The 143857-nt window shown below is 41.0% G+C and overlaps 10 protein-coding genes across 12 annotated transcripts in view; 4 read left to right on the top strand and 6 right to left on the bottom strand.

Moving 5' to 3' along the window:
* Positions 1–24096: 24096 nt before the first annotated feature.
* Positions 24097–27742, bottom strand: emx2 (empty spiracles homeobox 2; the record flags this gene model as incomplete). The annotated part of the gene is made up of 3 exons (XM_080739722.1): positions 24097–24267; positions 25982–26166; positions 27343–27742. 3 exons carry the CDS (start codon positions 27740–27742, stop codon positions 24097–24099), a joined length of 756 nt encoding a protein of 251 aa, XP_080595848.1.
* Positions 27743–34057: 6315 nt separating this feature from the next.
* On the bottom strand, positions 34058–55069 carry eif3s10 (eukaryotic translation initiation factor 3, subunit 10 (theta)). Its single transcript, XM_080740350.1, has 22 exons — positions 54935–55069; positions 53987–54177; positions 53509–53645; positions 53080–53243; positions 52392–52591; positions 51705–51913; positions 51386–51557; positions 51101–51205; positions 50914–51012; positions 50652–50768; positions 50276–50461; positions 49102–49449; positions 48440–48544; positions 46980–47093; positions 46218–46340; positions 45968–46121; positions 45660–45841; positions 45086–45216; positions 44185–44576; positions 40624–40753; positions 37433–37653; positions 34058–34600 (listed from the first exon to the last, which is right to left on the bottom strand). Exons 1-22 carry the CDS (start codon positions 54981–54983, stop codon positions 34410–34412), a joined length of 3720 nt encoding a protein of 1239 aa, XP_080596476.1. The 5' UTR covers positions 54984–55069; the 3' UTR covers positions 34058–34409.
* Positions 55070–57438: 2369 nt separating this feature from the next.
* On the top strand, positions 57439–63116 carry dennd10 (DENN domain containing 10). Of its 2 annotated transcripts, none has more exons than XM_080740149.1 (10): positions 57439–57576; positions 57670–57724; positions 58276–58472; positions 58675–58754; positions 58922–59070; positions 59589–59700; positions 60394–60494; positions 61269–61376; positions 61478–61572; positions 62022–63116. In XM_080740149.1, the coding sequence occupies exons 2-10, from the start codon at positions 57679–57681 to the stop codon at positions 62187–62189; spliced, it is 1056 nt and encodes a 351-aa protein (XP_080596275.1). In that variant the 5' UTR covers positions 57439–57576; positions 57670–57678; the 3' UTR covers positions 62190–63116. The 2 variants fall into 2 exon arrangements, with proteins under 2 accessions (XP_080596275.1, XP_080596274.1); XM_080740148.1 differs by having other exon boundaries at positions 60394–60542.
* Positions 63117–63530: 414 nt separating this feature from the next.
* Positions 63531–68725, bottom strand: sfxn4 (sideroflexin 4). The gene is made up of 14 exons (XM_080740531.1): positions 68590–68725; positions 68400–68465; positions 68260–68316; positions 68136–68162; positions 67944–67998; positions 67286–67311; positions 67115–67168; positions 66882–66944; positions 66599–66667; positions 66342–66426; positions 64967–65082; positions 64805–64890; positions 63967–64084; positions 63531–63878 (listed from the first exon to the last, which is right to left on the bottom strand). The coding sequence occupies exons 1-14, from the start codon at positions 68626–68628 to the stop codon at positions 63801–63803; spliced, it is 939 nt and encodes a 312-aa protein (XP_080596657.1). The 5' UTR covers positions 68629–68725; the 3' UTR covers positions 63531–63800.
* Positions 68726–69239: 514 nt separating this feature from the next.
* Positions 69240–72590, top strand: prdx3 (peroxiredoxin 3). Its single transcript, XM_080740501.1, has 7 exons — positions 69240–69281; positions 69670–69751; positions 70405–70546; positions 70770–70905; positions 71173–71276; positions 71915–72080; positions 72233–72590. The coding sequence occupies exons 1-7, from the start codon at positions 69246–69248 to the stop codon at positions 72281–72283; spliced, it is 717 nt and encodes a 238-aa protein (XP_080596627.1). The 5' UTR covers positions 69240–69245; the 3' UTR covers positions 72284–72590.
* A 150-nt stretch (positions 72591–72740) lies between these two features.
* On the bottom strand, positions 72741–87833 carry tm9sf3 (transmembrane 9 superfamily member 3). The gene is made up of 15 exons (XM_080740500.1): positions 87647–87833; positions 86240–86435; positions 85932–86054; positions 84354–84514; positions 83448–83525; positions 82762–82893; positions 81835–82001; positions 80114–80208; positions 79867–79997; positions 78444–78583; positions 77120–77188; positions 76888–77034; positions 75680–75763; positions 75497–75573; positions 72741–74801 (listed from the first exon to the last, which is right to left on the bottom strand). Exons 1-15 carry the CDS (start codon positions 87743–87745, stop codon positions 74734–74736), a joined length of 1767 nt encoding a protein of 588 aa, XP_080596626.1. The 5' UTR covers positions 87746–87833; the 3' UTR covers positions 72741–74733.
* Positions 87834–90115: 2282 nt separating this feature from the next.
* On the bottom strand, positions 90116–96029 carry LOC308297520 (lysophosphatidylserine lipase ABHD12-like). The gene is made up of 13 exons (XM_080740947.1): positions 95784–96029; positions 94302–94417; positions 94112–94217; positions 93256–93375; positions 93074–93104; positions 92921–92966; positions 92638–92767; positions 92004–92041; positions 91794–91876; positions 91610–91683; positions 91442–91520; positions 91082–91203; positions 90116–90971 (listed from the first exon to the last, which is right to left on the bottom strand). The coding sequence occupies exons 1-13, from the start codon at positions 95873–95875 to the stop codon at positions 90950–90952; spliced, it is 1059 nt and encodes a 352-aa protein (XP_080597073.1). The 5' UTR covers positions 95876–96029; the 3' UTR covers positions 90116–90949.
* Positions 96030–99554: 3525 nt separating this feature from the next.
* On the bottom strand, positions 99555–109315 carry mocos (molybdenum cofactor sulfurase). Of its 2 annotated transcripts, none has more exons than XM_080740974.1 (15): positions 108932–109315; positions 108728–108826; positions 107991–108057; positions 107231–107875; positions 107005–107081; positions 106683–106882; positions 106424–106540; positions 105941–106327; positions 105585–105747; positions 105380–105467; positions 104763–104887; positions 102192–102288; positions 101913–102054; positions 101671–101775; positions 99555–100798 (listed from the first exon to the last, which is right to left on the bottom strand). In XM_080740974.1, exons 1-15 carry the CDS (start codon positions 109041–109043, stop codon positions 100703–100705), a joined length of 2520 nt encoding a protein of 839 aa, XP_080597100.1. In that variant the 5' UTR covers positions 109044–109315; the 3' UTR covers positions 99555–100702. The 2 variants fall into 2 exon arrangements, with proteins under 2 accessions (XP_080597100.1, XP_080597101.1); XM_080740975.1 differs by having other exon boundaries at positions 108737–108826.
* A 9334-nt stretch (positions 109316–118649) lies between these two features.
* LOC308296557 (poly(rC)-binding protein 3) lies at positions 118650–128757 on the top strand (the record flags this gene model as incomplete). Its single annotated transcript, XM_080739852.1, has 12 exons — positions 118650–118727; positions 120194–120217; positions 120340–120372; positions 121203–121319; positions 121980–122111; positions 122795–122923; positions 123347–123436; positions 125701–125742; positions 126176–126254; positions 127359–127411; positions 127835–128004; positions 128403–128757. The coding sequence occupies 12 exons, from the start codon at positions 118650–118652 to the stop codon at positions 128755–128757; spliced, it is 1302 nt and encodes a 433-aa protein (XP_080595978.1).
* A 13827-nt stretch (positions 128758–142584) lies between these two features.
* Positions 142585–143857, top strand: part of vwc2 (von Willebrand factor C domain containing 2) — a gene marked incomplete at both ends in the record, with an annotated part of 24281 nt that continues 23008 nt past the window's right edge. Inside the window, one exon of the mRNA XM_080739795.1 lies at positions 142585–143259. Coding sequence (XP_080595921.1) covers positions 142585–143259 — 675 coding nt within the window. The remainder of the gene's footprint in view (positions 143260–143857) is intronic.

Here is a 143857-nt window from a genome sequence, read left to right as displayed (position 1 = left end):
ATGCTTTTCTTGGAAGAGCTTAACTATGTTCTGCAGGGATGATGGAGGCGATGACATCATGTGGACAGAACTAATCAATTCGCATTTATTCTGTTCACACATCACCTGCTGAGCGGTTTCACGCCATACGTCTTAATGAACTCCTAAGCAATGCATTGATCCTTATTATCTGGATGTTTGCCTTGCGGAATTATCATAGTGGGCCTCATTACGCATCCTTAATCATCAGGTTATGGCAGAAGGAGAGCTCATCTGGAGCCTAAATGAAACATCTGCTTTGATGAGTTTACGTATATAAATCACACTCTTGGTCACTGAGTGGACCACTTGGTGTTTTTTTTTTTTTGGTGGTTCTCCCTTGCAATATCTGTCTGAAGACTGAACCAACTGAAGTCTGCTGCTAACCCATTTCTCATTAACAAAACAAAATCACAAAAAAATATCTTCAGTATGTTTTTTGGTGATAGACATGCCTTCTTCCATTGTAGACTTAGACAATACTGTATCATCGCTGTCAGGTGGAAACTTACTTTTCAGGGAATGAAAAAAGAAAAAGAAAAAAGAAAAGTGTTCCAAATCAAATGTAGCTATTATTTAGTGACAATCTCTGGTTAATGCTTTTCATACCACTTTCACTTTAAAAATGTTTATATATGCTCAGCTGTGAATCGTTTTTTTGCTACTTTTGTGGGACTCTGTATGATGAAGTAGGGCAATCATTTAGAAAATAATACGAGATATACAAGGTTTCTGTCCGTTAGCATGAGGAAGGCAGTGCACGCACATCCGTGGCCCAGGTGCAAGACGAGCAAAGGTATCATAAAAAGAGAATAGAGTCTGCACTCTCTCAAACTGGTGATGCTGACAAAGCTCTGCTGTATTTTATTGCGTCGTGAACTTCATCAGGACATATACATGAATAACATATGTATATGTTCATCAGGACATACACATGAGTAACACATGTATATGTCCTGATGAAGATCTGAATAGATCGAAACGTTCACGACGCAATAAAACACAGCAGAGCTTTTTCAGCATCACCAGTGGGCAGACCATATTATTTATTTCTGTCCGTTAGCTGCCCTATCTACAGTATATAAAAGGACACTGTATAGCATACACACACTGTATATAATATGCATAAAATCTCATGCAACTATTAAGAGATAGGGTCACACAGCTCACAGGTGAAAACACAGCACCTTCTTGTGATCTGGGGCACTTTCTACTGACCAACAGCAGATGGTCAGTAAGAAGTGTGATCTCGAGCCAACCAGAGACTATAATGAGGCGAGATAGAGGGCAACTCCTGGTGATTTTAATGAGGGAGAAGCGAGTCTCAGGGCTAGTGGCCTAACCACTGTGACTCACACTTAATCCCTGCAGAGATGACGCCGCACACACAAATTGACCACCGAAATGTACCAGCAACACTTCCTGATGGTGCCACAGTTGGCGGTCTACAAGTCTATTATAGGAGCTTCTTTCAAAACGCACCTAAAACAAAATTCAAGAAAGAGACACCACAGGCTGGTCTTTCAGATGTGTTATTCGCTCTGGAACCTAGTGGTTTTTGTCCATCGATTTGTCCTACTCTATACTTTGAAAGTATTTGAACTTTTCAAATACTTTCAAACATTAAGTGAGCTTGTAGATCGGAGCTTGTAGATCGGTACTTATTTTCACTATTTTCAAGCATAAATATATCTGAAATGATATCTTCCATTAATAACCAGCCGATAGATGTTGTCCAACTGGCAGGTGGCTGACCTATGGGAAAGTGAGCACTCTCACTTCCATGGTTGTTGCAGGGGTCACGTTGGGATGCTCGTTTGTGTGGGTTTAAAACACAATCTTAATTAGCCTCGAGCGTGAAGTGTTGGGTCCGTGAGCTCGCTGCAGTTGCTTTTTCTTCCCAGAAATGCAACGGTATAGAACACAGAGTTCATGACCTGTCGGCTCTGCCAGGGAATTCTGCCATGCATTTTCTCTCTCTCTCACATGTGTTCAACCAGCGCCTCGAGCAAGAGCGCGGAGCCCCCAATCTGCATACAAGGCCCGCTTTAGTTCACTCATCAAACACAATGATTTCCAAACCGCTTTTTGTTTATATATGGCATGTGCAATTCTCCTGTTTATATTTGAACATGGCCTCATTAGAATGGCAGGGAGGAGGAACTTTGGTCAGCTCAAATTTTTTGACACCCCCCTACAAGCACGTACGCACGCATGCACACACGCACACACGCACGCACACACAGACGCACACACAGACGCACACACAGAGTCTCATCAACATACCACCCCACTCCCCAAACTCTATAGGCCTTGCAGTGCAAAGGCGCGGGAGAACATATGGAAAAGGATTTGCAAGTATAAATTCAAAAGTATGGGAATCCAAACCACAGTCCACAAAAAACATTCCACACTTGAGTTTGGTGGTCTCTCTTGCTGCATCGCATTTGGCATACTCAAGAAACCGAAAGGTAATGCATCTAACAGGAATGTCAAAACACATGTATCTCAACTGCTCAAACACCTCGACATGTTTACACGTCTGCAAGATTAGCATAATACATTGGAAATAGTCACACGCAGAACACAAATTAAGTTGACCACTTAAGCCCTACAGTATATACTTAGTTGATGGGGTCCCCCAGGTCTCTGTACTAGGCACGCTGGTAATTTCCTCTACACCAAATGTCTTCACTGAAAATAGCTGATCTACAAGCTCACAGCATGCCGCAATGCGACGTGTTGAGAGCTTGTCCAGTGACCCGTTATTGTCACTTGTAGATCGGCTACTTTCGCCGAATCTTCGCCCTCAGAACTGGAGCGCTATAGCGTTCAAGTGGTTTTAATGGCGAACTCCGTTGAAAATCAAAGTGGTCTTCCTATCTTGTGTCTGGAAAAAATAAATAAGTGATACATATTTTCCTTGTCTGGGTAATAATTTACAGATTGGCTGTCTCACAGAATACACCCGTACTTAGAGTTAAGTAGATACTTTGGTCTCAGTGGGACTCCAGGGCAACGGAAACAAAATCTTTACGATTCTTTGTTCCTCCATATGCTCTTGTTTATAAGTAGCTACATCTACCTGGGGCATCACCCTGTCATGTAGGGACACAGAGGCCATGAGTGTTTGCCGCAAAGTTCAGGGTAGACCCACAGTGAACACGGCCCCCATACACACACACACAAACCCTTCAGATGTACAAACCATCTGCCTTCATACACCAACGTGCACACGCACACACGCAAACACTCACACACAGTCGCACACACTCACAGAGTACATATACACTCTCTCTTTTCTCACTATGCCCTCACTCGCAGCCTCATATCCAGATGTGCTCGCAGCAGTCTAAAGCGGAGTTTGGTGAGGAGAAAAGAAACACAGAGAGAGAGAGAGAGAGAGAAAGAGAGAGAGAGAGAGAGAGAGAGAGAGAGAGAGAGAGAGAGAGAGAGAGATAGAGACAGAGTAATGTCATTTTCTCCTTTTTACATATATTATAGTGTTTGTATTTGCATTATTGAGTACGTTTTTATGCTATGTTGATAAATTGAATACATACTGTAGGTTCACAATGGAAACAAGTCCCCAGGAGTTTTTTGTGTTATCCTTTTAGCCTTGATGGCTTACTGTACCATGTGCTGTTTCTGACTAATAAAGTATACAATCAATTTTTAAAAAGAGAAAGAGAGAGTGAGCAGAAGTTGGATTCACATGCACGCACGCACGCACGCACACACGTTTATATGGAGCCTGCATTACAGCAGCTACTTGTGGTGATTCTGCTGCACACTACAGTACTGGTCTAGAACTGCATACCTACTGTACATTTACCACCAACTCAGTGAGGAGAGGACCCCCAGTTTAGGAAAAGTACCACATTGATCATGACTTTAACGTGGTCCCAGGAATGTCTTGTCCTGTTATATTTAGGAGCTTGAAGCAGGTGGGATGGCATGCTTTTTTTCTTTTTTTACTGTGACCTTTGCAGGTTTAAGACAGGTCTGTGAAACTCTGGGAACCCCCCCAACTACCCCGACCCCCGCCCCCACCCCACGAGAGTCCGCAGTTGTAAATTATTCTTTATGATATCGTAATGGCCAGCGGTATTATGGCGAGGGAGTCTGAGTGCGCTGGACAGTGTGCAAGCATCTGAGTGTTTTATGCCTGATTTATGTTACAGTGCGCCGCCGGCGTGCCGTGCTGAAAATAGCCGATCTGTAAGATCACACCGCGGCGCAATTGCGACGCTTCATGAGCTTGCAGATCGGCTATTTTGGGTCCGGGACGCCGTTGTACGATGACGTGTAGATCGGGTTTTATGGTGCACGCAGCGCTGAGGTTTTAATCATTCCTTCTCTATGAGCCAAATGCAAGCCCTTGATGGCACAGATGAGTTTTATAGTGTGCGGAGTGGAGAGGCAGGCCAAGGAGGGCAAACCTCAAGGGGTGGTGCTTCATATTTCTCTCCAAGAGGATTATGGGGGATTTCATACACAGACACCTCTCCAGACTAAAACGAGGCCACAGTGGATCTAATGTAGAGCAGTGGAAGAAAAACAAAAACAAAATTTTCTTTTTTTTTTTTTCTTTTGCTTTGTTTTGTGGGTAACACTATGTATTCTCCTGTTTCACACAAACAAATCAAATAAGCTCCTTTAACCACTTAAAGGGATAGTTCACCCCCCAAATGACTTTTTTTTATCATTGATTACTCACCCTGTGGAGACTTGAATTCATGGATATATATTTTTGTCAGGTTCCTAAGCCAATAATTTGAGGAGACTCAAATTGTGTCTCCATAGGGAACAAAGCAGGCTCTTTGTGTCTCCATAGGGAACCACTGCTGCATTAAATTATTGGTTTAGGAATGCGATAAAAACCAAAACATATCCATGAATCCAAGTCAACTATTCCTATAAGCCCTATTACTTTGGCAAACAACGAACAGCAGAAATGGCTGATCTACAAGCTCACAATGTAGCACATCACAACGTGTGGTGACCTTGTAGATCTGCTATTATTGGTATATAAATCGTAAAAAGAATAACTAGTAAGACGCCCTAAGGGTGAGAAGCGACCTCGCCCCAAGGGAGAAAAGCGGCAAGGTCACGCTGAGACCACCTGAGACTGACACAATAGACAATGTCCATATATGGGCATTCCCAGATATGGGCCTAATATTGATGACATCAGGGATCTCCATATATGGCCATAAAAGGGACAAGGACGGCCATATATGGAGCGGGCATAAAGGTGTGACGGACTGACTGACTGACTGACTGACTGACTGACTGACTGACTGACATAAGTCAGAGGTTTTGATACTAGTGAAACGCCTCAGGGCGACATGCGCCAATTCTTCTTGGTCTGATATATCGGACCAGTTACCCATATATGGAGACCCCTTGTACCCATATATGGAGATCCATGTACTGTATATGGAGATATGCTGTGAGAGCCCAAACATGCTTACTCAGTTGGCCACCATATATGGGCATTCTCATATGAAGTCCTGTTAGATTAATAGTGATGACATCAGGGAACTCCATATATGGGCATACAAGGGATTCTGTTAGTGTGACATCACAGTGTAAAATAGGGAAATCTGTAAATAGGGAAGAAGAGTGATGAAAAAGAAACGTTTCAAATGTGGAAACTAAAAGCTCAGCAGCATGCCCGTCCTGAAGAAAACAATAATGCTAAAATAACACATTATTTGTGATCATGTTACTTCAAATGATTATCTTATTTTTCTTTTTTTTTTTAATTATTACTTTCCCGACAAGTAGCAATTTATTTGTGTGTGTGTGTGTGTGTGTGTGTGTGTGTGTGTGTGTGTGTGTGTGTGTGTGTGTGTGTGTGTGTGTGTGTGTGTGTGTGTCAACAGGCCGGAAGAAGACAAATCAATGCAATCTCTATCCTGTGGCGGTGCAGCGAGCGCATATGATGAGCCGCCAGTAAAAACAGAAAACGGAGCGCAGCCATTGGCCCTCCTCATCACTTTGACAAATGGAGCGCTCGCAGAAAGGCCTCTTTGAGTGAGTTGTAACTTTCGGCAGCCCCTCGCAGGTGTGGGTGATCTTTCATCCTCCCCCACCCCCTCCTCCTCCACCTTTGTGTCCTATCTCTGGCCTCCATCAAAAGTGAACGTGCCGCCCCAGGTTCAGATTAACTCCACTCTGACAGACCAAAGGGCCTCCCCCCCTACGCCTGCCCCTTTCCACCTCAACTCACACATCTCCTACAACGGGGGAAATTAGGGCCAGTTTAGCAGATCTTACAGGACCACTAAACACTGCACCAGATCGCTGACTGATTGCCGGGCTCAATCAATTGCCTCCCCCACCACCACCACGACCTCACCTCCTCCCATACACCTTCTTGTGCTTATCTTTGCCTTTGGCAGCTTCTCTCAACCCAGTGCTGCAACATCCTGAGAGTTCATTTGAACCACTTTCAACTTGGCATGCCTATCTTGGGCATGTCATTATGTAGGTGAACATTTTCATTCAAACGCTTTCAAAACATTTCCGTAATTCTTAAAAAAAAAATAGCAGATCTACAAGCTCACGAGATGTGGCATTGCAACTTGTGACCTTGAGGATAGGCTTTTTTAATTAATATTTTTACATTTGAGAAAATAGAGCTTCAGCAGTGGTTAACTCTATGTAATAATAACGTACCTGTATTTATTTATTTATTTATTTAATTCATAGTTGGACAAGCTCTCAGGCTCTTACTATGCTGCCTTCCCCTCCTCTGTGCACGCATATACACATGCGCGCGCACACACGCACGCACACACGCACACACACACACACACACACACACACACACACACACACACACACACACACACACAAATCACAAATTCGCCCTATACAGCTGGTCCAGAGAAAATATGTTACTGAGTTATGGTGAGCTTAACAGACTCTTTACAGGGTGACTAGATACTATCAGCTCAGACTGTTTCCATGTCACAATATTTGCTTTACGGTCTTCAAGGAAAACACACTCAAAGTTAATGTTTCTTTTAATTGTGGATTAAAAGAGGCCTTATACTTTGTTCATGAAAAGCCCTAACAGCTCTCCAGAACACGTCTTCATAGGTTATTATCCCAAGCCCATCCCTGGCTGGATTTGGTGGTAACAGATTTACCTGGAGCAGCTTTGCTATATATTATGCACTAAGGTGAACCCAATAGTTGCCAAGGAATGTGGATGTTCAAATAAAATGGCAGACAGTGGAAAACGAGTAATGGTTAATTACTGTGTGCTGAGCTCATGAGTATCCAGGGCCGGCATAATTGCTTGAAGAGAGAAAGTCCCGTTTTGGAATTAAATCTCGTAAGGCCTCTATCATTTAAAGACTTTTCTAATTATTACTCATGGAGCAATTATGGATGATCAACCTTTGGCAAAGTGCTTAAACGCCCGTGGTTGGGTGAGACCTATCATTTGTCTCTCTTGTCAGTTTCCTGTTTTCCTGAGCGACTCCCCTGACCTGGCTGGCAGGCTGGCCTGCCCTGAAGAGCACTTTCCCTTTCCTTCATTCTGCGTTCTGTCGGGAAAGGAGGGAGGAATTGCTGGTGCTGGTGGGGGGGTGGGGGGGTCTAACTTAATCTGACCCATTGCTCAGGTCAGTGAGCTGCTTACCGGGTCTATCCAAACACAGGGGTTTGTTTTGCTAAAGCTGTGGAAAGCAGAAGTGCCCTCTTAAATCAATGCTTTACTTAAAGCGCTGCACATGCAAGGTTGTTATGCGTGAAACCACAGGAGGCAGGGCTGGCACACAACCAGCGTGCTCCTCTCCCTCTCTTGCGCGCGCACCATGAAGGCAAAGACACACACACAAAGAAAAAAAGAACTTGTCTATGAATGCAGCCAAAAAAACTTTTCAACATGGGACACGAAAAAATGGTCCTAAATTCAAAAAGCGTAGCTGTAGCCTGGGTAACCATGTCCAAGCAATTGTTGTGGTGCACTCAGACAGAATGCAGTGCAATTTTGCATAGTCCTCCCGGTGCACGCTTTTCCAATGCGGGGAATTGGGAATTGCAACTCTAAAATGCATCCATCTGTGTCTACTTATCTATTTTCATGAGATATGTCCACTCAGGCAGCCCAACCCTGATCTAATCGTTGCGCTGCAATGCTACGAGACTGGACGGTGCACGTGTCAGTTTGTTGTCAGCAGAGAGTAGAGAGGATTTTGACGTGCTGGAGGGTGTCTCTGCTGTTTCAGGTGTCATATGATCTAAAGAGGTATGTGGAAATAACCCAGATTTACTGTTCCTGTTGAGTGTTTGTTATGTCAAGGAGAGAAATGATTCCTTTACCTTGAGGAGGCATTTAAGCATCTTTGAAGTAGCTGTAAGACTCTTTGGGACACTAAATTGTCTTGTTACAAGAATAGGCCAGATGCATTTCAAGATTGTTGGACTGAATTCATTTGTATTGAATTTTTATGAGCGGCTGACGACACTCCTCCGAAAATGGACAGGATCACTTGCAGACAGGTTCTTTACTCTGTAGCAGGGCCATGTTAAGTCGTTTTACCTGACACTGGCCGAGAAAGGAACTCGATTACTGTGTCTCGCCTCTCCCCTTGTAAGTTGTAACTCAACCACCTGTGTAAGGTATGTTCCCATTCTGATATCACAACCTGGATGAAATGAAATGCAGTCAACTTCAACCCGTGAAGTCATATTCCAGGTTATGTGCGCCTTCTGACAAACATGGCCACAGGTAAATGGCTCTCATGTCTGTAAACAATGGCTCTAATTCACTATAATGGTTCTGTGGGCCCAATACTCTGGGAGATGCAATGGCCAGTCTCAGTAGCTTAATTATCTTTCTAATTTGCATTAGCACCAGTTATTCTCTCAGGGATAATTATGCATCTAGTGTGAGAATGAGCTTAATGAGGTTAACTTAAGTCTTTACATAGAATATGGGTTGAGTCGCCTTGTGGCAAAAAAAACAACAACAACAAGAACAACACACGGCTTCTGCTGCAGAAGGTGCAACAGTAATAATATCCTGTATGTATCTTCCATATAGACAACATCCATGAAGCAGTACCCATACTGTGATGCCCAACGACTACTGGAGTGGTTGTCCGTAAACACACGTCTCAGAGGTCACACCAAGCAGCAACAAAAGACGGTGCTTTGCTCTGGCCATTATTGGTTGAGAGATTGTCAGTTCAAACAGCAGAGGGTAGGTCTCTCTATCTATCACAGCTAAACCTCGCTGAGCACACTGACCCACGTTAGATAACATCAAAGAATGTTCTTATCACATCTGTGTCATCTGCTATCTTTCACCAAACCTGCCTCTATACTCCCACCTTTCCATGCCATAGAAGTCTCACGACTTCTGCCTAACAAAAAGTCGCCGCATGCGGAAGTGAGTCATGCCGAAGCAGGGATCGATAAGGAGGTGATGAAACGTTGAAATATCTAGTTTAGATCTTGATATGGTGTGAATGCCCTGTGCTTTATCAGAAACATTCAGCCGCTCACGTTCTACCCATTGATATACTGCACACCAAGCTTATGAAAGACTATACATTCTCCCTCTTTTGACTGGATATAGTCCATGGCTAAGGATCCCTCAATGCACCCCTCTCACTTTAGATGCTCAGTACCTAGATGTTTTTACTGCAGGTTAGGAAGGGAAATCATCTTATCTGTGACTAGGGGGATTTATTAGTGCGAAAAAGATAATTGCTACCCATAGGCCACCGGGGGCTGATTTACAACCGCTAATATTTGGGATTCCTAGAGCCGTTTTTCAGCCTCTTTATCTCCAGCCCTTGCCTGCAGCGCTGAGAGGAGTGGGGTCACTGTGGACGATGAGGGATGGGCTGGGCAAAGCCTCCACTCAAAGCAATTTGGCTAAAGACTAATGTGTGAGGAAGCAGCAAACATAAAAAAGGCCTCGTCCACGTTGTAGGTCTGCCTGAAGCTGACAAACACCTGCTCTGCGTAACCCATAATGAGTCTGCAACCCGGATTCTTCACTTAAGAGGAGATCCTCTTTCCTGCTATGAGCCCATTATTTCTATGAGAGCAATCCAAAGACAACACAATGAGATTGCTTTAAAGAGCATAAATTCTGACACCGCTTTTTAGGGTCTCTGTGGATTGCAAGAATTGCTTTCATAACTCTAAGTAGCCAAATATGTGTGCCATAAAAAGGGTCAAATATAACCTAGGTAATAAAATAAGCAGTTCCAAAAAAGCCTTTTATATTAGTGCTCATTGTACATTTTCCAAAACTGGTTTTGGAGTTTGCAGTGACAACATGACATTTCATGGTCATATAGTAAATAGAAAGTGACAATAAAAGTGTTTGTGTGTACAATGCATTGTCCTCGTGAAGGTCATACCTGAGATTACATTACCTGAACACAGGTAGCATTTTATTTTTGTTTGGGGAAGGGTTGTCAGAGGCGAAGCAGGAAATGAAGTCTTGGTCCTGTCTGTCCACACTGATCCTCTAGCTGACCGGGAGGCAGGAAGGGCTTCGGAGTGAGCGCTCAGCTGTGAGGTCACGGGTTCAAAGCCCAGGTGTTGTGCCTTGCAGCAGGACACTTCCAGTCTAAACAGTGTAAATGATTTTAGAGAATGCAAAGGTTAACCCGAGATCAAAGTGCTTCTCCCAATAAAGGGCCATGTCTACTGTATCTGTCAAAGACGTCACTTGGTAAACAACCTATGTGGATATCCATCTGGTGCAGTAAGTAAATCACACACATTGTTGTCCTTTGGGCGGGAGGGGGTAATAAGGCAGGCTGCACAATACCCCTAAGTAATCACGTGTTTAATATTTGAGATTTATGCACCCTGTAACTTTATGTCCTACCAGAGATTCGAACCCAGGTCCCCTGCACAAATGGGAATAGAGCATGCCTGCTTGCCTCAGAGCAGATATTACGTTTTGACTTTCAGGCAGTACCACTTGCCAACCAGGTAAACCAGAATGCACATTTGTTGTATGTTATATTGTATTACAGTAATGCTCTAGCATAGTAATCAATAAATCTATATAACCACAGACTTTCTAGTATTCCTTACTGTATTGTGAACGAGCATGATTTTAGATTGGTATTTTTTTACAGTCCTTTACCTGAATGACATGAAAATGTCAGTGAGGAAAAGAAGCTAAATCATGAAATTAGAGCAGAGAATGTGCTGCTTTTTTCTTTTGATTCCCATTTCATTTATTTAATTTCTCTTCTTTAAAAGATGTCACTTTGTCTGACAACGTATTCTGCCTGCGTATCTGAGTCTTAATAATACTAATCTTTCTGCCATGCAGGAATCTTATGGTGGGATAATCTGAGATAAATATAGTTAATTGAGGCCAGGTGAACTTTCTTTATCAGCACCACAGTCTACCAATCTGCAGTTAATGTGATAATTAGAATGGAGACGTCTTCCCTGAGAACAGAGAGTGGGCCTGTCCCTCAGCCATATTTTATGAATTATAACTGATTTCACAGCACGTCACAAGACTACAGTAAGTGGAGTAACAAATGCACTAATATTTTGCCTGGACAGATGAATGGCTTTGTAAGCAATAATCTGACATCTCCCATGGCAAGGTAAAATACAAAAGTGTAGCCCTCCACCAACAATCATTTATACTTTGAATAGATGAATAAGACAGACACATTGCACAAGTGTTTAATCAGTAAACTGACATTGCACTTTGTAAGACAGACAGAATTCTTGTCAATAAGAAGTGAACTTAACAAGATGCTCTGTTGCTCGTGAAGAGAACAAACCTGAATTCTATTCTGAGGAGAAAGGGGGTGAAAAAAGCCCCCCCCCCCCTCCCCCTCCTCGCTTCCTCTCCGTGGCCTCATGGCGTGGTATGAAAGGTTCTTTCTGGCCGTACAGGCAGCCGGTGCTCTGTAGAGTCTGACCACCACTAACACCCCTGAGAAACCAAGTCCTAATTACTCATTCAGCCTGACAGAATCTCCTTAATTACAAACTTCATTAGCTCGCAGGACTTTGTTTTTCCTCAGAGGGGGTGGGGACGGGGGGGACAAGGTGCAATGGAGGCGAGGGGTTGGTGTTTTAGCACCTTATTCCACCATGCAGTTCTTTTTTTTCCCTTCCTTCGTCTTCTTCTTTTTTTCTTTTTTTTTTTTTTGAAGGGAGATGTTAAGACCTCAGTATGAGATCTAATTAGATTCGTGGTGAGAATCAGGCACCTTTTAACTAGCCTCTGGAGCCCCCTAAAAGGACAGCGAGAGCCAGGGTAAGAGAGGCACAGAGAATGAAATGGACCTACTGCTGCCTTTCATGTGTGAAGTGCTCTGATTTGCCATGTCCTCCTCACCTCCAAATACATAATAACCCCACGTACTCATATACCCCATTATGAACACTATAACAGCTCACGATGCAAGCTGCAATAAGAAGAACCAATGCAGTGGCTCTGGCTCTGTTAATACACTTCAAAGGCATTTATTTAATTTTGCTTTGTTTCTACATTATTGTGTCACACTTTAGTGTTCTGTGTTGAGTTGTAGCTGCACTTATCATCACATATATATATATATATATATATATATATATATATATAGAGAGAGAGAGAGAGAGAGAGAGAATATCATTTGTGGTGCATAGCCTATACTTATTAATCTACATAGTGCAACGACAATAACTCCCTATAAGTCTCAAGGCAAATCTTGATGGTTCAAAATAATGTCAAACTTGTAGCCTAAGCTCACATGATGCATGCAATATTATAGAAATAGGACAGGAGCCAGTTAATTTTTAGGTATTTGTAGGCCTACTTTACTTGAGTTTTTCCAATTTCCAATACTTTTACTACTCCACTACATCTCGGATCCAAATATTGCACTTTTAATCCACTACATTTAGTTGAAAACTTTAGTTACTAGTTTTACTAGATTGATTATTACAAAACGTACATTGACCACTTCAGTCCAACATTTCGGACGTTTGAAACAGAGCTACAAGCTCACTTTTATACATTTGAAAACTTGACATTCTGCATAATGAGTAGCCTACTTTTACTTTTCGTACTTTAAGTACATTTTGATACCAATACTTTTGTGCTTTTACTCAAGTACATTTTGAATTCCGGACATTTAGCCTACTTAAAGGACTAATTCACCCCCCAAATGATTTTTTTCATATTGATTAGTTCATTCATATTTTTCTTTTGTATGTGTTGCATTCCAAAGACAAAAAAATGATTATAGTCAATTTACCCCCATTGATTCTGAATGGGGACCCTAATGCATGGGCCTGGATGGGGACCCAAAAGGCCCTGGATGGGGACCCAAATGCATTGGGTGAGGGGGTACATTTACCGTACTTGACCCTAAACGTACCCCCAGTGATCCTGACCCAAATGCATTTGGGTCCCCATCCAGGGCCTTATTATTTGGGTCCCCATCCAGGGCCATGCATTTGGGTCCCCATCACCATCCAGAATCAATGGGGGTAAATGTACTATAATAATTTTTTTGTCTTAGGAAAGTGACATCTAAAATAATATGAATGAACTCAAGTCTCCATGGCTTGACTCGATAGAAAAAAGTCATTTTGGAGGTGAACAACTCCTTTAACTAGTAAGCCTATTTCTATATTACAGTATTGATACTTTTACATATTAAAACATATTGAGTAGGCCTACTATTTCCACTACTGACGGGAGACAGACAGTTAATAATGTTATACAGCAGTAGGTGTTACCAGTTAGTGCAGGGAGGAGAAGCTGCAGTGCACATATATGCTCGGTTGCGGCGGAATGGATGCATGATGGCGTAGGGCCTATTGGTGGCGTTGCTTTTTAGTTCTTATGATATTGGAAAGGTTCGGAAACCCACTGCTGGCTGAACTTCAAAGTCTTCCAGTGTTACAGAGACGGAGAGCTGCTTCTGTCTGTCCGCCGCTGCAGAAGTAATTATTTCACCTTAAGCTTACATAAACCCTCACAAGAAGAAGTTATGCTTGTTATTAATTAGAAGGCTGCACTCGGAAACTCCACTTGAGATCGTTAGACAATGTTAGCGTCCCTCCCCTTTAATGGCTAAGCACTGCAGTGAGGCAGGCGCACTGTGAACACTGTGAGACAGAGAGTGAAGTGAACAAGGAGTGAATGATTAGCAAGTATAATTTGGATTGCTTATACTTTTAGTGGAAGTGCTAAGATTGTCATTGGCCAATATAATAGATGTCATAACCTGAATTACCACGAGCAATCATTTACATATAGGCCTACTGTCAAGAGCATGTTCATATTTCATCGTGGGGAATTTGGGCTTTGGATTAAAAATGACAACTAATAATAATTAAAATCTAAATACCTTTAGATGTTCAACTGATTCACATATTTAACATGTTAGAATAAACTGACATGTATCCACTGTAGCCTCTAGCCATTACCTCAGAGGGCGCACGCACGCACACACACACACACACACACACACACACACACACACACACGCACACACGCACGCACGCACGCGCACGCGACCTAAAATGTCTTTTGGTCAGCAAAACTTTTATTTTGACATCATTGACCATAAAATTGACCCGGCTATGCTTTATGCCACAAATGGCACATATGTTTCATGAACGGCTTATTAAAGCTGACATGAGTTGGATCAGCTCTCATGAAACATATTGCATGTTCGTCTTGTGTGGGCAAAAAAAACATGAATGGCCATAGTACTTTTAGGAGGAATTTGTTGAAGGGAAAACGTATACATTACAAATAAACCTTTTTCTTGTCATTTTTGTCAATATAACGTGCTTATAATTATGCTAATGAGTAGGCATATAGGCCTACATCTTTGTGGACAACTTTGCCACTTTTTAATTAGGCTACTTAGCCTATTTTACAACTCTTCGCTATGAAAGTTCTCATTCTCATGTGTTGTGTCTAATTTTAATCTAGTCAAAATTGCATGTACAGTAAAACTGTTTTTCCAAACTTATTTTCTTTCTTCTTGAGTGGAAAAGTGAAATAACACACACCACAGGCACGTTTTCATTATGTTGAGACACTGACTTGGAAATCAAGCATGTAGTCTTCTGTGTGTGTGTGTGTGTGTGTGTGTGTGTGTGTGTGTGTGTGTGTGTGTGTGTGTGTGTGTAATATATATATATAATATTATATACTATATAATAATGGTTATTTTTAATGCCTATAATAGCCTAACTTCTTGTAACCTTATGTTAATAGGCTATCATATCTAGACTTCAGGTTGAAGTTGCCGATATATTGTATTGTGAATAAAATGCCTGAATCTCCACAGTCCGAACTATGCATGTCAGTCTAACCTTCAAACTAGTTCGTCACTAGAATCAAATAAGTCGTTTGTTAAAAGCACTTTCAACCCGGTGACCCTATTTTGCATGTCATTACAGGCAAAAAAAAAAAAAAAAAAAAAGTAATCAGGCCTGATAGGCTAAACGTTTGACAACTATTGATTTTCAAAGTTATGTGTTTAGCATCTAAAACAACTTACAATTATAGACTACCCAATTCACATCTCTATTTCTTTCTATTTTTTTATGTTAGTTTCACACGCACGCACAACACAAATAGCCTACAAAACCCACAATCCACCATCCAAATCTAAGTCAATTACAAGCACGCCGCAAATTCTTTAATCTTCCTCACTGTTCAGGCGCTGAAGTGAAGGCACATCAGACTCCCATCAACAGCATGCAAACTGGACGTGATTTCATGCAGGCGGGTGGATTTTTCCCCTCCCTCACCACTAGAGCTACCAAGAGAGGGAGACACATGCAGGAAAAAACTTGGACGGGTGCAACACGGGGACAGCAGTAGAACAGGTGCCCATAATTTCACCTGTCTGCTCAATAACTCACACCCTACGGCTATATTACATTTCACCCCTAATTGTTGCCACATTTATACTGTACTTTTTTCCACCTAAGATGAAAAGGCACCAGGGCTGAGGCTGAGGCAGAGTGTAGCCCAAAAATTGGTGAACGCAAACAAATCCCAGACATCAAAAGACACAGGAGGAGGATGCATGCAAGTCAACCGAATTAGAAAGCTTTCAAGTATAATGTTGGCTTAAAACATGGGTATAGGCCTACTGTCATATACTACAATGTGATGACATGATATCCCTATACTCACAGCACAGCTCCTGAACACTGGTGGTAGCCCCCCACAACAGATACAAGGTGAATCTCATCAAATCTGTGTTATTATTTCCCCAAACTACCTGCTATAATTATGTGAACATGATGGCACTCACTGGGCCAGTAAACACAGATATACACCCATATCAGGGCTGATGAGGCGGGGAGGGGACTCACAGGTCAGGAGACACAGAATAGTTCAGCAGGCACATGTGATATATTTAGTGAGGCCATTGTTTGTTTTATTTAGGGAGCGAATTGAGGATTTTCCAAACTGCGGGGCCCCTGAGGTATTTTATCAGGTGTACAGTCCGCCATATGTTACACATTAGCGTACTTGTGTGTGCATAGGCCTGTGTGTGTGTGTGTGTGTGTGTGTGTGTGTGTGTGTGTGTGTGTGTGTGTGTGTGTATGTGTGTGTGTGTGTGTGTGTGTGTGTGTGTGTGTGTGTGTGTGTGTGTGTGTGTGTGTGGGAGGCAGCAGATATAACTTATAAAATGTTTTGTTTTGGTTTTTTAGTTTGGAACTTCAGTAGGGGGGGGGGGGTATAGACAATTGCTCTCTTAAGTGTTTGTGTGCCTGTGGGAGACATGCCAGACATATGCAAATGAGACAGCATCAATATAGCCTACACAGTTTTTCCCCCTCCTCTGACTGAGTAACATAAACTAAACTGTGCTTGTGAGGTTCCAAGTAAGCGGACAGAAACTATGTCTATGTTCATCACATCTGCACAGGCCTACAATCGTGGGGGTTAATTTAACTGTGAGAGTGTATAGGAAATGGAACCACATGGACCCTTTAGGGACCATGTAAGGCAAGTGCATGCATGTTCTCAAAGTGGGTCCAGGGACCCCCGGAGGTCCTTGTGGGGGTTCCTGGGGGTCTCCAGCAAAATATGGCATCACAATATGTCAACAACTTTATCCCACGATTTTGTAACTCATTTTTCACCCAGTGCCAATTGCCTATATCCTGGGCTCTGCTCTCCCTCTGCCAACCTGGGGAGAGCCCCGAGCTGAGCTCATGCTTCCTTCAGTGCATGAGGAGTGAGCACATCGCTTCTTATCACCTGACAGGGGGGAGTTTCCCCTGTTGGACGTAGTACGTGGAAGGAACGTTATTCAGTTCTTTTCCCCTCCATCAGGTGCCCCGGCCAGGGGGATGCATTATGTCAACACTTTCACCTTTGGCTATTCAAAAATAGCCTATATCTACAAGCTCACAATGCCTATGTGCTATTTTAGAAACATTTAGAAAAAAATGACTACATGCATGCATGGAGACTTGAGTTAAAAAAAAAAGAAAGTATTATAGTAAATTTACCCCCATTGATCCCGGATGGGGACCCAATCCGAAATCAATGGGGGTACATTTATTGTAATCAATTGTTTTGTCTTAGGAATGCAATAAATACAGAAAAATATTATTGAACTCAAACGGCATGAGTAATCAATAGGAAAAAAGTCATTTTGGGGGTGAACAACTCCTTTTAAGTGGCCCCTGGCAAAAATATTTTCAAATGGGGTCTGAGGCCAAATTCATATGAATCCTTTTTTGACAACCACTCCTGTAAGGGACCACGTGCATGTTCCACCCTAACAGCTAGCTTAATTTAGGCCTAACTCATGGATTTATACTGTGATATACTGTGACAAATAACCTATTAACTCTCAGCCAAAGGCTGAAGTGACAGAGGCTATGTATGTATCGGCCTTACCAATGGCCTCGGAAGACCTGTGTGACAGCGGCCTGCTGGTCCAAGCATAACATGCTGGAAGTGTCTGTGGACTCAGTGGACTGTGTGTGTACCGGACGGACGTTAACGGGACTTGGGCCAAGAAGAAGCCGAGAGTCTGACAGAGACAGAGGGAGAAGACACGTAGATGCAGGTGGAAAAAGTTTAGTGTTTCTTCTATCTCCTCGAAATTCAAGATGAATATTTAAAATGGCCATATATCACAGCTGTTCTCTGACATGCCTTGGTCAAAGGTTGCTCTCTAAGTTAATTTATAGGCCTATTGGCCTATTCCGCAGCAGCCTAGGCTGTGCGACGGTGTCGCGTGTTAGGATATTGAAAATCAGTTCTTGGCGACAGGCGACACTGAAATGCGATGAATTAAACTTAAAATATTTGCGCGGCACATGCGTTTACGACCTAGGCCTATTAGATTAGCCCTACAGAACCAAATTGTCAATTCGTTATGACAAAAGAAAGAATACAAAACTGTATACTCCGAGAAAAAGATCTGTTGGACACCAAGTCACACCGCGCACCTCCAAACACACACACACACACACACACACACACACGCACGCACACACACACACACACACACACACACACACACACACACACACACACACACACACACACACACACACACACACACACACACACACACACACACACACACACACACACACACACACACACACACACACACACCTCTGTTTCTCACCCACTGTCTGTCTCTCTCGCTCGCTTTCACTGTCAGATGGGCAAAGTATATAATATAGGCTATAGGGAAATTCATGATTTTATAGACCTAATTGTTAATCGGAATAAAACTTGCATGAACAAAAGGATACAACACAATGCAAATATAGGCTATAATAAAGCCTACTTTCAAAACTGGAGTGGATACAGGCAGCCCTTCCTCGTGCTCAGATGTGTGCACGGCAAGGTCAACTTTTATTTTTGTCCCACATAAAAAGGCTATAAATGTTCTTGTTAACTCCTCGCCTATATTTTGACCTTTCGGTTAAAATACAGCATTTTAGTTTTAAACACATGATAGGCTCTCAAATAGGCCAATAGCTTATGGCTTTGTGTTAAATGGTGCGCGTGTGGTCTCTGCGAGTGTACGTGCTGTCGTGCGCGCACGCAGGGAAAAGCATGCAGTTAAATTCAAAATCTATAATTTAATACAGAGGCGTAATTTCAGAAAAGTCAGAAAGTCACCATAGCCCCATTTCTAAAATAATGGATCTACAAGCTCTCAACGCTTGCCAAGCAACTCCTTGAGAGCGTATCAACTATTTTCACCATTTGTTTGAGGGCAAAAAGAGAAATGTTTGAAAATGTTTTCTATAATCACATTCCCAAAATAGGGATGCCATGCCACTTTGAAAGTGGTTGATACATTAATGGTTGCAATAAAACCATAATAATGTACAGGCATGATTAGGCCGATTAACCTATCTGCTAAAACAATACAGAGTTAGAGACAATATGGATAAAATAACTGAATTTAAGGTTAAATGAGAACAATGGCCATTATTGCCATCCCTGACCCCTGATGACCCAAATGACGCCCTTTTGATTCAATAGTGCAGTTCAGTATCTATCAAAATATCAAAAATGTCGTCCACTCGCAATTCCTATGGCAATTAAAACCATATCCTACTTAACTGGACTAATTGGTTCGAATGAATTGACTAGCCTAGTTTAGTCCGAGTTCATAATGACTGTCTGTCTCTAACCATTGAGATTGTTGTCTGGAAAACATAACCATCTCGCCGCCGCATCATCATCATCAACACCCCCCTCTCTGTTATTAATAATACAGAAAGAAACTAAATCCGAGACACGAATGTTTAATTTATTATGATGTAAGCTATTTGGAGGGTGATTATATTGTAATTGCTCATTAGTCTTATTTTCGCTGTACCTTATGTCAAGGCCAAGGGAATTGTGTAGGGTTCATTCTCCCGTTTCAAGGATCAATTTCAGAAGCAATTTGTGAAACAGGAGAGATCAAGTTTGTGTCCTGACGTGACGTCATATTCTGACAGACGAACGCGACGCCATCAGGCTCTAAATAAGTGCCACCTCAAAAATATTTAATCCTGACATGATATTATAGGCTAAAATAGACTAGACCCTACAAGTTGCCTGTATACCATGCACAACATTGTAAGGCACAAGCATGGAAAATATATGAATTAGACTTCTAATTATGAAGCAACCCATTCTAAGACTCAACAACTTTTTAAATAGACTACTTAAATACAAGTCCCAACTTGTATTTCAGCCCGGGCGGCACATTGACCAATCTGCTAGGCCTATTTTCTTGGGAGAACACGGCGTGTGAATAGCATCCAGTCTCTACTCCCCCAGCTCTGCTGCGAGAAAACTACCATTCACATTAAGCGGTGTCAGCGGAGGTAATTATACCTACTAATTGCAGATTAGAGGTTTTGGGTCAGTGGGGTCATTTGATAGTAGCCTACTCTGTTCAATGGCGGATAATCATTTCACGTTGGTAAGCAGACGGTATGCTTTTAGACAGAGAGGAGCGCATGCCCACACGGATTAAATAGGAAAAACATGATCGTGGAACATGGGGCTGTATCACAACGCTATCAGTTCGGGACAAACATATCAGCCCCTACGGCCCCATGGCTGGCAGTCTAAAAGCTAGTCGATAATCAATCCAGAAGCTTTGATTGATGGTTTCCTCGCTCCTAAACACGTCTGCCCCTGGAAGGCCCATAACAGCTTAAGGTTAGATAAGCGGGTCACGAGAGGTCCCCTGCACTTCACTACAACACACAGCATGAACTGTTTGGAGAAGGAATCTGATATTTGAAGGGACTTATAGTTATAACATAACATACACCATTAGCATTTGAATTCAGTCCAGTCCAATTATAATTCTCTGAAATTACTGACGGTGCCATTCCGCATGTCACTATTTTAAAAGCCCTTTAAAATAGACAGTATGCATTAATAACCTATATTTTTTAAAGCCACTGTTAGGCTACTTTATAGGTCCTGCAATTTTTTATTTCAACTATCTTAGACTTAGAAGGCATTAGGCCTTCACAATTGACATTGTGAATATATTATTATGTCTAAAATTAGCGCCACACCATCAGATTATGATGACAGAACATATACTGCTGCATTTAAAATATAACGTTAGCCTTATAAGCCCTAAGTAGCCCATGTCTCAGTATAATCCCACAGCCGGTCAAGAGAGCGACCTCAGCTTTTCAATTTGACAAAAAAAGGAGGAGAAAAAAAAAGAAAGCCACATTACTGACATTTGAATTGGATTTTTATGATTCTATGAAAAAGACGATTTCATTTTGTATTTTATACACCCTTTTTTAAATCTATAGCCACCATATAACCACCCATGGCTGAATGATAGTAATACAATATTTCTTATAGTAGTGGGAAGAAAAAAAAAATCAAACGCGTAAAAAACCTAATAAAATTAGTCTTCGTCATAATGAGAGCGAGGGCTGTCCTCTCTGTCCATTGAGGCACACAGAGAGAAAGGAGTGCGCCAAATTTGTTTGCAGCAGATCAAGGCTCACCGCCTTCACTGCACTTTCTTTATCTTAATTCCAACTTGAAAAGATATAATTATCTAGTTTGAACAGGACTGCTATCAAATCCCTTCTTTAGGCAGGGTAGGGAAAAGCTCGAGTGGATTGCGCGCTCTGAGCCGCTCGGTGTTGCCCGAGATAGGAGTAATGAAGTTGTGGAGTCCGGAGATACAAAGGGCATTAACCTCATTAGCATGAAACCTTTTCTTCTAACTATTGTGGGACCCTTTCAGGCCTCTAATCCTCCTATTTCAAAGCTGGGTTTGTAATAAAGCTTTTAGGGTTTTTTCAAAGCTAATGGTATTCTCTAAAGATTTTTATTGCTGTTATAGTCTATGGGCCGATTAAGAATTCCCTATAGTTTGCGGGGTCTATATGCTATAGAGCTTCCATGCACCCCCACACCGCTGCCATAAGCTCGTTTTCACTCTGTGAAACAATTAAACAAACACTCGCTACTTTCGCATCTTTTGTCGATATTCGTCTTCGAACTCACAATACAAATCTATCATTTTAATGATCCGATTTTGTTTTGGCCTGCTATAGGCCTAGCCTATATGGTTGAAGTTTAGTTTAAATAGCCTATGTTTAAATATGGAATAATTTCCTAGCAATAAATATATTAGCATATGTAATTTCCTGTTTATTTTTGCCCACTGTGTATAGGCAAAAAAGGAGAGAAAGAATCCTGCAGTATTGTTTCTGATCAATTAAAAAACAACAGCTTGCGAGCAGTGCAGCCTAAAAGACAAGATTTTTAACAAAGATCCCATTTTGCGGCACATTGCAACCTTCCCTTATCGCGTCGTGAGGGGTAGTCAGATTGTACTAAATTATGTCCAGCCAAGCCCCCTTGGTTCCATGGATTAAGAGATTAAAGTGGACCACTGGGCAATGCATCCCCCCTTTCCCCCCTCATATTACTCGCATGATAATTGCCTAAACTGATTTGCACTTTCACAAAAGCTTGCAGGACTCTTTGTAGCTCGAGCAGAGCAGAAGCTATATAGCCCCACAAAAACAAACCCAATGCAGTCCATCAGATTGGAAGGACTCAATGCAATATAAAACACTAAAGGACAGTGTCGTTTTAATTAAATACATTCTAGAATAGATGTTTGCAAAAATGTATGCCCCGTCGTATGACGGTGTCGCACGCCGAAGATAGCCGATCTACAAGCTCGCAGTGCATCTGCAAGTGCGACCTTGTAGTTCGGCTATTTTCGGTAAGTATAATAATAGCCTTAAATCCGAAATGATTTTGATGTTTAGTGGCAGCCAAAATGACATGCAGACACAAGGACTGCATTTTACTAGAAAAGCATTATTGTGTCAATCATGGGCTCTTTGTAAGGAAACCGATGCCATAGTTATTATACAAATCAAAACCCTATACTTTTACTGCGCGCAACATATTGATAAAACTTTATTGACAAAATATTGACAATTACATACTTCTTGGAAGTATACTTTGTGTTAAAATTGTAGCAAACTTAACACAAACACAAAAAATATTTACATTCTGTAAAAGAGGGTTTAACAGAAACATTAAATTTTAGTATTTCTGTACATGGAATAGCGCTCAGTGCTTGAAGTGTTCTCGCCTCGGCTGTCAATTCTTGCAGTTAAAAGTCCTTCGATGGCAACTTTCACGGGAGGGTTCAAATCCTGACTGTAGAGCCAGAATAGTGTGGGTTCGTTAAAGCTTTGGGTTAAAGGAATGTCCTGATACCTTTAAGTACTTTTTATCTGTGGCATGATAAAACTTTTATAAAGTTTTTTTTTCTTTTTCGAAACTCATTGTTTGTTATTCTTTTTCTTTAATAAACACTATAGCGCAGCATCGCTACTTCATTGTTTTTTTCACAATCACTTTTACACGAGAATCATTAATTAATAAAGACTGCACAGCTGTGTAAAAAGGAAGAATCACAACATCTCTTCTCAGTTTGAAAATAGAGTTAAAAGTTATTTTTGAGAAATAATTTGTCAAATTAAAACAGCTACTATAAGAAGAAAAAAAAACATGCAATTCAAGTTTTACAAAAAAAAAACAAAAAAAACTGTTTTGTATTTTGGTATCTTGGGTGGACATGTTTTTTTCCCCTTCTCTCTCTTACTTATTTTTTAAACCGCAGAAGTGCAAATGTCCAATGTGAATTGGAGGGGGGGAGACGTTGGCTGAGGGGGGGCGGCTGGCGTGTGTGTGTTTGTGTGTGTGTTGGGGGGGGGGGGGGGGTAGTGGTGGGTCGGTGCGTGGAAGGTGCTCAGGTAGGTAGGTAGGGGTGGACTGCGACAACTGTCAATCACTTAATGCCAGGGCAATTTGAAACGGACCGACAGACCCACGGTGTGGTGACAGCAGTGCCACCAACCGGATCTCTCTCACCCTCACAGCTGCCGAGATCTCCGTAGATTTTGAAATGTGACATTGGCTTTTACCCTCTCTCTCTCTTTCTCTCACTGTCTCTCTACACACAGCATCCTTTATCCTCCATGTCCACTCCACTCCACGACGCTGCTGCTCTGCTGTCCCCAACGTTATAAAGTATTTTAATCGTCTGAGGTGACGTCAATTTCCTCGGGGCTCTGCGATTGTTTAGTCGCCAGTCTCCACCGGTTTATGTGATGTGTCCCTTTCTTCTTCCCCTGCGAGTCCGAGCCCTCCTCCTCCAACTTTTGCCGTTTGAACTTGGTTCTTCGGTTCTGAAACCACACTTTTACCTGCATGCGGAGGAAACGAAGATTGCATGGAGGGGTTAGGAGGATTAAAGTCAAAATGTAACACCGCACTGCCCATGTGCGCAAAGCCATGCGTAAATATGTGAACATTAGAAATAAATAGGCCTATGGTACAATATAGCCCACAGCCTATAGAACAAAGAGAATTCAGCAAAGTAGGGCTATTTAGGAAGCTTTATAAACAAAACAAGTGGACGGGTATGTTTTTGATGCAGTGACAAATGTAGGTCAGTTATGCTACTAAGAATAGCTAATTCTGGTGCATTGATAAATGAAATGAATACGCTTCAATTCAATTACTATTTAAAATACATATTTTTGACACGTTCCATTGAATGACTTACAGCTCATTTTAACAATACCCAGGGGAGTATAAACAGCTAAATCGATAAACTGCCTTTTGCTGCTTTGTTACCCTCAGCCCTTTAGGCCCTGTATGGCAACTAAGGTGCATTTAATATGCCTTCACTCAGCTAATTGAAGTAGGTGATGGTTCATTTATCCCTTCAGCCCCTCTAAAGGCCCCCGTTTCGAGAGAGAGAAAAAGCCGACACTGACACGCGGGGACAAAAGACACTGGCCCGTCCACAAGCGGATAGGCTCAAACGCGTTCTTAAATATGGCAGTGAGGGGGGGGAATTCATTGAATCAGCTTTTTTCTTCTTTGTATCGCATAAAATGGTTAACTGCTTAATTGCCCTCCATTTTGAATGGCAACATTCTCCCCCAAAACAAAGTAATTCAACCCCTCCTGGAACGAGGTTAGACCCTCATACAATGACGGGTGGATTCGATCCTCCTCGGTGTTGTTCGATCCTCGGCATTCGATGAATGAAAACATTCATATTATGCGCATCCATGCGCACTGAGCAGCACACGTAAATAATCCACTATAGCAGCAGTGGTTCCCAAACTTTTTAGGTCGAGACCCCAAAGAAAAATGTTATTTCCCTGCAATTAACCCAAACTAGTGAAAATAGCCGATCTACTTGTAGATCGGCTATTTTCACAACTTCTTAAACATTTGTTTTCTTATGAATGGAATTTATTTCATTTAAAATGTATTTATCAAATTATTTTGAAGATTTGATAAAAAAAAACATTTAAAAATGTATAATAATACGTAAATAAAAAGAAAATGTAGGAATCAAATAATTAAGGGATATTTAGCTGTCTCGCGACCCATAAAAAATCGTCCGTGACCCACACATGGGTCCTGACCCAGTGTTTGGGAAGCAGTGCACTATAGTTACACGTATTCCTTTTAAAATGATATTGAGCACGCCGCCCTGCGCCGCTCTCTGTCCCCCTCCACAATAGGCCTATTAGTGTCAAACGACGCCTTTCTTGCATTTCTTTTTCATTTTATTTTTAGAGCACACACTGCCACTAACGCCACGTCAAAGAAAGGTAGACAAAATGTAAAAAATAAACAATATGGGTGCGCTCAACCATGCCTTGAACAAAGTAGCAATTATTGGTTAATATATAGATTTTTAATAAATACACAGGAAAAAAATGAAACTAAGCCTATGCCAGTTGACCCGTCAAGGCACAATTAAGTAGGGCACGATGTAGTACATTTGTCGCCAAAGTTCTATTTCACAACAAAGTAGATTAAATAGGCTATATGTCTTCATTTGATGAAAAATAACAAATGTGTGAAATAATAGAGGCCCATAAGGCCGTTTCTTACCTGAGTTTCTGTGAGACTAAGGCTGTGTGCGAGCTGTTTTCGTTCGGCTCCAACCACGTAATGGTTTTTTTCGAAAGCGTGCTCGAGCCGCAGTAGTTGTGAAGGTGAAAATGCTGTCCGAATTCTTTTGGGCTTTCTGGCCAGTGCATTGTGCAAAAGGAAGCTCTCAGGACTTGTTTCATTACCTGTGAATTATCACAAAAGCGTATGCGTTAGGACCTGATTATTTATTATAATTGTTATGTTATTATCAAGGCAATAAGACAACGTTTCCATTAACTAGCCCATAACAAACAGCCTCGGAGTAACTTTTTCCAGGCCTATTTTAGATTGCTCAGATCAATATGTAGGACACCTTCGCCGAACGGCCTAAAAGACACATAAAAACAAAAACAAACAAAAAACATGTCCCCGAGAGAAGATATATTCCAAATAGCCCAATTAGGTAATTTATTTTAAGGGGCCGATATTGAATGTAGATTAAATACCTTTTGCGTAAAATACTGAGAAAGCCGGTATTAAAACCTGGATTAAAACCCATCAAGTAAATGGAGGCAGCAAACAATAGTACATTTATCACAGGTAGAATTATAATTACATCTATATAACTGCAGTCATTGGCAAAACATGTAAGCATCAAATGCAAACACAACAATAGCGAAAGGGGTTTAGAATATAATTAGACCAAATGTTTATTATCCATTGGGCTACAGATAGCATGGCCGTTCCTTAATTTATCAGGGCATGTTGGCAAAACATGTCATTATTGGTGACAGAAATACGTAAAAATGTGCAACCACATAGCAAAAATAAATAGAATGTGATTGCATTTGTTAATGAACGTGCATAGGCCTGCTGCTTTTGACATAGACCTAATAGAAATAGCAATTTGCATTAGACAATTTGTCTAAATTGCCAGAAACGTGAGAATCCTCATCAACAGTGCCCAACAATTTTATATTCCATCAAAACTGTTCCTATTAAAGACAATACAATACAGTATATGCTGTGTATTTAAACACGAAATGCTATGCATGGGGGAGAATGCAAAATGTTGTATTTTTTGATATTTTGTTACATTTCGTTCAATGATAAACCGGTATCACTTTTTTTGTGGTCTTGTTTTTAGTTTCGCCATAAAATTAATCAGGTCTAAACTAAGAATTAGACCAAATGTCACAATTTGGAATGAAATAGCCTACAAGGTTCGTTGTGAAAATGCCGGCCTAGCAGGACAACGGCAGCCAAAAATAGAAAATGGAAAACAATGACACGGGGTTGAATTTGATTCGAGTTGCAATCTAATCTATTTAAAAACAATATCAGGGAAAAACAGAATGAAATCAGTAACAAACGCTTACCTTGGAATCTGTGACCCAAGTACCTATATCTATGTATTAACCAGGGGTAGAAAGTTGAGGGGTCCCTTTGCTGATGGCTCGCGAAAAGAGGGTGCGGACTGTGTGACGACGAGAGTGGGTGCGCGGACAGGGCGTGCGGCGGCGGGTGCACCGAGTGCACCGGGACGCCGGAGTTTGCGGGGTGAGAGACCGCCTCGGCGAACACCAAGTCCGGATTAGAGTAGACGCCCCTGCCGCCGGAGTGAAAGCCGTTCAGAAAGGGATTCATCTGGCTGGAGTTTGCATAGCTGAGCGCCGCCGGTCGTATGGGCTGCTCCTCAGACCTGGACGTCGGCAGAGGATTATCCTTCGCTACCAGAGACTCTATAGTGAAACACCGCTTGGGTGTGGGTTGAAACATGGTCTGATAGTCAAAATTCCCCAGCTTAAGTTTAAGAGTGTTGCAGGCGTTCTCGCTAAAAAAAAAACAACAACAACAAAATACTCCACACACCACCAACCAAGAAGACGAAAGTTTCTCAGCAATAAATAAGTTGCGAAAAGACGACGGCTGGAAGGAGGAAAAAAAGCTCCAAAATCGCAACAAAAGTGGTCGGTCGCCTACTCCAGACAATCCATAGATGTGATCGTTTTCCCTCACCGGGTTGTGCAAGCGATTTGTTAGTTCATGAGCCTAATTAGCTGCTGGAGTCACATAAACAGCTTCCTCTGAAGCCTGTAATGGCATGGTGATTGGTCGCTGCTGCTCGCCTTAAGGTTGAGAGGGAAGAGGCTTTAAGTGCGTCAATAGGAATAGGCGCGGTGGAGAGAGGCGGACTCGAGCAAAAACGGAACGGATTCGTTCAGAACCCATGCATCTCCAGAAACGATTCACACACTCAGCTGAACCAGTAGAAAAAGCTGAAGGTACTTACGTTTGCATTTATGGCCGGCCGATGAGGCCTATGACAGTTCGACTTCAAGGGGGGGGGGGGGGGGCATGTAGGGTAAGGACTTAGTGGTTATTTCAAATATATAAGGTGAGGTCTTCTATACATGTATATGCTGCACGTTGTAACTCCGTGTGTGTGTGTGTGTGTGTGTGTGTGTGTGTGTGTGTGTGTGTGTGTGTGTGTGTGTGTGTGTGTGTGTTGATTCAACATCTAATGAGCTATGTTTAGGGTACAGGCCTAAATAGCAGATATTAATTCATTAGCCTAAACCAGATGAAGCATCAAACTATTATTTACCTTCGTTTATTTTAATGTTTTATTATATTATTATTACTATGTTGTACCCCGACCCGGCATCGATTAGCTTGCAAATTGTGCAACTGAATACTCAATTGGCTGGGATATTTAGGTGGATATCGGTGCGACTTGGCGTTTTAATGTCAAGTATAGGCTATTCTATGCTATATGCACTCAGTGAATGAATTGCCTCAAAATGTAATAATGCACATTCGATGTGCATGTTCATCGAATAGGCCTATATATGCTATATGGGACATTTCACACATTAATGCCAAATGTGCAGGTGTTCGGAGTGGCTATATAGGCTAATCTACATGGCATATACATTCGTGAAGGAGTAAATGATTCAGACAACCAACACATGGGATTTAAGCTTTAGACCGTTTAGTCGCCTCTATACGGTCTCGCATAAGCCTATCGTTTTTCACAGTACCTCAGTTAAGGCCTTTATAAATTGAATTTAGGTGGGCTAAGGGGGCTTTTCCGTTACCATTTAAGATATTGTTGAGAAATCAATAAAGATGTGTAGGCGGGCCCACACTAGTCTGGGATTACAAAATGACCATGTAGGCCTAGCAATGGATTAATGTAAAAGTTCTGTTCAGCCAGCAGTTCAACTGAGTTCTATTCGCCGTTTAGGCTATCCGTTAGTGGGGACGTATAGGCCTGTAAGATCTTTGGTGTATTTCAAGAACGCAAAATTGCGTAGATAGACAGCCTACCATTTATTTAAATATAATGTTTATAATTATTGTAGGTCTAATATTAATGGTAACATACATAAGGATATTATTGATATCTTCGGTGTTGCTGTCTAACAGTTCAATTCATAACATCTCCAATTTGTGTCAGCCTTTAAAAATAGTAAGATGAAAAGTATTCCATGAACGCGCTGAACTTGATACAATATTTAACCTAATAAATAACAGAGTGATAATATATAGGCCTATCATCAAGGTTAAAGTGTCTTCGTTAGCAAAGATATATGGAGCTAAGGAATCAAAGACGTGGGTCAGTGAGGGTATGTTCCGATATAATAATTGCCAAATATCAAATTGCAGCTTTAGGGTTTATTTAGTGACAGCCTACACCCCAGCAATGCACCATGATGGGGGGCATACGTAGAATACCTTATACTGGCATTACAAATATGTAAAAAGCCGCTAATAGCCTACTAGTTGTATTTTTAGAGGGTTCAGATGGCTCACCTGTCAAATGTGCAAAGACATAGGTTTTAACAGCGCCACATGGGCATCATTTCAAGGGGAAATGCTCTCCGGGGCTGAGCCTGAGACTTTTCACAGCTTAAAACATTATGAGTCAATAAATTGAGCGGTTAATATGCCAAACGTGTAGGTAAGTTTACTAGAGTTAATGAGGTGCGGACTGATCGTGGTAAGGATACATAACGCACTATGACGTACTGTTGCAAATGGCTAGCCAACATCATAACTTTCCTTCCTGTAAATAAGTGAAGCATGGTGATCCCGTCTTGTCGCCAGCATAGTACTTTTACGCCATCCAGTGGACAGAGGGTGAAAGTGCGATTTGAGTCGTTTGATGTGTAGCAAACACACCTGTTCGCCTGGTACAGGACAGGAGTAAAAGATAAAACCTAATTTCAATCATTCAGTGATTTAAATATGTCCTATGTGTTGTGAGAATATCTTCTCTACATAATAGTAGAAATTATACTAGTGTAACGAGTCTAGCGACCCCGCTAAAGACCTGGCCGTAACTTGCTCCTCCAAGGGAGCTAGCTCTCTTGGCGTTGCCTGTTACCTGTCGTTCTGGAGATGGGGGTTCGATTCCAGCTTGGCGCTGGTCGCTACAATATATATTGTAGCCCACCATTTCCCAAACAGTGGGTCGGGACCCATTTGTGGGTCACAAACATTTTTATGGGTCCCTTAGCTTTTTTTCATGAATTAAAAACAGATTTCTTTCAGTAATTTCATGAAGAAATTAAAGCAAAGAAATTCCATGAATTAGAAAAAAATGTTTAAAAAGTAGTGAAATAGCCGATCGAAGCATCACGTTGTGAGCTTGTAGATCTGCCGTTTTCACTATTTTGGGTCCCGGGCAAACGTCTAGTCTCTCTTTTGGGTCACAAGCTAAAAAGTTTGGGAACCACTGCTGTAGCCTATATATGACAGTAACACAAACAAACACACACACACACACACACACACACACACACACACTACTGTACAATACTGTGTAGATCTACACATGCTGTGTGTGTGTGCGCGCACTCGCACACGCACGTGCAAGTTAGGCTGATATCTCTACTGGCCGTTTCAACTTCAACTTAAATTGGAAAACTATTAAACTTGATAGATTCTAACTTCAAATAAAACATATGTCAGTGTTTTTGAGACCCAGTGAGATTGAGACAAGGAGCGATTATTTTCTATTGACCATAACCGAGGCGTGCCGTCTCAGGCGATCTTGATCCACGCGAGACACCGCTGACGCCGAGCAAGCGAGTTGCCGTGTCGAGCGTTGCAAAGGTCACATGAGCAGACTCAGCACCGTTAGAATGTGTAAACCAGGGGACAGAACAGTAAATATTGTTGTGGCGACTGTTTCTGCGACCGACTGCCGCTCAAAGGGACTAGCTGCATTGGAAAACGAGCGCTCCTGGTTTCAATCTCACTGGGTCTCACAAAACACTATCAAGTCACTCCAATGAGTAAATCAAGTTTTCAAAGTCAGTCTGCAACATGATCAAAACAAGAACTCATATAAAGTCTCATCTCTAGGCCACCAATAATCTTGTTAAATGTCAGCAGATGCTTTATTAGTTAATTGTATCAAAGCATGCCATTTGGGGCTAAAAATCGGTTGCATTATGCTGAATGGTTCCTCCAACAGTGTAACCAAATTGTTTAGTATGTTCACTGACCATGGTTCAACGCGGGTGAATGTTAATCTGCTGACGCTGGTGAATGCCAACCTGGTGAATGTTAACCACTATGCCTAAACCCAACCCAAACCTCAGTAAAACTATGCCTAAACCTAACTCTAGGGGTCGATTCACACTCTAATAAGGAGCCTAACTAATGTCGGTTCTGCACAGTCCAGGTCCAAATATGGGTCGTCGTTCCCGGTTCAGGGGGGGGGGGGGGGGGGGGGGGGGGGCGTCAACCGACTAAACTCCTCGGTGCTGCCAAAATGTTGTGACCTCCCGACTTAATTTCGGTACTCAGCAGTGTCTTCTCATTCACTCAGCCCGGCTTCAAGTTCATATTCACGGCTATGAAGCCAAAGAAACAGCGGTCGTTTGGGAGGGAGACACGCCGACTTCCAAATGCTTGTGTGGCCGTGTATTGAGTGTCGCAGAGCGGATACACTGTCAGCTGGAGACGAGAGTGATGGACTCCCCCCGAACTTAAATAATTTCGGGTCGGGGAGCCCTCCCGAGCCGAAATTAGTTAGGCTCATTATTAGAGTGTGAATCGACCCTAACCCTTAGTCGAAATAATGACACATAGAAATAGCGAGAATTGCCCATTATAAGGACCACAGGTTACTTACACAAGAATGCCACAAATGACACTTGATGTGACATGGGCACATTGGGCAGACCTCAGAAACGTGGACCTCCAAGGTGACATCCCATGGGTCACGGACTAGGTAAGGGAGAGAAGGATGAGGCTGGCTGGGCAATGTCAAGTCACCTGTAACTTGTGACAAGCAGACTGACAATGTCGGAGCGAACGTGAGGTACAGCTAGGAGGATGGCAACAGAGCTAGCAATACTGCAGAGTTGATGCTGGATAGGAGGGAGTGGAGAGCAGCAATCCAAGATTCCCAAGTTGGTGTCAGTAGTCATAGTAGAATTCTCACCGCATCAATATTCCCTCTTATGGAAGTCACATTGAGTTAGATGTCCATTCTCCGCACTCCGGTCTTCCTCTTTTTCGTCTCGTTACTCCTGTCATAACTTGTGTGTGATCATATGCAGTTACCGAATGCACCGCTAGTTATACCCATGTAATGTTTTTTCTGTCACTGACCCATTAATTTAGGTTCAAATCAGTGTTTGGAAAGGTTGTGGGGATCGGGACTTGAACCTGCGACACACTGTCAGGCTCCATCAGAGCTTACATGCGTTATTCTCTTGAACAGTTAGACTAGTGGGCGGCAGGCGCTCCCTCTAATGCATATTAATACTAAATTAACAAGCCTGTTTTTACATTTTAAGGAGTATCCATGGTGACTTCTTTTTTTTACATACTCGAGCAAAGTATATACACCTGAAACCGCCACTGAAGAAAAGTTACAAAGTATTTGTATTTTGTTACTTATAACCTCTAAAATGTTGTGTGCAAGATTATATTTGAACTAGGGCTGGGATGCGAAAAAAATAATAATCGAATGAATTATAGGCTTTGTAATTAATTAATTGCAATTAATCGCATATTAATATTTGACCCGAGAAGCATTTTTTTCAAGTAAAACACATTTTGTTGTATGAGTGAATCAACGAGTGAGTTCTAAATTTCGCATCCACTGGGCCAAGCAAAGCGCTCTGATCGGCTACTTTTCCCTTTGCGTTTGTAGTCTCTTCTTGGTTGGTGCATCGCTATGATCGGTATGCCCAAAACTTAAAGGGATATTACACTTTCAAAAAACTTTTGGTCATTGTATGGTCTAATCAGGCTTGTATGAACACCCTGAACAGTTTTTAATTTGCTTCATTCAGTATTTAGATATTTGATGTAAATGTTACCAGCTCCAACACGCCCAGGCCCTCTCCACATACACACCCATTGTAACTTCAAACTCCATTTTAACCATGATAGATTCATTAAAAACACACATTATTTTTTCTGGTGACTCATAATACCCTCCTAATACGTGAGCAGACCGTGTTTTTTCAATAACCTTTTTCTTTTATTTTTAATAATTCTTTGGGAAAATGGAAAACATTAAATACAATAATATTTTATTGAAAATAAATGAAAAAAGTTATTGAAAAAACACGGTCTGCTCACGTATTAGGAGGGTATTATGAGTCACCAGAAAAAATAATGTGTGTTTTTAATGAATCTATCATGGTTAAAATGGAGTTTGAAGTTACAATGGGTGTGTATGTGGAGAGGGCCTGGGCGTGTTGGAGCTGGTAACATTTACATCAAATATCTAAATACTGAATGAAGCAAATTAAAAACTGTTCAGGGTGTTCATACAAGCCTGATTAGACCATACAATGACCAAAAGTTTTTTGAAAGTGTAATATCCCTTTAAGTTTCTGTGGTGCAAAACTAAGCGATTAAAATGCGTTAATTTTTTTAATCACGTTAATTTTCTGTAATTAATTAATCGCAATTAATCAGTTTAAGTCCCAGCCCTAATTTGAACACATTGCATTTATAATTTAACATGGACATTGGACAATTCAAGTTATTACTAAGCTCACCTTCAGTAGAAGCGTCATGTTGTCTGAAAATAAAGATGTAAAGGACAAATGCAAGTGGTGAGCAAATTGCTTTATTAATAAAGGCTTTATCTATACACATGCAACTCTGTTTCATACAGTTGAATGCTGAAAGATAGACGTTGAATGATGATAGATAGAAGCTGAATGAAAGAACTCGAATGAAACAAGATAGAATTTGAATTAAAGATAGGTTGAATTTAACAAGATATAAGTTGAATGAAAGACAGAAGTTGAATGCTGCAAGCTATATTGCCATTAATTCACCACTGTGGATAACTGGTAAATTGAATTTTTTTGACATTAAAGAACTTTTCCTTTTTTTTGAAAACCAATTAGTCACCACACAAGCCATTCAGTGGCAGAGATGGAAGATGGAGGATTAGGACTCAGCGTCTGACAGTAGTCCAGCCATCATCGTCCGTCTCGTTCTTGATGCGACGATCTTTGTCTTTTTCCCCGTCAGCATCAGCATCAGCATCAGGCTCAGGATCCTTTTGCCTGGGAGGGGGTCTTTCTCTGTCTTCCCTGCGCTCCTCACGCTTCTCATCAGCGGGAGCACGACGCCAAGTTGATCCTCCTATTTAAGACAAAACACATTAGGTTGACAGGTTGGTATCAAGCAGAGCTTCAAGATATATATATATAAAAAAAGGAAAATCCCCTATTCTGGGGTGAACATTCAGCAAGGTAGCAGATCTAAAAGCTCAAAATGTTATGAGCTTGTAGATATTTAGTGTAGCACATGCTAAGATGGTCAACCTAGTATAGTGCTTATGGGAATATGTTCGATTAAATATAGGGTTTATACGATTTCACCAAACTAAGGGAAAGGCATGGATTATGTCCTTGTGCCTCCATGAGCTTTTGTCAAACATAGACAAGAACTAGATTAACTTGTTAACATGACCTGATTGGGACGTGTCGCGTCCATGACGCATTGTGAGCTTGTAGATCTGCTATTTTCAACATGCGACCCGCTCTACGGCCAAGCATAACTCGAGCTTAAAAGTCTGGGGAGCTGCTTTCACATTATTGCTTTTCTAGCGTATATAGCATATCTAGCAATACAAGATATACATACAACTTGTGAAGGAGCAATGATATAGACCAGAAGTCTATGATTACTTTCCTATGACATTCAAAGATGGAGAAGTGGCGAACATTAACAAATTATGATTTTGACAATGGAAAGGTCCCTTAACAGACAAATATTTCCATCAATGAACATGGACATCTCCGTTATCCCTGATATGTCCCCAAAGGTAGCCAGGTAACAACTTAAAGGAGTAGTTCACGACGAAAATGACATGTTTTCTATTGATTATCTATCTAACAGTTAGATAGATCAATAGATCAATCAATAGATTGAGTTATTAACTCAATCTATTGATTGAGTTAGATAATATTTTTAGTTTTTTGTCGCATTCCTAAGACAAAATAATTATTATAATATTTTCTTCCCTCATTAATTCCGGATGTGGACCCAAATGCATCTGGAACCAATGGGGGTAAATTTACTATAATCAAATGTTGGTCTTAGGAATGCGACAAATACCATTGAACTCAATCTCCAATAAATAGAAAAAAATGACATTTTGGGGGTGAACTACTCCTTTAAGTTTGTTTACTTTTAATGGCACGTTCCACATAATACATAAATAAAACAAAGGGTTGGTTGTAAATACCACCAAAATGTTCAATCCCTAAATAATACCATTCAGGTCAGTTCTAACTGAAGAGCAGAGGAGTTGCTGCTACTGTCCACACACGCGCCACCCCTCATCTGCTTACAGTGCTCAGACAGGTAAAAGAACGAATGCCCGTTATGGCGCGGCGGACACGTGAAATTAAGAACGAGCGCTTGTTTAACAGTAAAAGAGTTAATCTTAACTTTATCCTGTTGGATTCATCCAACGTAATCGTATGTATAAAATATCCAATGTTGCTGGCCCCTAGGGCTGGGCATGGTAACCGCAATACTGCGGTTATGTAATGCATACCGCGGTGACAAGTTCCTTACAGCGGTTAATTTAAAAAAGAAATATATTATTATTTTGATCCCCCAAAAATATATAGGCTATACAGCGCATACGAGCGGAGTAGAAGCGTCGTGGGGAACGAGGACCGCCTGGCCACTCCAAGCCGCTCTGCTCGGGGCCGCGTACCACATGCACTTGTAGAATGCACGGATTGACGAACAGCTGCTGCTGCCATATCTATGGCTGCTGCAGCATAGGTGAGCCAGCGTGAGCACACGATCAAGATTTCATTCAAATTTCTACATAATCCACACAAGTATAAATATTTATAAATACCTTGAGTCAATTTGGTTATATCACCAGCCGATAAAAGGATAAGATTTGAAACGAAAGTGACTGATTTGGGATGAACTCATCACACTCGCCGGCCATTGCAAGTCCCCCTCTAGAACTGCATGCGGTGATTATAATCATTAACCCACAGGATTGAATACTGTCCGTCTTATTAAAATAGAAAATTAAAACATTTAAAAACCCGCCTCATTTTCATGGCCAAACAGGGCCGAAGCGGTTATAGCGACTTTGGTTACCCATCATATTCTGTTACTTGGGGGTTCAGACTTTTCTTCAAATAAAACCAATAGTAAGGAGACGGCAGGCTTCACTGTGTGCAAGTCACTAACTGAATTGTTGAAAAGTCCAAGGCTCGTGACTTGCGCCGCAATGTTCATCCCATCCCAACTATAACAACCATTACTGTACTTGCATAATGTACAGTTGTACAAAACAAAAAAAATCAGTAGAACCGCCAATCCAACCAATATGCCCATAAAAGGGGACAAGGACTGAGAGATAGAGATCTTCATATATGGGCACATATCCGTTTTACATCACACTGACACACATGGACTTGGACCTACTGATGCCGTCAGTGTTCTCCATATACATTGATCTCCAAATATGGGTATAAAAGGGACAAGGACAGAATTAATTTGCAAGCTGACTATTGATGACACCAGGTATATCATATATGGGCATAAAGGGGATTGTATGATGTCAGACGTCATAAGACGTTTCACATAAATTTCCGTTCATGATCGTATCTACTATCATCTGAACATCACGAGCACATTAGCTTCAAGAGGACCTACATGTTGATTACAGAAACACGCTGAGCAACACCTCGCTGCTGAGCACTCGGTACATGTTTACAAAAAAGGTAAAGCCATAGTGCTCAACAGTGTTCCTAAAACAACACAAGAAGATACAGTAGATGTGCAAGTATATGACAGGCCCCAGAAAAGGAATAAACGAGGGTGATTGAGATCATATCGAGAAGAAACATCAAGTGTGTGTGGGGGGGGGGGGGGGGGGGGGAGGGGGGATTTCTCCACCCAAATTGTGAGTCGCAGAGAGCAGGCTTTGCTTACCATCTTCTTGATCTTTGGGAGGGGTTTTAGTCAAACCCTCCTCACGGCGCTCCTCTCGGGGACGGGGGCGGGGCGTGTCACGCTCACGGCGATCATCGCGGGGGCGGGGCGGGCGCTCGTCACGGTCGCCGTCATCGCGCTTCAGGTCTCTCCAGGTGTTGGCGTCATCCGTGCCGCCGCCGCCTCTTCTCCACACACTGGCCTTCTCTGCAGGCTCCTCTCTGAAAACATGAAACGAGTCTTAAAAACAACTCACAATTTACACTTGAAGACTGTCCAATGTTGATTTCGTCGACTAAAACTATGACGAAAAAGCATTGTTAAAACATTTTGTTGATTCATACAATGAATGCTTGTTAAAAAACCCAATAAACAAAAGTTTAAAAAAAATGAAACTATGACGAAAAATGTTTGACTGTTTTTTTTTTCACTGACGAAAACTAAATAAAAACTAAATAAAAACAAAGCTGTGATGACTAAAACTAAGACTAAATATATTGACAATTTCGTCAACAAAATAAAAACTAGACTAAAAGGTTAGGGAGGGACTAGTGGGAAGAGAGTGGTTGCTCTCAGGTGTTGCAGTGCGACGCGTTGTGAGCTTGTAGATCGTCTATTTTCAGCATGCAACCAAGTGTAAAATCAGTCATTATGATGCCATCAAGGCCTGCCAAAATACATTTTAGTTGACTATATCAACTGTAGATTTAGTCGCCTAAAATCATATGATATTTAGTCGACTAAAATTAGACTAAAACTAAGACATTTTATTCAAAAGACTATGACTAAAACTAAATCAAAATTTGCTGTCAAAAACAACAATGAGACTGTCTCAATAGATTATGAGACTGTCCATAATCTCTGAGAATGTTAAGATAGTTTCAAATCAGCTGTTTCTGTAGCCAAGTCAAATATCTTGGACATTTTATTACAGAGCAGATGATTATGATATTCGCAGATAGCGCTGCAGGATGCATGCACAGGCAAACATCCTCCAACACAGGTTCAGCATGTGCTTAGAAGCAGTTAAAGGGCCAGTTCACCTCTGGGACAACCAGATCTTATTTTATTGTTGTTTGGGACACGATCAACACAATCCTGAGTTATCTTTTGTGTTCAATCTGTGTTTTGACATAATGTAGTATTTCAGCATGAATGATGATGCATTTTGCATCATGAGTCATCATGCTGCATCATATGATGCAACATGCATCATCATTCATGCTGAAATACTAAAATATCTCAAAACACAGATTGAACACAAAAAACAACTCAGGATTGTGTTGATTGTGTCCCAAACAACAATAAAATAAGATCTGGTTGTCACAGAGGTGAACTGGCCCTTTAAGATCACTATTCAGAGCTTACTATACAACACTCTACACTGCCCACTTGTGGTCATGCTACAAAAAAGTTTTCTGAAACTTCCAAGTAGCCTATAATGATGCCATGAGAATTTTACTCAAAAGGAGTGCAGTGTGAGTGAGATGTTTGTGGCTGCAAGAGTCCATACTTTTCAAGCAGTTTTTTGGGAATTTGCATAAAATACATACATTCTTGTGTTGCTTGGATGAGTGTGAATAGCATCATTGTCAGTATAAGTAACCCTGTGTAGAGATACTCCTCTAGCCTTAGGAGACATTGGCTTAAAGCCTGCATTTATAATTGTCACAAATACTCTGTCTAACACGTTCATTTGTTCATCAATGAACTTTTGTTGCATGTAATTTTTGAGTTTGTATGAGTCTGCAATAGACAGCGTTCACCTCTGCCCCACATTTTTCACATGGCCCTGTTCTAGTGCCATCATGAGGCCAATGTTTGCAAAACACATTTCTGTACACTACTCCTAGAGATTTTGTCCACAAATTATGCAAATCGGTAGACAGTATCTCTGCAGTCATGTGATCAACATGGATCTGTACGATTTTCCATATTCCATCCTGATTGGCTACAATTGGCTCCCAAGGTTTGCAGGATTGCTCCGTTTTGAACAAATCATGAACACAGCGTGTAATCTTGGTGAAATTGGGAACGCACGTTCCCACTAGGCAGAGGAAGAAATGCCAATTCAAATTTCTCAAATGAGCCTCATGGTGGTATATAACAGGCCAACTTGTGTTTTTACCTTTAACTCCACCGACAAGTGGAAAAATTTGTATATGCGCACTCCCCTAGAGGCTAAGAATAAACCTTTGACCTGCATTTTTTGCATTTGCTTTTACAGCGCCACCAGGAGGACAACTTATGTAAAAAACCTTCTTTGCTATTACGCCATCAGATTTTCTCCAACTCATGCAAATCAGTACACACTGAGAATGAGTCATGTAATCAAGACCGATCTGTCTGATATTTATAGAATATTGGCTTCCAAAGTTTGCAGGATTGCTCCGTTTTTGAACAAAATGCCTCAAATCATCAACGCAGCTTGCGATTACCGTAACATTTCCACACATATTCCTTGACTATGTCAAGGAACAAATGCTACCCTTTTCACATTGGCCTGTTATAACGCCACCAGCAGATAGACTTTAGCAAAACACATTTTTGGAACACAATGCCTCAAATCATGCATGCAGTGTCCGATTGCCGTGAAAGGTCTAAGATTGGCGAAGAACAAATGCCACCCTTTTTACATTGGCCTGTTATAACACCACCAGGACGCCTGCCCTGGTGGAGACCTGTGCTTGGAGGATCACTGCTTCTAGTTCATTCATTAATTCATTCAGCTAACTGCAGATGGCGCAGTTTGACCAGTATTGGCTGTTGCCATAGCAGAGATATGATCATATCATACATAACAAAAACAGGATAAATACAAATGTATATGTAATCAATCATATAAGCAAAGTGACCGCAAAGCAGCCAAAAGACACGCACATCTAAAGCCACAGTTGGCTGGGTGCTAGACTAAAACAGTGTATATAGGTAGAAGAATAAAAGTCTGCACACCGAATTATGCTCCCAATGATAAAAGTTTACTTGTGGTAACGTTTCGAGCCTAACGGCTCTTCATCAGACCCAGGGCATAAAGGGGATTGATGGAGGTCTGATGAAGAGCCGTTAGGCTCGAAACGTTACCACAAGTAAACTTTTCTCATTGGGAGCATAAATCGGTGTGCAGACTTTTATTCTTCTACCTATGTAATCAATCATCTCATCAGAAGAGTGGTAAAAAATAAATAAAAAACCTTGGCGGTGGGCGACGCTCTCTGGGCCTCTCCTCTTCTTCGTCATCATCACCATCGCCGCCGCGAGGAGGGCCCCAGCTTTCCTCTCGGGCCTTCTCCCTTTCACGCCAACCACCACCTGCCGTAGGAACTACAAATTCGTAATAATTTATTACAAAGAAAAATAACAAAAAATACTTTTATGGAAATAATTTATCTGCGCCACGCTGGAGGGCAGACATTGCGTTTTGAACTTGTGTTTGTGTTTGTGCAGCTAATCTTGGAAACCACTGGACTGACCAGCAGAATTTTACTTGGTAGTGGAGCGGCGTAGCCCTTGAAACATGTCAAATCGTTCAATTTTGCGATACAAGCGCCAAACTTGGTAGATATGTTGATTGATATATTAGAAACAAATCTGGATATCGGGCCATCAAAAATTTTGATTTTTCAAAATGGCCACTAGCGGTTTGTTAAACCTTCCTAAATCACCCTCTAGGAGCGACAGTTTTAGTGATAGGAAGCTGAAATGTTGCATGCTGTGTGCATGTTCATGTCAATTGGTTAAAAGGGGGTGTGGCAATGGGAGTGGCCTATCATAAAAAGGTGCATAACTTTGATATAGATGCACAGATTTGCACGAAATGTTGTAGAAAGGTTGGTCACGACCCAAATAACATCTGAGTAACTGTTCACACCATCTTCCAAAAAAGGGGTTTGTCATTAGGACCAGTGTAATACCAGTGTAGTACCAGTACAAAACCAGAAGCTCCCTGTGGTCCAAACACCCAGAGGTCGTAGCGGCACGGGGCAGGGTGGAGGAAGCATGGCTTGGCTTTGCATGTGAGCCTACGGTGGAGAGACGTGGGATACTGAATGAGGATACTGCCTCTCACCATGCGCTGCCTGGACTCTCTGCACCCTCTCCATCAGTTCCTCCCCCTTGATGTTATCATAGGTACTGAAGAGAAGCTGTTTGGCCTCGTTCAGTATCCCACGTCTCTCCACCGTAGGCTCACATGCAAAGCCAAGCCATGCTTCCTCCACCCTGCCCCGTGCCGCTACGACCTCTGGGTGTTTGGACCACAGGGAGCTTCTGGTTTTGTACTGGTACTACACTGGTATTACACTGGTCCTAATGACAAACCCCTTTTTTGGAAGATGGTGTGAACAGTTACTCAGATGTTATTTGGGTCGTGACCAACCTTTCTACAACATTTTGTGCAAATCTGTGCATCTATATCAAAGTTATGCACCTTTTTATGATAGGCCACTCCCATTGCCACACCCCCTTTTAACCAATTGACATGAACATGCACACACAGCATGCAACATTTCAGCTTCCTATCACTAAAACTGTCGCTCCTAGAGGGTGATTTAGGAAGGTTTAACAAACCGCTAGTGGCCATTTTGAAAAATCAAAATTTTTATGGCCCGATATCCAGATTTGTTTCTAATATATCAATCAACATATCTACCAAGTTTGGCGCTTGTATCGCAAAATTGAACGATTTTATAGCCACACCGCCCTATGGCAAAACACAAAACAGCATAACATTGTTTAGCAGACTAAGCCGGCTTGTGTGGGACAACCAAGGCATGGATGTGTGTACAATGGCAACTAATAAAATAATAAAAAAAAAATAAGCTTTTGACCACAACAAATTGCTTAAAGGTTAAATGACATTCTGTTTTTACCAATCATAAAAGTCTTTGCCCTGGTCCTAAAAACATGTTTTAAAATGTTTAAACTTGAAAATCCACTCCATGGAGCCATGGTCTCTCTCTCTGTTTAGGTGTCATGAAAAACGGTCTGTTCACCTGAAATACTCTATAATCACCACCAGGGGAGCCTCTCTCTCCCACTCATTCTAACAAATATTAGTATAGCTTGAGTACAATTTTGAATATTTGTACTTTACTTGAGTATTTCCAATTTTCAATTCTTATACTTCTACTCCACTACATCTCAGAGGCAAATGCACTTTATCTCTCCACTACAATCATTTGGATTTTGATTATTAATACAAATCACTCACTTCAGCCAGCAGTTCTCAAACTGGTACCCAAAGTGGCCACTGGCCACACACGCACGCACGCTCACACACACGACACACACACACACACAGACACACACACACACACACAGAGGTCCGCCCAGCTCCAACACAATGACCGAGAGATGCATGCTCGCAGACGCGATGCATGCGTTTCGCTGCTTTGCTTTGAGACACACTGTGACACACACACACACACACACACACACTGACACACAGAGGCTGAGCTGAGCCCTGACGAGGCACACACTAAACAGCATCGAGAATCGCGAGTGTTTTTTTCTTCCCCGGGACCGACGTTACCGGATCTCTGTGGTTACATCTGTACCCCCGCGGAGTTCAATTTAGACCGTACGCGGTAACGTTATAGCTCTGCTTCGCGCTGCAGAAACACTTCACGGTCCTTCTGTAGTTATTATAGTAACATATTTTGTCTAAATGCCTCCGTTTAGAGAACCACCTATTGCTTGTGTTATCATAGCGTTTTACTGTCTGCTCTCCGAGTCGCCGTGCCCGTGTGTGTGGAGGGAGGACAGGGCAGCGTGGAGTTATAGTCGGCTGCTCCACGGTCCACGGAGCTCTGCCCCCGGGAAAAGTGCGCTGTCCTCGGGGACTCGGTGATGAGGAGGGAGGCGCTGTCCACGGCCCCAGCCAGGGCGGAAAATACATAGCGATACATAGCGATTTTCATTATTTCACAAAAGCATAAACTGACTACTTGATATGAAGGATATTGATGTAAATAAGATATCCGAATGGGTAAATATATTTTGTATGCCCATATTTACAATTAAAGGATAATATAATGTAAGAGGTCACTTCCTCAAAACTTGGGCTGTGGAGAAATACCTGAGAAATACAGACAGGGACACTGGGAGAGGGGAGAGAGGAGGGGGAGGGGGGGGGGGGGTGAATCGACTGACGACGTATGAGTCCAGTATCCAATGAACTGCGCGTTTGAGACTCATTATGCAGAAACCAGCACAAACACACAGATAGCAGGAAAACCACTGCATGTCAAAAGTTGCGTTTTTTTTGGTGTAATTGAGGCCAGGAAACATTAAAAAAAGCATAAAAAACTCAAAATTTATTTTTGGATGTCACCACCCCTTTAAGTATCAATAGGCTTATGGGCTCCACTCTATGCTATGATGGTGCTGGGGAAACTAGATGACAGGGGCATTTCTGCCTAATATTGGGATCAATATAAGTAGGAAAATTAGCCTAGATGTTATTTAGTGCGGTGAATTTAGTGAATTGTCTTTTAACTTCACATGTTTTACAAAAGAAAATCAAAAAACATGATCGCATCATCCAATCAACCCCATACTAAGCGGCCTCTATAGAGTGAACCTCTAAAAGCACTTTCACTTCTTCCCAAAGCAGGCGCCACAAATGCAAAAAAAGTTGCGATGTAGGTTGTCTAAATGCCATTTCCACAGCCCTGCCTCGGCAACCCAGCCTGGTGGAGCCAAGCGCTGCACAGAGCGCCCCCTATTGAATTTGTGGTCTAGTGTGTACATACCAGCTTTACCAAGAGGCTTCCAGGGCTTGGAGTCATCGTCACCACGACGCGGCCCGTCATCGGCACCACGACGCGGCCCGTCATCCCCGCCTCGCCGGAGAACTCTGTCATCATCTCCACCCCTCCTGGGGCCCCAGGAGTCGTCATCAGCCCCACGTCTGGGAGCCCTGGAATCGTCCATGCCTCTACGGGGCACTCTGTCATCGTCGAACCTGCGTCGGGGACGGTCATCGTCGAAGCCACTGCGCTTGGGACGGTCTTCGTCAGCTGCGCCGCGCCATGTGGGTTTGTCGTCATCGAAATCTCGACGGGGCGGGGGGCCTCTGTCATCAACTGCCCTGCGCCTGAAGGGTGGATCTCGATCTTCTTTCTCGTCATCCTGTTTCCGTTCCCTGGGAAAGTAGCCAGAAAGTGTTATAGGCCTTTCTGTCTGGCCACACTGACTGACACATTACAGATAGTCCCATTAATTTACAACAGTTTTTTAACATTTGTGAGCTTTTCAACAACCTGTTTTATACATCATATTTATTTAAAGTTAAAACAGACAAGCTCAAGCGTTTCGTCATGACCAGTTGTGAGCTTGTAGATCTGTTATTTTGCTATTATTTTAAGGATTTTAGAAATGTTTCGGGAGAGGATGTTAAGGACATGCCCAAAACAGAGATGCCAGAGATGAGACATGTGTGCTACTGTACATGAATCATGTGATCACATGGAGGCGAGATCAGCGTGTGTCGTAACTCGTAAGTCCTTCTTTCAACGGGTCTGGGTTGGGTGTATACCAACAATCCACTATTTAATATCTGCGAAAATGTTACATTTATTTTATGGTTACAGAATGTACTCAACGATTGGTGGGGGTGCATCAGAAATGTAAGGAGAATTCAGAGTTTCATACCTGTCACCTCCAGTAGGACGACGCCATTCTGAATCATCATCGGTTTTCTTCCTCCAGCCTCCTCCACCGCCACCCTCCTCCTTCTCAGACCTCTCAGACCTCTCAGACCTCTCAGACCTCTCGGACCACTCCTGAAAGGGGTAAATAAGTCTTGAGACATTGAGGACCTCGTGGCAAATTAGGTCAAAGTCAATTTGACGCCCGAAAGGGTCCTTAAAGCCTGTCTATTTTGGTGCAATTTTAATGCTTTCTTTTAATAACATGCAAAATGAATCAATGTCAAGTTGTTATGTTTCTAAATATGAATGTCTAACCTTTAGCCTTGCCCCTCCACAGTACAATCACATGCATGGAGTTAATTAACTACAGAAATTCTGTGATGGAAAACATGAACCCTAGCATTCCCATTCTGGGCATAATACAAAAAATAAATAGGCAAACATTTGATGAAAATAGTAGAAATTAAAATAGCTCATCTACAAGCTCACACCATGTCACATTGTGATGTGTTGAGCTTGTAGATATTTATTGCACAATATAGTATAAAGAATTTAAGTGATTACACGACACTCACCGGTTTGGCTTTCTCTTCCGGGGCCTTCCTCTCCTCTTCACGACGGCGTTCACGCTCCTCAATCTCCTGCTGACGGGCACGCTGCTTGCGCTCCTGCTCCTCAAGCTTAGCCAGGCGCTCCTGGTACTCTCTCTCTTCCTCCTCACGCTGCTCCTGCTCAATACGCTCCCGTTCCTCGCGCTCTGCAATGTAATTGGCATTTTAAAGTGGAAATTTCTTTTGTAAAACGCGTAAAGTTAAAAGACAACTCACTAAGTCTTTTTTAAAACTGACACCATCCAGTACAAGTTCACGTTGCCACATGTTACCTTTCTTGAGTTGTTCCTCATGGATACGCTGGGCGTCTTCCTCTTTCTGGCGGTAGTAGTTGTTACGCTTGTCCTCTTTGCGTTGCCTCTTCCTTTCCTCCAGGCGAGTCTTCCTCTCCTCAACCATGCGATCCTGGAATGCCTTCAGTTTTTCCTTTAAATGCCAAAGATCGGAGGATTTTAAAATTCAGACCAACACTACCTCCATGATAAACATCCTTGAAAGCAGTGGGTCTCTGTTGGTCTTTACCTCATAAATGAAGCTACGGGCTGCTGTTATTTTGGACACAAAGTTCTCTTTGTCCTCCATCATCCTGGACATGCGTTGTTTGTGCTCCAGAGCCTTCTCGCGCTCCACCTCCATGTTGCGGATCTGGAACAATTAAACAGCACCGGACACTGACGATCACATTCTTCACACTCATGAGGCATCCTTGATTTATGAAATGTTCAAAACATGTCAGCTGTATGTACAGCAGTGTTGATTTCGTCGACTAAAACTATGACGAAAAATATTTGTTGACTGTTTTTTTCACTGACGAAAACGAAATAACGAAATAAAAACTAAGCTGTGATGACTAAAACAAAGACTAAATATATTGACAATTTTCGTCAACAAAATAAAAACTAGACTAAAACGTTAGGGAGGGACTAGTGCATTTTATGTTTGGTTGCTCTCAGGTGTGCTGAAAATAGCAGATCTACAAGCTCACATGTAGATCGGCTATTTTCAGCACACAACCAAGTGTAAAATCAGTCATTACGATGCCATCAAGGCCTACCAAAATACATTTTAGTTGACTAAATCAACTGTAGATTTAGTCGCCTAAAATCTTATATTTAGTCGACTAAAATTAGACTAAAACTTTTCACGTGACTAAATTATGACTAAAACTAAATTACATTTTATTCAAAAGACATTGACTAAAACGAAATCAAAATTTCCTGTCAAAAACAACACTGATGTACAGTATATACATGGCTCCGTTTAGTTGTGGTGCTGCCGACTTACCCTCTCCTCCTCCTGGAGCTCCCACAGTTCCATATCCTTGATACGCTGCTCCTCATAGGCCTTTTTGATGAGGGGAATCTCCTCCAGGCGTTTGGCTCGCTCAAAGTAGTCAATCTGCAATATATCCACAACACAGAGGTTGGTCCTCAGAGTGTAACTGCGGGCCGGGGCTCCATGGAGCGCGACTGGATTGCTACTATACTATACTATTACTATACCACTATACTGTATACCAGTAACACTCCCTAATCGGGAGATAAGCGACCGTAGGTCACTCTCCACAAATAGGGCAAAAATGTGTTTTGCCAAAATCTTCCTGATCCATGTTGATGACATGAGTGTAGACAATAGACATACGGTGTAGTGATTTTCGTGATTTTAGGGCAAAATCTGTAGGAGCAGTGTCCAAAAATGTGTTTTTAAAAATCGGCCTGGAGGTGGCGCTATATGGGAGAGATTCATGTTGATGGGATGAGTGTAGACATACTGTGTACCGATTTGCGTGATTTTAGGGCAAAAATTGTAGGAGCAGTGTCCAAAAATGTGTTTTGCAAGAATCGGCCTCATGGTGGCGCTAGAAGAGGGCCATGTGAGAAATGAGGGGTGGGGTCTCCGCGCCGGCAAGGCGGACGAATAGGTACGGGCCCCGGCTGTCCCGGTCGCTCCTAGCCGGAGTTACGGCATTTTATGTGAGCTGCAGTGTAGGGGGTCCTCCACTGGGGGCGCCACCACTTTTGCATCCGTTCTGGAGCACCAGGAGTGGGTGGTCCCCGGGAATTCCCCGTGAGCAGCCCCGTGGGGGTGGTCATTTGGTCAGTTTAGCACATTTGGTCATTTTTTACATCTGAAAATTTGGCATGGATCGGGGCAACGGTTGCGGAGATATGAGCAGGGCAAGAGTGTGACGTGTGAGGTGTGACAGACAGACTGACTGACTGACTGACTGACGGACTTACACTTTGTGCAGGGTTTGATAGTAAATGCGACCTACGGTCGCAATTATCTTGACATTCTTATACTCTACCACTGTATAAAATATCTAACATTATTGTTATACCATACTATATTATATACTACTGTATCTTACACTATCTTACTGTATCTTATAATATTTCTCTACTTCTCTTTCTTTCCGAGTCAAAGGGCCCAATTGAAATACACTGATGTAATGACATAATATCATCCCCTCCCCATTTTACCATTCAACAACACTTTGAGAGTGGCCAACTTCAGCTGGGTCACCACCCAACTGACAATCAGGCATACTTAAAGATGCAGGTGGGTGTGGCCACATAAACATAATTGTAACATTTTCTGTACACTTTATTGAGAAATGTCTTCATCACAGGATCACAGCACAATGTCTTTGTTGTGATTTGACACTTTAATAAAATGTAATTGAATAGTCCTAAGGCTACATCTAAACCTAGGGTAATGGATGTGACGCTTGTGTGAAATACCTTTTTCTCCTGGTTCTTTAGACGTTCCTGAAGTTCCTTCTTTTCCTTCTCCAACTGCTCCACCTGTTTGGCCATGATGAAGTCTGGGTCCAGCTCCTCCAAGTCCTATGCAAAAATAAACATTAATTAGTATCACCTTGAAACATTTGGTTACAAAGCCCATCTTCAATAGCCTAAGAACTAACATGAACAGCTTTAGAGCCCATTGTGATTTAAGGTAATTTAACGGTAATCTACTTTAAATGTTTTCGACTTTTCGTAGATTTCAAAGATGAAATTGACTTTTGACAGAACTAACATCAGTGCAGTATACATTTTTTGTTTGATCCTTTCTTAATATGTTGGATTCATTCATCTTCAGACATTATTTGGCCACTTAAACCCTCAATACTGGCTGGCTCTGTACTTGGTCTGCAAATGTTTCCCTCTACAACGAAAATAATAGATCAAATAGCTTATAGATCTTCTATTTTCTATGACAGAGAATTTGCTTAGGTTCAAGTGGGGAACAAAGCGCATTACAATTGATGAAATTTGAAATGGGACAACACAACAGACATTTAAAAATGTCATCCAAACTCTTTTACTAAAACTTAAATTTCTTTGATAAACGATCTGTCCACAAACATTTCAATTGATCGTTTGATGCAAGGCATCAGTACCTCAATATCAATATCTTTGAAGGCCTTGGCTCCCAGTTCGGTCTTCTTGATCTGCTCGAGCCGCTCGCGCACCGTCTTCTTCTTGATCTGCTCGTGCTCCTGCATGATGCGCTCCTTCTCGCGCTCCTTGGCCTCCAGGCGCAGGCGGTCCTCCTCCGCCTTGCGGACCTTCTGCAGCTCGGCCTCGCGCTGCTCCAGCTCTTCCTTCTCTCGTGCGATGTTCAAGTTCTCAAGACGCTCCTTGCGCTCCTCGATGGTCTGCCTGCGGGCCAGGATGCGCTGGTGCTCCTTGCGGCCATTTTTCAGGTAGGCAGCGATCGCCAGCTGGTGCTGTTCCTCGCGCTCTTGCTGGAAAAAGCGGACAAACAGATGGAAGCATGATGAAAACATGGCTGGACTTGGACAGTTAAATATGAATTGAGGTTTAATACATTCACTGACACAATTGGCTCAAAATAGACAGGCTTTAACTCATACCCTGCCAAAAAAGATGTTTCTATGATAAAAACGTCTTTAAAACGTCTTTTTCACTATGGACCTCCCTGCCAGACGTCTTCTGAACGTCTTTTTTAAAAAAATAATATATATATATTTTTTTTTTTTTGAAAAAAAAATATTTGAAAAAAAAATTTTGGGACCTCCAACAGTGTACTAGGCATGATCGCGATCGCGAAATTGCATGTTTAACCCCCATACCAACCCCATCTTTCAAACATGGCAGCCATGTTTGTTTACATTTGAAGAAAACATAAGGGCTCCTTTCTCCTGAATGCCTGAACGGATTTCCAAGCGGATTTTTTTGTTTGAAAGCTGTGAAAAGCATGCACATGCATAGTGCATGATCTGTGCACGAATGTGTGCACCAGCGTGCACACTATTTTTTTAACCCTTTGTTGGCGAACTGGCAATATAAGAGGTCATCCCACTTTAAATATGGCACCGACTGAGTTAAGGACCCTTTCGGGTGTCAAAATTACTTTGACCTAATTTGCCACGAGGGCCTCGACAAACTATACAGAGTTAATCTGTGCTTGGGTCGCTGATCGGTCCAGCATTTTGTGAAATTGGCTCTGATACACAAACAGACAGACCAACAATCTTCTTACAGACGGCTATACTGCTGCAGAGCCCTGCCGTAAAAGAAAAACAGAAATTCCATGACGTCTGTGCTCACCAAGATGGATGCAGGTTTGATGACTTCGATGGCCTTGGCCAGAGAAGAGGACATGGCAGTCAGCTGGTTCCTGATCTGTTCCGACGGCATGTTCTGCAGGAACGGACCGACTGGGGAGTCTTCTTTAGCCGAGTAGTTCAGGTCCGAACCAAAACTCAAGGTACGAGAGCTATGGTCAATTCGAACCTGCAGGAAAAGTTTAATTCATTAATTTAATTAACATTTATTACGATTATACGATTCAGACATTTTTCGGATCGGCGGTTTGTGAAACCTCTAGTAGAACAAATGCCAGAAAGCTCCATTATACCTTGTCGCATCCCGAAAAAAGCAGATCTACAAGTAAAGCAAAGCATAAAATCAGGCCCGATCTTACCTGCAGATCACAGTGTCGGGCAGCGTCCACAATGGAGCGCTCCAGCTGGAAGGCATCCACAAATGGAACCAGGGAGGCCAGGCGGCTGAACTCGATGCTCGTATAGATCTGAGCAACCTAATAACGTAACAAGATCATAGGGCACATATATTGTTACCTCCTTTTAAAAATGGTAACCGTATGAAGAGGGATATAAAAAAAGGATATAGGTCAGGCTTATTAAATGTTGTAAGAAATAATGTTGAAAGTGTAGATAAGACACCTGTTGTAGGAGCCGAAGGATGGTGTTACACTGCAGGTTGGGGACATACTGCTGGAGGTCAGATTCCTTCTCTGCTTGGTCTCTCACCCAGTCCAACACCTGCGAGGAATGGTCTCTGATTAATACACTGCACAGTAAAACCCTGAGTGTTCATTTTAACTGAGTGGACAAATGCCAACTTTTTTACCCTGGTCACTCTCCCGCTCAGCAACAGTGGGTGGAATTCTACCTCCAGCCAGCTGTAAAGTTCCTTCACGTCAGGTACGATGTGCTGCAGCAAGTTAAATCTCACCTAAAATCGCAAAGGACACACCACAGAAATCTGTCAACACAGCACACCCCTGACACACGCACCTGCAGGCAGTAGCCTGTTATTGCTTTAGGAGCTTACAGTGAAACTGTTGAATATTTGTATTTTACATAGAAATGAACGTCAAAAGAAATAAGAGTCAAAACATATATATAATATTACCATGTCATTGATGAGACTCTGGCGTGTGGGTGGAGACTGAAGGCCCAGCAGGGTGGCCAGCCTGCGGTGTTTCTCCACAATGATGCCGTCCATGTCCAGGAGACGGGCGATGTCGGTGCGCTCAGGGGTGATGGGGATGGAGAGCGTGGCCAACAGGACCCTGGTGGACATTCTGTCAGTGGCAAATGGAGAGAAAACGTTGAGTTTATACGCTTTGAATAAAGGCACTACATAAATGCCCCATTTACCATTTATGTCCGACCTACATCACAGCCACACAGTGTTAAGACTATCATTAAGGTCATGATGAAGGGCTCACCTCTGCATCTCCTCCTGGGTGAGGTTCTTGCGCATCTCCCTGGAGAGATGGTAGAGTCGGTGGAGGGTGCAGGCATGGAAAAGAGCATTCCCAGACTTCCAGAACACAGTGGACACTTTGTTGTAGTAGTTGGCCATCAGCTGGGGTTTGGGAGGCTTCTTGGAGAGGGCAAATAAGCCATGGATGTCCTCAACGGCCTTGAAGGCTTCCTGGACAGACACATTCAAAATAATATCTTCTTATATACTCATTATGAACTAAAGTAAATTGTACTCTAATACACATGTCCACAAAAACGTGTTTAACTTGTGTTATCGTCAATTTAATAATGTATAGATGTAAGTATGCACATGTTTTTAAGGTGCATGTGTGACAGTTCTATTCAGTTGTTGTATTATTTATATTGTGTTATTAATTTGACACAGTTGTTTTGTTTTTAACATACTTTATAAACTTGACATTGTATGCGTCTATCCATCTATCACGTTAGGCAGGCAATGTAAACGACAGATCTACTGTACAGAGAATATTGAGAGAAAAGGGGCTAACTAACTAGTGGATAAACTAGTTAATATTCTGATCACAAATTCCCACTTGTCTTGCATGTCATAACTGCTTGATAACTCTCTGTCTGGTCTCTATTCACTAAACAAGACACTGTGTACAGTAAAGAGAAGACAGACCAACCTGCCAGAGCTCCATGCTTATGGCACTATCAAGCTGCACCAGGCGTGTCTCCAAGTGCATGGACTGGCTCTCGGGGTTATTCAAGTTAATTGCTGTGCTCTGGTTGTGGTGGCGCTGGATCTGACCAAGGTGCATGCGCAGGTTGTCACAGAGCTTACGGAACTCAGCCTTGCGGGTGTACTGAAGGCAGAACTTGAAAGCTGCAGAAAACACAACAGCTGCGTCAGAAAAGTGACTAATGTCCAATTACATTAATTTCTAAGTCAAATAAGTAGGAGGAAGATTCTTGTGGAGCACCCAGCTAGACCTGCGGCAGTACTACCAGGAAGAGAACCTGGGACTTTTCAGCTGAACTTAAAATATTAATCTTTGGTGGTAATATTCTCTGGACAAACTAATTGCTTGAAAATGTATACTAAATTCAAATTCTTTTTTAAGTTAAATGAGTGAAAGTTGTATTTAAATAATAAAGATCACCGATTTTGACAACTGTGAAAATGTGTTCTTATTTATATTATGTAACATATAAACTGATTATACTCTTACATAGTATTTTCTTTTCCTAATGTCTATACAATCATGTGCATTGTTTTTTTTTTTTACTAATTACAGTAGCTACTCAGTACTTAAACACAGTTAATACAATGAATATGGATAGTGAACGGCATGAAGCATATTATGTCCGTACCTTGTTGCGCAATGTCATGGTAAAGGCGCTCCACCTTGGAGTTGTTACGCAGCAGGTCCAGGCATTGGCGGTAGGACTCCCACAGGAACTTTACCCAGGGAGTGAGAAGCAGGCGGTCGGTACGATCCTGAGTGTCCTCTCCACTCACAGCACTCAGAAGCACACTATAAACAAGTATTCAACAGCAAGTTAATGTCAACAACAGAGACCAGATTAAACTATAAAAACCTTCTTTTCAGGACACAGTGAGGAGACTGGGCATCTTTCTAGGAGCTTCTAAGTTTAATATTGACCACACCCAGGATGTACATCAATTGGTCCATTATAAACATACATTTAGTTAATGATGGTTCACAAGAGATGTGGAAATATTGTTTGACACAAAGAATTGAACCAATGGTCAATGTTTTCAAATATGACAATAGTCACCTCTCTGGTGTCTGGATGTTGTCCAGGTCCTCTATGTCCAGTACCATCTGCTGAGACTCTCCTTTGGCGGTCTCTGTCTTCTCCTCAGCCAGCTTCAGGTAAGCCCTGACCACATCCTCAAGGGATTTGATGTTCACCTGTTAAGACAAAGCTTAAAATGTAAACACTGGGGTCTGAAAAGTAAGCAAACGCCCAATTCGTTCAAAGTCTTTTCTTTCACGCAGAGAAGAGAGATCTTGACCAAACAAGCGATATGGGAAAAGAAGTGGAGATGTATCAATGTTTCTGCAGCGAGTGTGTATACAAAGCAATAAGAACCAGACGTCCGTGGAATACTATTTCCGCTAGGAAACCGATAACTGTTACCATGGTAACCAGTTACAACGTCTTTGGACATGATAACGGGGCCGCGGCACTCCACGGGGGGTAATCGTTATCACGTTCCTGGACGTGTTAGGCATCCAAAGTGTTCACATACCTGCTGGCAAATGTTCTTGTATTGGTAGAGACCCTCTTTGGCCAGGTGGCTTTTGCGCAGATCCACACAGAGCTCCAGGTACTTGAGCATAATGGGCTCGTGGATCTTCTGCCATGTTCGATGCTTCTTGCTCTTGATGACATCGTACAGGACATCCAAAGCTGGCTGCTTCTTGCCAACCTCCAAGAATTCTGATGGAGCATTGGAAAAATAACAAATGTAATCAAAAATGTAATCAAAAATAGACAAAAAAAATATTTCTTTTTTGTTTTTGCATAGTTCTGCATATATGTGTCATTTAATGTCTTCCAATTGAGTACAAAAGGACCCCAATGTTAGGAAGCCATTGTTCCATCTTGGGTTAATGTATCTGAACTGTACTGTCCTTTTTCTATGTGAACTTCAAATATTCAAATAAGTATTCAATCTATCAATCAATACTTTATTAGCAGTTCGCAGAAAATAGCACAGGAAAATAGTTCAATACAAGGTCTGATAAGAGGATTTAAACCCATTGGGGTCCTTTGTATCCAGTGGCTGAATCTGGTGTCATTACAGTGGCCTGTCACACTTGTCAAGTGCATCCATCCATATGTTTAACGTAGCTGATGATCAAGGCCCACCACCAGGGCAGTACATACATTCACAGCAAATTAATATAACGTCATCTTGTCAAGCAGCAACGTCTAGCCAACAACACTTTGGACACTTGATAACTAAACCAATGTTCGACAGCTGAAAGCATTGTTGGCAAATGTTACTTAAATGTCATCCTAAGTTAGGACATAAGACCGGCCTAGCCAGCAGTGACTGTGTGCAATATGGCCTCCCCGCCATTCCAACGGGATTTAGCATTAGCTTGTTAGCTGCGGAGGCACGTCAACTGGGGTTTAAGGTGGGGGGCTTCTCTGTTCCTCACATATTTGTGAGATAGACACGTGTACTCACCGTTCGCTCGTTTGAGAGCATTTTCGGGTCGTTGAAAGTATGCCGGCATGGTGGTTTACGCGTGTAATGAATGCAGTGAATGCACTCAACCAGCCGGGCACTGAAGGCAACGAACACACGGTGCTGAGAAAGGGCTGGAGGAAAAACCTCGTGAGAATGAGAGAGAAGCGGCCTAGGCGGGGTTGCCAGGTACCCAGAACATTATCCACCACTAGGCTACCCCATAATGATGTAGGGCAGGGGTCTTCAACGTTTTCAGGCCAAGGACCCCTTAGCTGAGAGAGAGATAAAGCAGGGACCCCCTCTACATAGGCTATTGTATAAATGTGTGATGGAGATTCTCATCGATTTCTTAGATAGACTTGTTTGACACTAAATCTTAAATTGCCTACTAGTAAACTTGACCTTTCACTCAGTATAAAATAGCTGATCTACAAGCTCTCAACGCCTTGCAGTAGATCTGCTATTTTTGGCTAAAGTTCTCTCTCCTCAGATATGTGAGGGTTCAAGTTGTTCATAAATTATCCTATCACACAAGGATTTGGCGGCCCCCCTGTAGTAACTCTGAGGACCCCCTAGGGTGTTGAAGACCCCTGATGTAGGAATTACTGACAGCTCTAGTCTCTGTCTTTCTTTGCCCCCATCTTTTACTTTATTTAGCTTTTAAAATAATCTATCGGTCAGTGACCAGTTGTTGTACGACACATAAGGCATTGGATAATGCAATACAAAATGCACCAATAAAATTGACCAATTTAGAATGTTTGTGTTTTGGGGAAAATTCTGTTGCCACTGCCTAGGGAACAATTTAGCTCGTTTATGCTTTCAAAATATGTTAATATACAAAGTTAAATTGTCTGCTTATGTTTGTAGGTGTGGGAAAGGCCATGGTGACTATTTAAGTTTCAAAGAAAAAGGGAAAGGGAAAAACAAAACAAAACAGGTAGCTTCCAGTTCCAAATAAACTGCCAATGTATATCTAGTTGTTGAATAAAGATATTTCTAATGTTTTTATTTTTATTTTTATTTGGGAAATGTAATCATTGGTGAAATTGAGGTCTCCTCAAGGGGTTTTCTACAAACCTGGCAGTTCTAACAATCAAAGTTCCCGTATGTGCTCTTCTGAAGGTGCGTTCAATGTCCCGTTTCAACCTGGTAATTATTTAGACCGAGATCTCAAAACAAAATTGTGGATGAAATTAATTAGAATATTGGTTAAGTTTCTAAAAGCCAATCGGTTTTTCATTAGATTTAAGTAAGCACTGGTCATGCATACGTGGTGGTGGTGCTGATGATGATAGGCCTAATAGGCCTACTATATTGTTAATTTATATCCTATGGCATTGGTTCTCACAGTGGGGTCCGGGGATTGATTGATTGATTGAAGACTTTAGTTTGCATAGGAAAAGGTACAGTTTCATGACAGCACAGTTCACAAGGTCAACTAAAAGGAGATCTCCTAGTAATTAAGCTTTTCGGCTTATTTACACAGGAAACCATGTATCTCATATAACATTGAATGACAGATGGATAGGCCCCCAAGGGTCCTTGAGGGAGTTCCAGGGGGTCCCCAGATAAATGATAGTTTAATACGAACCAAATGGACCCTTGTGGCCTATACATGTAACTTTGAGTGTACAAATGGAACCAAATGGACGGTATGGACCCTAAAGCCTCTATCAGAGTCGGTACCGCAGTGATAAGCTATCCACCGCGGTGTAGTGCGGTGTAGTCTTTTTGAGTCATAAAACTACAACGTTAACGCTCAAAAAGACTACACCGCACTACACCGCGGTGGATAGCTTACCACCGCGGTACCGACTCTGATAGAGGCTTAACAGGCCACACCTTCAGAGTTATTATACTTATATGAGATACTTAAATGGTTTCCTGTGGAAATAAGCTTAGTCTTTTCATGGATCTCCTTTTAGTAGACCTTGTACCAGTGAACTGTACCGTCATGAAACTGTACCTTTTCCCATGCAAACTTCTAATAAAGTCTTCAATCAATCAATCAATCAGTTAAATGAACATTCATTTTACAATATAAATGACTAAATTAGGGTCTCAGAGATAGAAATACCATTAAATGGGGGGTCCATAGCCTAATCACCCTCATGCATGTCAAACTGGGGGTCCCTGAAATTAAAATGGTTGAGAATCACTGCTTTGAGCTGTACAAATCTTCTCTTATGGGGGTCCCTGGAATATCTTTTCAAATGGGGGTCCGCGGGCTAAAAAGTGTAAATTTGGGGGTCCACCTTGACATGAAAAAGTTTGAGGACCACTCTCCTATCTATGGATCCCATCACAGATATAAAAAGCTTCTATGTCCATGGATCCCATATCCATTTAGCTAATATTGGCGAGTTTACGAGTATAGTTAATGCACCATCATCCATTATCTGTACTGCGCATGTTCAGTTCCACATAATGTGAATGGTTGTGACAGTTCTGACTCCTCCTTCATTTTATTCCTCGTAAAGAAGAAGGAACTAAAGAGAGTGACAGTCTGTTGACAGTCTGCAGCACAAATTATCACCAGTCCCTTGACTACTTTTCTATTTACATTTAGTCATTTGTTTGATCTGGTCAGCAGGCATCGGATATAGGAGCCAGGCTGGTGTAGGCAGGAGTTCAAGGTAACGTTATATTTCTGTTCACCAGAGTATTGTTTATGATGACTTCAGAAAGCTTTTTTATAACATAGTTGTGTGATGGTCAACTCTTTTCAGGGATGGAACATGGCAGCAACTGAAACACAGTTTATGCTAAGTGTCGAATTAATTGGTAAGCATGAGGTTTTATTTCTCAAGCCACATCGGTTTGATCTTACTCTTAAATTGTGTTTTCGTGTGAACTTCGTCCCTGTAGTGTATCATGGACTGCATCACATGATAACAGTGTGATATAAACTACCCTATCAGCATGGGCTCTCTATACAGGAACACTCATGGTCAATTAAGCATGATCTGCATTCTAGGACAATTAATGTAATTGGACAATTTAATTAACTCTAATCTAATTTAATTTAATAGGCAACAAGGATCACTAAGGATTTGGCTTTTTTTAAGCACTGTCAGCAGTGCACTGTAAAATCCTGAGGGTTGATTTAACTGAGCGTGTACAAAAATGATCCATTTGTACACTCACAAATGATACATAAAACTGAGGATTGTACTGTCTGTATCATGGACATGTGTCCGTCCCATATGTATTACTGTGTATCACTAAAATAAGTGCTATACCAACCATATCCTTTTGAAGAATTAAATCCTGCTTTTGGTAGCTTTTGGTAGGTTCGAACCCATGTACAATTAATGTCATGTGACTCCCCTCAGAGAAAGATGTGAATGGAGACACCTTGTGGGTGTGGAGCTTTCCCTCCGTCAGTACAGAACTGAGAGAGGTTCTGCTGAGGAAGTGCTGTCTGACACACGACAGCCGAGGTCTGAACACCTTCGTGTTTGGTCAGTTCTGTCGTACGTGGTTCTACATCTCCACTGTTGAAGTACAGGAACCAACTGCCCTGAAGAAGGTATGAGCAGTGCCTTTTATTTGTCTTTAAAATGATCTGCAACATGAATGACTCTTGGCATGAGTCGCTGTTTTAATGTATCTGCATGTCTATGAAGGTTGACTTTGTTTGGGTAATGCGGTAATAAGTGTAGAGTAGACCTTCAATGAGTGTTTCTTCAAAACTCCTTTAACTGACTTTTGTATGTCATTTTATTCTGTAGGTCACACATTTTTCAATAGTTGTTACAGCAAAAGACTTCAATCCTGAAAAGTATGCCGCATTCAGTAGAGTGCTATGCAGGTACAGTGTACACATTAAATAATACAAATAACGTTTCCAACTCTTCACTCCCAATGTAGTTGTAAAACACAATAATAAACTATGTCAAGATCAATTATTACAGTGGGATTCAAACAGAACTCATCATTTATGTTCCCGTGGTGTTGTATGTTTTTGTCATTATTCAGAATGTACAACAAACATGGCAGTCCGGTGAAGATGATGGAAGGTTACATTGCTGTCCTCACCAAAGGCATTTGCCAGAGTGATGAAAATGGCTCATTTCTCATCAAGGATTATGATGTCAGGAAGGCATATTTAGCCGGTTCAGTAAAAGGTAAAACATTAGTTGGATAGAGGCCCTGAATTCAGGAGGCACAGTCCTACATTAAATTACTTTATGTGTAAAATGTAGGATCATAATCGGTAGTTAGTGACTGGTATTGGCAGTTATTCTCTTTAGTGGACACACCACTAGCCTACATTGGCAATTATGTGAGGCAGAAATAGCAAGATGCATGCCTGGGCTGATACTAGATTTTTCGTGTCGTGTCAGTTATTTTTAACGAGTGACACCGCTGCGAGCGACAAAGTATAAATTAGGCTTTCGCTGTTTTGCACTGCTTTCAATTTGTTATTTGTGAGATGTATAAAACTCATCTTGAAGAGCGAGAATAATTGGCAAAAGAACATCTGAAACCTGCTGTATATTAATAAATAATTGAGTCTATTCTAGACCATCTCACTAACATTTAAAATGAGTACCGTTTCAAGAAAGATCACAACCCGAACAACACTATCCAGGTTACATCAGAGATCTAAAGAGGTTATTCCTGTGTATTATCTCTCTGTCAGATGTTGTGTCCCAATTTGGAATGGAGACCATCATCCTCTATACTGCCCTCATGCTGAAGAAAAGAATTGTCGTTCATCACCCCCGTATTGAAGCACTGTTAGAGTTTACCAGGTGAATATTGAAATGAGAATGAATTCCATCTTGGTTTACAGTTTGATAATCATTGGTAATGGACATTCAGCTGAACCTCTGCAATCTATGCTATTTGATTGGTCAGAGTCAATCATGTGGTTTTATCTTGCGGCTGGTTCAGGTTAGATACTGTTAATACAGTAAAGTTTAGTTATGGGTTTGGTGTGCTTTAACTTTTAATATTAGTTAATTTCTAAATTAATTATGGTTAAAAAAATTGCATGTGTATGGTGAGTTTAAGGTGGAAGAGGATGTTCAGACCACAAGATGGCCCCCCAAAATGACTTTTTTTTTATATTGATTAGTCACGCCATGGAGAGTAGAGTTCAATAATATTTTTGGGTTGTTGTCACATTCATAAGACAAAAATGTTATTCGAGTAAATGTACCACCATTGATTTCGAAACGGGTCCCCATCCGGAACGAATGGGGGTAAATTTATTGTTATCACATTTTTGTCTTAGGAATGCGACAAAAAACAAAAAATATTATTGAACTCTAGTCTCCATGGTGTGACTAATCAATAGAAAGAAAAAAAAACATTTTGGGGGTGAACTACTCCTTTAATAGCGCTTTCCTTTATCAATGCTACATGGACAGATACATATCCACTGCCGTAATCATTTTTGCCAATCATTTTTATTGGATTCTGCATTTCGGATTTCCTGCCAGAGTTCTACCAGCTCTGACATGGCATAGGAAAGACTGGTCAATTCTCCATCCATATGTGCACCTGACTGACGTAGAACTGGAAGACCTCAAGAAATGTCCAGGTGAGGAAGACTGCTGCTTCACGGACTCAACTTTGTGGCAGAAACTGAGTTTAGTGCTTCCGATGTTTGCTATTCTATCCAAAGTAAAACATATTTTGCTCACCCTCATGTTTAGCGATTAGCCACCATCTGTATTGTCAGCCTCACACATTTTAGAGTGGTAAATTAATAATTAACCCATTTAGGCCAAACATCATTTTATGCTTTAACTATTGAAAAATTGCAGATATACAAGCTCACAGCACGGCACCGAGTGCCGCGCTGCGAGCTTGTAGATCTGCTATTTTTGAAAATGTGTGAAAATCTTTGAATATATGTATTTTCAAAGCGAACGTTTGTAACTCAAATTTTGCTTCTGGGGGGTCCCTGGAACTAGATATTTTGAGAGGGGGGATCGTGGCCAAATACATATCATTTTGGGGGTCCTTCTCATGAAAAAGTTTGAGAACCACTGACATAGTAGTCTCTCAAGAACAGACTAACTGAGCTCCAGTTAAGTGAAAAGGACCTTTCCTTTGATCATGGCTAGCCAGATTGCTGACATAGAAACATAGGTTTGTCCAAAAAACCTTAGAAGGATTCAAAAGACACTTAAAGAATCGGGTCAAAATTCAAATTCACGATTTTTCAAAAATAGCAGATCTACAAGCTCGCAGCGCGGCACTCGGTGTATATCTGCTATTTTTCAATAGTTAAAGCATAAAATAATGATACACAATACTGTGTACCCGTTCTGAATGGGTTTTAATATCTGTGTATTCATTCTCCCTGTAGGATATGTGGCAGGATTTATAGATCCAGAAGTGGGCAACAAATTGGACTTGTTTGATGTGTACGTGAACCTCCCAGACAACGTCATCACAGTATCCCAGAGTGCCAAAGGTGTGATTCTTTGCAACATGAATATGTTTCTAATGACTCTTGGAATCCCGATAAAGCAAGAGAGAGTTTCTTTCTCACTGACTACTATTGTCTTCTAACAGAGGCCATGGCTATGGGAAAGTTACACAAAGACATTGGCCACTTTATTGTCCAGTCGGCAGAGGATGCAGATAGAACAGACAGTCAGGTTATCAAGGTGAGGACACACTTCGAATGCCAGCATGTTGATACCAGTGATATCGGATTTAACCCTATACTAGTAGTAGTTGCATAGCAATATGACACTGAAACCAGGGATGCATGATCTGGAGAATTAACCCTGCAATTTACAGTATATGCTGAATATTCTGATTACAAAATGAGTAGTAGTACACATGGACACATTTTGATACATAATAAAGTAAATAATTTATGTATACAGTATATCATTTTTTATAGCACTTAAAAACTGAACAAAAACAAGTCAAAGTTTCATGTTCTAACTTTATATAAACATGCTTAGAAAACATCATTAGAATAGCTTCAACCTCTGGTGAATATAAGTTTAAATATTCAGTATTTATAGATTAAAAGTTTAAAACATATTTTAGGACCATGGGTTTTTGTTGGGCACCTTTATTTATTTACATTTTCCTTTGTTTACAGGACATTTCTGTAAAGACAAAAGAGATACTTGCGAACTTGATCGCACTGGCAGATGAAGGAGAAAACTCTAAAATCACACTAGAGGGTTTGAAACAGCGTCATTTCCCCCCAGCAACTGAGAACTTCCTGTTTCATTTGGCAGCTGCTGAGCAACTTTTAAGAATATAATGCTGCTCTACTTTCAAATTGCTTTTCCATGTTCACTAAGTTCTTAAATTCTCATGTATTATTTCAAAAACTGACATTTACACATTGACCTCAAGGTGCTGTAAGTGATATTTGTTTTTGTTAAAATAGTAGCCATATATTCCCAAAGCAATCGTTGCTATAGTCTATAGAAAGTATTGCTATGTCGATGAGTAGCAGGGATCTCACCGAAAAAGAAAATGAGAAATACATTTGAATTTACAATGTATTTACACAATAATCCATCTTATTTTCCACCAGGATGTCCTACAGTATGACAGCCATGTAGCTACCACCAAGCGCAAATGTGATATTAGCATGTTGTACTGTATGTACAGTCAAATATTAAATTTGAGGTAATTCAACCAGGGGTTTAGAGATTGAAATGACTGTGTGCATAGAAGTGTCAGCCTACTGGATGCAAAGCCACGTGTGGTCAGTGCCACATAAGGTATGCTCTGTGGGATGGACTGAGAGGTCACAATTAACGATTCTTATATTTTTGAGCGGTGGTCACAACGCTCCTATACGTGGCCGTGTGTGTGGGTCTGTCTGTCTGTCTGTCTGTCTGTCTGTCTGTCTCCGTGTCCGTAGCCTGCACTCCTGCAGTAACCTTTTCTGACCACACATGTTAAGGGAGGGGCGCTGTTGCACACACACACACACACACACACACACACACACACAACCGCTCAGTTCACACGAGTGTGATTTTTTTGTTTTTTGCATCCGTTCCATTCCTAGTACAAATAATGATTGTGCTGCGATGTAATGACAGCAGAAATGATATGGGTGTATTATTTACGCAAAGTTGTTTTATACAAATTACTGTAGTTATAAGATAAACAGATATGGAAAATTGTATTAATGTTTTTTATTTTCATTAAAATCTTTTAATAAAGTTTAATATACTAACTATGGTTCCAGTCACAACTTTATAATGCAATATAAGTAATTAATTTGTCATGTTTTATTTGTATGCCATGGTGCTTTCTCATTGTTCCTTTTGGCCAGCTTCTGCACTGGTCAAATAATCTTCCCTATTGAAAGGACTAGTTTATTGAGTCATGTCACATTGTGTCAAGGTTTGTGTACAAAATACTGTACTATGACCATTTTAATATTGTGTACATTTCATCCACATTATGCCTGCAATATTTCAGACATGGATTGTAATATAAAAATAGATCCAAATTAAAGTATTTTCAGGAATTTATGTAATATTTATAATAATGAACCATTAAAGAAATGTAATATAACAATGTATATTTTATTTATTTAAAATAAGAATCTACACATTTATTGCAATGGGGGAAGAAATGACAAATGATTAGAACGTTTTGCTCTTATACTCCATTACATGCACCAGACATATGCTGTATCTAGTCTCGGTAAACTAAACCAACAATTGCATAACTTATTTTGGTATTATGCAAATTACATTGAAATGTAAGAGTGAGTATTGCAGGTCAAACACCTCGTCCATGGACTTTTACACAATTTTTAACAATTCCTTATGAAGCGAAGCTACTGTAACGTATGTTAGTGTGCGGGAGGTGGCACTGTGTTCTCTGGACAAGAAGATATGGCTCCTCACAATCCTCTATGATAGAACAGCTGACCATCTGCTACTGCAGCCTGCAGCTCCTTCTCCAAGTTTTCCTTTTTGATCTGCAAAGTGGATGATGTTAACGTGAATTGCAGTCAGATGGAATAGAACAGGACAGAAAATAAACCAGAGTTCACTTAACAGCCTTACCGTTCCCAGCTGTGGAAAAAGACTGAAGGAGACAGGAATCATCATGCCCAGAATAATTGCAGTACTGATGTGACGTATAGGAGTCAATAACAGAGGGTTCTTCTGGAAACCTCTCGTCCTGTAATGAGTTCAATTGTTGAAACTGACCTGAGTTACAACTGTACTTGGACCTCTTTCTTCCGTCTACACCACAGGTCTGTCAAAAATCTACAGTACAAGCTCAAAACATGAGTTCACAAAACGTATTTTAAGCTTGTATAGCGTCTATTTTTGTTCCACCCCAAATAGACATTCTGGGGTTCAAGTGGTTGCAAGATGGTGTTATTCCCTTAATCATCTATATCCCTAACATTCTTTCCAAAATCAATAACTCCAGCAGGATGGATTAATAATACTGTAGGACATTTTCAGCTGTCAACCCCTCTCCAATAACATTATAATCATACTTGCACTCATACTTAAAGGAGCTATAGTCAACTTTTTCTTGAAAAACGGATGCTAAAATAAAAATAATGTTTCGAAAATATTTTATAAAAAAATAAGCTTCATATATGTGTTTCTATTCAAAAATGACCACAAAAAGCGTAAAATAATGATAAAATAATAATTTTGGCCATTGTCAGACCGACACTTTGTTTACATTCTAGTCTATTGACTAGGATGTAAACAAAGTGTCGGCCCTGTACAATGAAAAAGTTGACTATAGCTCCTTTAATGATTTAAATCTTCATGTAATTAAATATAACACATGGCATAATGTTATCTAAAGTATGCCTGCCTAGGAATCTCAAACTCACATTACAGTGAATACACCTGTTGGAAACCAGAAGTTCCTCACCTTTTTAAGAGGAATAGCAGAAGATTGGGAAGGGCAGCTGTTGTACCCATCAGTGTTGCTCGTGACAATGCAGTGTCCCTTATTGCCTGAACAGAAAAGGTGAAATCAATTAAATGTTGTAATTTATTCATGGCAAAAATACAAATTGTCGGATCTTCTTACCTTCTCTCCTGCTGCTTTGGAGATTCCAACAGTGTTGCCATTAGAATCAAATACTTGGATTCCATTCTCTGACTCCTCATTTCTGACAATATACACATTGAAGGAGGCCAAAGCAGCTATAGGGAGAATTATACAGCACACTGTCAATACATACCTCTGTCAATACATTATGAGCATTCAAATGCAAGAATGAACAAAATAACAAATTGTATAGACCGGGCTACCTTTTCCAAAAATCTCAACTCAGAACGCAAATTGTGTTAATTTATGGCATATGGCTTATAGGGGTAATGTAGTGTGTTTATCTGCGTTCTGTTCAGTTCAGAACTCCATCCTATGGGTGGCGCTCTAGCGTCACAGAGATCACAGAAACGTCAAGGACGATTCTGTATGCTCAGCTCAAAAATGTCATACTGCCTCAAAATTGAAAAATCTATGATGGCAACCACCACCAAGGCTAACATATACTTTTGACCAAACAAGGAAGAAACTTTAATGAAATGTGCTTTTATTCATTTTTATTATGAAGAATTAAAGAAGAAAATGCTTGAAACTATACCGGTATAATGTGAAAATGTTAGTAAGTCTTTAGTGACAACAGAATTTGGATGGAATTATGTCATACAAGGTTAATTCTTAGGCTGATCATGCAGTACACCTATTATTTTATATGCCCTCTAGATAAACAGCTAAATGTTCTTTGAAAGTGCTCCTACGACTCAGAAATTAAGGCGCTAGACCACTAGACCCATATCTAGCTTCAAAAGTTGGAGCCACGGCTACTCTCTCTGCAACCTACACTGAAAGCTTTCAGGGAGATCACCTCATCATACGGTTCTATGAAAGGTGATTCAGCCCATGCTGCAGCTGCAGCATGATTTGCATGGAATGCATCCTGTCGTGCAACTGCAGGAAACGTATCTACCGTAACACTGATGATGACTGGGAATAAGTTCATGTGTACACATCTACTACAATACGAATCAACAATCTACAATAAAGACATACAATATGATTTAACAGCAGAGTTAAATAATCTTTTTCATTGTTTTTGCTGGTAATGTATAGATAAGCATGACACTCATGCTTATCTGTAGACTCTACAGCACACCTCACTTGAAAAAGACTGCAAGGGTCGAAACATCGTATCTGCTGCGGTTTGTCGTAAATATGATTTTGGAGCACTCAAAAGTTATTTGGTTGCGAGCCCGTCTTGTTTTTCATGATTCTGTTTTTGAAACAGAGGATGTGCATTATTTTTTCTTTTAATGTCTACAGCACCCCCAACACCCATAGATTAACATGATTTGCCTTCGGCACTTTAAATAAATCCAATTTTCTTAAATTCGGTCATGTCTAGTAATATTGCACTTACCAGAGAGGGGGATTGGCAATATTGACCTAAGGAAAGTCTGGAAGGGTATCATTGGAAGTCGATGAATGACTATTTGAGGGATTGCCTGAAACACAAGGCATAGTGATTATGTTGTTTTATTAGATTCATAGGTTTTATACATTTCAACTGCTCTCAGTGGTCAATTTAATTTAAGTGTATAGTGCATTTATAGGAAACACACTAAGCAATAAAAGAAACATTGCACAGCACACAATGTTCACCAAAGTTATACAAACCCCAGCACATGTTGCATATGTAATTGATCCAAGAACCAATAGAACCTGCTTCACAGATGTCTCCATCCCCTGGTGATGTGAGAGATATCGACACGAAGGAGAAACATTAATATAACATAGAACTGCAACTGAGTTAACGACTTGAGTCCCGTTTTAAAAATAGCAAAATACAATGAGCTTCGGATTTGACCCGGGGCAAGCCTGTTTTGGGGTGAGCGTTCTTGTATTTGTAAAATAGGGACACCAGCTTGAAAAGTGCTTAAGACTGAGAATTTGATAATACCTTCTCTGCCGAAGAATTTCTGTTGGCATAGTTGAATCCAGCACTGTAACTGTGAAGCAAAAACTGCAAGACACATTTCTTCTTTATATAGAGTATATACAGTAAATATACATGTAATATTGTTAGTTATTAGCTGTGACCTCGCAGCTAATATAAGCCACTCCATCGAAACAAATCTAATTTTGATATATATACTGCCTGCAGCAAGTGTGTAAATATGATCAATCTTCTACCTGCCAAAACAATGCTGGTTTGACTCCACTATGTGGAAGAAGGCTTGCAACAACCTGGAAATTAAAACGAACAACAACAACACGAAAAACAGGCTTTTCATTAACACATTATATGCAATGGCCACATTGTAAAATATTTACTGCCGTTATTTCTTTTATGACGACACTTACCAAAGGGGATGATATTGGTAATAATGCTAGAAAGAAGAAAACATTGTAAGGCATAACCAAAAACATTGCCATACTTCTATGGATACATTAATACTCATCTTAATACAAGGTGCAATATTATGTACACAGGGACGTGCTGGCCATTGGGAAAAGCGGGACAACTCCCGAACGGCCGGTTCATTCCTGGCCGATTCAGGCCGGCCAATAGGAAAAGATTAAAAATAAAATGTCGGCCTTCGTTCCATTTTGGTGGCTGGGCGGCCGATCTACAAGCACACAATTGCCGATCTACAAGCACACAACACCTCGCACTGCGAGGCGTTGTGCTTGTGCTTGTAGATCGGCTGTTTTCACTAGTTTAAATCATTTTTTAAATGATAAATACAAAACAAACGGTTTTGGACATACAAGGTTCCCACCCGACATCGACGAAATATAACTCATGTGCAATAATTGGCCCACTGGCTTGTCACTTGTCACAATCTGAAATGGCAAATCTTTGAGTAGCAGCAGCGCTATAAAGAGATCTCTCTCTATAGCGCGCAATGAGGGCCTCTCCAACTCTTTTTTTCCGGGCTGAATCAGGGGCCCAGCACATCCCTGGATGTACATAACATTGCTCTGCATGACATAAAAACTAAACTAAAACAAACTGCACCTGGAGGACGGAAAGCTATAGGCAGCACAGCACCAGAATCAGCATGTACAGAGGACTGTGAAGAGAATAAGAGACAATGTTTTATACAGTTTAAATTATTTTATAAATCTAAAATGTATCTACATTTTTGACAGTGTCTTCATGGGCAGAATTGCTGTAAAAATAATAATAATACGTTAGGCCCCTACTTACCATAGAAAGGGTCCATGCATGTTTATCCTGGAAGTGGAGACATAACTGGTTTTAGTTTATTCATCAGGACAGACATCATAGAAAACAACTGTAAGCTATTCCTTTCATTTTTCTTTAGGCTTACCCTTTCTCTGTGTTTTTCTCCACTTATGAAGACAGCACGTGCATTCTGTATTTCAGCCTGAAGAGAAGAAACATAGTTTGTGTTCAAAGATTCATTCATCACATATTGTTGTTATTTATCATTATACAGGAGCTACTCACATCGGAGGAGAACAAACAACTAGGATCCAGAAGATTAAGCCAGATTCGTAGCCGACTGAAGAATGACTGCATTTAAGAGAAAGTGCATTTTAGTATATTATTATTTCCTCAACCATATCAATGGGATGACATATCACTATCACTGACATAAACAATGCTTCATGCACAATTAAATGCGCAGCAACGTTACCTTTCCCTCATTTTTCCAGTGCAATAAATTAGGATCCATTGGTTTTATGTGTTACAAACGATGAACTACGGCAAAATAAAGTGCAAGAGAATATTAAAGGAGCAATTATTTATCAAGTTTTTGAGGTCATGTCATATTCTTTCACTTCCGCAATGAATTAAACACATGGCCATTGTGGGCGTGGTTTACAGCTTGTGCCATTGTGCTTGTAAAAGATGCGCAACGTCAAATTCAAATTGTATCCAGTGACAGCAGAAGTGGTGGTGGAAAAAGTACTAAAATGTTTTAAAATGACAGTAGGCCTTTAAGTAAAGTAAAGTAAAAGTATCAATACTGCAATATAGAAATAATCTTAGGGCACGGTCAGTTGGTCACACCAAACTAATATTCTACTTTCTATCAATGAGAGTGGATTCTGCCAATGCATTTCGATGGGAATGGAGCGGTTTTCTGTCATTTGAGGATTTCCCCCAAAATCCCCTGATTGATTCCCCTCCATTCCCATTGAAATGCATTGGCAGAATCCACTCTCGTATAAAGAATAGAATGGGTAGAGAATAGACTATTTAGCAAGATACAGTTTTGCGACGCGCACCGTCGTGCAACAAAGAATGAATCTACGTCACTCGCTGCTGCTGTCCGTCACATAATCCAACATGGCAGCCTCCGTTGGAAGACTGCTCAGGACCTCTGTAAGTGACAATGAACTTACTGTCTTTAGTGTGTTTATTGTGTTTGACGTGGGGATGTAAAAAGCAGCGCTGATAAACGGGACAAAGTAATAATAAATACATGTTGTTCATGCATGCGTCACTGAAGTCTTGTTGTCTCTTCAGTTGAGTTGACAACAAGTGCAGCGCGTGAATCTCATTATTGCGTTATCAATTCTGTTTGGCAAGCGACGCCCTCGTGCGTCGGTTGGAGTAATACATTAACGTTTGAATATACGTCTAAAGTAGCCTACACTTGTATTGCTGTTGTCGTCGTGTGTAATCCCTTACTATCTTGACATATATAATATAATTACACGAATAAGTTTTGGATTGATATTATTCAATTCTAACTATTATTATTTCTTAGGCAAGAGTTGCAGCAGGAGGACTGAAGGTTGCATCACTTTGTCCCCATGTAGCCTCAGTGAACAGGGCCTGTCTGTCAACCAGTATGTACTGCATTAACTTCTGTCAATTACTGCACTGTATGAATACAAAGATAATAGTCACTTCTGTCAACGGTCAACCACTATGGACTGTGTGATGACAAAGATCATATACTTCTGTCAGTGTCAACCACTGTACTGTAGAATACAAAAACATATTCACTTACAGTAGTCTGTCAACCACTATGTACTGTATGAATGAATACAAAGATCATATTCACCTGTCAACCTCTGCACTGTATGAACACAAATATCATATTCATCTACTGTGAACCACTATGTAGGCTAACTGTATGATGACAAGTCAACCACTAAATGTATTGTATGATGATATCATGACAAAGAACATAGGATATCCACCCAAGTTTGACAACCACTATGTACTGTGATTCGCCTAGTCTGACAACAAGTACACTGTATTATTAATGATACACATATTCACTTCTGACCCACCCAGTATATATTGTAATGTATGTCAAATATCATATCTGTCTCCCAGTATTGTATGTCAAAGATCTATTCATCAAGTTTAGATTCTACAAGTGTGTCTACATTTCACCAGCGATACTCCAGGCCAGGGCAAACAAAATATCTAATGCATGTTTTTTTAAATTACCATAATATGTATTAATATAAGTTATAATTGACTCTTCCAGGTGCTGTCAGATTTGCCCCAGCTGTCACTCAGCCTGCACCTTATTTTAAAGCTACTGCTGTCCACAATGGAGAGTTCAAGGAGATGAGCCTGGATGACTTTAAGGGCAAATATCTGGTCCTTTTCTTCTACCCACTGGATTTGTGAGGAATTCTCTTCATTCTCAAACACTTAAACTGTAACACCATTGTGCTTTGGATGCATTACCAATCACTTCTCTAATTTAGCCTTTTTCCATCTTACCTTACTAAATGCTTATGTTACTTTGTTTTGCATCTTGTTTGTTTTGATCATTTTGTTGCATTTTAGCACATTGCTCCTATGGTCTATCATTGTGTGACTGGCTCAATTTGTCCTTTTTTATAGCACATTTGTGTGCCCAACGGAGATCATCTCATTCAGTGACAAGGCCAGTGAGTTTCATGACATCAATTGTGAAGTGGTGGGTGCGTCTGTGGACTCTCACTTTACCCACCTGGCATGGGTTAATACACCACGCAAGGTACACTTCTTCACTTAAAATTACACAATTAAGCTATAAACTCATTCTTGTACTAAATAATGGTCTTAGCCACTTAAGCTCTATTAAACCGTTTTCAAAAATAGCTGATCGACAAGCTCACTGTGCCTCACATCGTTGTGAGCTTGTACATCTGCTTTGTTTTGAAAATGTTAGCTTATAATGACATGCTGAATCCAAGACCTCCCTTTATGGTTGGTTGGTTGTCATAACTACTTTTTAAACTCATAATGATGTCTGTCCTGTTAGGCTGGAGGCTTGGGCCACATCCACATTCCCCTGCTTGCTGACCTAACAAAGCAGGTTTCTAAAGACTACGGGGTTCTTCTGGAAGGTCCGGGCATTGCACTGAGGTACAGTATGTTTGTTTTTCATGTTGCCTGGAGAAGAAACATGCTTTACCCCTGAGAAATGTCAAACGTTTAGCTTTGCTTTGAAGCCCAGTTATATTACATACTAGGGCATTCACGAATAGTGATTTTTAGTATTCGAATTATTCGACCGCAAAGTATTCGAATAGTCGAATATTCGACAGGACTGGCCAAACTGTCAAATATTAAGTAAGCAAGATGCGAACATTGTGAAAATAGCAGATCTACGCGAGGCGTTGTGAGCATGTCGATCTGCTATTTTCACAACATTTATCTGCGAAACCGAGTCACATTAAATGTAATACTTGGAATTGTTCCAAGTGCTTGTCAGGCTGGGGTTTTCCAGTTCAAATATGTTTATTTTGGGGGTCACGACCTAAAAAGGTTTGAGAACCCCTGGTATAGAGCATTAACAAATTCATCCACCAGGGGCATTGACAACTCATCCTTATGACTTCCTATCTAGCCAAGCTTTATAAACTATATATTTTTTAAAGAGAGAAAAAAAAAGCGAATATTCAACTTTGGTAAACAACGTCGAATAGTGACTTTGATATTTGAATATTCGGTGAATGCCCTATTACATATACTAAACATTTCATTCCATTTAATTCTCTCAGAGGGCTGTTTATCATCGATCCACAAGGTGTGGTTAGGCACATGAGCGTGAATGACCTGCCAGTAGGTCGCTGTGTGGAGGAAACCCTTCGTCTAGTAAAGGCGTTCCAGTTTGTGGAGGCGCATGGGGAAGTGTGCCCAGCTAGCTGGACCCCAGACTCTCCTACGGTGAGTTACATCTGTTGACAAACACTATATTGCTTACTATGAAGACTGCAATTAAAAAAACATAATCTCATGTGTTGAAAGCAAATATGAATTAATTCGCTTGCACATTGTATTAAATGTACATTCCACCAATATATATATATTCTTTTTAGATCAAGCCAACCCCTGAAGGTTCAAAGGAGTATTTTGAAACCGTCAATTAATGAAGACAGAAGACACCAATTCATTCACAGCTCTTGCTAAAAAGGAAAAAAAATGAATGTGCTGTTTTAAAGGGGAATGCCTGGGTTGCTCTTGTATCAGTTGAAAAGTTACAATACCTACACAGCTAGGTAGAATACCTGCTACTGCTTTTGTTTGTTCAATTTAGCGTTTGCAAAGATGACTAGTTTTGCTTCTATCTGGTAAATTATTTTTGTTTGCATTGGTATTCCCTTTTAAATAGTTTACAAAGTTGCTTCTGTTCATATTCAGTATACATCTTTAATAAATATATTCTATATAAATAGAGATCTTTTGCTGTATTTTGAGTTCATATCTTGCCAGTTACTTTTTGCACAATTGAAAAAAAAAAACAAAAAAAAAAAAACAGAATTATCAGTACATTAGATATACAGTTGGGGCGGCAGTGGCTCAGGGGTAGAGAACCGTCATTAGAACACGGAGGGTTCCCAGTTGAATCCCGGGCTCCTCCAGAGTTGTTGTCCTTGAGCCTCCCGGTGAGCAGGTTGGTGCCTTGCATGGTTTCCTCTGCCATCAATGTATGAATGTGTGTGTGAACGCACAATCTCGGTAAAGCGCCTTGGATAAAGGCGCTACATACATTTACCATTTACAGTATGTACAGTAGTTAAAGCATTACCATTTTGACGGCAACATTATGGGATTTAGCTGAAATCCATGCATAACCTTTGGTTATATATTGAAATCTTCATATTAAATCAACCTCGTAAAGTGATATTAAGCATTTTCTTTTCTACTTTAATAGTAAAATCACATTTACATAACCCCTGTACATAAACATGTTTATTTTGTTTCTTTTTACAGCAAGTTAATATGCAGGTTCAAATGTCTAATCAGACATTATTGGTACACATGAGGTGCCAAAATCAACTTCAGTGGGGAGAATTCAAATTAGAAAAACAAGGCATTGCCACTTCTCATACATGTAAGGTACATACTGTATTTACACAAAATGGGCGAAAAGCATTTGAAATACTCTGCAGCACTGTGTGGTTATGAAAACATCTAGTTAAGTGTACATAAATTTCACTTTGTACAGTATGTTTGCAGAAACAAAGCTATTGCCTCGTTCCTTCTGACATTCACGATGATGTTTCAGGTTGGGCAAAGAAAATACATGAGGAAAATGGCTTACCAGAATATGGAGAGCCTTTTAAAGCTTTAAATAAATGGTGTCAAAATAACAGAAGTGACCGTGAACAACCGCTCATTTCCAGAACAGCTTTCTCTACATGTCACCGAAATATACCTTTATACTTTTGAGACAGACTCAAGAGATGCTTACAATGGGGGCAACGCTAAAGTAAACAGATAGCGCAGAACAAAAGGAAATCTGATGAGCAGATGGTTTAGTGAAAACTTCATGCAATTTCAGGCAAGATGTAACAGCGCCACCAGCCCCACCCCAAGCACCGACAACAAAAGAGAAAAACTAAATATAGTTTTTGTTTAGAACTTATGATTCATTTAAAAAAACACCCTGTAGTAAATCTGTACAACGAAAATACATTTGGGATCTACATCTAAAGGTACATTTTTAAGGTTATATACACTTTCCCCCCTATCCATATATTATCTTTACAAGTAGACTTCATTCAAACCCAAACATTAAGAAAACATAAGACTAAACAGGGATATGGGATCACATTAAACATCCATTTTTAAAACAAACTTTTTATTTATACTGTACCTCAACCATTGATCAGTCCCTCTTTTTCCATATGTACAGTAGTACTAAAATATTTGGATTGTGGATGGATTTCTACTGTAGCAAGGAATTAAATTTGTCAAAATGGCGGGGTGAGGGCTCGAGAGATACTCGAGAACGTGTACAATCCGTCACTGTAGCTGAAGTAAATTTCAACAACCTACTGTACTCTGAAGATGTCACTTGTTGTAAAGTTATACGGAGACCAAAATACAATAGTAACGATATTTAGAATGACTAATACAAAATAGAATCAAGGAATCAAGTCAGAGCACAGACACAAACCCAACTCTCCAATATTCTAATACAATAGAACAAAGGCTTTCAATACACTTAGGCCTCTTCACTGAAGAGAGCGAGACTATTCCATCAGTAAAGATCTAGGTCTAGATCTCAGGTGGGACTGGTTTGAAAACAGAAGCCATGTTATCCTTTTTAACATTTGCTCCACCAACATTTGTTCTGAAAGCAATTGATAAAAACAGAACAAATGTTTGATATCTTTTCCCGCAGATTTGCTCTTGTTCACTTGTGTGTTGCGGCGTTCAGACTCATTCAGAAAAATGGAAAACTACATTGTACAAAGTGAGATTCCACAATCTCTTTTGCAAAAGGTGAAGGAAAAAAATGACTTGTGCCCGTCGCCTCTTATTAGGACGCGCTTGGGTCGATCCATGGATGTCCCTGTGATGTCACTTGCACTCAGTCGATTTTCACATTTGTGTAGATCTTCCTCACAAAGGCACTTGTTCCCACGTATCCAACAGCACCTATAAGACAATAGAATTGTCAAGTTTCTTTTCAGTGGATCAATAACTGTGTATTTTGTACTGCAGTACACTACTCTTCAACTCAATCACTGGGCAATGAGTATTCTTGTAATAAACTAGTTTGTTAAAAGGCCAGTTAACAGTTGATTTTTTAATAAGACCTTAATAACCATTTGGACAGCACTGCTGCCCAGCAACAGCTATTTGCTTTGTGTCGCCTGGTGCCCACACTGCTGGACTACAATGTGTGTTAATTGCAATATATTAACAGGCCAACCTCTATGAAAACACAATATTTGTCTATATAGCGATATGATGTAATTATAATAGGTAAATAATGGGTATAATAGACTGTTGTTAGGCAGAAATTGAGGAGTGATGCTGGTGGTGGTAGCCCTGTGTGTGTGGCTACTAATAGCGGGCCGGAACATAGCGAGACCATCAGCTCGGACAATGAGCGGCTGTATTTGTGTACAGTCATGATTGGAGAGTGATAAAAATAAGTCCATGTCATTATCACCTTTCTTCAACTTTAAAAAAGCGCCCAGTTCAACCAGAAAAGGTGCTCTGGTCATTGCCAAAAGCTGATGGTATGCGGTTGCATTTTTGCTAATTTATAAAAAAAAAACGTACATGTAATAACATGCCCAAAAATGGAATGCCAGTGTTGAGGTGGTTAATGATGCACAACTCACCACACATGATTCCCAGGGAAGTACTGAACACGGCCATGTAGCCAAAGTAGAAGGAAGTCTGGAACAGCCCATACATCCTTAAACAGAGCGGAACGAAACGAGTCAGTCTTTGTGTATGATCTCTTCATTTTGTATGACCTCTGACTACTCGAAAATCAAACATGAATGACATCTGAAACTCACTTGGTTTTGAAGAAGTAGTAATAAAAGGAGTACATGTAGACATAAACGGCAGTAGACGCAGCAGAGAGGAAGCTTGTCCATTGCCTGGCACAAAAGAAAAACAGAAAAACGTCAAGTTCGAGCATTTACAGTTAAGCATCTTCAACAAGGCACACAAGCAGCCAGCCTCTACTAGAGGCCACCACTAAAGACTGCATTGTGATTTGTGTGACACAAACTGCACTCACAGTGAACTATTGATTGGACAGCAAGGCCATACCTGTACTGTATGTGTTGTATAAGCAGTAGTATATTTTCTGGATTGGTACCAAAGCCAATATTTCTAACATCTCTGTATTCATGCCCCAGTCTGAGTTTTGTAGTTTTTTTTTTATGTCTATCCTATTTTAGTAAAGTTATTTTTTTTGTCTATCCTATTTTTTGTGTGTTAAGTCTTGAGTACTTCTACTCTGCTGCCAACTCAATTCTATTGCAGCTCCATTCAGTACATGATGTAATAGGCACATACATCAATCTAGACTCACAAGTCAGTCTCTAAATGCTTCGCTAAACTAGAGACTGAGGACAATTTCCCAGTTTCCGTTGTTGACGCTGGGTGGAAACAATTAGAGAGTAAAAAAAAAAGAAAAGAATGCCCTTCATATTTGGGCTGTCCCTTTAGGAGACAAGAAGTAGGTTTGGAGTCTCTTATTCCAATGGAGAAGTGACAATGAGCACAGATTATGAATGATTATTTTGCACCATAGGCACTTATGTAAATACTTGATGGACGTGGACCCATTCTTCAGAAGTCACATTATGTTCCGAACATTCTGACATTGAAAGGGAACTAAGGTAATGTACATCGACTGGTGGTTGCTGGGATAAAGAGGCTTCAGTTCACAAAAGGATAGAGCTTGCACACCTTAGTAGGTAGGTACAAAATACATCTTTATTTGGCTGACCTCTGAACATTCCGACATTACATTTATATTTTTCAGACAGACAAATTAGGAGGAATTAGCCTTTGATGAAGACCCGCCTGTGTCTGCAACACATTCTCATGAGATCTAGTAACAGTGATCCGAGGGCGGGAGGTTAACAAGATCAATCGAGATAAACTGTAGTCACTTTGGCTGACCACAGCCCTTTAGGAGACAATTTGCGGACCGTTTTGTACTAGTGGTGAGGCATCTTGGTATATAAAAAACATCTTTGGTATTACTTACCATCTGTAGTCCTCGGCGTTGAGCAGGAAGTATGTACATACGATGGTGACACACACAGTCACAATGCAAAGGATAACCAAGACTAGCATCATGAAGCCGTAGACGTAGTAAATTTTATAGGCCCAAAAAGATGTAAAGATGAAGTACCTGAAAGACACCAGTGGAGAAAAAACAAGTCTTAGCATTGTATCGCCTGTTGTGATTCATCTACCATGCCAGGAAATGTACTTACATTTCAATGAAAATGGACCCGAATGGAAGGATCCCTCCAAGGCAGACAATGACAGCTGGCTCCATGAACCTAGAACATAAAGTTTGCATCAGTATAACATCCATACATGACTCTATGGCCTCTAGTTTGAGGGCAGTAATATACATTCTGCCTTCATCAACTACCCACTGTAGCGTTTTCTCTCAGTTTTCGCTAACAAAATCTTCATCAAATGCTAAGACGAAAGAGTTGGCGTGGATGTTGCGATCCTGACGTGGGCTCGTCACCCGCGTCAGCAATATCCCGCTAGAAATGTGCATGCTTTTCTACTGACAGCCATATCTAACCGGTACACACCACATTCCACCATTTACTAGAGACACACTCCCCATTGTGTTTTGAGTGGAAAACTGAGAAAATAGATTCAATTCAATCAAGTTCTGAAAGTGCCTACTGCCTACGGTCTCATTTCTTCTCAGGCATTGGCCACAGTGAATCCTTAGCTCAGTATGGAGGTCTGCTCTCCAATATCACCATTTATTAGCGTGTGATTTATAATTTCTCCATGCAAATCTTTGCATTCTCCAGTCTCTAGAACCCTGCGGACATCAGAGCTACTCCTTGTCAGAATTCTACCATAGAAATTAAGATGCTCTATTTCAAGAACGTAAATTAAATTCCTTTAATGACCAGCAATCATAATTCATTTGTAACTCAAATAGCAAGTGCAATTTTTTCATATGTATGATTAAGTCAGAAATTAAGTAAATGTATGATAACTATACATAGAATGTAAGTGCAGTAAGTGAAGTCCTGTTTCAGGAAGCATATTTATGTACTAGGGCTGGGATGCGATTAAAAGTTTTTATCTAATTAATTACAGGCTCTGTGATTAATTAATCTCAATTAATCGCACATCGATATTTGACCTGAGAAGCATTTTTTTCAAGTAAAACACATTTTGTTGTACGAGTGAATCAACAAGGGAGTTTTTTAAATCTAAATTTCGCATCCACTGGGCCAAGCAAAGCGCTCTGATCGGCTACTTCTCCCTTTTTCTTCTTGGTTGGTTGCATCGCTATATGATCAGTATGCCCGAAACTGAAGGTTCTGTGGTGCAAAAACTAAGTGTGATTAAAATGTGTTAATTTTTTTTAATCACGTAAATTTTCTGTAATTAATGAATCGCAATTAATCAGTTAAAGTCCCAGCCTTATTATGTACTATAAAAGATACATTATTGATGTGTCTGTGTGCAAAGAAATGTCACAAAGACTAGTTCCTATACTTTAGTCTGTTAATGATGACATTAAATACAATTATATTATTCTTATGTCACACATACCATTTCTTCTCAGGGATTGGCCGTGGCACAGCATTAACCCGGCAGGGAAAGTTTGGTTGGCCAGACAGATTTCTCCCCAAAATGGTACCCACCAGATTTAGAGGCAGAATGACAAAGAAACAAATACAGCAAACGGCGACCTGTTAGAAGACACCATAATACTTATTAACATTAACAGAGTTTTACATACTTAAGATTTACATTTGATACCAATATGAAACCCCATTTTTTGCTTTGCACCTCTTGGTCCCTGATATCAATCTGCAGTACAATATGTGTAAATTGATCTACATCTCTCACATATTAGAACAAAAACAAAGGTTATGGTGGGAATCCATGGCGTTTCCAAATCTATAGCACTTTTACACATAACACCACTTAACACAAACTGTACATGTAAATGGAAACAAACACCTATAATCAAGACATTATATTGCTTGTATTTCAGGTTAAGCCACCACTTAACACAAACTGTACATGTAAATGGAAACAAACACCCGTATTTCAGGTTAAGCCACCAAGGTGCCCAATACATAATTTTCGAATTTCTTTGGCATGGTAATGATATTACTTGGTACTGTGTTACCTGGTCTGGCGTAGTGTGGTAGTATTTCTTTAACGGTAAATGATACTCAAACACAACCAAATCGCCTATTATTCTAACTGATTACATTGGAAGATTGGAATTTGGTTTAGCTCCCAGTTATGAAAAACATGCAATATCATACATTATATAATATATTACTGTGACACTGGTGAAGTTCTATTATCTATACTATAATTTTGCGAATGTCTGTCTGAGTGAGTGACTGTCTGTCTGTCTGTCTGAAACAGCGTTTCTCCTCGGTGGCTGGAGCAATTGATCTGAAATCGCATCACCATCAGCATATGAACACACCTGACATAACTGTGAAGGCCGTTTGTCACTTTCACAAATCGTATGCTGTATATTAGCATTTTTATGGTGTATCTACTATCTATTCTGCATCTAGCATGAGGCGCATCTATTCTGCATCTAGCATGAGGCAACATGTTTAACCAGCTCTCTCTGTGTGTGTGTGTGTGTGTGTGTGTGTGTGTGTGTGTGTGTGTGTGTGTGCAGGCAGGCGGGTGTGTGCGCAGGCGGGTGTGTGCGCAGGCGGGTGGGCGGGTGGGAGGGCGGGCTGGGGGGGGGGGGGGGGGGGGGGGTAGCCATTAAACGAAACGGGTATTTCTTACATTGATGCTCCTACATATTATCATGCAAGCACCAGTTAAAGTTACTTTCCATCCCTCATATACTGTATGCACAGTGCACATCCCATAACCCACACACTGCACATCATTTTGGAGCTCATATCTTTGAACGGGTAAGGGCTAGTTTAGATAAACTGACAGATGGCTTTTCAGAACACATAGTTAAAGTATGCTGTGTAATACTTACCATAGTGCCGAATGGGATGGCTCTTGAGGCATGGTAGTAGATAGCAATGAAGTTGATGAAGAAGGCAGTCCCACACACCATGGCCGGGATCAGGAAGGCCCCAATGAACATTTGCTTAATCCATCTTCTGCCTGCGTTATCAAAAGGAAAGACAACCACATTTTTACTAAGAGAGTATAGGCAAATGGATTTTACAACAACGTCCTGCCTAAGAGATTTAGTGAATGCATTAAGGCCATAACCGTACCTCCTTGTTTCGCGTACAAGCTACCTCCAAAGTAGCCGTTAACAGGCGAAGTTGCAGCATACACAAAAATGGCGGTACTGAGCATGGATCCTCTCCTACAGAGAAAGAATATATACTGTATCAGTAAAATTAAACCCCCATAAATCACACTCTCTAACACCAGCCCCAGACCCCATTGCACCCTGCATTTCACTCTCATCCTGCATTCATACCAAAATAAATATTATTGTGGGTCACCAAGTCGCTGTTGCCAAAGCCTAGAAAACAGCACTCACACCAAAAGCAACACAAGGGCATGGATTCCTTGCCAACACTACAGCTTTATTTTTGCGTAAGTGGAGTGTAGATTAGGTTGTGTGGAAGCAATCTATATTCAACTTATTTTGAATAACCACATTTTGTTTCTGAAAACATTTTAGGCAAGAAAAGAAACAGAACTGAAATTTCCCATTAAGCATGCAGTATGGAGGTGTGTTATTATTTTACTATACCACGCTGTCAAAGCAGGCTATATATATATATATATATAGTGTATATATGTTACCGCTAGATCGAGAAACAGTTCGATCGAGAACCGGAGCGCTCGTCGTGCGGCGCGGAACAAGCGGTCGCTTTGATCCACAACAACGACAACGTAGCGTCGGCAGGAATGATAGCGCCTCACCCCACGGAGGTTAGGGTTAGGCATAGTTTTACTGAGGTTAAGGTTAGGGTTAGGGTTAGAGTTAGGCATAGTAAGCTAATGGCTAAACACAGCTGAGCTAGGCTAGTAGATAAACAAAGAAAGAGGGGTCGCAAACAAGTGACGTCAGCGACTACACAAGTGAATGGCTGTTGTCGCCATCTCATGGTGAATACGCAGAATTACACAGGTGCGCTGATAAGAGACTATCAAAGTGAATTGATCCAGGTGGTGTTAAGGGTGTGTGGTGAACGACAAAACGAGTGCTCTTACCACGATCTAACTGAGTTACCCAATCTAACTGTAACATTAAAAAATACAATTGTGATCTACTCCACTGTGAGCTCCAGGTCTCTGGTGATTCTGAATGTGCAATGGCAGTTTTTCTGTAAACAATCTATAATTCACTACAACCAAAAACAACTTCTCATAACTTTTTACAGTGATGGACCTTGTATTTAATCAATATCGTTTCATTTCACATTTACAACAGCTACAGTTTAAAATTCTGTAAATCAAATCGAGAGCTATCAGAGACAGTCCATATCACGAGCTTGCATCGATCTATATTCTGCTCCAGTTCACTGTATGAATAAATAAAATAAACTTTACAAACACGTCTGCCATCTGATTGGCCAGTGCTCTAGTTTGGATCACTCAAATCTAGTCACTGCTCATTTACATTAAATTGTTTTCAAATTTGTAATTGTGGCTGGAACATTGTCGTCAAATGTCTTGTTTCTCCAAGTCACACAGTGCAGCCATGGGAAATTAATGACTGCTGGTCGCTTTTTGTGTGAGTGCGCAGGGTCAGCCCCAAAACTCACTGACTGCACAATAGTTTCACTCCCTCAGCCACAAAACGCACTGCACAATTATACTGTTGGTTTCACCTGCTCAGCCCCAAAGCTTTTTTAATACAATAAAATAAAACCTGACATTATAAAATATAATAAAAACTTTCCAAAAATACACCTTGAGAATCTTTTTGATGAGTGCACTAGTTCTTATATCTAGTGCCCTTATATCAAATACTCACTCTGTGTACAGATCCTCAATCATGGCAACAATGATGACAATGAGAGATACAGAGAAGATCTGGCACCCAGAACCAATGAGCGAAGAGAAGATCATTGGATGGCTGGAAGGTCGGAACACATCTCCATGTACCTGCTTCCAACCGTACTCATCACCCAGGTCCCGATCCTGTAGTGATAAAAGGGGAGACACAAGCTGAGAGGGACGCACACTCTCAAAACCAATGTGAAATGATTCATTACTAGACTTTTGCCTACTCAGGGCAGGGACCATACAAGTCGGGAAGTCATGAATACACACCCCACCAGTTGTGCATCTGAAGTACTTCTGGTACACATTGTCAGCTCCACACGCATGAATTTTGCTTTGTGCCGCCGCCTTTATTCCCTGCGGCTTCCTTAACCCATGAGCACAGATCTCATACTATTTGTTCCATTGTGCACTCTGCAACTTATATTGGCGAAACATAGGCGCAAAGCTCAGGTAATCAGAGATGTTGGCGGGCTGGGTTGGCAAATCAGGGAAACCAGTGCCACACACCCCAACCACAGAGATTTGGTGCTTCCCCCGCATACAGAGAGACATTAGCATCTTTTCGGTACTCAGAAGCCGTTGGTCTGATCAAATTGCCACTGCAAAGTGCACAGCCCGGGTCATATGGGACATACACAAAAGTGTGATGCGTTCATTAGAATCATGGCACCCGAGTGATGCAATCAAATAAAGATATGTTATTGGACTTTAATAGGGAATGGTGACAGATAATTAAAATTGTGCAGTAAGCCAGGGGAGCAGTTTTCTTGTCACATGAAATAGCAAATCCCAGAAATGAGAGAAAGACAGGTGATAGAAAAAGAAGAATCTCAAGCGGGTTATGAAAACAGCTCACTTAATATATACATATATATATATAATAATAAAACTTTACCATGTCATCCATTTCCTCTTCTTTGCTATATCTGGCATAGTCCTTCCTTAGTGTTCTCATCAGAATCATGGACACCAGACCCACCAAGAAAATAACCATCATGAAGGAATTGAAGATGGAGAACCAATGAATCTGCAAAAAAAGAAAAAAAAAGCAATGACTAATCAGTAATGGACCTAAAGACTAACGAGTGCAGCATGTTGACAATGACGCATATTGAGTTCATTATTTAACTGATCTGAATCATTAAGCACAGTTAATTCAACTTTCAATTTGAAGTATCATAACTTTTTCTGCATATTCTTATGTTCAAATTAAATAGTAAAAAAAGATTATATTTAACATTAATTATGTACCAACTTGTGGAATGGCATGCATCTAACAACTAACCCACCTGAAAAGGTGTGGTAACTGCTGTTATTGTACTGTATCTTAGCTTTTAAACCAATTTGAAATTTGTTTAAATATTTCAGCAAGAAATTATATATTTCAGTGGTTTGAACAACATGCCATATGAACGTGTTCAGCTTAGCGAGCTGAGAAGTTGGGTAAAATATGGACATTTTAATTGTAAAATCAAAAAGTAATTTTGACTGTTTCATTATCCAGAATAGGAATGAGCCCTTTATTGGCCTTCCACAGTGGCTGAAAGAGGAGACAAAAGCCACGTGTCACAATCAACTTACTCTATGCTGGAAAAATGATGGATCGAGGTACTTGTCAAATCTGTCTTCAAACTTCACATCAGACTTCTTCCACTTAACCTGTGATGAGAAAGGTGTGATTATACTGGCATGTAATGCATTCATAGGTCAGGGTTTCTAAAATGTTTTCCTCAAGAGCACATTTGTTGCTAACCCACAGGACATGAATGGTTAACTCCTTCTCAGCCACTTTCTATTGCAATCTCACTACTACGCAATTCTTTAATTGGGGCTCGTAGCCGCGATGTAATTTAACGCAATTTGTGATTAAAAACGAAATAAATGATAATGATAAAAAAAAAAGATCTGTATCCCTTCTGCGTCTCTTCTTCGGCTTATCCAAAAGGATCATTGCCTCGGCTCTTGATCAGGAAGTGATTTTGATCGCTTTTCAAGGCAGGATAGGATTCTTCAGATTCACTTACAGTGTAAACGTTAGCTTTAGCCTAGCCGCCGTCCCGGGTGAAATCGTTCAGAACAACGTTGAAATGGATTGTACATACGGAGAAGATACATGCGCTTACATCGACGCGCACGGATCGTGCACGCGCAGCGCTCGGAGGGAAGACGCGCAGCAGCTAAAATCCCCACTTAAGGCCAATGCAGAGCTGCAACTTCCGCTGGAACTTTTCGTGCGTGAGTAAACATAGACTTGAAAATAATTACATGTTGTTGTATCTCTATGATTGTCTTGTAAAATGAATGCCGTCTCAGATCATAAGGTATATTCCTGAAGTTTCCGGCTAATCCACCAACAGCTATTTTGGCAGGCTGTCAAAGTGTATGTTTTAAACCCTGTGACATTCCACTTTATTGACTGAGATAGTATGATACATATTGTAAACATAACAGCATAGCTGGCCACCCAGTTGGAAGTTCAATACTCACCGAGTAGGACATTCCAATTCTTGTGTTTGGGACAAGCTTCACTTTGCCTTCGCTTGTCAAGTTCACGTCAACAATCCTGTTGCCATTGAAACCAATCTCCAGTTTTTTGTAGGTCCACAGGTAGTGATCCTCACCATTTTCATCTGCCTCGCCCACGATACCTGGTCAATTCAGATGCATGTTATCAGTGTTGTGCATCATGGCAGATACGCAACCTAATTATAATACTAAAGTAATAAAACATGCCTTGTAGCACTTGTTTTACAAGTTTTTAGGTGCTGTAGATGTTTTTAATTGTTCAGCAGACCTAGGCTATGAAACACGGGTCTTATGCGTATCTAAAAATAATCTCTGGCATGCAAACATTTCTAAAACAATGGTATAACTTGGAAATTGTTGCCAGTAATGTAAAGTATACATGACTTGTAGTCAGTGGGATAAACATGCAATAACACAGATACAGTTGTTTATGTCAAACTGAATATGCTTTCAGTTTCCCTCCCTCTCAGACTGGATGAGTACAGACTCAAAGGTATTTGGTAAAGCGCTGGAATTTACCCAAGGAACCGGATCTGAGGTCAAAGTCTATATTATACTTAATGAACTACGATGACATATTCAATTGTACAGTGTGTCTTAGGGCTCAGGCCCCACCCATTGTCCACAATATCCTCAGGTTACACAGCTGCTATGCTCACACAGCTCTAGGAGTGGTCCAACTGTACCGGTTGCCAAGAAGCCTGTTAGGTACCACACTAAAAGCGTATTGTATAATAACTAGCTTACAATGTTTCCTTTTCAGATAACAAACAGCCCTCCAGGATACAAAAAATTAATAGTCCAATCCATGGTGACATCATCATTAGTAGTGGTCAACTACAGTAATGTACTAGTCTTCCAAACGGTAATGGAGTCATTCCATGTCAATTCCACTGGCTAAATCCTCACTAGCATTAATTCAAATGGCCTGTCCAACAGATAATGAGTCATAAACTCTTTGTAATCACCTGCAGAGAGAAGACACATGCTGATACTTTCTCAGCCATACTATTGCAATGCATGAATTACAACATACTGTAGTATGTCTCGTCATTGAGCTCAGTGCAGAAGAATTATTCATTATACTATATTGTTATTATGGTTGCTTATATTTTATATTTTACCATCACTTATAGTTCTTATATAATACATTATGATATTGTAAGAGCTTAGATGTCTCCACTAGGCCTGATGGCTATTGTTTTGGTACAGCCCATCTTGTTATGGTTCAGCTTGTCCTTGTATCAGCTAACTATGTATGGTCTGAGCCCTGTGCAGCTTGGCTGAACTGTCAATCGATTGATTGATCGAGAATTCCACGACAACTGAGTTGACAATGATAACATTTATCAGTTCCTGAATATTTTCCAGTGTTACTACTAATCCCCCCTAAACAAAGTATGATAATACTGCAGGACCAATATTTTAGGATCCATACTTTTATATGAATATGTTTTGGGGAAACACGACTGTCTCTGTAAGATCAAAATCATCAAGAAATAAAAAATATCCCTGGTGGAAATACTGAGCATCACTCACCCCAGATAGGTAGGTCGTCGATGTACATTTGGTACCAGTAATGGTTCTTTATAGCATAGACAAAAGCATCCCGTTTGGCTTTGTCAAGCTCAATTTCACAGTATGTTGTTTGCATCACTTCATCTGCAAGGGACAAAATAACATAACAGCAACTATTAGTTCATTCAAATGCCAAAGTGAGAAACTTGTATATTAGCTTAGAACTGCAATCCATAATGAATAATCAACACTGACTGAACTGAATTCTCCCAGTTGCTCAAAACTGATCAACTCAATCTAATGAGTTAATGTGTCAAGTTTAATAATACCTTTGAACTTGATGTCTAGGCCACTGAATTCCAACTCCACCCCCTGCAGCGCCTCGCCGAGAGTTTCATGGTAGTGACTGATGGTCTTCTTGCTGCCCACACAGAAGGGCAAAGAGAAATACTTGTACGTCTCCTGTCGGTTGTGGTAAGGCCCCACGGTATTCATCCATAACACCACCTCCTCTTTGTCTACGTACTGCAAAGGAAGCGGAAATCACGGTGGTAAAGTTCAAGCATTGCTGCGCCTGTTTTGCAAGTCTTCCTGCCTGGGTTCTAGTTCTACTACATACATATTGACAACCAGATCATCACAGCCACAATCTACAGTCGCCAGCTAGTTTACAACACAGTTCCAATAAGAGCTTAACGGGATGTTAATGCGAGTCAGTCAACTATACATTAAAATAATGCATGCACGTGGAACATTTTATGAATTGAGTTCAAAGGGACCCCAATTCAAACAAGCCTAACAGCTTTCTTGTGGTCTTCTTATTCCTTTTAGTTGACATTGTATCACTGAATTGTACTGTCCTGTACCTTTTCCTATGCAAACTTCTAATAAAGCATTAAATCAACAAATCAATTAGTGCACTTATTTATCATTTGCAGTGCACTCAGACTAAACGGGACAAGTGAGACAGTACAGAAGTACTGTACAGTACACATCCATCCAAACCCCTCCACCACCACAATGCGCGTCACGCATCAGAAGTTGACAAGTCCGTTGTTGGTCAACAATTCGACATTGCTTCAATCTATCTGGCTGCATTGGTTGTACTGGGTGAGGCGTTGCTCCCATTAAAGAGGAGATGAAAGACAAGACCAGATCACATTGACTGTACAGTACAGAGTAGACCAGGAACAACCAGTAAGCGGCCCTGAACACCCGGCATCAGAGCCGGACAACAGCGCACATTGCTGAACAATAACTCGTTCCTTTTGGCTACACTACGGCATAAAACAGCTAATAAAGTAGTTCATATCGATGACATTCTGCAGTTAGTGAATGCAGTGAGACGCAACAGCAGCACCTCGCCTGCGGTTGTTTAAAAGGATACACAGTTCAGTTTCGGGCTAGCACAAGCGAGCTAACGTTAGCCAGACGCTGTAGCGTACAGTAGTAGGGCCGTATGTAGTGTAGTAGCCAGTCTGCTAATTTCTAAGTCAATGTTTATAAACTAGCACCAGCTAAACGCCATTATTCAAAGCCGGATAAAGGTGACATCATGTCACCAGGTCACTGTCGCCGTGTTGCAGCTCCTTTTTTTTCTTACAACTCATCCCAACAACACGTCCCACTCCCACAACGGGCACAAGACAACCGTCCATTATCAGCAGCAGCAGCAACACACGGCCAAGGCTTCCCCGTTCTCAATCGGCCTCAAAAGGCGCTGCTCCTCGTCTTACCGTGTGTTCGTGTTCGTCGGCGTCGACAGGTAACAACGAGCCCGCTATCGCCAGAAGAGTCGCGGCCGCCACCGCAACCTTCCACCGGGTCGACCTCATTGTTTTTGCGGGGGAAGTATACTACAGTATACGGTGGATGTTAGCTTTGCGGGGCTACTATCCCACCTTCTTCCTGGTTGTATGACAGAGGCAGTTTTTTAGGGGGATGCTCCGCTCTCATACGCATATGGCGTACGTAGAGCAAGAGGAGGAAGCTTTGGCGACAGACTCGTCGCGTTCGCGTCCGATTGGTGCCGTCGCGTCACGTGGTCGACCTCCTCCAATCGGACGCCGCAGCGCTGAGCGGAGCGGTGAGTAAAGTCACATCTGTTTGTTTCACATCGAGCCATCCGCAACCTTCAGCCACGTCATCCACCACTGCCAGGATAGAGCTGATAGAGCTGCGTCTCTCACCTTTGGCTTTGATGGAAACTTGATCATCTTGTGAAGTGAGAATGATGAGCCTTGCCAATGATGGCAGATGGCACCCAGAAAAAAAGTACAGCATACAAAATAATTAATTGGGTCATAACTCTGGCAGTGTATGTGTCTTGTCTGTTTGGTTACATTTGGTTCATTCTTGGAGTTACAAATAGCACTTTGCCCCAGAAACTCCCAATTCCCAAAGCAGAATAGCCTAGCCGTTATATAGACTGTAAAAAAACATATAAACTTGTGGAAAATATTTATTTGAAGCAATTACTATGTAGAAGAAATACACTGTTACAAGTAAAAGATGTATTCAAATAAAATTGCAAAAGTATTAGCATCAAAATATTATACTCGCAGCCACAGTAGGCTACCAAAAAAAGGTTTGGCAGAATGTCAATCATATTATTGGATTGGAATTAGTAATGCATTGATGTTTTGTTTTGTTATGTTGCTACTCTGGTGAAGATAGTACTGCTTCTAACTATGTAGCCTACTGCTGCTGCAGATTAATGTATAGATAATGTATATTTTTGTAATAATCTAAATTTGCAAAGTAACTTGTAACTAAAGCTGTCAAATAATTGTATTGGAGTCAAAAGTACAAATTTGCCTAGAATGGAAACACTAAAAGTAAAGCAAAAGTACCTCAAAATTGTAGGATACTGCTATAGTTGAGTATTGTGCACTTTCCACCATTGTTTAACATTTGTACACTCAGTTACAGATGCAATAATATAGATAATTAGATCATCTAACCCAGGCCTGGAATTTTGTCATTTCGCCAAATGCCAGGAAGGTCATCAAGATTTTGGTCCATTGAAAGAATTTGTTGAATTTAACGGTTAGGGATGATAACCTAATCTGCAGTGAAATAGATAAATAAATCTAATCCATGCTCAGCCCGAGCCCTGCACCAATCAAAGTCACTGGATTAGTCTAAAGATGGGGCCTCTGGGGAGTTAATATTTCAGAATCTCAACAAAAGAGACTGGTGTCTACATGACAAGAAAGAGTCACCGGTGCATGACAAGAATGTCTACTGTCTACATAATATTGACAAGAAAGAGATAGAGGAGAAAGTGGTAGTTAGGCCACTGTGGCCTAAGGTCATGCCATTGTTTTGAGGGGCACAACTTAGGCCAAACTTGAGGGGCAACGGCGGCCATGGCCTTCATGGCCTCCATGAAATTCCTCCCCTGATCTAACAACATATTGCACCAAAATAGGCCTCAGCTATCTTCAATTAACTTTATTCAACATTACATCAAGTTGACCTGATAAGGAAGATGGATGTATTTTTCTTTTTGCAAAGTGTCAATGTAGGATATTGTTTATTACATTGTCATGTAGATTTGAAGGTGTATTAATAAGGTACTAGTGACAGAATACATTCCTTTCTTTTTTTGGTCATTACAAATGTTACATTCATTAGGACAGGAGTGTGTGTGTGTGTGTGTGTGTGTGTGTGTGTGTGTGTGTGTACATTTGAAGGCTGCGCAACAGGACCTCTCTGGTCACTCAACTGTATTGCAGGCCTGGCTCAGGCTACATACAGACAGACACACACGGACGGATACACACGGTCACACTATGGAGACGGTGTGACCACCGCTCAAAAATGTCAATGTGTGTCCAGTGGGGACAAATAGGAGAAACACTGTACAATTAAACATATTTCATGTTCAACAGAACATGAAGGTTTTCAGCTGTTTATTTATTTTTTCTCTCTTTCTTTTATTACCAGACATGAAGCACACATACTCATGTAATTACATTGAACTAGCCCTTACCCGTTCAAAGATATGAGCTCCAAAATGATGTGCAGTGTGTGGGTTATGGGATGTGCACTGTGCACACAGTATATGAGGGATGGAAAGTAACTTTAACTGGTGCTTGCATGATGTAGGAGCATCAATGTAAGAAACCCGTTTCGTTTAATGGCTACAGAGATACTGTCCCCCCCCCCCAGCCCACCCGCCTGCACACACACCCGCCTGCCTGCACACACACACACACACACACACACACACACACACACACACACACACACACAGAGCTGGTTAAACACTTTGCCTCAAGCTAGATGCAGAATAGATGTGCCTCATGCTAGATGCAGAATAGATAGTAGATACACCATAAAAATGCTAATATACAGCATACGATTTGTGAAAGTGACAAACGGGCTTCACAGTTATGTCAGGTGTGTTCATATGCTTATGGTGATGCGATTTCAGATCAATTGCTCCAGCCACTGAGGAGAAACGCTGTGACAGACACTCAGACACTCACTCAGACACTCACTCAGACACTCACTGAGACATTCGCAAAATTATAGTATAGATGTACTTACAATGTACAAAAGTGTCCACCAGGGGTCAGATAACACTGCCTAAAGCCTCTATCAGAGTCCAGGGTGAAGAGCTGTTCACTTCACTGCGTTGTAGTTTCCTAGCTATCACCTAGGCTTTATGTATTTTTAGGTGATAGCTAGAAAACTACACCGCGGTGAAGTGAATAGCTCTTCACCCTGGACTCTGATAGAGGCTTAAGCCTTTTACAGAACTTTACTGAATATCTCAATCTTGTTTATATCAATACACTATTTCTAAAATGGCTAAAATGTTATTACTGTTCATTCATTACAAGTTCTTCAAACTAACAATTGTATAATAAAATACAATTGTTAGCACAATAAAATCAAATCATCTTACAGTTAGTTATTCAGGATGAAACATTTGAAAACAAAGAAAAAGGGAAATTAAATTTGAATTTAAAGATGAATCATTGGGGGTCCTGCAGTGGAGACGGAGATGTCTTGAAGCATCTATTATTTTACAATGACTGCATGAACATCCTGTTGAGCAGACAACATACATTTTGGTTGTTAACTGTAGCAATGTTTAACAGCAACTGATTTCCAGATAACAGCTCAAACAAAAAGTTGATTGAGAAATGTTTCCATACTTTATGATGCCAGGTGTCTGAGGGTCTTTATATAAGCCATTGTGCTTATAACCATGAGAGCCGCTGAATGACACTATCTTGACTCGGTCTGGATTCTGCACACTCAGCGCTATTTGATACAACTAAGAGGGAAAACCAGTGAAGTTAACCTGACATGTGAAAAAATATTCTCAAGAAAGACAATTTAGGTATTGTAGGTATATGCATACGCACGCACGCACGCACACACACACACACACACACACACACACACACACACACACACACACACACACAGAGGAGAGACACACTCTATATATACTGTATATATAAATGGAAGACAGAAACAGAAACAATTGTTCAAGAGTCTGAAATTCTAACCTGTTGAGACATGTGAGTAGGAACTATGATGTCATCCTCTGAATAAAGGAATAGTATAGAGCTTCTCATTTTCCTCAAACTGTAGAATTAGAAAAATTATTAGTTTAGGCTAATTGCTAATTGGACAATTAATTGTAGCGCATCACTAAGGATGTCTGCTATACTTACTTGTCATCACTAGGGAAGACACTGTTGTCTGCCAACGTGTTCAAGAACCCAAAGCTTGGTATATTCTTAAAAACCTTAACATTAAATAAAGTAAAACATGTAGGTATTATGAATCAACACAGGACATGCATCATCAAAACATCTAAAAGAGGATATATAATATATCTAGAGAAATGTACAGTACCCAGCTAATGGAATCATCAGGTGACATCACCAGTTGAGAATTTGTGAATGCAGCCTCAAGGATAACACCATCAACAACCTTGCCTATAATAAAAGAGTGAAAATTGTCTTAATTTTGTCTAACAATGTGAGAAAGATTATCATGGTAATAATAATTTGTAAAGCTCTATATAGGCTTATTCATTCACATTTCTTTAGTAGCAAAGCCTACCTTGCTCTAACAATTTAACTGCAGTGTTGGTAGCCACTCTGCAGAGATATGAAGTCAAACACTATTACAGCTTAGCCTGGAAATTGGACTTTCCTTTATGCATTTTCAATGGTTTCAAAAGGCAGGAGGTTTGACACAGTCATCTGCCTTGACTGTGCCAAGTAGGAAAGAGAGAGAGAGAGAGAGAGAGAGAGAGACAGAGAGAGAGAAAGAGATACAAGCAATACAACTCACTATAATAGACATTACTGCCAACTAATGTTTAATTTTAGAAGGGGCCATATGGATTCCATTCATTTCAGTATGAAAATTAACATATACAGACACTAGCATAAATGAGCTTAGGATAGGTAATTCAACACTATGAAGTTTATTGCGCCCTTATGTTTATTAGTCAAAGTTACATTACTAATGTATTTTTAAGCATGAATAGATAACAAATGTCTTGCCGAAAATAGTCCCTGGAGAAAAGATTAACAAAATTCAACTCAACTGCACAATGAAACAAAATGCGAACAAACATGCCATAAAAAGCTGTGAACAGACAATAATGTATTGACAGTGATATGGTCCTTTTAAGTAAGCACAATAAGTGGTTAAGCCGCCACTTAACAATTCATTGCCTTTTACTTACCCAGTGCCAATAGATTGTCCCCAAATGACTACAAGACTGTTTCCACAACGTGCTTTAACCCACTGGTACAGATAGAGGGCATCAGTGGTCATGCCAGTTTCAGTAGGCTTCCCAGTGGAATCTGCAAATCCTGGAAGATTTCAAGTTTAACATGAACAATACGCACTGACCACAAGGTGGCAGTCAGTCAGAGGAAATTTTAGACTGATCTCTGCTCCATAAAACATTGTGCTTCACAGGTGCAGCAGTACTTTTGCATGTTATAACAATCTCAGTTACCTACCTCTGTAGTCCAGAACCAAAGCGTGGTAACCAAGTGCACTCAGTAGCTGTTGACACATTTTGATGCTTAATTTATTATTACAACAATGTCTACTAAGATCTATTTTATCTTCAGACATTCAAGACCTACATATCATATGTCATTGTCACTCACATTTGCCACTCCAACACGATGAGAAGCTGCCCTGTTTGAATAGAAGGCACGAGTCATTAAGAAGACCTATGACGATAATAACAAATTATAATAATAATAGAATGTACCTTTACTATCTGAGATTTTTCTTTTCTTTCTTTATTTTTTATATGTCAGCCACCATATAGTATTATTCTTCATACCTTGTTCCTCCATTGCCATGAAGATATATGACAACTGGAGCTCCATTTCCCAAAGAATTCTGGTACCATGCCAGGTCCTTCCCTTGTGCCTCTTTCCACTGACTTTCAGGAACAGTATGCCTTGAAGAATACAAAACAGCCCCACAAGAAGTTCAAATTGATTCACCAAAAAGTGTTCTTCCTCACGCATTTACAGATTGACCACTTAACCTTTAGACACACCTCCAGCTGCATGTTAACACAAATTTCTAATCGGGCATATCATATGGCAGCAACTCAGTTCATTTAGGCCTGTGCCGTTCAAATGAATGGGTAAGAAAGGTGATTTAAGTAACTTTGAACATTGAATGGTTGTTGGTGCCAAAGTATTTCAGAAACTGCTGATCTACTGGGACTTTAACACACAACCATCTGTAGGGTTTACAGAAAATGCATCAGACCAGGCACATTTTTCCAAACTGCTATTATCCATTTCCCTGTGTCATTTCCCTATTCACAGCTGACAGGAATGGTACCGATGTGGTCGATCTGCTGTGCCTTCAGAGATGCTCTCCTGCATACCTCGTTTGTAACAATACAAGTGTTTATTTGCGTTACTGTTGCCTTTCTGTCAGCTCGAACCAGTTGCTTTTTAGCACCAGTCTTTGCAATCTTCTGAAAATCCCAGAGGATCAGCAGTTTCTGAAATAACCACGCCACGTTCAAAGTCACATAAATCTCCTTTCTTAACTTCTTCTCCATAATGATGCAGCAGATTATCTTGACCATGTCTACAGGCCTAAATGCATTAAGTTGCTACCATTATGATAGTCTGATTAAGACAGAAAATACAGTATTAGGTAAGGTTTATACTCACCATACACCAAGAGACATCCCTTCCTCTGGTGTAAGGTACATGTTGACAGTGTGATTAAGCAAGAGATCAGCAGGTTGCTTGAGGTCAACAAAGAATGGGAGTCTTACTGGAGGAGGAGGAGGATGTTTGACATTATTTTTAAATCACTTTAAGATAGAGTTGATATGAAGTGGACAGGAAATTAACTCACTTCCATAAGAATATACAACACGCGGTGTTAAGTCAGGTAACATGTACTGTATTGCAATGGTGAAAATGGCACAGAATGCCAATAAGCCTCTTTTGAGCCAACGTCTCCACGGGGATCTGAAACCAGAGAGAAGGATTCTGTTTGCATTTTTTGTTACGTTTTTTTTTTTTTTCCTCTCTAAATCTTTATCCCACGATTTTGTAACCCATTTTTCACCCAGTGTCAATTATCTAATGCCATCATGGGCACTACACTCCCTCTGCCAACCTGGGGAGACAACGGACTGACTTCATGCTTCCTTTTAGGCATGAGGAGTCCAAGTCGCTTCTTTTCACCTGACAGGGGGAGTTTCCCCGGTTGGACATAGCACGTGGAAGGAACACGTTATTTCCAACCAGTTCCTTTCCCCTTCATCAGGCGCCCCCCGGCTGGCCAGGGGGATGCAGTAGAGACCAGGATTAGGTCTACTGCATGTTTTTTGTGAGGGTACCTACCTACCCTAGGAGACACGGGGACTGGGGAGTACATGCAAACTCCACACAGAAGGCCCTTTTGCCAACACCACCTAGGGTATGGGCACTGATGACACGGAGGCGAGCACCCCAGCACCCACAGAGTCCCCGGCGGGAATCGAACCCAGGACCTTTTAGCGGTGGAAAAAGTACTCAATGTCCTTTAAGTAAAAGTACCAATACTGCAATGTAGAAATACACAAGTCTAGAATTCAAAATGTAGCCTACATGAATTGATTGATTGATGACTTAGAAGTTTGCATAGGAAAAGGTGCAGTTTCATGACAGTAGGCTACAGTTGTTCACTGGTAGAAGGTCAACTAAAAGGAGATCCTTTTAAGCTTTTTGGCTTATAACATGTGTGTATCTCATATAAAAGTCTAAAAGTATTGGCATCAAAAAGTACTTAGTAAAAGTACAAAATGTTTGAAAATAGCAGATCTACAAGCTCACAATGCATCGCATCATGTTGTAGATCTGCTATTTTCAAATAGCCTAGGTATAAAATAGGGCTAAAGTGGCCTACCGGTATGATTTATAATATTATACTTTATACCTGCAAAGTAACTAGTAGCTAAAGTTTTCAAATAATTGTAGTGGAGTAAAAGTACAATATTTGCCTCTGAGATGTAGTGGATTAGAAGTAAAAGTACTGAAAACCGGAAATGCTCCAGTAAAGTAAAACATACCACAAAATTGTACTTAAGTACAGTACTTGAGTAAATGTACTTAGTTACTTAAATTACACCACTGGCTATATGGCCAACTCCTTTGAGAAAGACTAGAAGGACTGCATTTGATGCTGGCAATACTGTAATTGTTACATTCATGCCAAAAAGCTATTTGAATTGAGAGAGAGAGAGAGAGAGAGAGAGAGAGAGAGAGAGAGAGAGAGAGAGAGACAGACAGACGCCTTGACTCGACTCAACACTTTTTCAGAGACTTTGCGTGCGTGTTCAGCACCACTCACGGTAACCGTTTCTCCTCCGTTAACTCTCTGGCTGCGCCCTGCAGGTGGGTAGCAGTCGCGGCTGTACTCGCTTTATCGACCCTTTTCCTCATTTTGTCAGTCTATTCGTGCAACCACTTCTTCTTCTCTGTCTTCGTGAAAATAAACTGCCTGGAACTGGAAGCAATATTAATTTGAAAGTTCGACTAGTTGTAAAACATAAAGGTTTCAGGCTAGCATAAAAATAAACGCGACCATTCCAAGAGGTTAAAGTACAGTTTGATCAAACTTTGATCTGAGAAATGATAATGAGGAAAGAGTGGGAGGAACGAAGCTTGTTAAGGTGGCCTAGGGGTAGCCTAACTGTTAGTAGGCAAAAAATATTGTAGTGAGTCTAGTGACTGATAACGCGACCTTAAGAACGAAATGGGAAATAAACAAATACAAAACTAATCCCAAAACGATTTGACTTTTACTGCTCAAGGAAAAGACATGGCAATTTCTTGATCGTTTGATTGCAGGTAGCACTGCAAATAAAAGTGGCTCCACTAGCTCACATAGGCCAATATAGCTATAGGCCCACAGCAGTTATTTATTTAATGGCATGACAAAACAGGATCTATAACAGCATAGCATAGGCTATACCACACATTAATCTCACAAACATCTATACACCTACCATTAACAGCAAAATGGCACAATTAACGACACAATAATGAAATACACCAACACCCTGCTGCTGACCAACCCTAAGGCATGCAGTAAGTCCTCAACGTATTGGCACACCCCAGAATACCATAGAACCCACCTGGCCTGGGGTTTTAATTCCTGCACCCAACACAAAGTCAACATTTCAATTCATAGCAGCTTTGTAATGGAAATACAATTTATATTCCCTTTCAGGCTATTGATCTATCGATTATTGAGTTATCGATTATTGATAGATAGATTATAGACTTATATTTAATATTCATATGACTGTATGCTGATGTTATGAATGTAATATGTAAGCAAGGGAAGTAAATGAGTATGATAATATGTCTTATGAGTTTAGGCCTCAGTGTACTGTGTACACGTAGTTATGCAGCAGCAGGCTCATACAAGGTCAAGTTCACTAACTATTCCCCTGTAGGCAAGCGGCAGACCCAGACAGCAAGACGACAGGTTAAGGTGTTATGAACGCAAGGAGAATTGGGCCTTCCATTCTCAGTCGATAAGAATGAAACACATGTTCATGCAGTGGTTGGTCAGGGGGGTAGTGTCGCCGCTCTCAGTGGCTGAGCATTGAGCAGCACATTTCATAGTCAGGCAGAAGTGACCTTCCATACTCAAGTGTTAAGAGAATTGATTGATTGATTGATTGATTGATTGAAGACTTTATTAGAAGTTTGCATAGGAAAAGGTACAGTTTCATGACGGTACAGTTCACTGGTACAAGGTCTACTAAAAGGAGATCCATGAAAAGACTAAGCTTATTTCCACTGGAAACCATTAAAGTATCTCATATAACATTGAATGACAGACAAATAGAACACAGTACTATGCAGTAGATATGTAAAGAAAAACTAAAAAAGAAAACAGTAAGTCTAAACAAACAGTATATACACATCTTTTGGTCAGACGGGCAATGTCAGTCCTCAGAATTATCTTAACAATATGTATCCTTGCAGAATCTGTATTTAAGCTGCCTCAACATCCAGATCGGGGTCAGACTCCCGTTGCCCTTCGAGACAACTGGAACCTGTCCACCTTTCCTTCTTTCATCTCTTTTTCCTTTCTCCTCTCTTCTTTCTATTTTTATATTACATAGGAATCATTGTCATATTATTATTATTGTCATCTGTTGTATTGAATAAATCTGTTATAGACATATCAGTGTCTAACTCTTCATTCTCTCACTGAGGAAATGTTCAATTTCCACAACAAGCTTTATTGGCATGATTAAAAAAAAGTTTACATAGCCAAAGCAAGAGTGAAAAACAATTTAAGAACAAACAGATACAGTTGATGGGGGTACAACATTGTGTAAACAGAGCTAGGCCTATATGTCACAACGGAAAAACTGGCTGTTGAAAAGGTTTCAAATAGTGAGGGTAGCTTGGTATAAAGCTTTTTGAAAGAAATATCAGCAATCTTTCAAGGTTTTGTCTGTGACAAATTGCAGCAGTTTACTTTTTAAATAGTGTACTGTGTACAAACTATTTAAACTGTACAAAAAGCAGTTTTTCAATGTGTCTATAGTGTGTGCCAGCGGCTACGTCATTGTAGTCCTTAGCGGCCATTTCTTGGGTCAAAACACAGGTGTTTCAATTGTTAGATTGCATAGAACTAATGCTATAGTCTAATCAGAACACCTGTGTAAGGCTGTGTTTTCCCAAGAAATGGCCGCCCTTAGAACTACATTTGGCACACCCTATAGCAGCTCCGTTCATATGTAGGCTACAGTAGGCCTATGTCTGAGGTCCTGTACAGTGCAGTAAAACCCACAGTGAAGTCGTTAGGTGGTATGGTTGTATATATATGATAACTCTTGTCACAGTAGTTGTGTTGTGACAACTGTCTGCTGTGTTTGCACATTTGCTGTATTTATTCTTCTCCCAGCAAGTATGGAAGTTTTTTTGTCATTGGTCATGTTTTCAAACTCTCTTTGGGTGTAATCTGTGGAAGTAGCCTATGTGTTTCTTATGTCTTGGTAAGTCCTGGGTATGCTGAGAGACACAGCGAGTTCCCTGCTGGATGCTGAGGCAGATGTTCCAGCGTGAGGGTCATTTGACGTGGGGGGGGGGGGGGGGGGGGTCTCTCTGTATCTACCCAGGTTTCTTAATGTGCTGGTGAGGGGCAGATAAGGTGCCAGCCAGTACACTACGGCCTCCACCAGCTCAGCTGCACCCCATAGAGTAGACCATGTCAGACGTTTGCCAGCACATGCACTGGTTGTCTTAACAGTCATCACTTTGCATAGGAACATTAGTGTAGTCCTGGCTGCCTTGGCTGAGGCAATAGCCAAGGGCCTATGTGGATTCTGTTGCACCATAGTTTTGAGACAGCAGTCTATCTGCAGGTTGATGTGCTGCAACATCTTTCAACATTTTGCTTTTTTTCCACGTTTCTCTAATACTTTTAAAGTAATAGAACCAACCATAGCCTATTCAATTTTTGCCTTTGTATTTGATGTTATGCTTTTGAAACTGATATTATCCTAGATAAAGTATACTATGTTCTATCCGTCTGTCTTTCAATGTTATATGAGATACTTAAAGTGTGGTTCCTGTGGAAATAAGCCTCGGCTTTCTAGGATCTCCTTTTAGTTGACCTTGTACCAGTTGTATTTGTTGTCATGAAACTGTACTTTTTTCTATTGCAAACTTCTAATAAATTCTTCAATCAATCAATCAATCAATCAATCAATCATTACCGATTTAATTCAAGAAAAGGTCTAAGCATTGTGTGACTACAAATGCTTGTAGACCATTAGAGATGCAGGTGATGCACACTGCACAGCCAGCACCTCTATAATGACCTGGATACTCTAACATCACCCATGATGAGGAGAGGGTGAGAGATGAGAGGCAGAGGCCAGGCGGAATAGACTAGATAGAAGGTGATCTGATCCTGGTTCAGGACAGTTACCTAATGTTTTGGATGGCTGTCTGGGAAAACAAAACAAAATACCAGGTAGCCATCCCTTGAACAGAGAAACAACATGGCATTCTATTTGTGTAGAGCTTTAATTGCAAATCATCAACAATATCTATCCAAACACATCTCTACATTACAGTAGCTCATCTGGTTATCTTTCGGCAATGTAACAATTTGTATACGGTATGTTCTATATTACTTAATTTATTTTGTATACAGGGCACTTCTGGAAAAGACCCATGTCAGTTTTATTCCTGTGGAAATAATGTATCAATCAACTTAGACATCATGGGTTCCTTTCACGTGCTGGGACCCCAAGCGGCCAAGGAGGATGATGCAATCATTATAGGAAATATCAAGACCCTGTCCACACAAAACATCTGCAGTAGCCTGATAATTCTGTACTGCAAAAATGACTGTCCTACAAGCAGCATTTGCTGACTGTAGCTTTACAGATTATAAGTTAAACTTACAATTAATAGATCTGTTCTGTAAAAAGATGAATGAGGAACCCTGATTAATGTCCCACACTCTGTGTGTAATGTGTTTCATGATATGGGCCAACAGGTTAATGGGTTAACTGCTGGCCCAATAAGATGAATTGGGACAGCTCTACCCTTTTCCTAAATAAATCAATGAAGAGTAAGTGTGTGTGGGAATTTACTTTTTTGTTGGATTTTCAGGCAATTGCCTGCACCACAAATGAGACAAAGCAAGCATTTTTATTTTTTTCCCCAATTTACTACACCCCACTGTTTGTTATTGTTTCTATGTAGGCAAAGACAGACTGTGAGAACATCAATAGGCCACCTCTGGGCAAATTCCTCTATGACAGAGCTCTTCTTAAAAGATAAACCAAATACTATCAAATTAATTGCTCTCAGCCAGGCTGCAAACATTGTCACTGAAGCTCATATCCAGGCCCTCTCTACGTAGTGGGTCAAATAAACATTACTTATGAATAAATAGATGTCAATATGTTCTAAAGTGTATTTTGCAGTTAAGTGTCATATTTTGTTTTCATATTTATCTCCAATGTGCACCCCACCCAGGTACTGTACAACAAATCCCCTTCCTCCTAGACCTAGAGGAAACAAAGCACAGTGAAAAATGTCAAGCTAATTTAATGATGAGGCAAACGACCTATATGTGCATGTAAGTAAATATACCAGTGCGTCATATATTCAGTGCGTATTCATGTAAATAAATGTTCTACACAGTATTTATTTAAATTAAAATACATTACAATCTTGTAGAATATAGATTATTATAAATAATTGACAAACATGGCTCAAATTAGCTCACAGAGAAACATCTGGTAGTAGTACAGAACCAACAGAGAGGGTACTGGCTGTGTCCTCTTGAAGCTGATGGGTCAGGTACACACCAAAGGTCACCTAAAAATTATAATAATAAATGGGTTAACTGATTTCTGTTTCTATATACAGTACCAGTAAGACGCACACATGGGCGCGTGCAGACCGCTGGGCGAGTGCTGGCGCTTTGGCATTGGATCAACTTTGACTTGGGTTGGTTGTTAAAGTTGTACAAAATGTGTCCATGTCAGACTGACGTCTGACATAGATGTTTGATGTCATAGACCACATGAGATTGACACAATATGGCCATCAATGGGATATAGCATCTTATCATTGTGATGTCAGAACAGGTCAGCTATATCCTTCTGGTGAGCTGGGATGATATTGATGACATCAGGGATTTCCATATATGGGGCTATATCCTATATCCTTCTGCCGAGCTTGGATGCAATTGATGACATCAGGGATCTCCATATATGGCTATATCTCCATTTAGGGGCTATTTCCTATATCCTTCTGCTGAGATGAGGTGTCATAACAGAACAGGTCAGCTATATTGTGATGTCATTGTGATGTCAGAAGAGTGACAAATTAATGAGTGATTTTCAGTGATAAAGAAGAGACAAAGAAGAGTGACAAAATAAGGAGTGATTTTCAGTGACAAAGAAGGGGTAAATCTCGATATTTCTATGTGTCATTAGTTCGACTAAGGGTTAGGGTTAGGTTCAGGCATAGTTTTACTGAGGTTAGGGCGTCGGCAGGTTTGCATTCACCAGCGTCAAACTAATGGGACGTCGAACAAATGCTATGTCGCAATATCGACACACTCCCCAAAAAAGAGTGACAATTAATGAGTGATTTTGAGTGACAGACAGGATTTGGTCGCAATCATACTAAGTAACGACCTACGTTCACAATAAGCACTTTGTAGCAACATTTCATTGACTAACCTTCCCGTTGCGATATGAAGAGAGAGACAGTAGAGGTTCCTTGGCCTTTGCCCCTGTTTCCTGGTCAACACCAATCATTTGACACCTTGTACACTGACCTGCAACCTGGAAGTCACACAGGATACAAGACATTCAATCCTTTATAATACACAGCAAAACCCACAACTCTGACACTGTATAAATATACCAGTTTATTAAGATTAAGATTGTGCTGTGTATATACTGTATTATGTGTCACTCACCAGGAATCGAGTCTTGCCGATAATCAAGTGTGACCAATTATCTTCTTCAAAAGGCTCCGCTCCAGTAATGACTAAATTAGCCCGGAAACGACTTGTAAGGTTCTGTACGTCAAAATCCTGATGGTCTGCAGAAAGCACTTGTCTGTTTAATAGCACAGAAAAAAAAGTTCATGTTGCCATCTGATCTGGCTGTGTCACATGTATCTATTCACTGTTTAGTCTAATGTGTCAAATCATCCTCATATTCTTCACAAGCGGAACAGATATACAACAATGTACCTGCTGTTCATATGCTTCTGAATGAGGTCCACACTGGCTCGGTTGATCATAAGGTATTGAGCTTCATTCACCAAAGAGAGGGCAGCAGAGTTGGCGCCTGAAAAAGATAAGGTAATCATCACGTGGATGCAAGCCCTGCCTGGCACATTCAGTAGTGTAAGAAAAACAAAAACATCCTAGATATCTACAGCCATTTAATACACCTTTTGCTGCTTTGATATAGCACGAGAACAATACAAAATTACGTAAATCTAACAAGTTCTACAAGTTCAATACCAAATACTAGTTTGTTTCTATGTCCAGTTGTCCACACATTTGTCCACCAGAGGGTGTTGAAAACACCAAAACAAACTTGGGCTTAAACAGTAACAGACAACCCAAATGAAAGGTATTGAGCCAGGCGGGACACAAACTTTACTCTGTAGGGGATTATATATAATAATAGGACAATGTTCATGCAGAAAAGGCCACAGAAGGGGGAGAATAACCCAGAATGAAGTTCTCAGAGGCTACCTAATGGAAGAGAAATGAAAAACAAAACAAAAAACAGAAAAGGTTGACAGAAGGCTCAGTGAGAGAACTGTCCCAGAGAGATTACAGATAATGCAATTCAATGCATTGGGGGGGGGGGGGGGACAGGGCACTCTTGAGGGGACCTTCTGAAAAATCAATTTATAATTTTCATAAACACAAATTTTCACTCATTGAGCCGAGCAAACAAGCCACAAGACAAGCTTGTACAATGCAAATGCCAAGGGCAGGGCCGGGGCCACCAGCGCAGGGGTCCAGGCACCCTAGGCTGCAAAGCTGGCCTGACAGTGTGTAGCGGCTAGCCGGTTTGAATCCCTTTCCTGACGACCTTTGCTGCGCGTCACTCCCCATCTCTCTCCCCATTTCATGTCAGTCTACTGTCCTCTCAATAAAGGCATGAAAGACCAAAAATAAATCTTAAAAAAAAAAGAAACAAGGACAGCACACATCGTTCTAAGTGCACCAGTTGCCGAAAGCTTCAGCACCAACACCAATGGACAGCGACTGGTCATGCTCTCTGTGACCCAGAACAATGCCTTTTTTACAAGGACATAAAATACCCAGGAGAGCAAAGCAGCATGCAGAGCTGCCACCTGACTCTCTCTAAGGCCTCAACAGATGCAGAATGTTTGTAGTTAAGCCATTACCAACACTACAAGTTCAGCGATAGATGTGAAGACATAAAACACACATTTCTATTTCGCTTTAATGTCACATGCTGGTGTAGTGAGGACCCAAAAGCAGGACAACCAGGCAGGTATAGTGATCAAAAACCCTTGGTTGGGTGTTTTAATAGACAAAAGGTGACCAGAACAGAAACCACAAATGCAGTGACACCAAACAATGACTTGACAAGGACTGACTGGGGAACAAGACATTACAAGAGGACTGATTACACATGAGATACAGCTGGGTAGACAACATAGAACCATGACAACTAGACCAGGGCCAGGGGATATACAAAGAAATATGGATCATTCTAGACAAACAATGACAAAAGTCTGTGACCGTGACATTTAAACTCTAAACATTAAAAGACAAAGTAGGCCTATTCAAAGATAGAGGTACAGGCGAGGTAGGGACAGACGCAGCTGTGCATAATTTGAGTAGACCGATGCCAGGATACACTTAAATCAAATTATACAACCTTTTTGGCTGGATGTTGTATAACTTTGAAGACATATGGTACAGGGGCGCCCGCTGGCCTACTGGTCCAGGCGCATACCACATAGGCATTGCCACATAGGCATTGATGCCTGGCGGCGTCGCCGGTTCGATTCCCGATCCGGACGACCTTTGCCGCATGTCACTCCCCGTCTCTCCCCCCATTTACTGTCAGTCTACTGTCCTATCCAATAAAAGCCCAAAAACAAATCTTAAAAAAAAAGAAGATCTATGGTACAATTGGTGTTGGTACATTCATTGTTGAAAAAAGAAAGGGTGAGAAATAAAACAAAACAGCCCTCACGTTCACAGGGCCCTTAATGAGTCGTGGGGCCTGGAGTGCTTTCCCTCTTTACACCACATATTACATGGGTATTTTTATGTATTCCTCGATTGACCTCCATCCCAGAGGAGTTTGAATAACGGAGACTCTACTGTAATACATTGGGTGGAAACATCACCAAACGTCCGTGTATTGATTCAATAAATGTTGTTCTCATTAAATTCAATTTTCAATTGCAGCTCTCTCAACAAAACACTAATTGGGAAAATCTGAACTGTACATTTGTATTCTAAGTATTCAGCCGCAGGGCTCTTGTCCATGGTAACTTACAACAAGCGTAAGACCAGCTGAAATGATCGCATTGCAAATTCCTGTTAATTTAACCCCATGTGTAGAAATTGACCTATGCAGGTCCAGGAGTTTGCTGTGCAGATTGCAGACATTACAAAAAGTCAATAAGGGGTGCAAAGCTACAGTATCCAGACAATACATCAAATACTCCTATTTCCCTGCTAGACAGTTACCATACATCAAAGACGTGCTTGGTAAAGAAACAAGAAGGAGGCATAAGGGGTCAAATCGGCTTTACATACCTCTACCAGTGTTCTTTTTCATATCTCGGGTATAATCAGAACATTGTCTTATGAGGCGGCAGGCCTGTCCAAGAAACTCTGAAAGCCATGAAGCGGCTTCATCCCCGCAGTCGACAGTCTGCACCCTAGGGAAGAGGAGGATTGTACTTACGGAGGCCCCAGGGAAATCTATTGCTTTTGATACATCTTTCTTGGTTCACTATTCTCTGCTACATCTAATCTTAGAAACAAGGAAGAAACTTTTTTTTTCTCCACTTGATTTGCCATACACAGGTTTCTGTCAGAAAAGATTAACATTGTTTCTTGTGCTGCGTTTGCTTTTGAGAGCGTGAGGTAAAATTATGTTACAGGATGGAGCCACTTTCCAGATTAAAAGAAGCTTCACCTATAGTATTAACCTTATCTCCATACTGTATATCCAGGCGAGTAACAGTTTACAGAATTTACGGTTGGGTACATATTGGGTTTAGGTTAATGGTTCAAAATATCTTTGATCAACAATTATAAAATTGCTCTCTGTCATTTGTGTTTACGTAAAACAAGTTATGGCACATTTGTGATGGTGTCAGATAAGGTAAAAAAGTGTTTTAAGTGTTTTCCTTTAAATGCTAACTCACCTGGCCCCACAAACCTTACTTTGACACAGCCTTTGGCTTGTGTGCAGTTGAGAATCGTTTTCCAGGGGAACCGAAATGGTATCCATCCCTACAGACAGAGAGGAGAAAATCCCTCTATTAAAGCTCATTTGAGGCAGAAAATGCTTGCGCAGAAAGGCACTGAATATTAATTGACTTGGGATAAAATATTCATACATCTTCCTACCTGAGGCCTGTAGAAGCAGTTTCTTTGAGGGCAGGTGGACCTGTGGGTGAATAAGGCACAAGCGTGGTTCCCTCTTCTGGCTCAGGAATACACCGTTCCCATTCACCACCATCCAACCTCTGTCATACAGCAGGCCCAAAGGACCCAGTGGCCAGTCACTGACCTGCAAGAATAAGTGTGTGTTTGAGCGAGAGAAAGAGGAGAACAGGACAAAAGAGAGAAAAAGAAAGAGGGAGCTAAATGGAGAGATTCACATTGCTTTGACGGACACATAAAGATTAGTCAGTCTTAAAAGTACTGTAATCTGTTTGGGATTTAGGATTGAGAGAGAGAGAGAGGGAGAGTGATGGCCATACCTCAAATGCTCCACATGATTTGATGGGGTAAATGTAGATGTTTGCGAGAGTGTATGTCCCTGCTTGTTTGTTTGCATTTGTTGCGACCACTCTGTCTCCATTTAAGTTCAACAATGGTTCTATGGGGTTGTAGTTCTCTTCTACATGCTCGGTTTTGCCTCTAGTGCCTTGGATTGGGGGACCATGACTTGAGGATGTTGCAGCTGTTCTTAGTCTCTCCAGTCTGACTTGGTTGACTTGCACAGGTTTCTCTACAAAGCAGTCAACAACAAAGTTGAGGAGGTTTTGACAGTCTTCAAAGGTCGACATGTAGCCAAAGGACACACGCACAGATCCTGTCGGTTGGCCATCCACAATGTCAATGCTGTCCCCACACACATGGCCGGCCTCAAACAGAAAAATATGTTATACTCTTGCCAGAAATGCCATTTATTTTGCTTAGAATAAGAATACTGTATACTTGTCTTCTGATTTGCTGCTCACCTGCAGATTTCTCTTCACCTCAGCATTGGTGGTGCAAAGAAAGAATTGGCAGGCACCAGTGTTGCAGAAACAACCTGTGCGTATGTGAATGTTGTAAAGACTAGCCAGCTTGTCTACCTGAGAAGGAACAGAATAATTGAGCTGTGGCAAAAGGCACCAGCAGCAGCAGCAGCAGCAGCAGCAGCAGCAGCAGCGGTGCACACGAATTGAGTAATTACTTTGTTTTGACACAGAAATGAAGCCCATTCGCTGTATGCACCTGAGAGTATCCAATCACTTGTCCATGACAATCCATCAGATTGAAGTTAAGGATCGCACCCTGTGTGCTTGGACTCTCAAACTCGCCTTCAGTGTATATCTGAGCCACTGGCTGCCCGTTGCTATGGCAAAGACATGACAGCAGCATGTATGTGTAGCGCGCTAAGCCAAACGTGTGCAACTGGATGTTGGCCATGCCCCCTGAAGCAGAAGGGGGATAAAGGAAGGGTTGTCGTACGTGTATCCTTGATTCAGATTATTATGACAGCAGTAATATTATGGCTTTCCTTTGTTCCATTTCAAACCATCAATTATCACAATACCTGTGAGCCTGTTCAGTGCTTCAAACCCATGATTTAGAGCAATGATGTCCAAGAAAGATATGGTGCCGTCCTCAAATCTTTATCAAGGGAAAAGACGTACAGTGTGATATTACAAAAGCATACAAGAGCAATGAATAAATTATGATCTTATCACTGGCATCTTTTGAATGATTTAATTCCCTTAGGATTTCAGATGTTTCTACTCTGTGCTTGTATAATATTTCACCTGTCAGAAATGCTTGCTGTAGGCACATAATAATCTTCCCCGGCGAGGTATGCCGCCGCTGAACCCCCACCAAAATAAGTCTTCTTCAGCAAGGCCGCCGCGTCGTTACGGACGAGGAGGGCCCCTAGCCCTGTGGGGAAACCAAACATCTTGTAGAAGGAGATAGGAATAAAATCGGCACGGCACTTCTGGAGGTCTAGAGGGGAGCCGGCGACATGAGCGGCGGCGTCGAGCAGCACAAACCAGCGGCCCTGGTGGTCACATGCCGGGTAGAGGCGTCTCGCCTGGATGCCTCCAACATGGCTCAGGGGATACTTTCTGCCAGAGAAATTGCTCTGAGCCGGGTAACAGAACAGGTGTGGCGTCTGGCAACCATTGTCTTCACCCAGAGGCTCATCCTTAGCCCTGCTCTCCACTTCCTGCGGTGGGACCGGGAGGGTAACAACTCCCTGGCCAGACGTCAGCCCTCGGATGCCAACAACTGAGGTGTGGTTGTCAGTGGTGTAGCTGAAGAGACTCCCAGCCTCAATCGCAGTCCGCGGTCTCCAGGGAAAGCTCTCGGCCACTAATTTGAGAGCCGCTGTACAGCCTGGGATGAAAATGACGGAGTATTCCTCAGGGGTGGTGTTGAAATGCTGCAACACCCTGAAAGATGTTGAAGCTTTTTAAGTTTCCTCGCTCTAACTATAATTTCACTTAACCATTAATAGCTGTAACAATGGAAAGACAACGACGGCTGCTTGCCTCTAGTTGGCTTTACCTGTATCTCACATGTTCCACAGTGTCATGTGTCAGTTTGCTGCTGGGGTTATGGCTATGGGGGTTGCCTGTTTTGAAATACCAAGTTACAACAGTAACACACTCAAATGTTTTTTAGCTTGCAGAATGATATTACTAAAATAATATTGTTGTTTTAAAACAGTCAAATACATAGTTATAAATAAATAACCTTTAAAATTATACAATTATAGTAATACTGCCACGGCAGGAAGAAAATCAGATCCAAAAATATCTTATTAAGGGTTGTTTGTGTTAACTTATAATGAGATGTTTTTCATGTTATAACAAGATATTTTCATGTTATTTTGACATACACTCATCTTGTTGTAAGAATACCATTAATAATAGGCCTATCTTGTTATAAAGTGAAACATTTTGTGTTATTTATAACCTGATAACTTTTTACCATATCCTGTTCTAACAATGTTTCAAGTTAAAACAATTATCACTTATATGTTCATGTTATTATAATGTTAATGTAAGTCAATTATCAAGTTATAATGTGCTGCACGTAAATAAATAGTAGCCTATATGTGATAATAATATGAAAATACAGTAGGCCTATATACCGGTATAGTAACCTGGATGGGGGAAAACACATAATATAGCCTACTCAACCATTTATCTTTTTTGTGCCATGACAGAAATATAGCATAGTAATAACAGATTAATTTGAGGTACAGTATATCCATTGGGTCTCGATTAGGCCATGCCTACTTTTCTCACCATACACGTTGCTTGAAATGTCCAGGCAGAAATCTCTCACTAATGACTCTGGATAGAGAGTGGCAGCTGCATGGTCCAGATAGGTTATTCCTGTTCAAAATAAACAGCACGGCCATGTCAGTGATCACACAGCGACAGTGCAACAATCCTAAGCTAACTACCATTCGCCTCACGTTCCACATTGTGTTTTACTACCTTTTATCCTTGTGAATTCCTGTTCAATCACGTCTTGTAATTTTTTCGAGTAGCCATAATGACTCCAAACTTTCTGGAAACTTTCGAAAGTGCACAGTTGTTGAAAATCCATTTCTGACCTTGTTGTGCATTGATCGCAAAGCAGAGCCGAAGAAAGAAACGCCCGAAGAAGTATTTGGACGTTAAATCGCTTTTAAAGAGACGGTCTACTCATTGAAATGGTTAAGTTCATTATACCAAATCGACCCTTTCACCCGCTGTCTCTCTGGGTCTTCACGAGTTCGTGACGAAATGATTAACCCTGCCTGCATTCCTCTGTAAATAAACAGGAAGCATAAACTTGTCAGTCATGCGACAGATTATTAAACTGGCACTGCAAATGAAACATAAAACTACCAATGCTGATGAAATGTTAAGGCTTGTAGGCTAATGGTTAGGTAGGTTAGGTTGTATACATGCATTAAACGGTCAAAAAACACAAAGCAGAGCAGACTTCGGTTACATGTCTCAACACTCTCTGTGCGTGTTTGTAATCGTTTACCCTTTTGGAACATAGGCTACATGCAGCACGCAGGTAAGATCAAGGTCCTCGCCTTCCCAGACAGTTCACAGACAGATACGATCGAGTCGACGACACAGTAGGCAACCCAACATGTCAAACATTCACACGTGACGTGTGTGTGTGTGTGTGTGTGTGTGTGTGTGTGTGTGTGTGTGTGCGCGTGCGTGCGTGCGTGTGTGTGTGTGCGTGCGTGCGTGTGTGCAGAAGTTTCATGGTTTCATGAGGTTATGGTAAGGATTAATGTTAAAAGAAGAAAAGAAAGATTTTCTTATATTCTGATCATTGTTCAGTAGAGGTCTCTCTGCACCTCTACCGATTTTCGGTAAACACAAACAGAAAATACATTTTCAGTTAATTGGTCTATACAATTGTATCCAATCAGGACAACGAACTCCACAAATATCATTCATTCATCAGCTTCAAATTTATAGTGTTCCAGTTCCAATTGTATCTTGTCACTTCCAATTCAACTTGATGGCTGTATCCTGCTGTATATGAGTTCACTCTCCTGATTGGATAAATGGTAGGCCTGCAAATACAAAATAAAGAGCTGGAGAGATGAGTCAGACCCATGAAAAAACAAAATGTAGCACTTTTTAACACTTGTTTTTAACCAAAATCTCAAAATCTCACTTTCACCCCTGAAACCCATTGACATGGTCTGCAGACTGACGCTCTAAAGCAGTGGTTCTCAACCTGTGGGTCGGAATCCCAGGGGGGTCCACACATTATTTTGGGGGGGTCCCTAGATGATTAACTTAATGCGCAACATTTTGTTTTCTCTCTCATCAGTAAACAAACCAACATAAAGTTTAAGTGTAGCCTATAGAGGTTATCTGCCCATTTCCAAAGTGACAATTTAAGGACTTTTTAATACCTCTAAAATGACAAATTGAACATTGGCCAAATTGTCATATATTAGAGGCAGAAATTGTGAAAATTGCCGATCTCGCAACGCGAGGCGTTGTGAGTATGTAGATCTGTTTTTTCACAATAGAACCATGCATGCTATACAAAATGTAATGCATCAACTAAGTGCTTGTCAGGGTGGAAGGGTCCCCAGTTAAAATATGGTTATTTTGGGGGTAACAGCCTGAAAAAGTTGAGAACCAAAGGAGAGACAGGACAGTAACCTGAATATGTGTGTGGGGGACTGATGGTGTAGTCACACTTCAGTGACTTCAGTTAGTTTGGTTCAGTCCAGGTGTGACTGCTTCAATCATCATAATGCAGGCATCTTTCAAGATTTGACCTGATTGTGTAGACCAGGGGTCAGCAACCTTTTTGAAGTGCCATGTTTTTATTGTGTGTTTGTGTGTGTGTGTGTGTGTGTGTGTGTGTGTGTGTGTGTGTGTGTGTGTGTGTGTGTGTGTGTGTGTGTGTGTGTGTGTGTGTGTGTGTGTGTGTGTGTGCGTGCGTGCGTGCGTGCGTGCGTGCGTGCGTGCGTGCGTGCGTGCGTGCGTGCGTGCGTGCGTGTGTGTGCGTGTGCGTGTGAGAGAGAAGCCTGGGTAACATCAAGGCCCTAGAGCAGTTCCACATACGCTGCTTCAGCGCATCCTGGGAATGACCTGGCGTGATTGTGTGCCTCATTCTGAAATTCTCTCAAAGAACAATTGCAGGAGTATTGAGGCTATACGATCTCCCAGCACCATCCTTACTACTGGACATGGTCCATTAGTAAGGATGCCCTCCAACTGCCTGCCTCACATATGTTATACCGCCAACTACATCATGGGCAAGGCTTAGCTGGAGGACAGAAGAAGCGCTACAAAGACCAGCTGAAGACCGCATTATGGAAGTGTAAAATCAGATCCTGAGGCCCTGGAGGATGTTGCTGCATGCTGCTGACCTTAACACCTGGCATCAGCTGCATGGATGGTACCCGCATGCTGGAGGAGCAAAAGACAGCCAGGATTCAGGAGAGGAGACTCAGGAGGAACACACTCACGGTTGCCGTTGCCACTGCCACCCCATATACTATAACATTCCTTGGAGTAAGGGCGGCTCCCACAAAACTGTGAAAAGTGATGACTCATCCCTAAACCATAGTTTTGTGGGGCAATTTTTGCCCAAGGAATGTTTTTCGTCAAAAACAAATGCTTCCAATGGATTCGGAATCATGAAAAAACCTTTGTTTGACCCCACACACATATTTTGGTGTGTTTTATCCTGTATAGTTAATTTAATGGGGCCCCAACTTTCAGCAGCTGTAAGGGATTCTCCTAGGGAAACTGAATTTCACTCTTTGTGAGATGTGTTACAAGACACCTTTACAAACACATTGGTGAAGAAATGTTTTGGTAAGTAATTTATTCCAGGATTTGATACTATTTCGGAAGATATAAGTGAACGTCATCATCAGATTTGATGAGCAACCATAAGCAAACAAGTGTGTGTGTGTGTGTGTGTGTGTGTGTGTGTGCGTGCGTGCGTGCGTGCGTGCGTGCGTGCGTGCGTGCGTGCGTTTGCACGCACGCACTCAAGCGTGCATGCGTGTGTGTCTGTCTGTCAGTCAGTTGGATCAGGGGTGAATGCATGCATGTTCATTGTGATGGGTGAAAAAGGTGGCGTAGGGGTGGTTTTGAATTCTAAAACCTTAACCACTTGAACCCCAGCATCCAAATTCTGTGTCGGAACATTATACTTACCAAGTCTTGAGGGTTTAATAAACCCCACAATTAACCAAAACACGTACAGTAATCCAGGAGAGAGTGAGAGGACAGCTATGTTCTACTCTGGCCTTTCTAAGGCCTCCATCTAACTTTGACGTTGGCTGGTTTCATATAGGTGTCCGAGAGTCTCCTGCCCCCCCATGTCCCACACGAGGGAAAACACATAGACAAAGAAGGCAAGATAACAATGTGGGTGAGATCTTCACAATAATACACACACACACACACACACACACACACACACACACACACACACACACACACACACACACACACACACACACACACACACACACACACAGACACACACACACAGGCTTTTGCACGCAATGCCAGAAGTGACACTTCTAAAATACTCAATAGAAATAATTTAGCTATGTGACATGGAGTAATGATGTTATCTTGCTAAAATGCAATACGCCAGTTAAGCAAAACTGGTATATTGCATTTTAACAATAATACTGGCAATGTTGAAGGTGCACTTATAGTACTGTCTGTGTAATAATTCATTTAAAAGTAAGAAAACCCACACCCAACCCCACCCCTAGGGTGGATCTTAAATTACCTTTTTTAGATTTTCTTGAGTCTCACCCCCCAATTATGTTCCAATGTACAACAAACTGCTTTGGTTAAAATTTGGTTGAATTTCAAGCATATTTAGAGGTAGCTCAATCAAGTCAAAGATTGTACATTTTATTGGTCAAAATCGAATTGCACTGCAGGCACATTTAAGTTATACATTACACATTATTCTTATACTAAGCACAGAAATTATATTTTTTAAGCTTACAAATCTAAACACAAATCTAATTACATGTTTGTCATATGTCAAACCAGAATTAATGTATTGTAGGAAATAGCAAAGCAAAGAATGACAAATTGCTATTTTTCATATAACGTGCACACACTCTTCAATCATACTCACAACACTCAACAAGCAAACAGCCCCACTTCCTTGTTTACCCCCAAAATCCCTGAAAGTCACTGCAGTATAGTAATTCAGTAGTTACTGATCAATTAAAGTTTGTTTACGGCTATCGGGATACTTGTGCCGATGGTTCTGCACAATTTGCAGCAGGAATTGGAGTTGGGACTCATCTTTAGTAATGAGACCACAATATTCTTGTATTAGGGCAACCCCACACTCTGCATGATCATTGACAACATTCATCGCCTTCACTACAGCCAGAGCTTCTTGGTAGTCCACCCTGGGCTCCCACTCATTGGGATCAACGTCAAGGAAGTCATCTGGGAGATCTATCATTTTGAAAAGCACCTTGGATTTGGGAGACACAAAATCTTCCATGTTCTTCCTTGCAATTGTTCCAAGGTCAACAGTAATTCTCTTCATATGCCCCTGTTCATCATCTTCATTGCCATCTTTCATGGCTCTCACCATCAGCCTCTTCGTTTGTGCGCTCACTTGACTGTCAAACAATGCAAACGATCTCTGGGGCCAAATACCATAAGTGATTGGAAAACTTTTGAGAAGCAGCTTTAGACACCTCAGCATTTATTGATGAATATTCCAGCAACGAAGTATCCCGATAGCCGTAAACAAACTTTAATTGATCAGTAACTACTGAATTACTATACTGCAGTGACTTTCAGGGGTTTTGGGGGTAAACAAGGAAGTGGGGCTGTGTGCTTGTTGTGTGTTGTGAGTATGATTGAAGAGTGTGCAATAGAGACATGTCATTGTGCACGTAAAATGAAAAATAGCAATTTGTCATTCTTTGCTTTGCTATTTCCTACAATACATTAATTCTGGTTTGACATATGACAAACATGTAATTAGATTTGTGTTTAGATTTGTAAGCTTAAAAAATATAATTTCTGTGCTTAGTATAAGAATAATGTGTAATGTATAACTTAAATGTGCCTGCAGTGCAATTGATTTTGATTTTGACCAATAAAATGTACAATCTTTGACTTGATTGAGCTACCTCTAAATATGCTTGAAATTCAACCAAATTCTAACCAAAGCAGTTTTTTGTACATTGGAACATAATTGGGGGGTGAGACTCAAGAAAATCTAAAAAAGGATCACATCACCCACCCACTTCACAATTGTATATATATTATAAGTGTAACTCTCAGTAGTTACAGTTTCGACATGAGCCTAATGTCTGCAGTCTGTTGTATTAGATGTAGGAAGGAAGGCCAGAGCACTTAGTCTGAGGGAGTCTGCCATGAGGCTCACAGCAGCCATCATTGTCTTCGTGCAATGCAGTGAAAAGTAATTAAATATGCCACTTATGCTTCGCTGATTCATTTCCTTTGCGATTTTGAAGCTCAACTGAATGCCCTTTTCTCTGCAGAAGGGTTGTATTGTATCCACTATGGCCTCATTACTGGGACACAAGGGCTTGGTGTGGGGTGGGGGAAGGGCTGGTGGAGGGAACGGGGTTCGAAGCACCCCATGAAGACATTGTACTTAACAAAACTAAACACCTCAAATATGTCATTGCCCTCCCTGCTCCTCAATTAGTCGGGTGTTTATGTGCCACGACTGTCTTGTACAAAGCACCGACTTCATACAGAGGGATTTATTTTTAGAGAAAATCTGGCCCCGTGGAAGCAGGAAGCGCTCTCTGAGAATCTAATGATCAGTGCAGCAGTCAAGCACAGACATTAGTCACAAGGCCACATCAGTTAACAACGCTTCTATTTTTTCCCCCCCACCAAGCAATGTCCCTGCATTTGTTTTCGGTTTCTGCAGAAGGGTAGACCTCCCCGTTTGGCCATATCTGTCTTCGACTGTAGCATGCCCTCTCTGATTTGGACAGCGTCCCGCCGAAGATCCACGTTGACTTACCCTCAGGCCTCTTCAGCAAGCGGGTCTGTCTTCAGAGGAACGCCAATAACACTGACAGGGAGAATTAGGCAAGAGATGTGGGTTCCCTTGCCCTGCGTAGGGGCTTATCTTGGGCTAAGCTGAGGGACTAATAGCAAAGCCAGCCTCACTCCAGCCGGTCTGAGGGCACAGGGAGCCATCTGTCCACTCTCTGCCCAATAGCCGACAACAAAGGGGACAAACATATACACAACCTCCAAACTGAACGGGCATTCATTCAGAAGATACCACGAGTAAAGAAGCGCAACCAGCATAATCAAATAGAAGGTCAGTACTTTATACAACTCATTGTTGTCGCATTACAGGCCCTTCAGTCACACACAGGCTCTTAACTGCTAGGATTTCTTCTTGCAACAATACTGCAGGCTGGAATAGGATTGAGTTTTAGTTACTTTACATGCTTAAAATTCAGAATTATTTTACAGTAATTGGCTTTTATCTAGACAATGTAATCTTTGTGAAGTAAGCTGTAAAGTCTTTGCTTTTCTGTAGATTTATCTGTTGATCATTGCTCTCAGAAATGTTTTACACAAATAGGCCCTAGGTTAAAGACAGGTGTTTTTTGTGTCAAATACATTGACTACTGTAAATTTGATTTGAGACAGATTATTTGCCCCATTAGTCAAATCCTTTATCTTTACGATTTCTGTCTTTTGGATGGAATGCAATGGCCTGGTAGGCCCCATGTGTAGCTTGATATGTGCAAGCTCAGAAATAAAACTTAAAGCAGCAATCGGTAACTTTGTCCCACTGTCTGCTGACATTGCTACTGTTGAGCCATAACAGAGTTTACTAGTTCGGAAGGCGAGATATTTCTCTTCAAATTTGTCAATCAGTAGTGGACGTACCCGACCACAGGATATGAGCATGCAGAGAATTCACCTCCAACCCTGCAATTGTGTTAGTTATATTGTATTAACATTTTTATTCACACAGATTTATGAATTGCAGATTTAACAGATATAACATTTATGTAGCTATCCAGGGAGCAATATCAATCATAGAATACTATACCGTATGTGATATTAAAAAAGGATATACCTAACATTGCATTTGTGGAAATCATACCGGCTGCTACAGTATCTTAAGTCCTTTGTTTTACGAATTAGTGGCATTATGGAGGATGTAATCCCACCCTGTTATCTTCAAATGATTCAGCATTTCTTTGATTGTTTGTTTTACAAAGTGATTAGATTTATTAGAACAAAAAAGCCCTAACAATAATCCACTTTCATATAACCCGCAAAAAAACTAAAATTGAAAAAAAGAAAACTAAAAACACGTGTTGATAAACAATTAATGCTCTATTTATTTGCTGCACGTTTCTGACAGAGTCGGTGTGTTGGGAGTTGAGTTACATTGTCTTAATATCATGTGTTCTTTGTGGTTTGTAGTGTTTTGTTCTAAAGTCTTCAGTGCACGCTGACATGTTAGAGGTGACAGAAATGGGTCAAAAGGGTGTTAGCGTTAGCTAAAATAAATCCTGGCCTATAGGATTAGACGGTGATGTTGCCGTTTTTGTTTGATGCACACTGTAACTATACAATTACACACATAAATAAGAAAAATAACACAGCATTATTGTGTAGATTAATGTTTACTTCTATCTGGGGATATTGACAATGGTACTGTACAAGGAGATGGTTTTTCAGTAAACCTAGAAATCCAGGGTCTTATTTTAGGCCCATTTAGGCCTAGTAGGCCTACATTATTTTAAGAATAGTTAAATCGCCACTCACAATTTGCTCACTAAAGCAATTTATTTAAGATACCTGCATTGCACAGATAATGATTCTCATTATAATAATATCTGATTTTGAACCTTAATCCCATTGCCCATGCTTGTATCAACCCATTTTTGAGCGGTGGTCACACCGTCTCCTATACGTGGCCGTGTGTGTATGCGTGCGTGTGTGTGTGCGTGTCTGTATGTAGCCTCAAGCCTGCAGTACCTTTTCTGACCACACATGTTAAGGGAGGGGCGCTGTTGTTCTCACACACACAAACACACACACACACACACACACACACACACACACACACACACAGGGGGGAAGGGTGGGTCAGCAAGTCCCCCCCCCCACAGCCTCCACAACCACCGCTCAGTTCACACGGGTGTGATTTTCATCTTTTCTTAGGTGTGGAATGGCGGCAAAGAACTCATTATTCACTGATTTGTGTGAGTATCTAATGAGATTCATCAATGAAATCCCCAGTAAAAACCCCAGTATTAGTTTAACTCTTGTTAACTTTTGTTGTATGTAGTCTATACTCTAACTGTACATCTCCATGGTTCCAGGAAATTTGTTTGTAGCATTGCAATATTTGGCTGGTGGCAACGATTCTTACAGTACCTATACATACTCCATCCACATGTCTAAAATAAATCTTTGCACAGTACCACTACCTGTGACCAGTTAAAAAAAACAAAGAATAACAAAAAAGCCTGTTTGCTACCTTGCACTTTTTTGCTATCACTTCCATCAAGGTTTCCAGCTAGTTGATGCAATCATTTACAAAAGGTGTCTTTGTTGGACTGTACAGATGAAGTAGATAGTTTCCAGACAACATAAGCTTTAGCTATGATGCCGCTATGACAGCCAGCAACATTGAGGTGGTACATTCTGCAGTGGAAAATGAAGAAAGGCGAGCTGATTCAGGCAAGCTGATTCAGCCGAGCCAGAATCAAAGTTGTGGGAAAGCGACTTATTTGTGGAACAGCTTGGATCCATTTATTGATCATCCACTTTTAACCTTTTAAAGATCTCCTTAGTATTGTTGCAGAATGTTTGCCCATTATGGCATGCCCAGAAAAGGGACGCTAGGGTTCGTGTAGTAATGAATACAAGTCCACTTCCTGGTCCTGCAGGACCACTGTCCTCCTTAAATGTAATGCTACGGTGCTGCAACTCTGTTGCCAGCATATAGAGACATTCCTTCATGGCTCTGCAAATATGATGCATTCGACATGTGAACAGTGGGACATTGTATCCTCTCAGTGTGAGATTAAGAAGCTCCTTTGGGAGACGGTCACACAGATGTCACTTGATCTTCAGCCCCCGTAGAAAACAAAATGGCTCCTGTTTTGTGACTCATCTAATAAACGGCAGTCACACAAGTTGTATTTAGCTAAAAACCAATGGCACAGTCCTCACACCTAAGGATAGGCTTATCTTGACCACGGTCACAGACATGGTCGCAGAAAGTGGAATGCCAGTATTAGCATACAGCGTGTGAGCTTTACTCTGAAAGGATGAATAAGTAAAGGGATTTATTTTGAATACATTCATGTCGACTCAAGCAACTGCATCATAGGTTTCTACCACATGTTTAAAATGTGGTCAAAGTAAAAGACAAGGGCACTTGCTGCTGGTTTAATGCTTATCCTGAAATGAGTAATTCGTTCCTGCATTAATTTTGTAAATTATATCCAAATGAATACTTGTTTTCTTTAATGAATGACTACTTGGATGGCAATGCTCTAAGTAGTCATTCATTTTCATTTTAGAGGTGAAAGATTACCACACAGCCTGAAATATCCAAACATTTCCTTTACACTCTGGAGGTTCTCCACAACCATTATTGTCTGTCCACAGAGTTTACTTTGAAGCTTGGAATACACTGACCATGTCTGACAAGGAAGAAATGGCTTCAGATGGGGGTCTGAACGTGATGTTGACACTGAGGCTTCTGATGCATGGGAAGGTAACCAGATACAAGCAGTCTTAGGTCAAACAGCATTTCGATTTTCTTGCTTGCTTAGATACTAGACAGATGGGGTTTGTCTCAAAGGATAACGTGAAAAGGGTTGGACAATTTAAACAATCACTTTGAAAGCCCTCTCTGAAACAGTGAAAGTGATTTTTTTCTTTCTTTTTTTCTGATTTCTGTACTGAAAAAAACTGTTTTTGCGCACCTAAATTTGGGTTACTGTTGTTAAGTAAGTAGAACCAACAGTCCCAGAGCCTTGTGTGGCCCATAGGTCAGGAGCCTATCTCTTCTTTCCTTCAGTGTGAGTCAGCTTGATATACAAGTGCACCCCCTGGAATTGACAGTTGGGACCTACCCCCAATCCAACCCTTGCAGCTGAGCACCAAGCGGGGAGGCATTGGGTACCATTTTTACAGTCTTTGCTATGACTCGCCCGGAGGATTTAACCCCGACCTGAGACCTCCCAGTCTCAGGGCAGACACTAACACAAGGCCACTGAGCTGTTCTCGGATGTGCTAACACAAACTGTGAAATAAGACAACCCAGACTGTTTCTTGTGGGCTGGCTAGGTCAGAATACATGCGATAAACAAGACATTCCGATTTGACTCCCCCTCCTACTATACGTCGAGTGGGGAATAATTAAAATAATCCAGCACACTTCTTCAGTATACCTCCACTTTCTCCACCATTAGAGGGGAAGATGAGAACAGTGCAGAGGCAACGTGGAGTGGTTTTAGGATAACTAGGGTGAATGAGAACTATGTAGAACAGGGTTCAGCAACCTTTTTGAAGTGCCATTCATTGTCTTGAGAGTCAGTATGCCATATGTTTAATTATGACACCACATCAAAATGTAATATTTCCAACTGACTTTGGTTGTCCATAGACTATACGTTTCTTCTTCTTTCACATCAGGAGGTAATGATCATCGTTAGACTCTCGAGACTAGAGCAATAATCCACCTATCTCACAGACTCCCTCCCCAGTCAGAGTTATCCGTTTGAATGAATGTAGAATTATGTGCAGGATTTTAATTTTTTTATTTTATTTTTCAAAAGAAAAAACCTCTCTCTCACACTTATGCCAGTGTACCAATGATCTGATCACCCTCCCCTGTGCCAATGTTGGCACCCGTGCCTAAGGTTGCCTACCCCTGCAACCACTTTTCAGAATGGAGCATGCGAATCAGCAGTTCATTTTCCAGAAACAGCCTGTCCAGAAAAGGGCTTGTTACAAAGACCTCAGAGTAGTATTATCTTGTTGAAAATAAGTATATGACCCTTAAGCCACACAAATCTGCTATTCCAAAATAAATTACTTGACTTGCTTTCCCAAAGTTGGCATACAATCTTTGGATGTATTGGTTATTCTCAAGGTGCAGAAAAAGGCCTTTTATAATACAATGTACACTACAGTATATGGCAATATAACCATTCTTTATTATCTCCTTGATAACAGGAAGTGGGCAGCATAATTGGGAAGGTATGTATCTTAATGATATAATCTATCAATTTTCATGGGTCTCATTTTTTGTTTTGTTTTGTTTCACTAGGTTTCTGAAAGACCTCATTATGTTTATTTTGTCATTTTCTGTGTGATTCTAGAAGGGGGAAACGGTTAAGAAAATGAGAGAGGAGGTGAGTTGGGCACGAACAACTATTTAACGTTAAAGGTAGAAAGAGTACTGGAGCACGCAAGCAGTTGAAGCCTTTTTATTGCTGGTGCAGACTAGCGTTTTGCTATTGCATCTTCAAAAGAGTCTCTGATGAATATAAAACGCCCATGTGCTCCAGCACATTTCTTATTGTCCTGCCTGCTTGTTTTTAGATAAGGTGCATAGCACAACCTGAAATATCGGGATCCACACATAGGAATGGTGTGGCTCCAATGTGGATCTAAGTATCCACATAGGAACGGGGTGGCTTCAGTGTGGATACCAGACTTCATGTGGCTAGAGACTAGTGATATCAGTCGTCTATGATGTATCTATGACAGATTCCAGATTTTGACACAGGTTCAGCCTTATAAGAGCGCCCTTGACTTTACTTTATGAAATGAAAGCTAAATACCTGTACCTGAAAATGTCTAAAACATGTGAAAAGAATAGAAAATAGAAAATGCAATATTAGCTCCGGATGGCCACACACACACACACACACACACACGCACGCACACACACACACACACACACACACACACACACACACACACACACACACACACACACACACATATACACACATACACACACACACACACACACACACACACTCTGTGTCAGCGTCTCTGACACAGTGACACAGTCGTCCGGTGAAGTACGGTACACTAGCCACTGTTACCTGAATGCTTTATTCATTTATTTTTTGTCATATCAGTCACAGCAAATGGAAGCGATTCCTTGCTGTGACAGGTTAATGTGTATTTATTACAGATTCCTTGTTGTGACAGGTTGAATGTGTATTTACAGAGTGGTGCACGTATCAACATATCAGAAGGTTCCTCACCTGAGAGGATAGTTACCATTACCGGGCCTACTGAAGGACTCTTCAGGGCTTTCTCTATGATCGCAGAAAAGTTTGAGGAGGTATGTGACAAAATAAATGGAAAGTGAAAACTTCTGCATCTTTAAAGGGATCCCTGGCTATACGACAAATATGCCTTAATACATTATAATTGTCCTCTATAACTACAATGTAAAATTAAAAACACCTTAATTATTTTATTTCTTCTAGAAATAGCTAATCTTTCACTCAATGGGGGAAATGCCCGTCACAAGTTGATGATGTCATAAATGTAATTTGTGATCTATCCCTATGGTATTTATGGCATGCATGTGCAAATAAAAACAAACATAATACTTCCTATGGTTAATATGAGCATCAAATCAATATTTCAAATGTGTTTGTGTTTTGTTTTTTTGCACATGCATGCCATAAAAATGACACATGACATTCATGACATCATCAACCTGCGACAGGCATTTCCCCTATTGAGTGAAAGATTAGCTATTTCTAGAAGAAATACAATAGTTAAGGTGTTTTTAATTTTACATTGTAGTTATAGAGGACAATTATAATGTGTTAAGGCATATTTGTCGTATTAGCCAGGGATCCTTTTAAAGCATTATAAATGACGATCAAACCACATAGTGGATGTGGCTCTTGCCAGTCTTGCAACAGTATAAAATAAAGCTGAAATTTCTACAGCCTGAGAATAAAGCGTATTTGTCTTAACTCTCCCCCAGGATATTACTGCAGCAATGATAAACAGCAACGTGACAAGCAAGCCACCTGTGACACTTCGCCTGGTGTTCCCAGGGAGCCAGTGTGGCTCACTGATTGGCAAAGGAGGCTCCAAAATCAAAGAGATTAGAGAGGTAGGACACATCTTTTCCATCACCCTTTTATTTATTTTTTAATTCCCCTGGCCTAAGCAAAGACATTTTTACCACAACACAATCACACCGCTCTAGCGTTTGACAGCACCTAAAGTGCCTAACATTCTAGTCAGATTTATCTTCCTTTTTGTCTTCAGATGCATTTTTCAGATGCATTTTTCTCAACTGCTGCTCTAAGCTAAGCCAAAATATGAAACTTGTCACTGTTCGTGGCAGCAAAGACTAAATGGAAAACAGACCATATCGAATGAGACATGGCTATTCCTTATTCCATATATTTTTCTCCTTCGAGTGCTTCTTTGTCAGCAACACCCTGCTTCATACTTATATAGTTGCACACATTCATAGTCACATCTGGGAGCTACCACAGTTATACACTGAAGGCCATTGTATGCCATTGAGCAATTCGGAGCACAGTGCCTTGCTCAAAGGCACTTCAACAGTGGATGTTTAGAGAGGGGTGAGTGTTGGTTATTGACTTCCCCATCCAGATTTCTCCTGGCTACAAGACATGTGCACTTGTAACCTTTAGGCCACCGGAGTCCCCACTGTCTGTATGCCTGCCCAGCCTTTCCAGTAGTCTCATAGGTTAGACGGTGGGTTTAATGATAATTGTCACTTTTCACTAATACTTTTTTCTGCTGTGCCATGGAAATGTGAAGACCACAGGTGCCCAAGTGCAGGTGGCAGGAGACATGCTGCCTGACTCCACAGAGAGAGCTGTGACTATCTCTGGCACTCCACAGGCCATCACTCAGTGTGTGAGACACATCTGCTCGGTCATGCTGGAGGTAAGTACTTGTGAGAGAGGAAAAGATTTTCATTTTCAGGAGCTTTGTACAGCCATCATATGTGTCACATTGATGAAGATGCAGCGGCATAAGTCCCTATCTAGGATTACTCAGGCAACTTTCACTCTTAGCTGCAGGCTTATGGCCCTGTGTCCTTCAAAAGTTGGCTTTTCTGTAAAATAGAAAAACAGCCTCATTTTCAGGTTGACAACCATGCATTTTTCTGAGACTTTAATGTGGGTTTTGAATGGGTCTCATGGGCCCCTACGACCATTAAGTTTGTCAAACGATAAAAGACCTTGTAAACACTTGGCTCAAGGAAGAGCATTAAAATTGCTGCTTGAGTTGCAAGATTTTTCTCTGACAGCAGGCAGACAATCCTTCCTTCCTGGTAACTTGTGGTCTGTGTTATTTTATTATTAGTCACCTCCAAAGGGAGCCACCATTCCATATCGGCCCAAGGCCATGCCTGGAGGAAACCATGGCGTATTAGCACAACAGCACTCTGCACCAGTAAGTATCTTCTTTATTACTGTACGTGATCAGTGATATAATCCCAAGCCTGATACACTGTTGTAGGCTACAACGGTATATGAATTAAGCATTAGCCATTTTGTAGTGCACAGTGGCTACATAGATGTAAATATTAATGACTTGCTTGGTGTAACTATTGACTTTATGACGATATCTAGGTGATAGTCAGATTAAAGTCAAACCCGTAGACCCGCCCACTCTCAGAGTGGTCTGAAATCAGGCTAAGTCAAACATGTAACCCTGTGACCACTAGAGGGACACATCTATGTACAGTAATTATATGGCTATGAAGTGCTGTTAATAACCACTTAAGCCCTTTGTTTCTAAAATAGCTGATGTATAAACTCAAAATGCCTCACGATGTGACGCATTGTGAGATTATAGATTTTTGTTTATAGATATTGACATTCTTGGAACATTTCCCAGAAATACGCTTTGATTTTATTTATTTTAATGTAATGTTAATATTTCAGATGTCCAAAATAGGGACGCCAAGTTGAAAGAGGTTAAGGTCCTAGGATTGATTGGACCAAGATAAAGTAGGTTTGAGATTTTACAGACCAATTAGTCATAATTATGTGAGTGGTCTTTTTTTCTTCTTCTCCTAATTGTGAAACTACAGTGTTTTGCTATAAAACAAAAATTATGAGGTGATTCACATTTTGTTATTTTATGGACTCGTTACCCACTCTTCTCTGTACCCTATCATGCATATTATACTATCGGATTTCTGTACTCAGTCAAAGAGTAGAGAAAAGAATAATTGGATGACCTTAATTACAATTTAATGTTTAGAGATAAGAGCAATGTGGACAGCAGACAGCTAACCATGTGATACTTTGCATGCGCACCCCCAGTAGGTCAAGGATGGCCACATTTCTTAAATCTGCATCATGGCACTATACAGACCACTTCACATTTTGGCCTATAACAGTCAAAGTTTTCATATTCCATTCCAATTGACGATTGCCTTCAGAATTTGACAAAAAAAATCACACAAATTACAAATTGTCCGATCTACCCCAAAGTTTTATCACACAGAGGGTCCTTTATACAATTTAAAGAAAAAAGCTATTTCACTTCCAACCATAGGGGGTACCACAAATGCAACGTTTGTTGCAGAAACGTGACCCCAACCACCCCCACCAAATGAGATAGGCCTACAAATGGTCTTGTGAGTCATGTGATAATGACAAGCAGAACTTTAATACAGCATATAGGCCTACGGTTTTCTTTTTTAATATATTTTTGGGGCTTTTTTTCTTTATTGACAGACAGTTAGACAGACAGGAAATGGGGGGAGAGACACGCAGCAAACCTGGGTCGGGCTCGGTAATCAAACCAGCAACCTGCCACAGGCCATACTGTTACCAGTTGGCCATCGGGGGCACACAGTACGTACCGTTTGCCTGTAATTGCCTTCACAAAATTGTGGCTGGGGCCTATTTTATACAAAAACGCCATATATCATGAACACAACATCCAATCATTCCTAAATTGCAGTCGCGTGTTGAGGGGCCAAAACAGCACACCTCCAAAAGTAATTTCACTTCTGCCCATTGGGGACACCACAACCATGAAAAGGTTCCTTCTGCACAGCCCTGGTTAGGCAACATGCTAAACATAATTGACTTGTAGTATGATGACCAGTGGCGTCACAAGGGGGGGGGGGAGTGGGACTGAGTTACTAGGGCCCAAGGTGGAGGGGCCTTAATTATTGTATACTTTATCTATTGAAAAATAGCAGATATACAAGCTCACAGCGCTGCGAGCTTGTAGATCTTTTTGAAAAGTCATGAAAATGTTTGAATGTATTTTTTAAGCGGACATTTGTAACTCAAATCTTCGCTTCTGGGGGGGTCCCTGGAACAAAATATTTTGAGATAGGGTTCCGTGGCCAAACTGGCCAAATACATATCATTTTGGGGGTCCTTGACATGAAAAGGTTTGAGCACCACTGACATAGAAACATAGTTTAAAAAAAAAAAAACCTTAGAAGGATTTGAAATATTCAAAGATTTGCACACATTTTCACGATCAAAGTTCGCTTCTGTGTATATCTGCTATTTTTCAATAGTTAAAGCAGAAAATAATGCGTTCCGAGTCTAAATGGGTTAAACTCCCTCCCCCTATGAAGAACATTCATGGGGGGCCCCGCAGTGAATCCTTGTAACCAGGGCCCAGAATTTGGTGTGACACCCCTGATGATGACATAACCATATCTTTTCTTGTATTTGTTCTAGGCCTTTGCAATTCCAGGCCAATATGCCTATTCGCATCAAGACGTAAGTGTGTTCATTACCTATCCTTATGACCTAACGTTACTCATACCCACTCCTTCCAAGCCACCACTAAAGCCCTTTATGTACCCCACCCAGCGAAGATGAAATTCTAACAACACTGATCTACAGTATCAACTTTACTAACCCTAACAAACAGTAGCAGCATGCTTTTGTTTACAATGAACGTGGGCAAACAACTGGGAGTACACAAGTTTGTCCATTAATGATCAATTAGCCTGTAGTTAGTACAGGTACAGCAGGATTGATAGGTTACTGCTGTGAGAGGCCAGAGAGCTCCAGAAGAAGCAGAAACACTTTCTTTCGACACTTGTGATCTTTGATGTATTTGTGAACTTCAACTCTGTATTCTAGATGTTAGCTCCACTGAAATAATCCAGTTTGATTGGTTAGTTCTAACTTCCTTCCTACCCTGCAGTTGACCAAGCTTCACCAGTTGGCTACTATGCAGCATATCCCCTTCCCCTCCCTTGGGCAGAACAACCCCACCTTCCCTGGTACGTACCCAAGGCTCCCTGGGGAAGTCCATCTATCCCTCTCTTTGTCCTCTTGTTTGAATCACACCATCAAAACACCCCTTTTTTAATTTGCGAGTCTCATTCCATCATCTCTCAGGTTGACTATTATTAATAGAATACTTTTTTAGAGATTCACAATTCACATAATTAATTATGCGTTTACATTTCTTGCATCTCAAATAAGATGGAGAAAATACAATGGAGAATTTTAGTAGTTGTTTCATAAGTCAGAGATGCCCTAGGTCTGTATATCAGTTTCTAGGAAATGATCTGCCAAATTATTCACATACATTTTAATACCTTTATGCAAAGCACTTTATAATGTGTGTTGCTCATTCACACATCGAGAGCAGATACAACCATTCAAGGCACCTGCTTGCTCAAGAACAATTATATGCAAAGCCAGGAGGTGATCAAACCGGAGACCTTCTGTTATCCAGACAGCCACTCTACTTCACTGCCGCCCGTTCATGTGTAGCAGGATGACTAGCACAGAATCAATTAAAATATAAAATACATGACATAGGGAAATGTGAAAAATGCCAGAAATATTTACAGTTTGTAAATATTTTCCGTTTCTCACTACAATCCAGATTTGCGATTCCATTTGCCCAGTATCCCTTTCCAAAAACATCTCCTAATCTTTCAACCCCATCCTTGATACCCCTCTGCATCATCTCTCCTCTAAATCTAACATCTTCATGGCCAAACCATTCCTGACCTCGCCCATCCCATATATTCATGTACGTTACCGCCACTAACTGAAGGGAAAACGTTACCTTAGATGTACATTATAGATGGGAATAATATGGTCCATCATCTATAAATATAAATAAATAAATCTATGGAAAATATGTAGTTTGTTTTTATTAAGATAAACACTGTTACAATTAACTGCGGTAATGTGAGAATACTATAATTGAGATGTTTACCGCACATTTCTTCATTTAACTCTGACTAGTGTAAAAATAGACTCATGGTCCATTACACTTTCAAAGTTAAACAAGCTGTGTAATTAATCATCTCACAAGAGCAAAGTTTCCAAATAAATGTTGCCATTCCTTGTTCTATTTTGTCCTGTAGGTATGGATGCTTCTGTCCCCACAACTTCACAAGAGCTTGCAATACCTAACGATGTAAGTGATGTAATTGTGCTACACTGAGACTAAACCATGACAAGATTACATTATTTATTTTGACAATGCCATAAATTATATGAAGAACATTACTATACAGTCTAATAAGTTACGATAAGCAGAGCTGCTGAAATCCAGTATTCTGGCTTATCATAATTATAGACAACCGTATAATTATAAGTAATATGCGATTCATACATCCTGGAATACTAGCTGTTTTCATAATCACGATAAACGAAACGTCTAATAGATTAAAGAGGTTAACAGTATTCCACAGAGGAAGGGGGGTAAAAAAAACATTGTACAATACTCCATTGCTTCCTGCAGGTCTGACTCTGGTCAGATTTGCAATGGTAGGGCCTCAGCAGCTGCAGGGAGCTACAGTATGTTTTAGTTTAAATTGTTGGTCTTGTTCTCCCCCAGTTTATTGGCTGCATAATAGGAAGACAAGGCAGCAAGATCAATGAGATCCGACAGGTCTCTGGGGCTCACATAAAAATCGCCAGTGCCACTGATGGCTCAGCCATGCGCCAAGTCACGATCACTGGCTCGCCAGCCAGTATCAGCGTTGCCCAGTACCTCATCAACGCCAGGTAAGACATTCCAGAGGTTAAAAATGACCCAGCAGGGCTCCACACTGCTGAATGTTGATAAGACCAACACCAAAACACTGCATATTGTACAAGCAGGGTAGGATTTGTTTTGCTTGAGGTACGGTTGGATTCGTTCCGGTTCACTGCTCCACTCTTAGCATGAAAATCCTTTATTTATTTATTTTTTGTTTAACACATAACTTTCCTTCTTTGATTCTTATGTTGTTTCCTCTTTCTCTCACCTCCCTTCTCCTTTGTCTCACCCATTCTTCCCTGTCTCTGTTAATTTGCCCCAACTTTTTAACCCCTTCACTGGACCCTACCTCATCTCACCCTGTTCCCATTCTCCCCCCTCCCTTTGTCTGCAATCATGCGACCTCGATTTGTCTCGCCTGCAGCTTAGAGATGGCTAAATACACCATGCAGGCTGCTTCCTCCGCGAGCCCAGTCGACCTCAACATGAGCTTCTCTCACTCCGCTCCCACTGTCTCCACTCCTACCTCTATGGCGGTCCTGGCCGCCGCCACCCAAGCCCCCGCTGCCATTAATGTCCACTCTCCCTCCACCATACCGACCATGCAAACCTCACACTACGCTGTTCCCGTTTCCAGTCTGCTTGGCATGAAAACTTTCCCTTACCTGGCTGTCCACCCTGCAGCCTCTGGTCTAACACAAGGTCTATCCGCTTACACTGCTAAGATGGCAAACCCTGGCATGAAAAAGTCTGAGCGACAGAAGTTTGCTCCTTATTGATATGCACTGTAATGTGTCTGTCACACGCAGTAAAGTCATCAGTGTCAATTTAACATTTACACTCTCATTGTTACAAATGGATAAATGATCACTGAGGATTTTACCGTTCAGGATGGTCCATGCAGTTATGGTTCTGAATCACTCACAATAACATAATATTAATATGCCAACAATTCATATTTCAAACATACCAGCTACCACACAGTACAATCCTAGCCATTCATTGAACTCTGACAGAGTAAAAATGGAACCTGCAAGGGTCCATACGAATCTATTTTTACTTTCTTAGAATGTAAAAATGGATCTAGCTGTGCAGGTCCTATCACTCTACTAACTTAGCAAAGCAGCACATGCTTTACATTAATCAGGGAAAATGTCACAATCAGACTTTTAGGTTAATTAACATATTGATGGAGGAAGATATGAAAAATATCCCTCATCAATTATTGATGACTGTAACTGGGAGCAGAGCTTCATTTTACCTCAGCCTCACCTCACGGACATGCATAGAACTTTTGTATGCATATTCATGGCCACTTGAACAGGCACAGGCTTACATATATTGGGTTTTTAAATGTGATATTTCTTTCCTAATGGGTTCAGGTTCTCTGGAAGAGTAGCCTGTATGCTCATTAATATATATTTTTCCAATATGGCAAAAAAAGAAAAAAATACAACAACCTAGTTTTGTATCTGTGTAAATAGTTCATAATCCTTTTTTGTTTAAACAAGGCATGTGGTGCTACCGTATGTCACATGCTGTTGACAGAGTTGTTTAGTCATGTAGAAATGAATGTGACGTTTTGTTTAATAGGGATTGCGCTTCTCCTCTGTTCTTCTGTCAAATCTCATCCTTTCCTTCAATAGGGTCTCATCAATGGTAACAGGCTTGGGTGTTCTGTAGTAGCGTTGCACAGTTGCCTGTTCTGACGGGATTATCCAAAAGCCACATTGGATTCTTGTGGATTTGACTCTACACTATAATCCTATAAAGCGGGACTGGCCTAACTAACTCATTTTGTGTTTCTTTATGCTAGTTTTTTTCTTTTTTGAGGGAGGGAGGGGGGGGGGTCTCTGGAACCTAAATGAGTGGAAATCTTCACCTTTGTTCTACTCACCAGTGTCTGCCATTGATGCTGAGCAATTATTGTAAGAAATGTATTATTCATGTGTTTTCAGCATGCGTTTACCCATAGAAACAATCTGTTAGTCAAATACAGAAGAACTTTGAAATAAATAGAACTTTTTATGAATACAAATCAGGTGTTTTCTCCAAAATGTGTTGGAGTGGGAGCATTTATTTAATGTCTACAGACTGCACTGACTTCCGACCATAAAATACTGTAATACTTTGTGCATTGTTTTTATTTAAGTGGCAGTGAGCTGTATATGACACCATACAAAACACTTTTCTGATGTGGGGAGTGGGGACACAAATTTCCACACTGCGGTTCTTTTATAATAGTTTGTAATGAGTCTAGATGCTATTTTGGTCAAAATAACCTTGCTCTAGAAACAATTTCCTATTTTTAACTATAGTTCCCAGAAAGATCCTGTAGGCCTATTTGTTGAGAGTTGTTTCTGTGACTTTTAAACTTTACCCACAGCTGTCTAGTCTAGTGAATAGCTGAATTGTGTCTGAACATTGCACGTATGCCCTTCAAGTGTTTCTCCAACTTTTGTGGGGAAAATGCTTTATGTTATTATACTTTTCCACAAGTTGGGTCAGTGCCGGCGGTCAGGTTATATGAAAAGCAACTGATATCGTTGTCTAGACATTATGTAGTATATGTAAATATCTGAAGTTATCCCGTATCTATTGCCCTATCTTTAAGTTGATAATTTAATTTTTACTGTCACAGATGGAGGAAGGTAGGGCACGTCTCCTATATTATTCATCTATTTAACTAATCTTTAGTTATAATATTTAAAATCTTTGCCTACCTTTAGTAGTAGTTGTTGATTAGATTTCTTAATGGCTTTAGGTTTGCTGTAAGAGAGTGTGTATTCTCAGTGTCCCCCCTTTTGATGACATTCAGCCAGCTCAGCACAGTCTGTGCGGTGATGATTATCTTCAAATTCATTTTGCAGACTTGGAGAGAGAGTGGGCTGGCTTCAGTCCGCTGGACAACAGCTGTTGAGAATTACATATCACTGAAACATATGTCTGGACTGTAATCTTCAGTTTCTGATTCTGGAACAAGATATTAGACTGGTAGACATGCATTTGTTACATCCTCCTTGAAAGTTAAGTCTTCTCAGATACTACTGGGGATCTTTTTGCAGAGCACATTAATGCTCCCCGGTTAGGCATTGATTTTGGCTGATAAATATAAACAACGGCTGATAAACAACGGATAAAACTCAGTTGTAATATCACTGGTATTAACAAAACACCGCCCATAACAGAACAACTATTCCTGTGGTCCTTAAGGAAACTGTTGATTGTCAAAAGATAAAACTGTTATATTAATCTGCAGTGGGCTACAATCCAAACTATTAGCCTTAAAAGGAATGGTTTGAAAGGTTGACAACTTCATCATCTTGTCCCATAAAAAACATACTAATCACTTAAATAGCTTAAAACATAAAAAGAATATGAACAGGTAGCCTATATGAGACCGTCATCATGTCAATCTGGGTGACACAGGCCTTCACGCTGGTGCTGTCACTTTATGTATATGACTCTCTTATACAGTTTATGTACTGGATTTGACTCTTATAGGGGTCATTCCCACCGAGCACCCATCCACCTGCAATTTGTGGAAACTTGTATGGAAAATAATTCCACACTAGAATTTACACACAAACACACAAACACACACACACACACACACACACACACACACACACACACACACACACACACACACACACACACACACACACACGTGCACTATACCAACAACTCTTTTAATGTTTTGAGGCCCCTATCACAAATTGGCAGGCTACAAGTCATTTTTGATAAAGTCCAGATGAAGGTCTCATTTACGCCTGACGGGTATGATGAAGAGAGAGGACACTACTTACTCTACTTGATTCATTCAATATGGGCAGCTGACGCTCTGGACCAGAGCTAGGGCAGCAGCAGCAGCGGTGGGCCTTTTCCACACCATACCAGCCAGGGCCAAAATGCTGAGTGGATATGATCAATAGTTAATGGGCTACGGAAACGTGCGGTGCTGAAGGATGACACTTTAGCCTCATGGAACACATCGGGGCAGTGGACGGTGTAGTGTGTGTGATGTGCCCTGGGCAGAGTTTGGTTCCCAGCCAGCTGCTAATGCTATATTAATGATTCCCTCTTTTCACCCTGACAGGCGAGGGTGAGAGAGACGTGTACCGCCTGCTCCCTCTCTCACAGGACATGGTTAAAAAAAGGATGAGGAAAAGTTTCCTAAAATGTCCAGCTACAAAGCATGCTCTTGTTTCAGTCAAATGTGTAGCAGGCTATAGCAGCCTAGAGATGACCAAATGATTAAACCAAGGGTCTTCAACAGGGGGGTCCAGGACCCCTAGGGGGTCCTCAGAGTTACTACAGGGGTCCTCCAAATCTCTGTGTGATAGAAACTTTTTTTCTCCTTCACTTGAACCCTAGCGTCCATATTCTGAGAACTTTACCTAGAGGATCGTCTATTTTTTGCAAAGAAGTTTGGTGTATAGTGAAAAAAGAGCAGACTAAGTACAGAGTGAAAGGTCAAGTGTATTAAGTATTGACAGTTCAAGTTCAAGTTCAAGTGGTTAAATACCTGAAAACACAAATTGACATGAAACCAAAATACATTGATGATTGTGTTGTCAAACTATGAAACTATATGGTATCTCTGAAAAGGTTGTGGGGGTCCCTGCAGTAGTAAAATGTGGTATTGGCATTTTTACTTTACTGGAGTATTTCCAATTCCCAATACATTTACTTCTATTCCATCCACTACATCTAGAGGCAAATTACTCCAGTATTTGAAAACTTAGTTACTTTTGTTTATTCTTTTGATTATTATTACAAAACATACATTAACCACTTATTAACCTATATAGGCTATATAAATAGCCAAGCCGATCTACAGCTGCTATTTTCAAAACTTGAAATGGGACATTCTGTATAATGACTACTTTTAGTTTTAGTACTTTAAAGGACCTACACCATGAATTTTCACTTTTTCTATTTTAAAACCTTTTTTTGGGGTCCCACTGGCACCTTCTATCCTCACAAAGTCCTATCTAATACATACAATTGAGCAAGCACAAAGTGGTGACAATTTAGAAGCAGAATGTTTAGCTCCATTGTCTCGCTAAACCTCTCACAAACATAGCCACCACGTCGAACAAGCGTGAACATTTACAACTGTCCACATTTTAAACATGCCACTCTTTGAACGGCATTTATTTCAATTTAACAACATCTCGCCTTTCGCCTCACGCAGAGCAGCCAGTCCTGACATAGTATTCTGAACATTCTCGCCAGTGCTGAAATGATCATCAGGGTATCAAGTTACAGAGGGAGGGAGGGGGAGGGAGGGGGGAGAGGAGCTGAGCAGAGTAGAGTATCGAATTACAACAGAGGGGTGTGTGTGTGTGTGTGTGTGTGTGTGCGTGCGTGCGTGCGTGCGTGCGTGCGCGCGTGCGCGCGCGTGTGTGTGTGCGCAAGCGTTTTCTTTTCCCCCAAAACTTTTTTTTTCCAATTTTTTTTTTCAATGTTTTTTTTCAAAAACAATTTTTTTTTCAAAAAACTTATTTTTTCTCAAAAAACTTATTTTTCTCAAAAAACTTATTTTTTCTCAAAAAACTTTTTTTTCTCAAAAAACTTTTTTTTCTCAAAAAAAGAATTACCCATATTTGGCCATTACACACACCACACTGCCGCAACATGGCGGTGAAGGCCGCACAGCGGCCTGAACTCTAGACTTCTAGTTTCTGTACATTGTGTCTTTCTCTGGTTTTGGGAAGACAGATGAAAAGCTTTCCACGGGTTCTCAGAACAGTGCTGTTCTGAGAGTTGATGCATGTGACGTCACACGCGTTTCCCGTTTTTTTTTTCAGAGTAAAAAAAAAAAAAAAAAATACATTTTTCAAAAACAAATTTTTTCAAAACTTTTTTTTTTCAAAACAATTTTTTTTTTTCACATTTCTTTTTCCAAAAACTGTCAAAAAGTAAAAAAAAATAACATTTTCAAAAAAAAATTTTTTTTTCAATTTTTTCTAGTGGTCATTTTCAAAATTTGTTTTTTCAAAACTTTTTTTTTCAATTTTTTTTTTCAAAAAGCTTTTTTTTTTCAAAAACTTTTTTTTTTCAAAAACTTTTTTTTTTTCAAAACGTTTTTTTTTTTTCCAAAAACTTTTTTTTCCAAAAACTTTTTTTTTTTTTTCAAAAAACTTCTTTTTTTTCTGGAAAAACCCCACTAGATGCGCCCCTGAGCAAACAGAGGCCGTTTTGGTATTGCAGCTGGAGAGCCTCATTATAGTAGAGCTAGAACAAACAAAAATAATGGTCAGAGTGTTTGTTGAGGGTTAAAACCTGTCTAAGACTCAATTTTGAGCATATATTTATACAAAAAATATAGTTTTAAAAGCATGGTGTAGGCCCTTTAAAATACATGTTGGTGCCAATACTTTTGTACTTTTTTCCACCACTGATGGATCATGCCCACAAGAGGATGGTTGATAACCATACCTCATTTACTAATGCATTAAAAGCGCAAAAAAAAAAAAAAAAAAAAAGGCTGGGATGCAAGGTGCGCGTGGTTTTAAGAGCTTAATCTAAGAAACTGCACCATCTAGTGGTCAATCGGGTCTCAATTTGGATTGAATAAACTAGCCACTACTAGAACATGTGACGTGGAGCCTCCTTTTTTTCTTCTTTTTTTTCATCCTCACAAAAAAAGTGCCAATGTAGTGCAGGGACACCACCAGTCAGTGTGTGCAGGGACATCAGTGTGTGCACTGACTGTGAGTGTGCACGACATCAGTCACACACACACATCACGATGTGCACGACACTTGTAACAGCGTGGGATCTCGGAGGACAAACACAGACCTCGTCCACTGTGGTGGATGATAAAGTTGGGAGCTTGGCGCTGATGAGCTGCAGCATCGTTCCGGAGCAGTGAGCGTCTGGCCGGCGTAACGAGCGCTACTTGATCCTCCCGGTCCACGTCCACGTCCACTCTCCACCACCACACCATTTGTTGCTTTCGTGGGCTTTTGTGTCCCCACTCCCCACGCTCCCCAGTCCATAGGTTGTGCCTTTTCAACCCAGTGGTCAAGAAAGAAACGGATACAGACGGACGCTTGGAAGATTCTAGGTAAAACATTCAAAAATAAATGGAATGCTATTATTGTGATGCTGTAATTGTGCAACCTTTCCTAATAATTAATCTCAGCGTGCATGTCAAACTATCTTAATTGTTTACAGTTTTCTAGCATCGCGTCAACTTAGTTTAATAACAATAAACTATTATTATCCAGGGAAATTGTTCTAGCCTTTCATCTCTCTCTCTCTCTCTCTCTCTCTCTCTCTCTCTCTCTCTCGCTCACACACATAGTATGAAAAAGCATAATCGCCATGCCAATGCCTCCTAATTAATGTGTAATTGAAAGGATGATAGCATATCTCTATAATTGAGCTCCATGGAATCAAACTTGGAAATACATTTTTTATGAAGCATGTGCAGACTGTTGCGCTCCTTTACCGCACCTGTAGACTGTGTTGCCTATCATTATCGTAGCTGAGCTAATTTAACAGACTACATAAAATGGTATACGTGTAGCCTAATTTAAATAGCATAATAATATTGTAAATGGAAATATAGCCTCGCCGATTCAAAGACGCACCCAACGGTTGAAGTGCTCCACCTCGACTCACTGGCTCAGCTGTTATATGGCAACAATGGCATCCACTGTCAAATGTATGACAAGATACAGCTGCAGCTTCCCATATGGCTAAAGTTGTAGTAGCCCATACACACTGACTACAGTACGAGCTAATGAGGTGACGTGACTTGAAAAGTGACAAAAACAGGATCATCATCACCATCATCATCATTATCATCATCATCCTAAATGTTATTGATGATTATATTCATGATGTCATAACTGCCTACTTCCAAGCCTATATGCACCATTGGGATGCCAAGAGAGTCTTCCCAATAAATAAAAGTGTTTTGCATTCTGGCATGTAGGCTACTGACATGAGGCTATAATGGATAACATTCACATTACACAGACAGCCCTAAAGCAATCATTATTCACTGGCAGACGGCTTAATACTCTTTGGTTTTGGTGTCCCTTATTGGTCTAAGTGGATTTCTTAATTTCACACCATTTAGCCACATGGGAAATGGGAGCTTTTCAGGTTTGGGCCCATTAACTCACTGCTTCTCAGCCCTGTCAAATCCAAGCCTGCTAGCCACCTCTCTCTAAACACTTACCATTTCACTCTCATGATCCACATTGTCATATTAGCTCATAAACAAGGCCTACTTCGATGTAATGGTTGGATTTCAGATGTGCTTCCATGGCAACATGTTACTATTAACAATAAACTATTTTTATATGCAAATATATGTTCTACATTGGCTTCCACATTAACCCCGGTGCCCTTATGTTTGGCACATTTCCAATGTGTTATTTATTTATTTATTTTTCAGAAATAGCACAAAAAAAAGTGATTATCTTACATACAATGTCTGGAAACATATAGACATCAAAACAGAAAAGCTGTCATCAAGCATCATGGTTGCTGTTTAACTCTGTGCAAATGTTATTACGGTGATGATGTTATTCAAGCCTGTTAAACAGAGCCTCTTCTTCCACATTATCTCTCCATTGATTACTCTGTAGCCAATTATACACTGTGGAAACTAGGCTGCATAGAATTAAGTATAAACAACTTAGTCATTCTCGGCTTGCCTGAGAAACTACTGCAAAGGAGATCCCAATTTCTTCTACAGTATATTTGGCCCTATTTACAGTATGGTGGAGGAGTGTACACAGCTATCAGCAATGGTCGCAAACATTTTAACTGACACCAGAGAAGGAGCAGAACGACTGGTTTACCTAAATTGCTGTGCTTTGTGCTATATTGAACCCATGCCAGACCAGTCTTGTATGACAAATGGAACCTTATTATTCAAGGTAAAGCTGTGATTTATGTGCTGTGAAATGCTCCAAAAAATGTTGTATTGTGACTTATGAACCCCTCTTGCTATGCCAGCTAATGAAAAAGACAATAATTTATGATTTATAAATCAATGAACTGGTGAGAGTCATTGAGCCATGAACTGTCAGGCATTTTGAATCACTGCCTGATTAATCATTTGTGCTGCACCTCGCTGGCCAAAGAGTCTGCGTTCAATAACCTGAGATGTAAACACATCTTTTGACCTCTGACAGAATGATTTACATCCACACTGACATTAATGACTGAGCCTACTCCTCTTGCCAAACAGTGAAGGTAATATTCAGTTCACTCTTTCTTCTGCAGGAAGGCTTTGCCCCAACTTAAATGTCAGTGAAATCATTGTCATTCCTCTGCCAGGCTACAGTAACAAGCAATATTACACTGTGAAATCTACAGACTAGTAGAGTGCACTGTAACATCATAAAGATACCGCCAACATCTCTCTAATCTGCAGTGGGATTTTGGGGAATGTAAGGTCCTTAATGTCAGTGAGTGTAGTTAGTTATTAACTCTGCTTTCACACTGCTCATTTTGGCAGTGTAATTATTGGCAAATTGCTAGCTTACAAAAAAATAATTGAAAGTTTCCTCTACTTCAAGATGCTTTATTAGGATGAAATATCTATAGGTGACAATAGGTATTTATTTAATGCAGCGAGCAAAAGTACAAAATGTCCCAAAGCTATTTTCTTATCCTGCAGTGTAATTTTGCCAGCATAATTCCCAGTGCAGCAAAGGTACACTATGAAGGCTGACGACAGTGTGACTTTATTGCAAGGAAATGCCAGTCACACTCACAGTCTTGTTCATTGAAGAATAGTTTTCTACGCTGACACACAGAATGTTGGTTTATGTTTCGTATTCCGTCAGCTCCCCATTGGCCGCTTAAATTATGATGACTTTTTGTAGACCTTTCAGACATGGGACTTAAACTGATTTTGCATCGCATGTCTGTGTGTGACCACTTTGGCTGACAGGCCTATTTGTTGAGAAATCCTAAAATCCCCCATTGTAGTTTACGGTTGGGTTGTATGATGTTTTTATTTGTGTTTGTTTTCTCAGTCTGTGCGGCTTGCTGCTAGGCTCTGGATCTGATTGCATTTGTAGTGTTCAGAATCCTCACAGAACCGAGGGCGGCTCTGTGCCGTTGCGGTGCAGAGCCGACTGGGTTTGGAGGATAAGCTTATAGTGGATAAGTGTTTCAGTGACATCACATTGTGTGTGTGTGTGTGTGTGTGTGTGTGTGTGTGTGTGTGTGTGTGTGTGTGTGTGTGTGTGTGTGTGTGTGTGTGTGTGTGTGTGTGTGTGTGTGTGTGCGCGCGTGTGTTTGCACGCGCGCGCATGTGTGTGTGTGTTCATGTACTGTATTATCAAACCCTAGTAACTTTATATCCATTCAAGGTAGAGCCGTGAAGAGAACACAGAACGCTCAGTGTTTCATTGGACAAATATAAACCCACGCAGTGCATAATGTTGCTGTCGGGCAGAAACCTTTCATGTGCAAACTTGTTGTTTCTTTTCAGGAAATGGAAAAAACAACCAGAGTTCCAAATGATAGTTATTTAGTTATTATTTATTCACAAGGTCTTGTTAATACGTAAATCAAGGGTCTTCAATAGGGGGTCCGGGACCCCTAGGGGGTTCTCAGAGTTACTACAGGGGGTCCTTCAAATCTTTGTGTGATAGAATTTTTTTTCTCCTTCTTTATATTAACCACTTGAACCTTAGTGTCCATATTCTGAGAACTTTTGCCAAAAATAGCAGATCTACAAGCTCATAACGCCTTGTAGATCGGCTATTTTCGGCAAAGATGTTTGGTGTAGAGGTGAAATGGAGCAGATTAAGTACATAATGAAAGGTCAAGTATATTAAGTATTGACGGTTCAAGTGGTTACATATCTGATAACACAAATTGACATGAATCCAAAATACACTGATGATTGTGCTGTTAAACGATTAAACTATATGGAATCTATGAAAAGGTTGTAGGGGTCCCTGCTTCATCTCTCTCTCAACTAAGCAGTCCTTGGCCTGAAAACGTTGAAGACCGCTGACTTAAATAAAATGTATAAAATCCATAGACAGACTTGTATGTCATTATATGCAAACATTATTTGGCGAAAATAGGCGCTTGGGTGGTGCAGTGGTAGCTTCCCACCAACACGGACGGAGTCTGAAGGTTCGAATCCGCCATGGAGCATCCTGCATTGTCCAGTATCTACAGTATACGAACACTATTGGCACGTATTTGTGGGAGGGAAGCAGGGCGTGGAGGGTGATAATTGTTACTGCATGTAATCCTACGGGATGGGGCGGCACCTGTCAGCAGAAGAAGAGAAGAAAGAAAAGAATCCCATCCCACAACTGGAACTTCAGTTTTCAGCTTCACCCAGCTGAGTGCTGCCCACAGAGGAGCACAGAGGGGGGAGTAGTTATAGGGGTTAAGTGTCTTGCTCAGGGACACTTTGACACTTTGCTGAGGGCTGGAATAGTACCTGGGACCTCCGGGACCTCCTTTATTAATAGTCACAGTGAAGAGAGGAAACAGGGAGAGAGAGAGAGAGAGTCACGGAGTGACATGCAGCAAAGGTCCGCCTGGCCCGGGAATCATACTGGGGACGCCAGAGGATATGTGGTACGAGCCTCAAATCATACTTTGTAACATTCATTTTAGTAGTGTGTTTTAGTGACGCCCCTTATACTCTGCTGTCATTACAGCATTTGTCTATACAGAAGGATGGCTGAAAAAGGATAGCAGCAGGGACATAGCGACCAAGGATATTTTGGAAAGTAACAATACGTCATCAGAAACTGTAACTGTAAAATAAATAAAAGCATTTCCAGTGCCTATGTCATTTTACGCGAGTCACACAGATGGAAATTATGTTTAAGAGTTTAGAGAAACACATACTCGGCTATTGGTACTTCCAAAATAAAAACATGAACTATAGAGATACAAGGTTTCTGTCTGACATTGACCCTATGCAGTAAGGCTAAGGCTTTTGAACACAAGTGCATGGTTGATCTGAATTCTAAGATGCTTGTAAGTGTAAAGGAAATCAAAGGCTTGATTGAACACATGAGATGTTGTAGACAGTGTTTAACCACTCTAACCCCAGCATCCCTATTCTGGGGAGACATTTGCAGAAAATAGCAGATCTACAAGTGTCATGTTGCGACACATTGTGAGCATGTAGATAAGCTAATTTTGGTATAAGGGTTTAAATGATTAAGTATTCTGTGATTGTTACAGTTGATTAAGATGTAATCTCATAATCATTTAGCAAATTGGCATGTGGGTGTATGGGTATTAGGAATAGCAATCAATTTGACTTCAAGTACACAGTCAAATCCTCAGTGTTAATTTATCCATTCATAACTAAGATTGTACAAATAGAGAAATGCAAATGGAAAATTGGTTAATTAGAGTTAGTTAGACAATGAGGATTTTACTTTTGTAGCTAGAATAAAGGTTTCAGGGCTTGTACACAGACAAAGTGTCATTGTTTCAGGAGCGCTTTTGGCATTAAACCGTGATGTAGTGTTAACGGTGGTATAAAATATAAAAGCTAAACATTTGGATTAACATTAAGCAGCAGCTGTGAGCTGTTTTAGCTCTGTAGACACACAGTACACAGAGCCCCCGTCCTGTATGAGAGCACAGGCAGCGATATCAGCATAACAGCCAGTAACAGCTGTTGAGGTGCATGAGGTGAGGCTGGGCAAAAAGGCAAATGAGGCCCTTTCGCTAATGAGACTTTGGCTCTATCCGTCTGTCTCCCCACTTTCTCTCTCCCTCTCTCCCTCTTTCTCTCTTTCTCAATCTTTCTCTCGCTCTCATCTCTCTCTCTCACACACACACACACACAGACACACACACACACACACACACACACACACACACACACACACACACACACACACACACACACACACACACACGCTGAGTCTTTCTCTGCCCATGCTCATCTCTCTTGCTTTCACCACGTTCCTCTCATTCTGTTTCTCTCTCTCTCTCTCTCTCTCTCTCTCTCCTCCCTCTCTCTCTTTCTCTCTTAATCTGTCTCTCTGTTTCTCTGTCTCTTTCCCTGTCACCCCCCCCCCCCCCCCCCCCCCAGCTGCAACACCATCGGTATGCACCTCATTCTTCCTCTTCTCAGTACCACCCCAGCTCCAAGGATCCTGTCTCTAACGTGGCAATTCAGCTAAAACACAGCTCCAATACGATTGGTCTACCTACCATAAGTCAATTTCTTCCCTCTCCCAGCGGATGTATCCGAATTCATGAATAGCAAAACTTTCACTTCATTCTCAGAGGAGGAAAGAATTAATCTGGGTCATTGTTGTTGTCTAGCTGCATTTGTTTTGCTCAAAGCTGCAAAACAGAGTTGTTTTTATTGTTGATATCCTTTCTATTCATCAGTCACAACCAATTCCATGTCACAAATCCTTTTCTGATTTGCTTCTTGTCTGTTTTTAGTTTTTAATTAACGTGATAGCTTTTGTTCGAGCACCTCTCTTGGGTTAGGAAGCTGTCTCTGTCCAGCACTCCTTGTTCTGACTACGGGAAAGTAGTCCTGTCCACTATGGTTGACAAATGAATCAATACTGCATAGACTGCTCTTAAATATGGCCAGCCAGGACTTTACAGCTAATTGTTGAGTCAGTCAATACAAAGTAATCTCACCTTCCGTGAATCAAAGCTATAAATGTCAGTGTCAAAGTGAAATTTGTAAAGCGAGGCCCAGCATAGAGATTCAGCATTCTGTGTGAAGACAATGAATGGAAGTATACCACAGAATGCAGAGGCGTCATAGCAGGCACTTGAATTCAAGATGTTGCCTTGAATCAAATTAGCAAAAACAAAGTGAATTAAATATACATTAAGCTAAAATCTCTGAATTATATTATTAATTCTTGTTTTCTTAGTTGTAAAAACAGGAAACGAACAGAATGTTTTGGTGAATTAAAGAAATTAGTGCAACGTGAGACATGACATTGTATTTTTTGTCATTCCTAACTTATTTATGAATATGTTTTTAGACAACTATGGCTTGCATGATGTGCAGCTGGAACAGGTCTGACATTATTGTGAAATTGATAGGGCTCGCTCCTCTGAGAATAGAAAATTCATCCTTCCAGGGAAGAATTACACTTCATTTTCAAATCAATTTGTACAGTTCACAGCAATTCATTTTAAAAAGCAACCATTGATCTTTGTTCCTTGTATTGTTCTGAGAGTGCCAGAGAGTGTCAGATTCACATCCTTTCTTGCCATTTTTCCTCTCACTCTGTCCCTGCTGGAAGCGATTGAGGCCAAGAAGTGTTATAGTATAAGGCTGTATTGATTTCCTGACAGGGCCGTATGAATACTTCCAATTGTGACGGTCCAATTCACTGATCCTATACAAGCTTGCATCAGGCACTGTTGGGTGTCGGCTTGACAGCATAGGAGCCACGAAAGTCATCCAAATCCTTTGCACTGCTGCAAGGGGGTCAACCGAGGCACAGCACCGATGTCAGCCGGGCTAAATGTGACAAAAAGCTTTATAACTGTGGTCCAATTCTCTTCTTTGCAGATGGACTGGCTCACACCTGGGATGTGAAGTGTGTTAGCGAGGTGTCATCCCACCTCGCCGGTGGTGGGGAGGTATGCTACACCCCGTTGCCATGGCAGCAGAAGCCTTCTTTGTCATTTGGTTCCTGATGACCGGTGCTCAGTGTAATCCCATAGCACCCTTGCCGGTGAGCCGGGAACGTCTGGAGAGGGTTCTGACCCAGAGCAGGGCGGAGAAGCAGCAGAACAAGCAGGCCTCTGACGGGCCGCTGGGGTCCGGAACACAGCAGCGCCTGCTGGAACTCAACGCTCTGGGCCTGGAGGCCAGCCGAGACGGAGACGCCAACAGAACTGCCGCCGGCCGTGCGCGGCAAAACTCGAGTTCGGAGAAACAGGGCTCGGCGGGAGAGAGGTCACAGGAGCTGTGGAGTGAACAGTACGGTCCGAATCAAATAGACGAGGGCCCCACCAGCGAAGTCAACCTCTCCCTCGACGCCATCGACGAGTACGCCTACCCGGATTACAGGGGGAAGGGTTGCATGGATGAGAGTGGCTTTGTGTTTGCAATCGGCGAGCAGTTCACCCCGGGGCCGTCTACGTGCCCGTGTCTGTGCACAGACGAGGGCCCGCTGTGCAGCAAGCCGGATTGTCCTAAGGTTCACCCTCGCTGCATTAAGGTGGACACCAGCCACTGTTGTCCCCTGTGCAAAGAGAAGAAGAATTACTGTGAGTTTCGGGGCAAGATCTACGCCTCGCTGGAGGAGTTTAAGGTGAGCCTGTTAAACTGCAGTCAGTCACATTTCTGACATGCTCAGACTCAGGTCTTAAGGAACTGCTGACAGAACCTTGCCCAGGCTTTAATGGAGTTTGTCAAAGCCAGCACTACACAGAAACTAGTTCTCTAGCCATGCAGCAGAGAAGCAAGCAGGGAGCCAGATTTATAATGGCAAAGGTCAGCACTTGTATATATATTTTCCACATACAAACCTGAGCATGACCATGGGCTATATTTCATAATGCAACTTCAAAGGAGTGTTTTCAGTAAGTTGAAGCACTTTATACAGTTACAGAGTTATAGTAATACTCCCCAACTCCCCTTCTGTAAGTCGCCTGTATCGAGTGCATCTAGTAGATGTGGAGATGTGTGCAGTCAGGGATGAAGCAGGGTATCTTGACTTCCTCCAACTGTGAAGTTGGGGGTGTGCGTGCGCTTGTGTGGGCGCGTGAGCGTGTGGGTTTGTGTGTATGTGTATGTGTGTATGTGTATGTGTGTGTGTGTGTGTGTGTACGCACGCGCATTGTGCGTTCGTGTGTGGTGAGAAAAATAGACGAGAGTGAGAGAGAAACAGACACAGACAGACAGAGAGC

Source organism: Nannobrachium achirus (genome assembly GCF_963921795.1).
Source record: "Nannobrachium achirus genome assembly, chromosome: 13".
In the NCBI taxonomy this organism is placed as follows: domain Eukaryota; kingdom Metazoa; phylum Chordata; class Actinopteri; order Myctophiformes; family Myctophidae; genus Nannobrachium; species Nannobrachium achirus.
The sequence above is the reverse complement of the archived record's forward strand: the minus strand, read 5'-3'. Positions and strand labels throughout refer to the sequence as shown.

Excerpts from the sequence above, each read along its gene's own strand:
- eif3s10 (XM_080740350.1), bottom strand. The coding sequence starts at position 54,983 with ATGCCGGCATACTTTCAACGACCCGAAAATGCTCTCAAACGAGCGAAC. Across the intron at positions 54,178-54,934 it reads TGCTCTCAAACGAGCGAACG|AATTCTTGGAGGTTGGCAAG; the intron begins GTGAGTACACGT and ends ATGCTCCATCAG. Across the intron at positions 45,217-45,659 it reads CGGAAGAGAAAGCCAAACCG|GAGTGGTCCGAGAGGTCTGA; the intron begins GTGAGTGTCGTG and ends TACCCCTTTCAG.
- dennd10 (XM_080740148.1), top strand. The coding sequence starts at position 57,679 with ATGGCAGCAACTGAAACACAGTTTATGCTAAGTGTCGAATTAATTG. Across the intron at positions 58,473-58,674 it reads AACCAACTGCCCTGAAGAAG|GTCACACATTTTTCAATAGT; the intron begins GTATGAGCAGTG and ends TTTATTCTGTAG. Across the intron at positions 61,573-62,021 it reads CAGACAGTCAGGTTATCAAG|GACATTTCTGTAAAGACAAA; the intron begins GTGAGGACACAC and ends CTTTGTTTACAG.
- sfxn4 (XM_080740531.1), bottom strand. The coding sequence starts at position 68,628 with ATGGATCCTAATTTATTGCACTGGAAAAATGAGGGAAAG. Across the intron at positions 66,668-66,881 it reads GAAATTCTTCGGCAGAGAAG|GGGATGGAGACATCTGTGAA; the intron begins GTATTATCAAAT and ends TCACATCACCAG. Across the intron at positions 66,427-66,598 it reads CATATGCAACATGTGCTGGG|GCAATCCCTCAAATAGTCAT; the intron begins GTTTGTATAACT and ends CTTGTGTTTCAG.
- prdx3 (XM_080740501.1), top strand. The coding sequence starts at position 69,246 with ATGGCAGCCTCCGTTGGAAGACTGCTCAGGACCTCT. Across the intron at positions 69,752-70,404 it reads CAGGGCCTGTCTGTCAACCA|GTGCTGTCAGATTTGCCCCA; the intron begins GTATGTACTGCA and ends TGACTCTTCCAG. Across the intron at positions 70,906-71,172 it reads GGGTTAATACACCACGCAAG|GCTGGAGGCTTGGGCCACAT; the intron begins GTACACTTCTTC and ends CTGTCCTGTTAG.
- tm9sf3 (XM_080740500.1), bottom strand. The coding sequence starts at position 87,745 with ATGAGGTCGACCCGGTGGAAGGTTGCGGTGGCGGCCGCGACTCTTCTG. Across the intron at positions 79,998-80,113 it reads CTTGTACGCGAAACAAGGAG|GCAGAAGATGGATTAAGCAA; the intron begins GTACGGTTATGG and ends TTGATAACGCAG. Across the intron at positions 77,189-78,443 it reads CCAATCCCTGAGAAGAAATG|GTTCATGGAGCCAGCTGTCA; the intron begins GTATGTGTGACA and ends TTTATGTTCTAG.
- LOC308297520 (XM_080740947.1), bottom strand. The coding sequence starts at position 95,875 with ATGAGGAAAAGGGTCGATAAAGCGAGTACAGCCGCGACTGCTACCCAC. Across the intron at positions 94,218-94,301 it reads TGTTGTATATTCTTATGGAA|TAAGACTCCCATTCTTTGTT; the intron begins GTGAGTTAATTT and ends CTCCTCCTCCAG. Across the intron at positions 92,967-93,073 it reads ATCGTGTTGGAGTGGCAAAT|CTACTGAGTGCACTTGGTTA; the intron begins GTGAGTGACAAT and ends ATGTGTCAACAG.
- mocos (XM_080740974.1), bottom strand. The coding sequence starts at position 109,043 with ATGGATTTTCAACAACTGTGCACTTTCGAAAGTTTCCAGAAAGTTTGG. Across the intron at positions 107,876-107,990 it reads GTGGAACATGTGAGATACAG|GGTGTTGCAGCATTTCAACA; the intron begins GTAAAGCCAACT and ends AACATCTTTCAG. Across the intron at positions 106,328-106,423 it reads AGGTGAAGAGAAATCTGCAG|GCCGGCCATGTGTGTGGGGA; the intron begins GTGAGCAGCAAA and ends TTTCTGTTTGAG.